Here is a 144,179-nt window from a genome sequence, read left to right as displayed (position 1 = left end):
TGTTCTTTGTTTAAATGAACTTTATATGCTTCAGTGGAATTTTTTCAGCTCTTTCGTTTTTGCACTCACAGTGTATTACTGAGCCTTCATTTCCCAAATTTACACAGATGCAATTCTAGACATGAGCCAAGTCATAAGATGGTAAAACATAAACCTTGAGAGCAGCAGGCTTAGGAAAATATACCATTTACAACCCCTGCCATGAAGTACTTTCAAAGGCCTAATTTTAGATGCACACACTGGAGTCAAATAGCAAAGGGATCAGTGGGATGAGGAATGGAGGATTTTTTATTCAAATTTCAATTATAATTAGCCTAGAGCACAATGATACTCTTCTGTCCTGGGGCAATCGTGGTGGCATGTAACACCATTCTTGGAAGCTGGCAGGACATCCTGAGAAAGACATTGCTTGCCTCAGGAAACAAAACCATCAAATGTTTCTGCTTGTTCATGAAGGCTTGCTTTGGTGTCTGTCCATCAAGGGCTGGCCTTTGGCACCAGCAGACCAAGCAGCTTCCCTTAGTCCTTCCCACCCACCTCCTCATTGCTGCAATGCCACCTCAGGGGCATGTTCCTGCGCACCACCCAAACCATAATCTTCCTTTTTCATATTGCATAATTGCAAATCCCCAGTGCTCAGGGAGGACCAATCGCTCTCAGTGTGTGAAGGGAGCAAAAGCTCTTAGTGTTTTGACTCCAGGAGGCTCAGAGAAAGCAGGAGGCAATGTCAGTCCTCTCTCATGGCAATGGCCTCGCCACCCACACCCCTGGTCCTCCCCCTTGGCTGTGGGACGCCAAGTACTAATGTTGTGGTCACACCTTGGACTGTTCCACTCCTCCTTGCTTTCTTTTTCTCCTCTCTTATCCTTCCTTAGGATAGGGGGTGGCAACCACCTGTGAGACAAGGTAGTTGCCCTTCTGCAGCAAAGGGAGTTGTCAGACAGGCACACTGTGTGAGGTTTTTTTGTCTATTTGTGCCGTAGGCTCTTCCCAGAGTTAAATGATTTTGCTGCGTTTTGCCAGTTTATACCACCTAGTGAGACAGCGTCAAACCTACAGCTATGCCACAGCAACACATAAATAAAGCCTAGGCCAAGAGCTTCAGAATCCAAAACCCACACTTTGGCTTATGGCATAACTATATGCATAAAAATGGGAGGATCCCAGTTCCTCACTCCACTCCATCAGTTTTGTGCCAGTTTAACGCTCAATTTCCATGTAATGAGGCTGCAATAAAAGAAGCACAACAGAGTAGAATGGTGCGCAACAGGCTGAGATCTCGTTTACAGGGAGCCCCAGAAAACTCCTTTTGCAACCCCTAGGGCTCGCCACTGCCTCACCATGTCCCAAGACCTGCTCCTGAGCAAAGGACAACTCTGTTTCCTCCAGAAACCTCTCAAACTGACTTCTCCAGGTCAGGAGACACGCCTTGCCATTGCCATGACTCATTGGCAAGGGACTAATTTTCTCATTCAGTCCTGCTTCTCCGGAATGAATTCAAGAGCCTGGGCCTGAACAGCAAAAAAACCCTGCTGACCCTTTTGGTAGCAAATCAAAAATCAGAGTTTAGAGATTATTCATATTTAACTCCCCACCCATTTCTTTACTTTCCATTAGCTGAAGTGGAAAAGATCTGGGTCTTCCTCCCCTCAAGCCATTGTTGGAGAAGGTTTGGTGAGACTAATAGTGCACGTCAGCTGGGTTTGTCTGACCAAATATGGGTATCTCTAATGTGGATATCAACAGCTGACACCAGGATCTGCCCTCTCTTTACACTTGATGAATCATGACATCACAGGATTGTTGAGGCTGGAAAAACCTCTAAGATTATCGAGTCCAGCCTTTAACCCAGAATCACCATGTTCACCACAAAACCATATCCCCAACCATATCCCCACATCCACATGCCTTTTTTTGAACACTTACAGGGATGATGATTCCACCACTTCCCTGGACAGCCTGTTCCAACGCTTGACAACCCTTTAGGTGAATAAATTTTTCTTAACACCCAATCTCAACCTCCCGTGGCACAACTTGAGGCCATTTTCACTTGCCCTATTGCTTCTTAGTTGGGAGAAGAGACTGACCCCCACCTGGCTACAACCTCCTTTCAGGTGATTGTAGAGAGTAATAAGGTCCCCACTCAGTCCCCTTTTCTCCTAAACAACCCCAGCTCCCTCAGCTGCTCCTCATCAGACTTGTGCTCCAGACCCTTCATCAGCTCCGTTGCCCTTCTCTGGACTCACTCACCATCTTGATGTCTTTCTTGTAATGAGGGGCCCAGAACTGGACACAGTACTCGAGGTGTGGCCTCACCACTGCTGAGTACAGAGGGACAATCAGTGCTCTAGTCCTGCTGCCACACTATTTCTGATACAAGCCAGGATGCCATTGGCCTTCTTGTCCACCTGGGCACACTGCTGGCTCATGTTCAACCAGCTGTCGACCAGCTGCCAAGCAGCTTTCCAGCCACTCTTCCCCCAGCCTGTAGTGATGCCTGGGGTTGTTGTGACCCAGGTGCGGGACCTGTCACTTGGCCATGTTGAACCTCATGCAATTGGCCTTAGCCTATGGATCCAGCCTGTCCAGATCCCTCTGCAGAGCCTTCCTACTCTCCAGCAGATTCACATTCCCACCCAACCTGGTATTGTCTGCAAACTAAGGGTGCCCTCAATCCCCTCATCCAGGTCATTAATAAAGACATTAAACAGAACTGACCCCAATACTGAGCCCTGGGTAATGCCACTAGTGACCAGCCGCCAACTGGATACAGCATCATTCACCACCACATCCAGCCACTTTTTAAAACAACAAAGACTGCACCTGTCCAAGCCATGGGAAATGGTGTGAAGATTTTAGTCTGTACTTGTCCCATACTAGAGCTGCATTCTCAAGAAGACCACCATGCTTTCTCAAGCATGATTTCCTCAAGCAGCTTTCTCGGATATGGATATCTGCACCAGAGGCATCTAAAGTAGGCAAGATGAACTCTAATGATTCCTTCCATACTTCACTAAGCTTCCAACAAGTATTAACTGTATTTGAAGCACAGTGCCCTGTCTCAGTTTCTTGGAAAATGTTTAAATCGCAGACAGAAGCTCCTTCTCATACAGACTGTATCTGTAGTACATAACATCTTCCTGCTCCCAGTCAGGAACTGTAATTACTGAATGCAACACCACGACTGCATTTTGATTGTCAAGACAAGAGATGAACAAATCCCTCCTTGGTGATAATGGGGTTTGGAAACTGGGTCACCTCCAGGCTTCATCTTTTAAGAGATACACTGACAATGGGAGTTTAAATTATATAAAAAAAATAGATGAACATAAGATGAAAATGTCACAGCAATATCCAGACTTCAGTTTTTATGCGATTTCAAGAATGTTGTTATGTTCTGTGTCAGACTTCTGACGACACTACTATGGTGGATGGTAGTAGTCAGTCAGCGCAGACCTGTGCATGCAGGTGCCTTCAGTTGGGTCATAAGAAAGATGGGTTAAACATCTTCCAATGTAAAGATAACTGAAGCCATTCCCCAAGGAAATGGCTAGCCATCATTTCAAAGCCAAAACAGAAGCTAAGATACCACCAAAACTTCAGAGATTCTCTGAAAACTGACTGCAAGCCCAGGATGCATCAGTTATATCACAAGCAAAAAGCTGCAGTAGACAAGAGAAAACCAGGAAATGGGGACCAATGTTGCCATGTCCTGAAAAGAAAGCATATGCAGAAAGTGTATTCCCTGCAAGAGTCATCTTGAAAATGGTGAGCAAGGAAACTGCCACATATTTGTTTTTACTGCATTCAAAGAAACAGGTTTTGTGTAAAATATTGCATTCTTTGTAAATAATTAGTACAATAGAGAGCTAATAACTGACTTCTGTAATCAGGTCTCCTTGCAGACCCTGCACACTGTCTAGCCTCTCCGTCCAAGGGGCACTAATATATTGTCCAGGAGTCTGAGTAATTAGGGACACACTGGACAAGGTAGATTTCTGTGGCTTGCGCTGAAAAAGGGAAAACTGTTGCTATCTTGATAATGCAGTGACCAGGACAATTTTTTATTGGGTGACTTAATGTTGAAAATTCTGTGTGCTACTTATCCCTCTGCTTAGTCTGGACACACTTTACTCTAGGGATGCTACAAAAATCCATATTGTATATAAGATTATAGACTCAACTAGAGCCAAGGAGATGTTGCAGGGAAATAAGAAAAAGTAATTTGAAAGTGCATGGCATAAAGAGTACCCTATTCATTTTCAAGCAATTAACTATCCATAAGGAAAACTAAAAACATCTCTGGCAGATGTCAAAGAAACTGTACTGAGACACCTTCCTTCTTAATAGATTTGAAAACATTCCCCATGCTAAAGAGCCTAATGGATTCAGAAAAGGGCAATTTAAATGGTTAAAGTGGTTTATGGAGCAGTCATAAAGCAGCACCGAAGGCAATAGGCAGGGAAGTACCCTGTAGTAGCCTTAGTAGCATCCTACAACTGGGGATGCTAGGGAGTACCAGAAAATGGACCGCTGAGGACTGTACACACTCCCTAAATACCATCTCCATTGCTACTGTCCATCCCATTTCCCCTCAGGAAAAGGGAAAAAAATCCAAGGAGAAATCAAATTATTATGGGGAACAAGAATGAAGATAAGGGAGAGGATTCTCTGAAGAATGAAAAACACAATTAAAAAAACCCAGATAAATATGGTACCAGAGAAATACTCTGAATAGAGTACCCAGCGGTGCCCTGGCCAGAGGTCAGGCAGCAATGGGCCCTGTAATGACAACATCAGAACCATTTTTCCTGCACTTTTATGATGTTTAAAAATAGCCCTTGGACTGAACAGAAACAACACAGGTCAAATTCTGGGAAACTGGGGCATGTCCTTTCCTGCTTGAAAGTAGTGTCTCCTCCTGACTATTCCTCAGAAGGATTGTCATGGAATGATAATCCCACAGGACACAGGATCATAATCCCACACCAATGAGGCATCTGGGAGACAAAGTTGTGAAAGTTTCCAGTGGGGAAAGTGGAGCCTTCAGTGAAAGGCAGGGGGCCACCACCTCCAGTATCCAGCACCATGACGAGGCGAGCATGACCTCTTTCTTCTCCACTGCTTCTCTTGCATCTTGATCTCCCATCCCATGGGGTCTCACCTTGATCCTTCGATGCCCTAAAATGTGCTTTCATGAAAGCCTGCAATGCCAGGTGCTGTGTATGCTTGGTGCTAATTCAGGTGCTTTGCAGATAGATATCTACTCTGGGGAACAAAGCAACCAAACCTTGCCAAACTAAACCAGCACGCAGAGTGGAGAGACAAGGGCTGCCTGGGTTATACCCTGTGATATGTGGGTCAGTGACTGAGATCCCATAGGAGCTTTTTGGGTTCAAAAAATACTCTTCAATCACAGCTGAGCTGTGAAAGGTCATGTCGTGGTTTGAATCTTGTTTTCCCCCAGAGGCTAAGAGAAGTGGTAGACCCCAAGGGGTGGAAACCCCTAGAAGTTTTGAAATTCTACACAATGGGCGCTCCTGCAGAAATGTCAACATCTCACAAACTGACCGGAAGAGAAGAGTTGTAGTTTTTGGTTGTTGTAGAAGAGGTGGCCATGTTGTGAGCCACGAGGTAGGGGCTCCAAGCCCCTTGGGGCCTCTGGGCCCTCCCAGCCCCTGGCTGGGGGGCTGCAGGGACCTGGAACAGCATAAGCTGGGCTAGGTGCCTGTAGTTATGCCGGGAGATGCTTTTCTCCATGGGCACAGACAGCAGCCGGGACTGACCAGAGAAACGGTGGCAGAGAGCCAGGACTGATAAGGACCTGAACTGAAGGAGCAACAGAAACATGCAGCACCGCAGAGAAGACTCCTGGAAGACAGAGACGGGAGAAAGAGAGCCAGCAGCTGAGAGACAGAGTTTGGGGTAAGACTGATACCAGATTCCCCAAAACTCCCTTGAGACCCTCTTGGAGAAGAGGGACATGGACTCCTATTTTAGAGGAGCCTTGGAGTACAGCAGCACCGGAGAGAGAGAGGAGCTGAGAAGCTCAGAGTGTCCCGGAGCTGGACCGGGACGGCCAGATGGAATGCGGGGGGAGTTGACCTTGGCTTCCCCCCCTTGCACTGCTGCCACGGTGGCAGCCTGAGAGACAGGGCACAAAGGCCCTGCAAGCAAGGAGCTGAGTCTCCTGAAGATACCAGACCGTCACGAAGACCCCCCTGTGTCTTCGTGATATGACGTGGTGATACGACCTTGTCTGGGGTTACGAAGCCCACGGAAGACCCCTCGGTTGAGGCGATGGGGCCGGGGGAGTTTGATACCTCCCTCGTTGAGTGCTGGCAGAAAGCCAGCTATCAGCTGCTGCATGTGGAGAAGACAGACGGACTGCTGCCTCAGAAGATGCTGCTGCTCAGAGACTGGAAGGGATCTGTCCTTCTTTCCCTCCTGGACTTTTATTTGGAGGGGAGAGGAGACCTGATCCACTGTAAATACTATATGTCATGGTAGAGATAGTTATGATCGTGTGTATAATTCGATATGGTATTTATTTGTACAGTCATTGTAATATATTCCCTTTCCCCCACTTTGAGTCTGGTGTGTTTTGTCTGGAAAAGCCCATCTCACATTAGGTTGAGATGTGGGAGGGGGGATGGAACTAGGGAATTGGATTTGGGGACTATCTCAAACCATGACAGGTCATAATATTTGACTGAGGAACCATGAGAAGTTTGCTATGAAGTGCCTCTTTGTTTAAAGCTTAAAAGGGGAAGTTTAGTAAAGTACGATAAATAAACTCTGGCAATACACTTTGAACAAGTTTCTTATCTACAGTTTCAGAAAATAGAGGGAAAGCAGCAAGTCTGGGGCTGAGGCAGTGGCAAACCTGTCCAGGGAGCTGCACCTTCTCTGGTAGTGCCTGGGCTCCTCTTCAGTTGATTTATCCTTCCATTTGAGTACAGAATAATAAAAAATTGTGCTCTTTAATATGGTGAAGACTTGCTCTTTTATCAAGAACAATACTCTGTCTTCTTATCTACATATGTGAGCATGGTGTTCACTTTGCCGTACAAGGTAGGAACGTATTGGTGTCTGTCCTGACTGCTGTAACAGAGGTCTTAATACCAAGAGACAATTAGGCAGGAAAGCATATGTAAATAATTTATTATAGCATATCAATTCTTTCAGGAGATGAAAATGGTTCAGTGGCTGGAAGCCAAAGCCATACAAACCCATAAGAGATATAAAATTTTAGATTTTGACCAATAAGGCCGGTGGACCATAGGCACGGTAAAGTTCTTATTTCTTGACGTCTTCATATCAGAAGTGTAAGGCTTTGAAGAAGACATGTTTTAATCAAGTGCTAACTGAAGAAACTCCCCAAAAATGATTGGCAGGCCAGAATGAAAGGGTTTGAGATGGACTGGGGGACAGAGTTCGGCAACTGCTTTCAAGTCACCCTATCTGCCAAGATGGCTGTCTATAATAAAACTCACCGATTTACGCTGTTGAAATCAATATAGAATCAAAAAACTCCTTAAAATATAATTTGTGTCTTTGTATTTCTACTGAATTTAAGTCCTAAACCAACTTTTCTTATACCTAAGGGTCTTTAAAGGCTACACAATCTTTAACTCAGTTCTTGGTTTGACCATCTATCTCCTGGTTATTTCAGAACCAGCAGAAAAAGTCAGAAGCTTTGCTGGCCAGCATATCAAACAGGGAAACCACATTCTCAGACAGGCTCTCCAGTGCTCAGCCCATCACAGGGCACATCAGTTCTCTCTGAACCTGTCTGGGGATGAATTATTGGCTGACAGGACACCTCTTGTGCTGTCCATGCCAGGACAACACAGAATGATTTGAAATAACCTAATTTTAATCATAAATAAAATATACTTCTTTAATTTGATTTTGACTTTCCACTCATTTGGACTTTAGATTTATTTTCCTACACATAGACTGATTCTCAGTGGTTGGTAGCTATTAAAACACATTTGTGTGTTACTAAAAGTAGGCTGTAACTACAACTGGTATTTCCTTTTTGGTAGCCAAGATGATATACTATATACATATTAAATACATAGCCTAAAAATAAAATTCTTGTGCTGAATGATCAAGAAAAGTTTTAATTGGAACATGCTAGGTATTTATAACACAATGATACCTTAGACAAAGAAAGCTTTATTCATAGAAATTCCATAGAAATTTTATCAAATTGATGGTTTCTGACTAGCATATTTTTCAGTATTTTAGGACTAATAGATGTCTCCTGCTCACACCTCATTTTTATCAATTGGAAGAGGAAACCTGTTTTTTTTCAAATCTCAACTGGTTTCCCAAGTTCTATTACATTATTGAAGTAGCTATTGAATTGAACACATCTGATAGGAAGAAAATATCCATTCAGCAGAAGAGACTACAAATGGCCAAAAAGAAATTTCATGCTTTAGCAAAATCTGTTTCCAGAGCTCAGATAATGATTTCATGAGTAAATTGACTTCTACATACATTTCAGTTAAGCAAATACATACTGGCTCAATAGCATTCCTTACATAATCTAAAGCTTTTAAACAGTGTAATATGAGGAGTTATTATAGTTCATGATGATTCTTTAAATGCATTTAAACTATTTTTAATAAGGAAAGTAACAATTTTAATTTTTTTTATTTATTTAGACTTTTGTCATCTCATTGCCTGTTAATATATTCAAAGACCCTAAGGATCTTGAGAAGTTTTTTCCTGTCTTTGTTGACAATGATCCTATGCAAACTTCTCAGCCTTATTACAACCTTGTGACTCACTTCTGCACTTAGATCACATAAGGACAACTAAACAAATGCAAATTGACCAAGACATGAATCTCTCATCAGCTTCAAAGCACCTAAGAGTTTAATCTCACAGATTCGGGGAGTTATACTTCCCTTTTTTCAGTCCTTTCCATACTAGTTCTGCTTTCATGCAGAATTTTGGAGCATTTTTCTTTCTTCCTAATGTATGCAACAACTAGGTTCACACACCACAAGCTTCAACACTTGTGTTTAAAGTATTGTCCTGAAAAATACCTTTTTTCTTTAAAACAAAACAGCATTCTTCCAGCACTCTAAATATATGCTAGGTCTGATTTACCTTTGCATTGTAAAGGCATATTGTCTGTGAAAAAGTGTTCAGCTCAAAGATACATAGATAAATGAACATATACATAGTCATATACTTGTTAAAACATATATACATATGTGTACATATAGACACACATTATTTGTGCAAGATTAGCCAAAAATGAGCTAAATACAGGAACAGATTAAATAAACTGCTGTAAGTAAATTGACATCTGGAGACTTGTCTTCAGACTCAGTATGAAGCGCCTGGAAAAAGTTTATTTCTTTTTCTATTCTCCTTTTCCAAGGTATAATTAGTGGTTTTCTGTGCGTGAGGGCCAGCACATGTGTATAATGTGTGTTCGTGTATTCTTTACATCCACAAATGTGTGTGTGGGTATATATATGTATATACACATAGAAATTTTAAATGTTTGTCATATAAATTATTCTACAAGTGAAAATAACAGTGAAATAGCAATTACATATATTTTTTACATTTCTGAACTGAGGAATTCTGATAAGAACATGAGAAATTATTCCCACTGGGAAAATTAACAGCATTGAGATGAACTCTTACTGATACCAGTGCATGACCTTTGACTCCAGCAAGGAGCTCGCCTTCTCCCAGGATCCCAGGGCCAAGCAGGACTCCATACTGGCACAGATTCACCTTCCCTGAACCAAATCTGCTGACAGGATCAAGGCCAGAAGGAGGAACTACTCTGATAAAGTCAATGAAGCTTTCAAGGCAATCTCTTAAAATAAAAGGAGTTCTACAAGGTAGCATGCTTCTCTGGGACTAAAAAAAAAAGAAAAGCAAGGGATTGCAGTGTCCAAATGAAAGCAGTATCATATAATTTACATTAGCTTGCGCCACCATGATGTACTTCTGTTGGTCCTTCCTAAAATTTGTAAGAGTTGCATGCTTTTCCAATGTTCAGCTCTGCTATTGCTGTTAACTGTGTTGCCTTATATAAGCAGTTCAGATTTTACTAAATTAGGTCCTATAGTGGTCATGGAGAACATTTGAATTGTTACTAAATTAGTGTTAGCAACCAAATAAATCAGAAAAGAACAAGGATAGTTTATCACAGAACACAATTTCTACCTTTATTTGAACAGACCAGTTTGTAAGTAGAGTCTCATTGGTATCAGCCCAATGTAATTCTTTGTTTTGCAAGTGAAAAGAAGTTTCAGAAACTTTGCTTTAAAAGGTTATAGATGTATAAGAGTGAAAGGAAGATGATAAATCAATGATCACATACAGTTTAGGATGATTAATCTTCCATTGGGGAAGAGATGAAATCTCTCTTTTCTGGAAAAAGAATATGAGAAAGAAGTCAGTAAAACCACCGAGCAATACTGAAGAACAAATAGAGCTGCAATCAAATACAGCATAGAATCGGAATAAGAGCAAGAATGTACAGTGCCTATAGACAAAACGTAATGGTCAAAAAAAAGAGTCACATGAACAGAAATACTGGAGTCTAAATGAAAATATTGTTAGAGGAGATCGTGTGTGAACCAGGAGGAAGGGAAGAAAATCAGTGTAACACAAAGGTGAAAATTATAACAGAAAGCATAGCTGTCTGTTGGTGGAGAAACAGTATCTGTGTTAAAGAAAGCTTTGGTAGTCAAATAATATGATTAAGTCATCCACGTCAACAAGTCCTAGGGTATCACTGTGGCTTGAAATTGTGGGTTATAGGCTAATACTGGGGCAAGAGTCCACATCACTGGAGCACAGTGGTGACCACAGCTTCCAGGGTCAGAAACAGATCATGGAAAATTTCAGCCATTGTTTATCCCCATGACAATGGGGGAATGTCATTGAGGGCATCATACAGAGACAAAAGTTGTAGACATCATAAATGACTGTGTTTTCTCAAGAAAAGTGAAAAGAAAAGTCCCCAAACTGGCCTAAATGTATAGGAATAAATAATATGTATAGGAAAAAAAGCATTGTACAAGATACAGAATCATAGAAAAGACACCCTGTAGAGTCTAAGCTACCAAAGTTTAATGCTTGAGACAGACAAAAATATTAAAAAGTCAATTATGTTATCACAGCAATTTAAGAAGGGTGGTTAATAAAATCAGAGAAGCTTGTTAAGGAAAAGAAAAAGAAAAAGAAAAAGAAAAAGAAAAAGAAAAAGAAAAAGAAAAAGAAAAAGAAAAAGAAAAAGAAAAAAGAAAAAAAAGGATTCTTTGTGTAAAGATTCAGCACAGAGAGTCTTAAGGAAGTTTGCACAACAGGTTTTTATTTACAGGGGTGAGGCTGAGGGGTTATGTCAAATTGAACTGTCAGTAGAGAGGTTTTAGAGCAAATCAATAAAGTGAGTAGCAACACATTGCCAGGAGCAGGTAACAATCACTTGAGGGATCTAAGGGAATTCAAATATAAAATTGCTGAACTTTTCACAGTAGTGTGTAACTTATCGCTTACATTGGCCCAGGTTCCAGAGTAATGGAAGGTGGCAAATGCGGCCTCAATTTTTAAAATAATCTCCAGAGGGGAGCCAGGAAACCAGAGAATGGTAAATTCGACTTCCTGCTGAGGCAGACTGATGGAAGTTATAATAATGAGCAGAATTAGTAGACATGAATATATACAGCTTACTGGAGATAGTGGACAGGGTTCATAAATAAAGAAATTATGCCTCACAAATCCTGTACAGTTCTTTGAAAGGATCATTGCCCTCGTAGACAAGGGCAACTTGAGAAAAAAAATTACCATTGGATTCCTAAACCTTTCTAAAATATCCCTTCCTAAACAATCTTACAGAAACCTAACGTCAGGGGGAGATTGCTGTGCATTAATAACTGCTCAAAGGAGATGGAGCGGCAGGCAGGAATAAATGGTTGCTATTCTTCCTGGAGCAGTTACTCAGGGAATCCCAGGGGGATCTGGCTGGGAATGGCCACAAATCACCCAGAAAAGTTGAAGAACAGTGAGAGGGGAAACTTTGCTGAAGTTTTGGAAGTCAGGACAATCGAAACCAAAGCAGACTGGAGGATTTCAGAAGTTTGCATCGTGCTGAACGGGTGATAAAATGGAAGATAAAATTAATCCTTGATAAATGTGAATTAATACACTGTGGGAATGCAGCCCTAAGCACACTTTGGTCAGATCCAAATTTAGCTGGTTTTGTTTTGGAGATAAGGGACAACTTTTGATTGTTCTCCAAAGACATCTGCTTGATTACCTTTCATTGCCAAAAAGGTAAACAACATTAGAGTAGACTAAGAGAAAACAGTATTATTTTAATAACGCTGTCACAGCTTAGAGACAGGGCTGGCTTGTGTCTCAGCCTCTGTCTCATAAAGGATGTAGACAAATTGGAAAACTCAAGAAGAAGTAGCAAAAATGAGCAGAAAGAAAGGTAGCAAAAATGAGCAGAGGCATCTATGCAAAATGGAGCTTAATATAGGAAGACTTCTAACACTGGAAAAAGGTCCAAACAGGACACACTTAAGATGCATAAAAATCCTGAATGATATGGAGAAGAGGAGGAGGGAACAATTCCACTTTTCCCAACACAAGAATTAGGATCATCCATCAGAAAGCTTTAACAGCACACCTAAACACAATAAAAATAAATAATTTTACACATATCACACATAAAATTATGGAAGTGCCATAGGATGCCATGGAGGTTTAGCATCTGAAAAGTTTCAAAATAAAATCAGGTGGCTGTATGGAGTGAGATTTGTGACTGTTAGACTGCAACTCTGCTCAGCAGGTCTCTAATCTCTGATTTCTAGAAACTGGGAAAATATGACAATGTAAGCCCGTTTGTCATGGACTCTCCCTCCAGATGCTGCAGCCAGATGAGATAGATGGACCCTTGTTCTGACCCAGCATATATTCTTTATATTCTCTGTGTGCTTTTGTTCACTTTAGCAATCCGTTATCCGGCAGCGCTGAGGCAAGAGGGAGATGGCCTGATGGTTGTTCTGATGCTCAGATGCACAGAAAAGCTTGGAGGAAAAGAGCAGGATTCTCTCATACTTCCAAACAGCTCAAAATAGATGATAATTCCCCAAAGCTGAAGTCTGTCATGTTAAAAGGTAGTAATCCCTCAACCCAGAATGTTGCACAGGTGGCAGGTTTGGGTAGAAAATAAGACTACGCTGTAACTGAAAGGAAGGAAATTATTAACATGAGCCCAAGCTGTTACTGATGAAGCTCTCATGGCATTAAAGGATAAATGCCAGGGACATTCACTGAGCACCTTTGGATTCCCTTGCACCATATCTAACATATGGGTTAGCACTTTCCCTTCCAAACATTGAAACTTCACAGACTTGGAAATCCCTAAAATAGGAATAGGGGAAAGGCATGATGAGCTGGGTCTAGTAGAGATAAAAAATATTAGTTTCTAAAAAGGTGACAGTCATTGTTAATAACACAAAAATCTCATTTTTTAAACTAAAAGAGCTTGTTAGAAGAACACAAGTTGCAGCTTTGTTTCCCTCAACAAATACTGAGTACAGTGAAAGCTGCTCTGCTGGCTGACAGCTCTCCAACTCCTGGGAACTGCTGCTCTCTGGTGCTCATCTTCCAAACAAAAGTCCAGGACAATTTCTCTTTCATCCTCCTCACTCTGCTTTTGATGTTGCTGCTGAACTGCCTCATCAAGAAAAGAGTCAAAATGTAGCAACTCATGTTCAGACATACATCCTTTCTAATTAAGAGTTAGCAAATAATATGCACTTGATTTGAAACTGGGCCTATGTAATATGTAAATGAGGTTGAGTCAATTTGCAAATTGGGCTTTGTACAGTATGGTTTCTTCTACACATGTGACATGAACAGCAAAGAATATTCTAATTTTGGTGATGGTGATAGCTTAATTTAAACATTTTTAACAGGGCATGTCTGGACTCCTCATTTCAAAACTATTTTCATTTTGAAATTGATGGAAGCATCTTGAAAATGAGGTTAAATAACCTGAAAATGAAACAAAGCACTCCTTTTTGCAGCTGGATGGTTGAATCACTGTTTCTCAAAGAGATTGTTTGCTTTAAAAGGAGTATAAATCCTGTGCTGAGTCCCTACAGTCACAAGAGCCTTTGATACATTTTGCGAGTGATGGCTTAATTTCTGTTTTGATTTTATAGTACAGAAAATACATGGCTGAAATAATGAATGATTTGGTAATATATCTTTCACTATTTATCGCTTATTTTCATCACAGTTCTGCCATTTTTATTCCCTATGCAAGCCAGTACATCTTCCTTGATGTGAGAGGCTGGTGAACCAAATAAATACAAAGCAGAAGCTGTCTGCAGTAAAATGTGTATTAGAAATTCTCTCTTTTCCATTTTAGATAATTATGTCCTATAAACTGCACAAAGGAAATAACAAAGTCAGCCACTAAATCAAGGCAGTAAGTAGAAAAAAGGGCTGTTGATGGTGTCTTTAACTGCTGGAAATGCATACATGCATGAAGTAGCAGTACTTTACCAAGTCACAGTTATTTCTGACTTTACTGAAATGCCTGCTGCTCATTTAAGAGATTTAAGAGGTTGATGCTATGAGGTGTAACAGTTATTTTAATGAAAGTTGCAGCACTCCCACCTTCTGGGCTACTGCAATTATACGTGACACGAACTGTAGAAGCATTTGGTTTGCCTTTAACTGACCAGCGAAACATCCGATGTTGTTATTCACAGTGATTTCAAAATCCATTGCTTGTGAAACTCTGTGGAGGCTTTGTTAATACTTCTATTTCCTACTTGTGCTGCTTATGTTAAAAATGTTTCTCTTTTAAATATTGCATGCACCAATTTTGGGTACAGAAAATTTAAGTGCTTAGGGTTGAACAAAGCACCTAACCCAATACTTATCCTTTTAGTACAAGAACAGTTCCATTGGTCTTAGAGCACTTTGCTTACACGCTTAATATAAGCCCATATTTAAAGCTTTGCTGGATTTGAAAGTGAAATAGTTTAAAAGCACTATTTAGAGACCCATGCAAAATAACTAGGAAGTGCAAGCTTACTTTCTGTGAATAGTATTTCTCCCCTTTTAGCTGTATTTTAATTTTAGGGGGAAAAAAACTATTATCTATAGTACAGAATACCTACATTACTGTCATTTTTCCTACTATTGAGCATGTGATCTGGGTTATCCAAAGCTACCACATCCCACTCTGAATTCAGTGTTTTTGCTGGGATAACTCTGATGGATATGCAAGGTAGAAGCATGCTGGAAGCTTAGGTAATGAGTCCCTCAGAAATATCTGTAAGAAGCTCAAATGACTTAGGAACCCTTGAATAACCAAAGTGCCCATTCAATTAAAATTATAGTCTTCACTTCTTTACTCATTCATCTAATATTTTTTAAATTATACATAAAATTATATATCCCATGTGGACTGTGTAAATCAAGCAAGCAAATAAGGGGAAGGATTTGTCTTTGTGAAAGAGACAGAGAATTCAATGGCATTTTTCAGAGGAAGGCTATTCATCTGGAGAAAACCTCTTCTTCAGAAGAACCTTGAAACAAAGTTTTAACAAGTGTGACTTCCAAAGGGGCACTTTACGTGTAATTTCGAATCAGTCCAAAGCTACTCTCAAGAAAATAATTACATTTGTAAAACTCTGATCTAAAATGATCATCTCTTGAAATGATTATGAAATGTCAGAGATTATTTTTCCTGTTCAAATTTAGCAGATGAACAGTGACCAAATCAAACCTACCTACCATTCAACAAGAGGGTAGTTAGGAGGAAGAGGGCAGCAAGAGGTGCTTGTGCTGGCAAAATCTATACATACTTCTAAAATTTAAAAAATACACTCGTCATGTGAGTATTTATTGATTGCAAAATGTCAGCACAGGAGTATCCTGTTTTATTTTGGCTTTCTTTCGAATATACAGCCACTTCATATAAATAATGCTTCTCTACACCATCTTTACACAGTGATTTTTATTGTCTCTTGTTCTGTGATAAATAACTCCATAAAGGTTATTATTATTATGTAATTTGTCACTTACAAATGCGAGCTACATTTTAGCTGCCAACAGCACAGGAATCCTCCATGGTTATAGGTTCCAGCTGAATACTTTCAAGGCATTTACATGCTGTGTCTTAACAGAATTGTTCTTCAGATCGCCCCACAAAATTAGGACACAATGAGGCAATTTCCAATAAAAAATTACCATATAATTCACCGACTGACTGGGGGGGAGGCATGGCATAGCTGTCGTTTCTTGCTTATTTTGTATCCCTTAAATGAGCACAAGGTAAATATTACTGGAATAGGTAAAGGAGCATGATCTGCAACTAGCCCTGAAATACAAGACAGAGATGTGGATACAGTGTCTATTAGGAAGGAGAATTAAGAGTTAGATAAATGGAAATTGAAGTTTGAAAGGATGCTGAGGACAATAGAAGTTCAAACTCATCATTAGGGTTCACTAGTGTTGTCAAGGTGTTGGTGCTGCCCTGATGATGAAGAAACTATTGTACTATATACATAACTTCCAATAGTTGTTTTGGGGTCATGGACTCATATAAATTCTTTCATGTGTATCTCCATGTTCAGATTAGCGGCTTGAGGGTTTATAAGGAGGAGAGGGCCATTCATACCTTGACATGCTCTCTCCTGCACCATATCTGGCTCCAAAATGTGGAAACATGCTGTGACATTATGAGTGAGGTTTGGATTCACTTTGTATTCTACTTTTCCTGATTGCAACCTTCTCTCATGTGGTGTGGGACTGTAGAAGCAATGGATATTCTGACCCGGCTAGATAATATAGGAATGGTAAGGAGCAAGAGGATGAAAGAGAAAGGGTGAGGTTAAGGAGTGAGAAATCCTAAGACATGCTCCAGAAGGTGAGGAGTGTTGACTAATGTTGCCTTTTGTGTTTCCTCCTGAGCATTCATTCAAGTGACCCCTTTGTATGTCATTTTGTTGCAGCTGTGGACATGCAATGAAAAAGACAGATTTATGCCAAGACTGAATGGTCTTGAAAATTCTTTTGCTTCTTATCAAATCCAAGCAAAACCAGTGGCATAAAAGATTCCCACTGAACATCCCTGAATCAAGGCCTTTTTAACTGCTGTCTATCATATTCTGCTATTCCAAAACTGAGAGCCCTGCCTGGAGAAAAACAGACTGCTGTTTACATCAAACCAGAAGGAATGTAAGCACCAATTATTGAAAAGTAAAATGCCTGGCTTTGAGAAGTAAGGCCTGAAGTCCTTATGGAGTTTAGGTGGTTCTGGATTTGGCTGAAACTCAGAAGCTTGCTTTCTGTCTGTACAAATAAGCTCCTGGATGTCCAGTCAAGACATTCCTAAAACAGAGCTCCTTACAGTTTAAAATTAATAGCTAAGTAGTAAGTCATTATGATTTTATGTAATAAACCAGCTATAGTTCTTAGTTCTTAGTATAGTTCTCATAGTTACAGCCAGATCTTAAACTTCCAGGAACTGTGCTGCGGGATAGAATGTTTCTACAGAGATCTTTTGTTGTGCCACACAATAGGTCTACAAATGTACAGTGGGGTGTTTCCTCCTCTACAGTCCTTATATCTTTCTGTCATATATTACAGTGGTGCTTCACGCAACAAGCGCACGTCTTGCCATAATTGTGGTCTCTAAGGATGTCTTCATGACTTCAAAAAGATGGAGAGCAGAGATAGAAAAATAAGTGGAAGTTTTCAGTTTTCATAGAAGTAAAATCTCAGCTCTACCATTGCTGCTTTTGTTTCCCTATACTAATTCTTGTATTCTATGCTTTTGTACCTTCATATACAGTTTCACTTCTGCTGTTAAAATTCTCCTTTGTGTTAGAAAAAAAATCTGAGAATTAGGAATGGGAAGTTATTAGAAAAAAATAATGTAATGCTGTTCACTCAGTTTTAAAATAAATAGCAAGCTACTATAACACACTGAAATGGAAATAGATTTGTAAATTTTTTTACATAAACTGTTTTTTTGGAAGCTCAGGGAACTGGGAGGACCTCATAAACAAAGTTAATTTCTTTAAAAAGTAAAGAAAAATGGAAGAAAAATTGGAAGAAAAATTACATACAGAGCAAGACTACTGATATACAATAATATATGATGAGCTATTTCTCAAAGCTGTTAAAACCAACATGAGAAGTTGTGAGAATATTCCTTCTAATGACGAAATTTCTTTACTCATTTATTTTAGTGGATTTCTGTAGATGTTATACATATTCTGTATTAAAGGAAAATAAACAGTAAAAATAATTTTATTGGAGATAATTGTTTAAAGAAGCACTCAATTTCCATTGAAACGGCAAAGCATTTTTCAAAATAATTTAAAATCTACAAACATGAACTTATGTATTGGAAATCTGACTCAAAAGATGAAATGGATTATGACTATGACACTTTTATTGTGACTTTTTTGACTAGACACAGTTAACCAAAACAACGAATTTTTTAATCAGCGACTTAAAACACTCATCATTTTCTACAGAGCAAGAATTTTTCTGCAAATTATAATAAAAAGAAAAACGAAATAGATTCCACAACATCCAGAACAATGCCTTAACAAATTAAAGATTTAGAATCCATCCAAAGAGTATTAGTTTCGGTTTTTGTTGTTTGGTTTGTTTTTTTTTTCCAACAGTACTGGGGAATATTGTTTCTGTAAAAAAAAAACCCAAAAACATTTCTGAACACAAAAATTGCTGAATAAAAGAAGCTAATCTTGCAATATGTTTGTTGAGAAACAATTAATGTGTTTCCCTGTTTAAGACCAGCTGGCACATCACAGAAGAGTTTTATGAACTTTCAGATTTTAATTAATCCCTCAGGGTTCTCCATTGACCTCAGGATAGTTACACAAGGATGAGATTTGTCTTCTTGTCAGAAACCATTCTGTTTATAAATATGTCTTTAATTTTGGTAGGAGCTGGGTGGATTCTTTACTTTTTCTCAGTAGAGCACTGAGTACAAAGCTACCAGTTCTTTGTTTGGCTGCTGCTTAATTAGACTTTACAGTTCTAACCAAGCTTGCTATAGAGCTCACCTGTTGCTGGGCTTGTGCCATAAACCCAGCTTTCATCACAGGCTTGCACGCTCCTGTTTGCATCTGCAGCATGCTTCTATGGTTTTCCAGGTAAAAGAGGCCAAACCTGTGGCTTTCAAGTCATGGGTAACCCAAGGAAGAAGAGTAGAGTCTTATGTGACCTCTCTTTTTTCAGCTGTGATTTCTGAGTTCACGAGCTGGGGTCTCCATGTGAAATTAACTGGGAACAAACCAACACAGATTAGGATCACAGTCAACCCTCCTTAAAACCCCCCATTCTTGCCTTGGCTGTAAATCTTCACATGTCACCTAATCTTTGATCATGTTCACAGCAAGTAACTGTGATGTTACAAAGAGTCTTCTCAGTCACTTGAGGAACAAGTAGTGAGAGCTGTTGAACTACTGTAGTTACGTACATTCCTATCTCTGTGTCAGGAAGCTTGTTAACCTATCAATAAAGAAAAATGGGGAAAGGAAGGCATGTAGGACAAGAGCTACACACATGTCAACATTACACATTCTCCTTCAGGGGAGAGTGAATCAAACATTTTTGCCTTCCACACATCTTTGCTTTGAAGTGGTTCATTTTGTCATGATTTGACTGCACAGGAGGCTTTGCAAACCAGCGCTTGTGCTGATACTGTCAGCCCTCCAGTAGGTGACGAGTCTGGTGTAGACAGCTGCCACAGCACTGCCCAAAATGTGCTCAAAAACATCAGTCATGGAGATCACACAACGTATTTCATTGCTATTTACATGCAAAAATCTCACCAGATGGGTTAATCTTGTAGAAGCAAGTACAATTAGATGATACTTTGTACGTATGATAAAGGCTGAGCCACAGGGCTCTGCGCCAGGCTCCACTCTCATAAACATCATTTTAAATCCAGAGCAACTCCCCTAACTTCAGTGGAGATTACATCAAAGCTGAGCCAGGATTCATATTCCAGGTTGCTTCTCACAGCCTACACACACCTTACTACGTTGCCTAAACTGACCTCTGGCTGCCTCATTTCTGGCACCTTAAAGGAACAGTTACCAAATATGTACATATAGATACCTCTTTTTTGTGTGTGTGCGTGCGTGTATGTACATTTATTTATTTATATACATAAATTAAATACATACATGTAGTGTGAATTGTTAGCAATGCTGGAAATAGAAACCTAACACCAAGAATTTACTAGTATGAATTTTACATATCAATAAGTGGGTGTGCACCTACATGACATTCACACAGACAGCAGATTTTATAGATGTGTGTGTGAACCCTGAAGAAAAGCAAGAGAGAGGAAACTTTAGCAAAACAACATATTGGGAGATAACATGGCAATTTCAAGGTTAATATTCCAAACTTAGAGCCCTGACAAGCAACAATCAGGATGACTACACTGAGGAAAATAATCAAGTGTTATATAGTATGTTTTGGACCTTTGACAGAACTTTTAAGTCAGTTTTCCTGTTTCCTAGAGTAGTCCTCTAATGAGGATATCCTGTGGCTTGTGTAGGCCAGTCGCACGGAAAGAACTTACAGAGAAACTATTTTTAATGGAATTTCCTACAGATATCTGGCTGTTGACATGATTACAGAGCCTGGAGATCCATTTGTCTTTCTCCTTGTCCTCTTCAACGACTTTTGGTCAGTCGTAGCCATATCAAAGAGAGATGTAGAATTCTTAAATTTATTAAATTCCTACAAGTTTTGTGATCTTTTGTGTCTGGGTGGACAGGAGAGACCTAAAATAGTACTTTTACTATAAGCTCTGAAAACTACTAAGAGACATTAAAGTAAGACACCCAGGAGGAGGGAAGTTTATTAAATATTCCAGCCATAGAAATGCTTCTGTCAGAACTTGCACCATATGAGGTGCAGAATGTCAATAGTCACTAAGGCACAAGTAACCAGAGCTCATCAGAATCTTCTGCTCAGGGAACTGCCCATTAAAACAATGAGTAATATGATGCTTCCACTGCAAAATCTGATAAGGTGCAGAAGGATATATTCTGAAAGTGGTTTTAAGATATATTAGAAAACTAGTTTTCTAATAAATCTCTAGTAATTTTCTAATTGCCAGTGGCCCTTTAATACCTACTTTGAAAATCTGTTCTAAAGTGGTGTCACGAATTTTTTTCTGTGTGGTGAGTTCCCTTTCCTTAGGGCCTTTAAAAGCAAATTTTTGTAGAAAATTGTAGCACCTTGCATAGAAGATTTGTTGCAGTTGGGTTTTAATCCAGGAGCCTTGAAGATAAAACCTTGACTTAACCATGATTGCTGTAGTCCACACTCACTTTAGCACACATAACTCACATGTCTGGATGGGGTGATTCCTGGGAACTTTACCATTCCATGTGGAAGCTCCCTGTGCCCATTACATCCTCCACCATGGTTTGGCATTGGATCATTAAGATGAAATGAACAGGCTAGATCTCAATATTTTAAAGAAACTCCTGAAAATAGATACCCCACATCTTGAGCTTGCAGCTGTCTGGGCAGTGACTGGGAAATACAAACTCCAACTTTGTGTGTCCTTGCAGCTGTTAACTGTAAAGTTTAAAGCTGACATATTAGGCACCAAAGACAAGCAAGCCATGTGCATTTAATTTATTATTCAGCTAAGTAAAATTGGAGTTCCTGTAGCTCATCTTCAAATGGAAAAGATCTCACCAAAAACGTCAGTTTTTAAAATGGCAACAAGTCTCTCAGAGAATGTGCGAGCTTCACAGATGGCATGTACCATGCTGCAAAGTATACAAAAGAATGAATTCATCCGTTGGAGCCTCCATGAGGAGGTACTGTGCTCCTGCTTGGAAAAGAAACGTTCAATTAATGTCCAGGAAGTCAAACTTTCTAAACTATACAACTATTGATACAAGCGTAATGTTTCCAGTCAATACTGATATGCTTTCCTGGCTGCTGAAAGAGACCCTTTCACTTCGTTAAGCTGCATTTCCAGAGACCTCCCCTTTCCCACGGGACATGGCATGCTCCCATCCCTAATCACTGCAATCACAGAGATGTATGTTTCTGAAAAGCCTTTCACAGCAAATCACGCTGCTCTAAAGACATGCTTTCTGCCTGTGCTGAAATCCCATGGAAAAAGGAGGGAAAAGTGGGTTCCCTTTGAAAACAAACACAAAAACAAGCAAGCAAATAAAATGTCTTTTGACACCTCACTGTGCCAGCACTGCGTGTGTTTACTCTCCCGGGTAGCCCACTGGCAGAACCACAGCAGAGTCAGCTAAATCAGCCATGCAGCGAGCTGAACTGACTGCTTTCCTACCATCTTTCCCAGCAGTGGCAAGGAGCCAAGGCCTGTCCCTCATCTGTTGAACCCTGCCCTTCACAACCACTGTGGACACTAAGACTATAATTTCCCAAAAGATATTGCATGGGATCTCCCCCGGGGCCATCCTCAGCAGCCAGTGTGTTCCAGGAGCTGCAGAACCCCCCAGAGTGTGGTGACCTTGACTGCACCCCACCTTTGCTTGCCAACTGTCTAGCCTCTTTGACCTGCCACAGTGCCAGAATGGGCAGAGTTCAGGCTCCCCAGCAATGTCAAGCACTGCCCTTGGAGCAGGAAACAGCAGCAGCCTCTGGAACCTAGAGGATGCCTTGGCCATGGACTACCTGTGTTACTCATTATTCCAGCCATGGCTGCAGTTGCAATGATTTCTACTAGCTTGAGAATAAAACCCTAAATGTGCAATTTCCTGCCCTTAAGGCGTTGAATTTCAAGGATATTTAAAATGCGGGCCTCTCATTTACATGAAAAAGAGTAAGTGCCTAAATCTTACTCAGGTACTGGTTTTAGATTCTTCTCATCACTTTCCAAACAAACCCTCTTGAGCCAGTAAATTTAGCAAAAGCAGGCTTATTCAGTTCCATGTACATAAACCAAATAAAATTGAAACTGAAGGGCAGCAGTAAGAGAAGAACTGGGGTCTGAAAGTCAAAAGCCTAATTAGCTGTGGTGCATTAGAAGATCTGATAACAAATACAAAGCAGGTTTTTTAGATGATCTGCATTGATATGTAAGACTCCTGTTGTTTCCTAACCGAGCAAAACGATAATAAACCTCTGACACTTTTAACTGATGTGGGGTTTTTTGATAAGACTAGCTGGCCTGACTTTCAAAATGTTCGATAGACCTGTGTGGAATTGAGTGAAAGTTGCTTCATAACTGTAAAGATATTGCAAAATAAGTGCAGACAAAGTTATGTGGAACCAGTCAGATGTGGTACTCTGAGTTAACTGTGGAGTTATATTTACAGATTGCGTCTGATGAATATGGAAATTGGCTGATTTGGAGATAAAAAGGTATTTAAAAATGATTCCTTGGAGCTCCTTCTCAGGCTTGTATTTTTACACTTCTTTTTCACCTTGTGCCTGCCATGCCAAATGCGAAGATTGTTTGAATTCTAAGTTCTTAGTACTGGTTTTAATTTTAGTAATGGAGTTCCTTTGGATTTTGTCTGGTTTCTGCTGTGCTAAAACACAGCTACGTGAAACCACCAGTTTTCTAGTGGAAGAACCTAACAAAAACAATCAACATTTACAACATTTACAACACTTAGCATTTACAACAAACAGAGCAGAAACTTCAGTAAACATTGGGATCCCGCTCATTATCATCTTGACAGTGAGTCTTCTGAATTAAAACAGGCCAAGAGCAAATCCTGAAGAAGCTGGTGTCCCTAATCTGTAAACTTTAATTGATAGTTAAAAATCTACTTGTCATCTAAGGTGCCTTGGAGTTTTTCCTTATTTTTTTCACTTTAGGAGTTCAGTTTCTCAATTTGTACAATTAAACATTCCTTAAGAAATAAAAAGCAGGGGGAGGAATTACTCTAAATCCTGGCATCTCACAGGATTCTACTGGGTGCAGTAACTTGTTCTGATGAATGAGGAAGAGGCTTCTATATAGACTGACATTTCCCACCTCTGCTTTCCACAGGATGGCTCCACCAGCCCTGGAGCCATCAACATCTGTGTCATCTCATGTCTTGCCAGAAGAAGTTATTGACAACCTTTATTCTTGTGCAAGCTCTACAGACAAAGTTTGCAGGAGATGTAATGTGAACCACACCCCTGTATGACCCATTTGACCCAGGGAAACAGGCAGGGTGTCCTCTAAGGACAGATAGCAAACTGCCCATTGAACACAGCATGCAGAGAGCTCGTAGCTTCCGAACTACCTGCCCTCAGGTGTCCTGAGCGCCTTCTAGTGAAATGGTTACTTGTAGAAAATAGCCTTTATACTGGAGCATATTCAAGCCAGGAGGGTTGACATATCCCATCTGAAAGGCAGCAAGAATGCCATTTCACAGGGTGGATCAGACAGACTCACACTAGGCAGAGAGTCCCCTGGAGCAAGCAGGTTGCCTGCAGCCTCATGTCCCCTTAGTGCTCCGCCATCCCCACGGGGAGAGGAGCCCTTACATTCCAGACCTCGATGCAGCAGAAGGGCACATTTGAAGTGTTTTTTTGGGGAACAAAAGGTTCCTTATACCTTGACAGCAGGACTGCCTTCAAAAGCCCTCGTTCAAACAGAGCTGTGTTTATCGAATTCCTCTGCACTGAGTATATACATGCCTGAGATTTTAATTCTTTCATAACTGAGAAACACTTGGTTGTATTTCTATCTGAGGTATCAGGATGAGAATTATTATACATTTGTGTGAATTTTGGTCTTTTTAGATCAAGATTGGGCAAAAATCAAGTATGTGGGACTTCAGAGGTTCCCCAGGCAGAGAGATTCGGGTGGAGGGAAATCTCTTCTCCCTAGTGGCCTGTTTTGTGACAAAGTATGTCATAAAATCTCAGACATGGAATAAAAAAGCCCACATATTGCTTTTGATAACTACTCACCCTCAGGCTTTCCTAACAGATGGGAGCACTAAACACCAAAATTCTTCAGCTTACAAACTGGCAAAAGGCCCAGCAGCACTGCTAACAGAAGGAGTTGTACGAGCTCTTCATTATTTACAAATTTAAATTCTTCTGGAAAGAATTACTGTAATATGTAGGACATGATCCCAGGGTTTTGGCAAAACGTATTAGTAACATGAGCTCTTGATCCTAGGAATTAAATTAGATCTTGGAAGGTTAAAGTGTGATGTTGTCTAATGTACCAGGAACTTTACATCTAATGGAAAGTTGTTTACACCTGTTGCGAGTGCTTTAGTTAATACATGAAAGTTGGTCTTTTCACAAGGGAATAGACTGGCCGTTCCTCTCAAATGGTGCCTGTGGAAATCAGGTGAGCAGCTCTGGGCTTGGAGTGTGATTATAATACCAATGGCACACAACCAAAACGCTAAACCTACTTTAGCTCCTATTTTTTGTCAAGTGCAAACTTTTGGTCTCAAATATCTCATTGTACAAACTTCCTGCAAATAATTCAAAATTTAGAAAGTTGTTGTTGTTGGTTTTTTTCTTCTAGGTACTACCAAAATGCTATACTTTTTAGAATTCAACTGTGTCATATTAAACTAGACCTGCATACATACTACTGTCTTTGTAGCATGTGATCAAACAGGGTTTGGAAGCACTGGAAATAAAATGGTGATAAAGGAGGGCTCGGCTACACAGAGTTGTTTCTGTAATTTCAGAAAACTAAGGAATTTTGGGTTCTGATGCCAGTGGGAGCTGGGAGCTGCCAACTGAGGCAGCGGTGAGGCAGCGAGATCTGCTGGGAAGGGAGTGGGAAGCATCGTACAGGCGTTTCCTGCTTCCCGAGGAGTTTCTGCCAATATGCTTTGTCTCTAATTTGGTAAGGGAGGATCCATCTGGCATATCAGCTTTGAAGGGAGTATGCCCGCACTTTATATTGCCAGCAGCAGCTCTGGTGGGTCAGGGCAGAGAGAGACAGCTAAGCAGAGATTCAACCAGTGGTAGTTTCCTGCTTGCCGGATAACATCCCTCTCCATGGGGTACCCATCAATTGTGAGTGGATGCGCCTCTCTCCAAAATACCTTCCTCATTAAACTTTCACTGGCACTCCTATTGTTTCCTTTAAATGTTTTCGTGTTGACATGTTGTTTTGTTGAAAAATTCCTGTCCGTCTCTGCTCAGTATCCCTTCCTTCAGTAAGCTGTCAGCGCTCTTTGATTTGCCAGGCTTATGGCACTCATATAGTGAGGAAACTTGCAATATGAATCAGTGATACATAAGTATCTCCCAAAGGATGCAAGTGATGGAAATCACAGTTATTGGTTATTATTGGACCAGTGGGAGCTTAGGTCTGGGAAAGAGATCATCTTACCAGTTTCACTGTAGTAAAAAGAGCCCCTTCTTTGTTCGCCCGAAGCCACTCATTCCAACGGCAGTTACGTTCAGGCCCCAATTTTGGGACCATCCACATGGAGTAAGGGAGACTGTTTGAAGCATAGGGATTATCCTGCAGACTCCAGCTTTTGTTGGTTTTGAGTCAGAATAAGATCTCCAGAAGGCAGTCAGGCTGTGATTACTGCAACGCATTTCAGGAATATCCAAACCAGCTTTAACCAAGAAGCAATAGAACTGATTTTTTTGCAGGAGTTATGCAAGCTTCAACTGAAGCCTGCAGTTGTTGTGCCATGTTTAGAAAGCTAATAGTGGGAAGGACGCTCGGGCATTGTATCTTTGGATCACAGCAAAGGCAGAATATTTGTTCAGCTGTACATGTGAAGGTGGGCAGGCTCTTCCCCTGCTGAGGAGTTTAGTAGAACTCTCACTGTTTTATTCTCCAGTCTCCACTACAGAAGACCATGCTGCCTTTTTTTTTTTTTCCCAGGGATCTTAGATTTCTGCTCCTGCCAATCTGCCTGCATGGGGTATCAATAAAAAGTGACTGACTGAGTCAGGCCTCCTCCCACCCATTTGCACTTTTGCTCTTGTCAGATCTTTTAAAAAACACACAGTTGTGTTTGACTGCTGCTCTAATCAGAAAAACTCTGAAGGACAACAATTATTGTCTTTGTGTAGCACAAGTATCTATGGTTTATCTACAGCTATCTGCTGGCAGGTCCTGTGGCAGTTGGGTTCTGTTACTCCCTTGTACCACATCCCCCTGCCATATTCTTCATTAGCTTAATTCTTTAAATGAATATCGTTCTTTCCGACCATTTTGAATGCAATTGTCAATCATCTGCCAAGTGCCTTAGCAACTTGAGCCCACATCCTATAAAACCTGTAAAAGCTAAAGGCACTGGCCCAGCCTGCTCTTAAACCTGCTGCAAGCAGGCACGTGAGAAATGATGCAAATAATGAGATCATTATTTAAAAAAAAAAGGGGTCATGGTTATCAGTTCGGGAAAACACAACACTAATTACATTTGCAAATGGGATCAGTAGTGGCCAGTGCCCTGCCAGTGCCTATCTAGCTGCCACTGAAATCAGTCCCCTGCACCAAAGTCCTCACAAGGGAGGAACAAGAGGATACAAAACCCTGGAGTAGTAACAATAGCTTCAAAAGTTAGTGCTTGCCCAATATATGAGATCTGGGAGGGCTATCTGTACTCTCAGGACACAAGTTCATAGACAGCAGTAATGACTTCACATAGGGTTAGTTAACTGTGAGTAGATAGCTCATGCAAATAAAATCTCATTGCAGCACATCTCTAGGGGAAAAAAAAAGTTTTAAGATGGTGATTGGACTTGCCAGAGCAATGTGAATGTATTTAGAAGAGGATTTTAGCATTTTGAAAGGTATTTTCATCCTGTTGGGGAGCAGATATCAATGTGCTTCCTGTTCTCTGAAAGAAGGTAAACACCATGGATCTCTCAGACCAAAAACCAAAGGCAATCCAGCATCTGAGCTGCCACAGAGTAGGGCAGGAGAATGTATATGCCTACATACATGCACATAGGCACATGCACATCAGGCAGGAGACTGCCAGAGCTTTCTCTGAACGATTTCAGCAGTGTTTTGATTTCTACAGTCTGACACATTCCAGCCATTTAATGAGAAACTGGGGATTTTTATTGAGCTCACATTTAGGGAATTGAGCAGACTATTTTCCTGTGGGAAAATCAGTTCTGTACCTTGCACAGAAATGGCATGAAGTCGCCCTTAATTCCTTTTATTTACTTTTTAAAATCCAGGATGTTGCAGAATACAGAGGAGTGAAACAAGGTGATATATAACTAACAGAAAAATGTGAAATTCTTTTCAAAGTCTTGACATTGAAATGCATGCCTGAAACTCACTCTTGCATGAGCTAATATCAGGCAAATGAAAGCAACTGGCCAGGAAGACAGGTAGATTTCTGTTTAAAATATGAATTTCCCTCTGCAATCAAGAACAGCTCTCTGAGGTTATTTGTCAGGCCCTCACCATGCTACACTATCACAAATTGATTTCATGAAGAGGATCAGTGAAACCATATCTGACTTGGCAAGGTGCCAGCAGCATTAAAGAGATTATGACTTCCAAGAAAAAAATTGATGATTTCCAGGATGAGGACACAGTCTCTATCACCTGCAGAACCAAGAATTGTAGGTTGGTGGCTCCCCATTGTTTCGTAAGAAAGGCTCACTACAGAAAATTGGTACTATTATATGCCTTTCCCTCCACTCCCAAAATCCTGCTGTTTTTCTTCCTGTCACTTGTCCCACATGCTGCTGCTATCACCACTCCCCTCTTCATCTCTGCCCACCCAACACAGGATTCCCACCATGTCCTCCTTTCCTTTTGTCATTGCCTCTCAGAGGAGACCCAGGTGAGTGCTCCTGTCAGTGGTTTTCAGCTGGCATCTGTCCAGCCGTTGTTGGAGAGATCACTCAACAGCATCACAGTTTCTCCCTCTATCTGAAGATGATGCAAAATGCTCATGGGCTTTTCAGTAAGTAGTTGCATCTGTTGAGATGTATGCTTTTCCCGTAATAGAAATATGCATTTTCATAACCACTAAGGATTGCAAATAAATGGTCTCAGGTCTGTATGTATCATTAGACTATTAGACAGTATTGCATTTACATTCAGGAGTCCTCAACAGAACAAAGATCACTTAAAATAGTGAGGATAATGTGCAGAACCAGTTCGAAAAAATCTACAGTTGATTAAAAAAATACCTGAAACAACACTTTTCTAATGATGGTGTTCGAAGTTTGAAATAGGATTAATTGATCATCTTGTTTCACTGATACTTTTTATGAGTTTGTGTAAGAGCAGGGATGCATGTTTTATTTTCAGCTGATTCCTCTCAAACCACATCGTAAGAATCAGGTTTTTTAACCCTCTATAACTATATGATACTTACAAAATACTGCTTAAAGCTTTCTTTTAGATTTTTTTTTGTTATTAATCCTGCCCACCTTTCACTTGTGCATTTTAAGAAAAAGCCATTCTGTGATTCTGTGATTCTTTTGTGAAGAAACATCTTGAGTGCAGCTGAACTGAAGTCCACTGGCAGCTGTGAGAAAAAGGTTATTGTATTAATTGCTGGATAACAGGAAGCCCCACAAAACCTAGTCTCACAGGCTAAGGTAGAACAAGGCATGCTGTTAAAACTACAACCTCGTATTTGATGGAGAAACTGTTTTTGACAACTGATTTGGTAGCGGCACCCAGTGGCTAAAATACAGACTGCAAATTTTACTAGCCTCAAAATTTCCCGACTCCAACATATTCGTGTCCATCTGGTAAAAAGCTTCCAGCTAAGCTCAGGGAGATCCTAGCAAGGGGAAACTGTTTCCAGCCTCTCTCATGAGTACTAAAAGAATTAGATGTTGAGGTATTTAATTACCCTTGGAATACGCCCTTTTGCACTGAAACAGCTAAATATACACATTTTCCTAACATTATTTTCCTATGCAACTGCTGCAGTTGCCATGGGAGGGTTATATAATGATTTGTGGGAAGGGATGCGATCCTCATAGGAACCAAAATATCTTCACTGAGCTCCTGGCTATATATAGGCTATGCCATAGCACACTATAATATTCCTTGCCTTTGACACTACATATATTTCTATTTACACATGTATGTGTGTCTTATATATAATTATATGTATTACATATAATTATGTGTGTGTGTGCGCACGCACTTGTATTTTGTAGGAAAACAAACAGGCAGACCCAGAACATCAATAGAGTCCACCATCTGCTGGTCCACATTGCTTACGATTTAAAACCTGACATATACAGTATCAACACTTCAAGAACCAAGGTTTGTGGAAGAAACACTGGGGCCGAAATATTGGCCCCCTGAATGCATCCATCCCACGTAGGCATGAAGGTAGCTGATACTCCTACTCCCCTGCAGGCTTCATGCCCCTGGTCAGGGTAACAGGAGCAGCAGAGCTGCAATGGCACTGGCTGTGACCTACATTAACTGGAGATGCCCTACACATCCCTTAAGTGTGTACAGGAAGGCTTCTGCTGCCATATCATCCCTGCTGCTGACAAAACTCTCACGAACTTCCCCAAGACATGGCTTTCTTACTGCATGGCTTTGAGCCTTTGGACTGAGCCCCGAGACCCTTTCAGAAGCCCTCAAGGCTGAACCTTGGGGTGGACCTCGGGGTGTCTGCCCATAGAGGGGCAACTACTCTGTTTCCAGTAGCAGCTGGAAATATCTTGCAATAATAAATGTATTTGTAAATACTCAAATACTCAAATAGTCAAAGATCTTAGTGCACCACATAAAAGTAAAATAACATTTTCAAGGCAATGTAAGATCAGTACTAATATGAAAACCATCTATACACCCTTCACAGGAGATAATAAACACAGCTGTTGTAAGGTGCAGGTGGTTACAAATCTGTGGCTGGCTGTGGTAGTTCAAAGAGACAACTTGGTGTGCAGAAAGCTGGGAAGCAGCAGCAGAAAGTGCCATAGAATGTTTAAAAACTGGAAAAGCTGGCTGATGCGAAAGGCAGTGAGAGTGAGCATTTTCTGAGGGCTCAGCACAGCCCAGATCTCACTTGCTGGCTTGTGGTCATAATGCCAGATCACTGCTGCCCTCTCAGAGCTGCCTGTGAAGCTTAAGGGGAAGATGTCAAGCACACTCAGCATGAAGAGCCTTAAAAACACACACCAGCAAGTGCCATGTTGTTCTGCCCCTTGTGCACCAGATAACTGCCTGGCAGGAGAGTTTCCAAAATAGTTGCTGTTCCAGTTGTTCCTCCTAGTTTTAAGTCTCCCTCCTACCACACCAGACTTTAGCACCAGAGAGAAACACACCTACTGCTCAAACTAGTTACAGATGCGATTCTCACTTTGGTGAGTTGTTCTTCCTCTGGGAATCACTGGCCAAGAGAACATCGTGCCATATGAACATCTTAAATAGAAGGTGTTGGAGTTAGGAAGAAGCAGACAGCTGAACACATCTCCATCTCTAACTCCCACCTCTTTTCCAGGGCTTCCTCTGCACACAGCAGAAGCAAATTCATCTCAGTCATGCATCTTCATGGATACTTTCACAGACTGCACCATGAGCTTGATTCTCTATTTTCAGTCTCCGGCTGCTGGGCAGACACCTCGAAGAGCAGGATGGAACAGGAAACTTGTAGTGATAGTTTCCTAAATAGCCAGAGAAGATCTGGTACACCTCCAGCATTCAGGCTCTGCCTGTATGGTTAATGAAGCACAAAAGCAGCTCATTTTGGGAGGCAGAAGATTCTTCATCACTGAGGATTATTTGTCACTGTTCCTCCACTATGAGAGAGAGGATGAACTAGAAGACCTCTCAAGGTACTCTGCAGCCCTATTTTCTATATTTCTATTTGTGACTAAAATTCTCTGACTAACATGAAGGGACTTTCTACACTGATTACAATCCTAACCGAAAAAAGAAAAAAGAAAGAAAAAGAACACCCCTGCTTCTCTCCCCACAGTGATACTTCTTAGTAGGAAAAGTCAACTTTTATTCTGTCTTAAGTGCATCAAATGCAGAAAAATATTTGCCAATTAGTTGAGGACAATTTAAAAAGTACTGATTAATACATAAAGTTTTGTTGCATTTAAAATTATATTTAAAAGAAGATCTATATCCCTTTTTCATGTTTCAGTAAATGTTGTCTTTCATATTTGAGATAATTCTTCTACCTTTAATAAAGATGTATTAGTGAAATATTTTCTCATCAGCTTTCCCAGGCAATACTTCGCAAATGTTCTACCTGCACAACCTTGACCTTCTTTTGCTTTGCTCAAGCTTAGTGGTGTCTGCAGCTGTCACAGAAAGAGGGAACCTTCCCTTTTCTCACAGTATTATAGAGAGCCCAGCATTCCTAGGTTGACTTTTAGGACCTTTTCCTAATCCCTGTAAAATGCAGGAGGTTCCAATGGGATGAAAGAGTGAGAACTCCTTTCCCCACCCCTCAAAAAACCCAAACAACAGTTTGAATGCGGAGAAGGAATTATAAACACAGGGAACTGATAGGGATGAACTCTGTTTGCCAGTTCTGACCAAAGTTTATACCCTAAAATACTGCTCAGTGATCAGCCCTTTGAGACTTTGCTTTCCTCACATTTCCTAATGTCAAAGCTGAACCTTACTCACTCTAGTTTTCCTGTCATGCAATCAACCGCAGTCAAGGGGAACAAACGGTTTCCTTTTCTGTTGCATAGTTGATCGTCACAAACCTTCTTAGATGATCCTTTTCTCTTTCCCTGTGGAGAAAAACAAATTCAAAGCAATTCTAATGAATCAAGTGTTGTCTTCAAAGGTCTGTTCTGGTTTTTGTTGCTTTCTGGTTCTTCTCCTCTTTGAAGGGCAATGTCCAAAAACTGAGACAACACGTCAGCCTTTCCACTGCTGAATAGAGCAGAAGGGTTGCTTCATGCTTTTGCGGGCAATATTTCTGCTTATACAGAATTTTTATCTCCAAGTGATTTTGCACAAAAGCATGATGCTGTTGACTTTTAACCCAGCTTATGATAGGCTACTCTATGGACCATTTTCTGCAAAATTGTGGGTTACTGTGTTTCTCCCAAACTTTTGCCTGTAATACTGGTTGTTTCAGTTACACGTAGAACCATTTACTACCAGGAACTTGTATCATCTTCCTAGCCATGGGTTTTACAGCCAAAAAATTATGTGGGTTTTTCTTTTCCTGTATTAAATTTCATTCTATTTTTTCCCCAAGATACTTCTCCAATTTGTAAAGATCATTTTGAATTACAATCCCACCCTTCAAAATGTTTGATGTCCCTCTTGGCCTGGTGGCTGCCAACACTCATTGTAGACAATGATCCTAGGAGATTTTTGTACATTGCTGTTAAAAGTTGACTTTTTGCTCTCACCTATAGACCAGTTTTGAAAAGTGTTTTCCTTAGCCTAGATTAACAGAGACTTTAGGTACCTTGAAAAGACAGAGACTTTATTTACTGCTACTCTTCTAAAGGAAGCAGCATATGGGCCGGCAAACTCTGTTAATACAGAGCAGTCCTGCAAATATTGTATTTCTTGCAGCTTTTCCCTGTGTAAAAAGCAATCTTCTTGTTTTGCTCTTTGAGACACTGTCTGGCCTTCATATTCTTCTGTCACAGATCTAATTCTTGAACTGTCTTTTTGAATCCTGGCCTAACTGCATTATATCTATTCATTTTTTTAAGACAATGATTCAAAGGATTTTTGTACATGTTGAATGATCACAGAAATACTTCACAGAAATGCTTATGCAGAAAACTAGTTCTCACTAGTATATGTTTTGGATCAAGATGAGCTCTTGGCTTCTGGTTCATTATCATGTAACTTATACTGTCACAAAGTAGCTTTTTATTAAATGTATACCTTTGAGAGCCATGTTATCTGGAGGATTATTTGGATGGGATGTCTCACAATAGATTATTTATTGAATTAAAGAATATAGAGATTATGAAATAAAATTAAAAGTATATAGAGAATATGGAGATAAGGAGATTCAGAGAACACCATAACCTTTCAGGCACTGATTTTGCAGACAAACAAATTATGAATTTATTTTTCCATCAATTCATACTAAATATCCTCTTCTGTTTCATATCCTCCTTTGGGATAAACTGCTATTGCTTCACTGACCACAACAGACTTGTGACTTTTATACCAGCTGAGGACCTGCTTCCAATATACTTCAGCTAGAATATTAAAAGCAACATACTCTTCACAAAATAATTTAAAAAAAAAAAAAGGTAATGACATCTGGTGTCCTTTAATGTAAACTAAATAATGAAAGGTTTTAAAGCATGTTATGCTTCACTAATTTAAGCTCTATTTCAGTTTCAGACTGTACAGTAAACATTTCATTTCATATAAGTAGCGTCATTAAAATACTTAGTGTATAGGATAGGATAGGAGGTCTTCTGGCAGATTATTTGGTGAATTACTGAAGTTAGAGGATATGGGGACCAGAAGAGATCCTGTATGTATTTGTAGATTAAGAGAAAAGCCACAGATATTTGTAACAAGAGAGAAGAGATATGAGACATTTTTGCAGATTATAAATAAGCTCAATGGCCATTTGTAATGGGAAACTGACTGATCTCATATACATCGAGGTTTCTTACTTGCACTAACCTTCATTCAGGTATAGAATCCACCTTCCTCTGGCTTTGCATTCACAATGTGAATTTCATTTGAGAAAGAAGGCAAGTAGGGCATGCAGCACAGGTTTGTTGCCCAGATCTGAACAGTGCTCTAGACAGAAAGGAGAGGAACAGACTGGGGAATCTGTGGGAACATGGTCATATAATGGGCTGTAAACATCTTCCACGAAAGTGGGAACTTGCAAGGAGCATGTAGCATTTTTAGAAACGTAAAGACAAACATGCCTGAAATTTGGGTAATTAAGAAGGGAAAAACAATAGGAGAAATAGAAATAGAAAAAGCAGGAGAGAAAGAAAAAGGAGAGAGTGAGGGAGAGAAAGAGAGAAAGAAAAGAAACAGAGAAAGAAAAGAGAGAAAGAGAGAGAGAAAGAAAAAAAAGAAAGAGAAAAAGAGAAAGAGAGAGAGAAAGAAGGAAAGAAAGAAAGAAAAAGAAAGGAAGGAAAGAAAGAAGGGAGAAGGAAAGAAAGAAAGTAAGAGAAACAAAGAAAGAAAGAAAGAAAGAAAGAAAGAAAGAGAAAAAAGAAAACGAAAAAGAAAAAGAAAGAAAAAGAAAAAGAAAAAGAAAAAGAAAAAGAAAAAGAAAAAGAAAAAGAAAAAGAAAAAGAAAAAGAAAAAGAAAAAGAAAAAGAAAAAGAAAAAGAAAAAGAAAAAGGAAAAGGAAAAGGAAAAGAAAAAGAAAAAGAAAAAGAAAAAGAAAAACAAAAAGAAAAAGAAAAAGAAAAAGAAAAAGAAAAAGAAAAAGAAAAAGGAAAAAGAAAAAGAAAAAGAAAAACAAAAAGAAAAAGAAAAAGAAAAAGAAAAAGAAAAAGGAAAAAGAAAAAGAAAAAGAAAAAGAAAAAGAAAAAGAAAAAGAAAAAGAAAAAGAAAAAGAAAAAGAAAAAGAAAAAGAAAAAGAAAAAGAAAAAGAAAAAGAAAAAGAAAAAGAAAAAGAAAAAAGAAAAAAGTAAAAAGTAAAAAGGAAGGAAGGAAAGAAGGAAGAGGCAGAGCAACCCGTCTGATAGACTTCTCATCTCAAAAGTGCCAACCATGGAAAGACTGGAGGCAGGCTTTCCAAATGGTATTCCAGATTGATGTACAATGATAGCTGGGGATACAACCATCAGCTAACAGGCTCTTCTGCATACATTTGTTGGTAAATCATCAGAGACAATGACAATTCCATTAGATCCTTCTCAGAATGAACACAGAGAAGAGAAATGTTAGGAGAAAAAGTAACATCAAGCAAATTCATATACTATTTAGGAGTTTGTCCTCGTTTCTGTCAGAAACACCACTGTTCAACAGTATTCAAAGGAAGACAAACTCTTGCATTATAGTGCATGTCACTAATTAAAAGCAATTATAGTAGTAATTAAAATACTTCATTCCACTGCTCTCAGGTGGCAAAGTTAATGTATATCTTGGGTCTTTCTATTAGCTCAGAGCAGGAACACTGAGGAGATTATTTGGCAAAAAATATCTTTGTAGCCTCTGGACACAAAATTGAAAGTTCTCTTGGTTAATTTCATTAGTTTAATTAATTTGGCCAACTTAATTAATTAGATTTTCATCAAAACTGATAAAAAAGAAACTAAATATTGCTTTTGTGTTGACAGTGTTTTTTTTAAATAATGCTCATTAAAAGGTGTTCCTCCCCAGACAACTTTGAAAAATATTCTCCATAGAAACAGGTGTTTTATGTGCCAAGCTTGTCTTTCACTCTGTTGCCTTTGTGACGACTCTTAGATGACTTTAGAAGAAAAAAGGTATCAGCTTGCAGATTGCAGCCTGCAGGCACTGAATAACCTGCAGCTTGGGTTAGCTTCTCTGCCTCTAATGTGCAGAGTCATTTGTTCCACGCAAAATTCTCTTCAGCACAAACAAACGGGGGGAAGTGAGATTGAGATATGCAAAAAAAAATTGCCAGAATGATGAGTAAGTTAAACTTGGGTCAGCTTTTATCTTCCCTTGAAGACTTGCTAGTGGAAACCAGCCATGGAGTCAGGGAGGGAAGGTCAAACACCAGCAGTGAGAGATCAAAACCAGCCTGAACACCAGAATAGCTTTCAGGTTACCCCCTGAGTGGAACTAACCTCTTTAACTGTCTTCCTAAACACAGCTAATTGCAAAGTTGGGGGTTTTTTGTCTGATAAGCCATTCATTTAACAACCTAATTGCATAGATCTTTAATTTTGGGAAACAATACAGTTATTTTTCTTTCTCTCACCAATTCCATTAACCTCTCTATGTTAACCTACCTAGCACCATCTTTACTTGCAAAAGAAAAAAATAAGACGCTTTTCTGCTGGCATGTTTGACCTTTCTCTAACATAGGCTTTAATTTCTTGATCCGGGTATGTGGAGGCTTGTATATTTGATAACAACTGAATGTCATGGTCAGCGTTTCAGACAGAATCTCTCTTGCAGTTAGTTTCCGGGCTCTAGGAAAAAAGGCACATGGAGGGAACTGGAATTTCTGGCACAAGAGATTGTGAAGGATCCTTCTTCCAAACTGCCCTGGCGAAGCAGTTTTGGTAAGCTGTCATCTTATAGTCCACATACTGAAAAGTAAAGGATGCAACGTCAGTGTTACGCTGTTGAAGGGTGGACTTGGAATGTTATCTGAGCGTAGACCCAGTTGAAGCTAGTGGTTCTAACAGCAAGCAAAAGTAACACTTCATATTGTAAGAGACTGTCAGGATTAGTGGAAACTATATATAATTAAAGCTTGTTCCTTTGTATATAACAGCCTTTAGTACCTTTCTCTTAAAGTTAACAAATATTCCCATCCATTTGCTGCAGCGGCATATATACTGTAATCTGATTCAATTCCCAGGTGATATCCTTGTTTCATGCTATGGAACTCTGGCTGTGACCAGACTAACAACCACAAACACAAGGCAGAGTTATAAATAACAGTAAGAGTGTTTACTCACAGCTGCAGTGGGTGTACACAAAATAGGTATCATTTGGGGAAATAGGAGAAAAGAATGGTGGAAATAAATAGTATTTGATCCATTCAGAATCTATTCTAATCCTGGAGCATATCAATATGTGATAATGCTACAGTGGATGGCTCTTGTACCAGTTCTGTAATTGGAGCTGAAATGATTATTCTTTAAAGCAGTCAGTCATTTTGCTTATCCCTGAGGAAGATTACAGTATCTTATTCCCCAACATTGAGCACTTGGTTTTTCCAATTCTAAGTGAGTATTCCAAGTTTAATTTGAAATAATCTCCAAGTTTTAATTTGAAAATTGAATAATTTCGTGAACATATTTTAGGATTCCAAAAATATCTCACAATCACCCATTGTGGTACTCCGCACCCTGGGGGAGGTACTGGGCATTCCCACTCAAACCTGAGTGCATATAATCTTGGGGGTCTTGGGACTTCTGGCCCCATTTGTCGGATCCAGAGGAGGATCAGAACCTCGACTGGACTGCAACCACCACCCTCGACCAGACTGCAACCAGAAGTCTCACCAACAGGTTTTCCCTCTCCTTTTACGTTAGACTCAGGGGGACCACATGGGGCTCAGCACGGGGGCCAACAAACACCATTCTGTTCATGCCCCAAGGTGGTGGGTTATACATCTGGGTTTTATGGGTTAAAACCAATTGTTTGTCCATATAATTGTATTTATTGTATCATTTTTATTAAATTGTAACTGACTTATAATCTCTTTTTGAGTTGGGTTCATTTCTCCTGCCGGTTTACCTTTAAACCAGCACACTCTCCTAAAGCTGACTCATTCAAATCCAATAGGTTGGTTTAGACAACTTAAACAGAAAACATGTTGACCCAACAGAATTTGTTTGAAATGGTTTAGTAAGCCTTCAGATGAGTAGGTGCAGGTGCAAAGATGAAAAGGGGAAAAATAAAGAGGAGTTTAGAACAGGTTGTAGATAATTTTCAACTGGCACAGTTAGATGCCACAGATTAAATTTGTCCTTGAATTACTCACTACATGTTTTTCTAATGCTGAGGAACTGATCTGAACTGATTTCTAGTTTGTATTTTGGTTCATACAGGAAGGGCCACATCAATTGCTCTTGTTTCACACCTTGCCCTAGGTCTTTGGGCCCTCCACTGGGTGATTATTATCTCTGACTGAAGACACACTCAGGTCAAGAGCTTGGGTCACTTTCAAAAGCGTTTGAGTAACATCATGCACCACCCTTCCTTGGCAGTTTGACATGCAAGCACTGGAAGGAGCCTCCTGGGTCACAAATTCCTGCAGATTTCCATGCCATATACCGCCTCCCCCATAAATTCATGAAGTTCTTCTCTAAAAGCATTGCCCTCTCCTCACTCCAATTTCTGCAAGGACCATGTTCTGATAATCAGAACCCATCCCTTAATTTCCAGCCCATTAGCTGTAGGCTGAGTCTTTTGGTTATAACATGCTTGTCCCATGAAGGGAAGCATTAACCAGTATCCAGAGCACTTTGCTAGGTCAGAGATGTCCAGGAGATATATATAACTCCAGCATTCCATCAAAAGGGAGCATCTCCCTGGGCAAGTTGCTCCAATGCGTTAGTGGGACTCCAGCAAAGCAACATTATCCCGGGAGCCCATGGAGCTCATATGCTGGAGTACATACTGCTGGCTACAGCTGACACTGCTCCACACAGATCCCCAAGGAGTTACAACAACATAGTCCTGTTCTTGAATTTGCCATTTCTTCATTGTGAACACCACCAAAAAAGTGCAAAACTCTCGGTAAGTTTTAGATTAAACAAAAGTTTAATCTAAAACAACAAAACAAAACTCAACAAAAAAGAAACAAAACTGAAAAGCAGAAGTAAATTCCAAATCTGCAAACTCAGTTTCAGTATTCAAATGCACTTACTCTGCCAGGAAGGGAATCCTTCTCAGCAAAGCTGTTTGAAAAACTGCCCAACATTTCCTTTCTATTTTGTCAACATTTAGCTACAGTACAAAATTGGCTTAACTATATAATGAGAAAACCAGTTATTTTGTATATTACACTAAAGATGAAATGCATGTTAATATTAATGCTACCTATTATTACTTTGTAAATGGAAGGTTATTTACCCTCTGAGAAAAAACATTTCAGAACCCAGCTAAGGTAACCACATAGATTTAATAAAAAAAAATCAAATAAAATCTTAATTGGGCTTGGAACTTCAAAAAAGGGGAAATATCAAAGTTAGGCTACATAAATTAAACATAAAAAATACATCTCATTTACTAGTAATACTTTGCAAGATTGTCTGTGGAGTCATAAATTCAGAAATTTAGCATGCTGATAAGAAATAAGGAAGAGGGAAGCAGGAAGATGAATTGTAGTGGGAAAGCATTCCTAAATTAATTCAGGATGTGTTCTGTCTAATACTGTTGAAGATCTAAATGAGAACTCTTTAAACTGTAGATATAGAACCAAGTCCTAGTGTGATTCACATTCTAACTTCAGATCTCATATGTCATGCTAAAATAGATAAATCTTGCTTAGGATAGCAAAGGAAGCTCAATTTGGTTCCCTGGCTTTTTTAGAAATTTTGGTAGGAGTGCCAGAGTTAGGCAGCAATGCTTTGTAAAATCTAATATTAACAGGCAGACCACCTTGTTTGTCCTTCATTCAGTACCTGAAAAATAAAACACAGTGCAAGAACAGGATAAAAACACCAGCTATGGAACTGACAGCCAAGGAAGTACAGCAAGATGATTTGCAGTTGTCTGCTTGGTTTTTATAGAAGTATCATAGAACAGTTTGGGTTGGAAGGGATCTTTGCAGATCATCTAGTTCCAACATGAACATCAGTTCAGGCTGGAATCAGTTCAATCATGAACTGATTATGCTTTTCCTGGTCTGCTGTGTCAGTAACAAATATTATACTCTCCAGTAGCACAAAATAAACCTTTAGCCTCCCTTTCTATTTCCATAACATCAGGAGAAGTTCAACTTTTCTGGTATCCTGATGGGTATCTCTGGTAGAATATGTTGAAGATAGATGCTCCTGTTTACTTCATGGGCTTTGAAAGGAATTGGGAATACTTTGCCGCTTCAAGAACTGGGTCACTCATGAGCAAAACTTCATGCACTAATTCTCAGTGCAAAGCTGATTCAGTGGCTCTCAGAAGTGTATGCAGAATAAATGTTGAAAGATGAGGCTCTAGCCCGAGCTACTTCTTCCCTAGGAAGAGGTAGAAACAAACAGAAATAGAGAAGTGATTTAGGCAGGGAAGAGTGCAGAACTGTGCTCTGATGACCGTCCCCGGGACAAGAAGGATACAAGCCCCTATCCTATCCTATCCTATGTCATGCCATGCCATACCATGTCATGCCATGCCATGCCATGCCATCCCACTGTGGTAGCACCTGCTACCCCACACAGCTGGACTGTTTTCATGTGGCAGCAGTTGTACACGGTCCAGTATTTCCAGATTGTAGAAGAAGCAAAAACTGAAGTAGAATACTGCTTTTCAGCAGTTTTGGTAGTCAGAGAAGTCTGTAACCTTATGAGTAATTGCTGTTCTCTAAGGCTAGAACAAGCTTGGCCTCACCCATTTAAACAAACTAGGCATTTGGTGAAGTGCATGTGGCTTATTCTAAACATAAAGCCTGAGAAACTGTTTGGTCAGCCCTGAAAAACAACAAATGCAGAACCTGGTGATTTTACAAAAGAAGGGATGTCTGTGGAAGACGACCTGTTGCTGGACACGCTCCATGGTCAGAATCAAAAATGTCTTCCAGCTAGGATGTTGATGTGCTTTCATGGTTAGCCTCACTGGTTGTGAACAAGATAAGGAACACTCACAGCTTTATATTTGCACTGAAAAGAAACCAGCATGACATGTTCAGCCTCCTTTGCAAAGCTGTATAAATGGCATTTCTGTACACAATCTATTTTGGTGATATGGGCACGAGGATTTACTTTGCCTATGTGTTGACTAGAAGTTCAGTCCTCCGTGAGGAGCTGCAGGCTGTGTTTGTTAGCACATAGAGCATCTCTTTGCATCTGGTAAGAAGACAAATTGTGAAATGATTGTGTTCCACATCCTCTGCTACATTTTGGATGCATTTTGGAGTCACTGTACAAGAGATAAGCAAACGGGTTGTGGAGGGCTCTGAATTTCATGGTAATTTTGCCCTAGACACTGATTACTGCAAGATGGTTGAATATTTTTGCTGACCAGAGCAACATCAATTCTTGCACAATAGCTGCTCCTGGGTACAGTAATGGAGAAAGATAATAAAAATTTACTAACTTTGTTGCACTTCCTACTTGAAAGTGTTGCACTTGACTGATTCATACAGAGGTTACTTCAGTTCCAGTTTTTACAGTTCCACTTATTCCCGCTATCAAGCTACTTTAAGATAAAAGCAGAGTAAATGGAGGGTCAGATGGCCTCTTAGATTGAACATTACGTCCTCTTCTCAGTAACACAATAGGCCCTACGCCCATCCTCACCCAGAGTTTCCAGAGGCACCCAAGAGAGAACATTAAAACGCATCTTTGCTACCTTTCGTAAACCAAATTTTCATTTAAAATTCAGTAAAATGATAATTTACCGTAAGTTGAGCATTCAACGCGTACTTCACATTATGTTGAGCCTAAACCAGGAGTGACACAGTGGGAAATGAAGTAAACCGGCTGTGCCATTCAACATGGCCCATCCTGTCCCCAGCGCGTGTTGGATGGGCGTCCAGCTCGCAGCATCACAGCTGGAGAGGGCCGGGCTTTTTGTCGGCCCTGCAAGACTCGGGAGCGCCGAGAGTCTTTGTTCTACCTCAGGCAAGACCATGAGGTTTCTAACCAGAGATCTGACACCTCAACCTTCCTGCTCCTAGTGGCAGCGACGACCGGGCGACGGGGGTGCTCTTTAGCAGGGCGGTTCTGCGGAGCATTTGAACGGGGACAAGACGGGTTTTCAAGCTCGTAGCGGGCGCTGCGGTGCCCAGCAGAGCCTGACCCTACGCCCACACCCCGCACCCCCCAGCGGACCGGCATCACCGGCTGCCCCCGCTTAGCACCTTCGCCCTGTTCGCTCCGCTTCCCTGTCCGCCCGCTGCCGGCACAGCCACTTCAGCCGAGTCGGGAGCGAAGCAAAGCGGGGTGCGCGGCGGCCGCCCTGCCCCGGAGGGGTCCCTGTGAGGGACCGGGTGTTGAGCGCCGCCGGGCGAGGTGGGTCTCGCCCCCCTCTGCCCCCGGTCCTCCCCAGCCCGGCGGCCGAGGTGGGCTCCCGCGGAGCCGCCACCGCCCACCGTCCGCGGCGAGGCGGGCCGGCGGGGCCAGGGGGCGGAGGGGGAACGGCGGCGCACGGCGGCGAGGTGGCTCGGCAACCCTCCCGGAGGAGCCCGGCCCACCTCTCCCGTGCAGGCACCCCCTCCTCCCCGCCCCGAAAGAGGAACTCCCCGCCCGCGCAGCCCGGCCGCGGCGCAGGAGAAGCGGCGGCGGCAGCGGCGGCACCGCGCCCGCCCCTCCGCGCACCATGGCGGAGCAGCGCCCGCCGCCCGCCGCCGCCTGAGGCGCCCCGCGGCGCCGAGCCGAGTCCGCGCCCATGGCGGCGGCGCCGCCGCCCGCCCTCAGCTGGGCGCTGCCCCTGCTGGCGGCGCTGGCGGGCGCCACCGGACCCCAGAGCTTCGAGCTGCCGGGGGCCCCCATCGACAACATCGAGGTGAGCGGCGGCGCCGTGCTGGTGGCGGGCGGCAGCTGCCTCTACGAACTGCGGCCCGAGCTGCGGCCCCGGCGCCGCGTGGTGCCGGCGGCGGGGCAGAGCTGCGGGGAGCCCCCCGGCATGCGCAGCAACCTGCTGCTGTACTACGAGGAGGCCGGCGGGGTGGGCGTCCTGCTGACCGGCTGGACCCAGGAGGACGGTGCCTGCCAGGTGTGGGAACAGCCGTCCTACCGCCAGCGCTTGAACGAAAGAGAGGTGGTCAGTTGCCTGCCCGATGGCTCCACCGCCGGCGTCGTCTTCCAGCAGGCCGGCGCCTGGTACCTGGCTGTGGCGGCCACCTACTCAACTAGCGCTGACACGAACCACCTGCGCTGCGAGCCCTCCAAGTCGGACAAGGAGACTGTCATCACGGTGCGCAGCATGGTCAACCTGAAGTCCAAGGAGGAGCTGGGCATCATCAAGCGCAGGGAGGAGCCTTTACACTTCGTTGACGCGCTCCAGTGGGGGGATCACCTCTTCTTTCCCTACTACACGTTGAAGGCCAGGTCGGGCAATGACACGGAACCACCCAGCATGGCTGTCCTGCGCCAGCTGCGCCCCTCAGAAGGTGGCCTTACTTTGCAAGGGCACGTCTATTTGGACTGCGGCTGCAGGAGCCTCATTGTTTCCTCCAGCCTCGTACGCCAGGGTGAGCGGGGCTGGTGGGTGGGTGTTTTCCGCCACAGCCACAATGCCAAGGCCTGGAACACCACCGCTGTCTGCATCTTTGAGATGGAGGAGATGAAGGAGCAAGCCTGTGCATCCACACACTTCAATATGAATGGGAAGAGCTGTGTAAGTCTGGACATCGTTTTGCTAAGCTTTCGTCCTCCACGCCCTTGTTGACACTGTTGTTGTTGTGGCTGGTGTCCCTGTGCATGACTCGTGGGGTGTCCCTGACGGCACATGAAGTTTGTGGGGAACTTCAGAGCTGCATTAGGCTTTGCACATCAGCCCTGGCTCTGTCAGCCCTAGTGATTTCTCCAGCTCTTCCCGTTACTAAAAAGCTGTTTCCTTACCAGATCCCGAAGTGTTCTTCCCACCTATCTGTTGGAAAAGATGTGTCTGAGGGAGCACCTGAGGGCATCCTGAGTCAGGCTGGGGTCTTAGGCTCGTTGCTCAGTGTGCACTTTCCTGCCTAGAATTAGTTGTACTTCATTTTATTTTCCGTACAGCCTTGTTCTGTGCATTCATATCTCATGTCCTTGCAGCTGCATCAAAAATGAAAAAAGGCCCATCAAATTGACTCCTGTGCACTGGGTTGTATGCATTGTTATCCCTATTGCTCACTAGTTGTCTGTGGTTGCTTGTTCAGTGGTAGGTGTTTCCCGCGCCTCTCAGGATTGGCCTTACCTGGGAGGGCTCACAGACAACCCCCCAAACCCGTATGTGTGGTAGACAGGGATAGGCGATACCTCCTTGTTGTTGCAGTGGTTACATTTTCACAGGCAGTGGTATCCTATGGAGATCCCCTGGTCAGCTACTTCAGTAACACTCTCTCTTCAACTCCTTCCTCCTTTTGAGGGTGAGCTAGGCACAGGGAGGGTGGGATGGGCAAGGGTACTGGCTTTGTGGTGGTCTCGGTACTAAAGAAGTTAACTAAAAATTAAATTCAAGAAGGTAAAAATGTAATTCAGGTGAAGAAGGTGCTTTTGCGAGGCCTGTCCATGCTCTTAAGTTACACTCAGAAGTCTTTTCAGACCTGTGGCAAAAGGAACACTGAAAAGTATCAAGAGGAATTGTAAGGGATCAAGCAAGCCTTCATAAAGCAAGCCCAAAGCCTTTTGCAGTTCCCCCACCATCCAGGGACTTTGCAGCTTAACCCCTGAATCGTTGCTGTGTTAGGATGGGAGTTTGTTGGAAAGTCCTTGAAAGAAGTGTAGTAGGTTTACTGTCACTTCTTGGCTTCCCAAATCTAACTCATAGCGGATTGTAGTGCTGAGATTTTTCCAAATTACCAGAGGGCACGTGTGATTCAGTCTGCTCATCTCCCTATTGAGTTGCGAGACTATTGCCAGTGTTAGAGGACATAGTTGTGAATGAGAACCCCATACGTGGGTGAGACAACTGTGCTGAAGTAAATAGTGAAACTGACTACGGAGCCAGAGCCAATCCTTTGCTTTCCAGTGCTAGCTTATAGCTTACTGCACGATGTCTGTGCTCTCACAAGGCAAATTTCCAGAATGAATTTTAAGTCTCATCCTGATCCCAAAATACCTATGTGCTTGTTGGAATTATAGTTTGTATTGTTTGTTCCTAATCACTCATGAAGTTTATTTGCGAGGTGCTTTCTGAGCCTGCAAAACAAAACAGAAAAAGAAACGTCCCTGGGCAGTAGATGCTTTATAAATGCTTTACAAAGCTCCATGCAAGAAATTTCAGAAGTGTCTTACGGAGTTCATAGAGTAACATAATGTGGGTAAGGTGAGACGTATTTCTGCGCACAGGGGAAGTCCCTGTCCCCCTTGCCTCTCAGGGTTTGAATATGAAAAATCAGTGATCCACTTGTTTCAGGATTGGTCTGATTCAGATCAGACCCCCGTGACTCCAGAGTTACTTTCGTGTCCTAAAAGGCTCACCCCCCTGGGAATTTAGATTATATGTGGTACAGTGCTGAAGTATCCCAGGTTTATGAGTCATTAAAAGGATGTCCCTAACTATGATGATGTTATTAATCATGATATTTTGGCAAAATAAATACAGTATACCACTGAAAGAAAAGTGGTATTTTAATATTTTGTGAGGTAGCAGGACATCTGGATCCTCTGAAGTAATATGACCTGTAACATTAAATGGCTAATTAGTTTCCTTTGTAAGCTAATTATATGTGCTTATGGTGTATAAACATAGAAATAAATGCATGTAGTTCAGCTTTAATATTTTTTTTATACTACAGAAGGTTAGGCTAGGCTATTGCAGAGTAAGTTTGGAGATGACAGGCCCATATGCTGCTTCTTCTGGGTTGTTTTAGACCAGATTCTTCCACTGTCTCTCACCAATTATAGGAGTCCCTGCAAACATGGAATATGCTCTTCTTGGACTCAGAAGCACACGGGCTTCAGAGCTGACAGGAAGATGGAGTGTGGCACATCTGTCAGTGTGCAGCTTGTTGAGGTGTGTGCAACAGCTAGCAGAAAGGAGTGCCTCGTAGCACAGGACTGTCATGAGTACATTGTACTACCGTGTGTAGGAATGGCAGCAAGCAACTGTACTTAACACGTGCTTTAGAGTCCGGTCCTTTAAAGACAGTGTTGGTCCTGGGTGAAAGAGTGTGTTGCAGCTTTATAAGTGCTTGGAGTGCAAGACCTGTGTGGTGCTTGTGGTGAGTGGACCATGCTGAATATTAGTCTGGCTTTTGCATTGCAGATGCCATGTGTTGTAGGGTGCTGCAGGTCTTAGTCTTCTTTGCTGGGAACACTTGAATGCTGGAGCTCAGGTATGATGTGATGGGATACACAGATCCCAGACACAGACTGTCAGTTTATGTAGGAATTGAAAATACAGGGATTTTTTTTTCACTGCAGGAATACCGTATATAGTTAACATATACATTAGGTAGTAGTGGCAGTTGTTTTCCTTCTGATCATGTCACCCTTCAGATTTCTGTAATTATTCTGATTACCTTTAGGCAAGACATCCTCTTACCCGTCTACACTCACACAGCTGCATGTATTTGCGCTGTGTTGACACTGTGTTTCTCAATAGGGCACTGCAAGAGGGACTTAGCCCTGGGGTATTTGTGGTCCTAAATTCCCTGCTATGCTACTGCTGCATGTTCTGCTCTGAAATCATTCCTGTAAGGTACTGAGCTTTCTGGCCCTAACCCAGTGAAGCACTTAAGGACATATTTAACATTGGGTGTATAAATAGTTCCATCATCTTCATGCCCATACATTTAAAGTTAAGTGTGAACTGGAGTACTTCACTGGGCTGGAACCAAATTGCTCTGCATCCTGTAGGAACTCATTGTAGGTGTGTAATCTCTTTAGCCTTGCATTGCCTCTTAGGCCAAAGTTCATTTTTGCATTAAGTTTTAATGCTGGATTAGAGTCTGTCACTTAAAATTAGTGATTTTTAAGATCCTTGCTTAGCAACTTTACCGAGAAGTATGTGATTGCTACAAATTCTGTGTCATTGCTGCTTATGAGAACTAGCTAATCCCATTTTTGTTTTGTGCAGTAGTGTGCACAAAGCGTTTTGTCCTAGTTGGATGTCTTCATTCTGGACATATGCAGTACTGGATTCCCAGAGACATCATCCCTAACTAGCAAGAGGCAAGTGGTGTTTTAGATGAAACTACTCTGAAAGTGTTTTGCAGTTTTATATTCAGCTTTTTTTCTTTGATCCACACGTCCCTTAGTTTTGAATATATCTACTTATGTACACTGTCAAGGTGTATGTGTTCACGGACTCTCTGGCATAACCTGCATGTACGTAAGTGCACTTCTTCACAATTTCCTTAGTTAATAAACCTAAATTTGCCAAATCTCGTTCTGCATTTCTTTTCCAAAACCTGACTGAGAACTAACAAACAGAGAAGGAATGCTAGAATTTGTCACAAATTTGCTGCAGTAGCAGCAAGTAGAACTTTAAGAAAGGCTTTTCTTCTCTTGTTCTGTAGCTGAACAGGAACTACTAGGATTTCAGATCTCTCACAGAGATCCTAGGATCTTGTAGATCACAGCCAAGTAGATGAGTAGGAGAGGCTCTCAAATTGGAGAACATCAACAGGAGAGATGTGGAGTGTTACCGCAATGGCAGTGACAAATCTGAAAATTGGTTTTGCTGTTAAAATGCATGGGAAGAAAAGGATTCTACAATTTTTGAGAGAAAAAATAAAAAAAGGTGTTAGGCATATGCCTGTAAGGCAGAGAGAAGTTGCCGTAGTTTATATTAAGGTGTTTATTTTATGATGTGCAAAGGCCAAGTAGTTGTGACAGTTATAAATGATAAGCTATTTTGCTTGGGTTTTCATCTGCTGTTTAATGCAAGTGAACATATGTAACAATATGTTTGAACTTTTTCATTTTTCAGTGGTTGATAAATATAAAGGTTGGTATATTCCCCTTAATTTAACAAGCATGGTTTGAAATCCTAGGACATATCTTAGCTGGTATAAGGTCTATTGAAATGAGATTCTGAAGTCAACAGTCATGTCAGTTTAATCACGGCCATTAATTTGCAAGAATGACAAGTGAATTTGTGTGGTAATTCATCCCAAAGTGATTCATGGTCTTTTATTTAAGGAAAGAATTACAAACTTCTAAATATAATTTTGTATCAAAATTGATCCTGTAATTAATTTTCCAGTAGTAAAGTCAGTCTCCTGTGTATTACAGACTGCTAGTATTGCATCTGATGCTTGATGGATTTCTAGAGTTAACATTTCTGAAGTGAGTATTTCTGTCTGGTTTCAATGAGTTTTCAGTTCATCCTTGTTAAGTGTGGGAAGTAAGCCGTGGGAGACTCATCAGCTCTCAGACTCCAGGGATAGAGACTGCACAACCTCTCTGGACAACCTGTTCTGCTTGATTGTCCTCATAGTGTTGTTTTTTAATCTCCTGTCCACTAGAAACCTCTGCTGTTTCAGTCTGTGTCATTGTCTCTTGTTATCTTACATACACCTCGATCGAAAGCCTGGCTGTGTTTCCTTGGTCCCTCTGAAATTGTCTCTTCTGTAGGCTGAACCAGCTTAGTTTTGGAAAAGACCTTTAAGGTCATCGAGTCCAACCATTAACTCAGCACTGCCAAGTCCACTACTAAACCATGTTCCTAAGCACCACATCTACAAGTCTTCTAAATGCTTCAGGTTGGTCAGGCATGATTTATCCTTGGTGAATTTATACTGGCTTTTCCCAGTCACTTTGTTCATCTTCTTGTGTCCTGAAGTGGTTTCAAATAGGATTTTGTCCATGATTTTCCCAGGGAAAAAGTGAGAGCGATCATGTGAAGTTCCCTAGGTAATTCTTGCCTTTTTTGAAGATGGGTACAGTATTTAAATGTATTCAGTTGGAGACTTCCCCTGATCTCCTCAACTTTTGAAATATGAGAGAATAGCCTTTCAGCCTCATCAGACAGTCTCTCAGCATCTTCCTACAGATCCCATCTGTCTTCCTTAAAACTTCTAAAAGCTGAGATTTCTTGAGAGATCCATGGCTTAATCTTCTTTCAGTACTTCTAGTTTCTTTCCTCCTTGAACTCTGTATGTACAAAGGAGTGCAAGATATTGCTGGTGAAGTCCAGCACCATGTCTGCTTCCACTGTCAGTAAATCTCCTCACCTATTCAGCAGCTGGTGTGCATTTTTGTTGTTTATTCCTTTATTGTTTGTGTGGTGGTGGAAGTTTTCCTTGTTGCCCATAACACGCCTTGCCAGTTTCAAAATCAGGCGAGCTTGGATTTTCTCAGCACCTGTGTGTTCAGACAGTTCCTCCTTAGTCACTTGTTCCTGCTTCCACCTCCTTTATCCTGTTGTTCTGCAGTGTAGTTCAATCATGATTTCCCTGCTTAGCTAGAGGCCATCTAATATGTCTGCCTGTTTTCCTGAGTTTTGTGCTTGGAGGAGATTGTCCTGAAAGACCTGCTAGCTTTCCTGAGCTCCATTTCCCTTCAAAGCTGCCTCTCAGAGGATCCCACAGACCATTTCCCTGAACAAGCTGAAGCCTGGTGTCCAGCTCTGTACTCTGTTGTTCTTTCCTCAAGTTCTTAGGATCATGAACCAAGCTGTTTCATAGTTACTACAGTGGAGGCTGCCATTGATTATCACATTTCCAGTCAGTTCTTCCTTGTTCGTGAGTAGCAAATCCAGAAGAGCATCACTCTTCACTGACCTCATAGGGTTAACAAAGCCTGGGGTCCCATCTCATTCACTTTGCCCACAGAGCTTTGTAGTCCTCATCTGCACTAGCCAGTATCTTTGGTGTCCACATGGATGTGCAAAAATGGGTAATGTTCCAAGGAATGGAAAATTACTGGCAGTCTCTCTGCAATGTGATGGGTAGGTTGCCCTAAAAAAAAAAAGAAACCTGTTGTAACTGACTGCTTAGCAAGTGTGTTCCTTCATCCCTCACAGGAGGGAATCTCCAACTACATTCACCCACCATGTTCTCTTGCTCTCTGCTAATGCTCTGCTCAAGCTTAGTTGGTTTCAAAGCCTTCCTTAACAGAGCTTGTTCTCCCTCATTGGTTATTATGACACTTTACCAATTCTGTGAACTTAGATCTGAGGGCAGAAAAGGAGCCTTTCTGCTGCTGTGAGAAGCCACAGATTTCTAGCTTTCCCGTCTCAAGAATCTCCATCAGCATCTTGCTCAAGCATAGCCTCTGACTGTCCCTCCTGCCTTGCATCATGAGCCTCAGGATCTTGCCTCTGCAAAGCCTCTCTGAAGACTGATTTCCTGGTTCCTTCTTGATTTTTTGCAGTCTGCTTGCTTGGGCAGGTTTGTCCACCTAACACTGCTATGCAGTGCACAAATTAAAAAACCTCCTGGAAATAAAATTTTGGAACAGTTATCTCCTCACTTCTTTACCTGGATAAACCTGCATGCTCATTGCATGCACCAATATTTAAGTTTTTTACCCTCTGATGTAGTAAAAATTGATGCAGGTGGTTAAAGGATGGTAAAGTTAAGAAAGAAGGATGATGCTCCAGAAGTTTTTCCCCCCCTAGGAAAAACATCTTTTGTATTGTTCCAGTGTTGACTATTGCTATACGCTACTTACAAGTCTCATGTCCTTTTGTATAGCTGCATCTGTTCTTTTACTCTGATACTCAAACCCTTTATTTTTACTTTTTGGACAGCTGCAGTATGATGCGTGCTGCATGAGCTAAAAATGCTGCCCTTTCCTCTGAGGCACACAATGTAAAATAATCAGGAGGAAATCAAGACAGCAAGTAGAAATGTGAATATGGTTGCTGCAGCTGAAATCATACGGAGATAAATCTGAAAATTAAATGCAAAATAGAAAATGAGTATAAATACCTTCCATGCCAATAACCAAACAGCATGGTGAGATGAACTTAAAAGCAATATGTAAGTTAATTCACGAGATCTCTGGGCTTACCTGTGCATGTGAATATTTTGGGGGGCTGTAGAATAGAACAATTAAAAAAAATGGGTCTTATAGGGCAGTATTGTCTTTTCTTTTGATTTTCTTGGTTTTGTAGGAACCAAAAATGTTACAGGATATAAAAACAGATGACCATGGAGATGAGTGACTCTTCAAGTATAAAGGAAGTTTAGACTGTAAATGCATTTTTAAGAATGGATTTAGCTGTGAAAGAAGCAGCTTGGGAAGACCCTACAGTGCTGTAACCCCATTAGTCACAGTGGAAGAGGTAAAAAGGCTTGTTAAAACAATAAATGCACGTGGAAAAGGGGTGACAGAATGGTGAAAGCAGCAGCTGCACCCTGGAGGGAACAGGCAAACTGGAGAAATAGGTTGCAAAAGAGAGAAGGCAATTTTTGTTGTGACTGCCCACCGTCTGAATTCCCCCTCTTCTTATCCATATTAGCTCAATGTCACGTTGACCCTTCCTCTAGCAGGCATAGAGAGGGGAGGAGACTTCCACACTTGTCAGTATTGGTTCTTCAGTCAGATGAGGAGAATGCACTGATATGACACTGGTTATTTTACTAGTATGTGGGTCAAAATAAAATCTGACAGCAAAGCTTTTCAGAAACTGGGTGAGTACTCCTCTTTTCTGTGATCTTGTTGTACACAGTGTGCAAGAAACCTAGGGTAGTTTGTCTTCCTTACACTACTACATGGTGCACTGCAGAAAAAAAAATTCCTAATTTTGGTGGAAATGAAAGCCTGGAAGCTCCACTTCCTCACTCCTTAGCCTGAGTGAAGACTCATTGTGTGCACCAGTCCTGGAGTTTTGTTACCTTCTGATCTATTAAAAGAGTGAATTAGCTTTTTCCACCTTAAAATGCTTGCAATCACACCCTGCCCCACCCCCCATATCTAACACAGACCTCCATGGTACTGGATTCTCATGCCCAAGTGGGTTTTACTGAAGTTCTGTGCCAGTGTATGGCAGTTTCTCTGCCTTCTTATTGCTGCATGAAAAAGAAATAGTATATTACTAGGGTTAGGGTTAAGGTTGAGACAGTGAAAGAGCCCAGAGCCCCCAGGGCTGGAAAATGCATTCCAAGAGGATCGTGGCAGGGCCCCAACATTGCTGTCTCCACACCTTTTGATTCCGGGTTAGAGTTAGGGTTAAGTTTAGGGTTTGTTAGGGTTAGGGTTAGGGTTAGGGTTATGAAAGTGTATCAAGTATGTGAAAGTTAATCAAGTCTTTTTTTTCTCCAAGTGGCTGTTCTTTCGAGCTAATTAAAATAATTCAGATGTCTCAAGAACATCTTAATTGACTTAGTATTGCAGTTTTGAAAAACTGATGGAAAGACTTTTTGGGATTAAGCCAACGTCCTAGCATGCAAGAGATTTGAATTCAGCTGTTAGTGTTGGGGTTCACTTCATAATTTTGAGAAATGCCTTCACCTTTCTTCTAAATGTCAGTTTTGATGGTCCATCCTCACACTTTATATGGTGCATTAAAGTGATTCTTGCACTCAGTGGGTTTTTGTAGGTTTAGGAATCTGTCCTTGAGGCTGAAACTGTGGGCTTTGTAAGGTGATGTACAGCTTGTTCCCAAGGACCCGGTCCTACCTGAGCTCTTGTCCCCTACTCCTTGTCCCATCTCCATGCATGCTACTCTTTGTGCCAGCACTGGTGTCCGTGCAGCCACATGTTCATGTGATGAGGAGAATGACTCAAATGAAGATTTAAATGGGTAGGTAGGTGGATTTACAGACCATTTTCTAGGCGCATAATTTCCTTAACAAAGCTCACTGGACAATGTTATAGAGGGGATGGGGAGGTAAAGCTTGGGTTGGGCCCATTTGGAGAGCAGGTGGGATCACACCCTTGGCAGTATCTGCCACAGAGATTGACTAAAAGGAATTAGAGGACTTTAAAAGTGAGTTACTACTTGCTAGGGAGATTCCTTGGCTTCTAGGGAGTTCAACCAGTAAATGGTCTTATTATCACACATGTAAATTTCCTTTCAGCACTCAATCATCTGCAGTTGGGGTTATTTGGTTTGGTTTTTCCTTCCATAAGATACAGGGATTTCCTGCATGATGTTTTCTTTCATGAGCTGCTTATGCGTTTGCCACTTGACTTCCTCCAGCTTGGATGGAGAATTGAGGGTAACATGTTGATTTTAAGGTTCACACAGCTACATTACGTTCTCCCTGATGTGAACTTTATACTGCTTTATATTATTTTTATATTTATGCAATACTCAAGTCTCAACTTACTTTAGTGTAAAGGAGGACGCAGCTTCATGTCTTTTGACACACACAGACATGCACAGACACACAGTCTATTTGAAGTGTCTCCTTTCTGCAGAATATGTGCATGCCCATAAAAGTGGTTGCGGAGTGTATCTGTAACCTTCATGGTAGGTGCAGCCAGGTGATGACAAAGGAAGGCTTCATGGAGAAGAACTGGCAATTCAGAATAAGCCCAGGACATTATGTCCCAAAAAAGAGAGATTCTATTGCAAAGTAACTTACTGCTGCTGGGCCAAGTCTGCATCCCAATGAAGTCAGTGATTTAGCTTCAGTAGATGTAATCTTTGTCACAGATGTGACTAGTTGCCATGTATAAAAAACGAGTTTCATGTGCCATTTCCAATGATATGTTGCTCTGAAATTGTGTCAGAATGAGAATGTTACCCAAAGTATTGTCTTAAGTTGGGCTCTCTGAAAATCTTTCTAGGGATTCTTCTTTTTCTTAAAGTTTTGGAGTGTAGGTGAATGATTTTGTGATACATTTTTCTTGTATCTGATTTTCAGGAGGCACGATCAATCAAGAAGTTACCTACCTTGATTCACTCTGGATTAGTGGCTGTTTATGGCACAGTTGTTTTGAATCGAATAGTTCTCTTTTTGGGAACAGATGATGGACAGTTACTGAAGGTAAGATGAGTGTGGCAGTTCTGCCCTTTTCCACCAGCTGCTGCTGTGTTCAGGTGGGTAAATGGTTCCTTGTTTAGGCACTGTATTATAAACAGATATGATCCCCTGAGTCTCTATTTCTTTTTTGTTTGTTTGTGGAATAACTGTTGTATTGTCACTTGGAGAGCAAGATAACTTTGAAAAGCAATTATGTATCCTGCCTAAAATTCAAGGAAACATTTCATGAGACTGCTAATGCCCACAGTATTAATTTATAGACTGCAGAGTTCTCAGTTATTTTGTCTTTTTTTTTCCTTCCTTGCTTTGATTTTTCAGTTGAAATATTAAATATTGTTGGATTTTGGAAGCATATTTGTTTGTTAGCCTATCTGTTTGATGTGAATAGCTGTCTGTTAGAGAGAAATATCAAGATTCATTTTGCCTTAGCTTCTCAGTAGTTGACCTACACTAACTTACATCAATCACCTGGAAATGAAAGTCATCTTATCTCATTATCAAACATTTCAACCATCCAGTCAAATGTCTTTTATGCTTTAATTTTTTTCTGGGTTTTGCAAGAATGTGGATTTCCTGTCTACACTGCGAAGGATGACTCTCATTCTTTGTCTTTATTAAGCAGACATTTGGAGAGGAATATAGTAGAGACCTTGAAAAGTTTTTGCCCATTTGATTTCATTGTGCTTTTGATAGTGAAAAATGAAATTGAAGTGTTCTCTGTCTCCTTAACACAAAGGAGACCATGAACACATCTCCTTTTTTTAGTCATGAAAAAGCAATGTGGGTATGCTTATTAACTTGCAAAATTAAGTTTCTGTGGTCTCTGGTTCCCTCGAATTCTGTGCGAAGAGTGATGCAAAATGGTAGAGCTGGGCGAGGTAAGAAAAAGAAATACTATCATGGATGTATGTTTACAGAAGCCACAAAGAAACTTGTATAAGTTCCTTTTTGCATTGCGAGTGTCTGGATGTTAATTTGTTTTCTGAAGGCCAATGCTTTCTTCTCCATTCATAAGAGTACATAACTTTGGGGTATAGGCATCTCTCCAACATTCAGTTTCTGCATCAATAAGGAACATGCTTGGTGGAGGGCATGTTTCATGCACTAAAGCAGTGCCAGATTCAGAGCAAAATGTGTCTGGCATGGATTTTTTGGAACTTCTGTTCTGTTTTTTTTTCATCTTTCTCCAGTGTGAGAACCAGTGCAGTAGGTGAATTGAATGAGGGCACAGTAATTCATCTTAGAATCTTTGATGTAGCTGAAATTAGGCTTGTGTTTAAAACGTTGACTGATCGGTAAAAGAACTTGTGAATAATTTAATTCTGTGTTTTAGGCTATTCTTAATGAGGATATGGAATCTAATTGCCCAGAGGTTTTATACGAAATTGAGGAAGAAACCTCCGTTTTCCATAAACTTCGACTTGATCCGGTGAATAATAACTACATCTATCTGTCCTCTGCCAATAAGGTAAGTACAATATTTAATAAAATAATAAGTTTGTGTAAACTACTACTTTAAGGATTTTTACCACTGTAAAGGGAAGAATGAGTTTGGGTCAGAGTTAGACCTTTAATATCCCACTTTACATCTAGTATCTGGTCATGTTGTCTAAATTTGAGCATCACTTCTGCAGAACTCAGAAGAGTTTCTGCTGTCACGGTGTTGCCCAGTGTTGCTATGATCCCGCAATACCTTTAATCCCATCCTTATTTTATGCCATTCTGTCAAGAGAGTATTTGGTTTTGTTTTTCCTGGAGGCATCATGCAGAATCAACTTGGAGATAGATCTTAATTTGAGAGATGGCTTTAAAGTCTTAGTTGTTATGAAATCAATGATAAAGCTGAAATCTGTGATAAAGTTCCCATTGTCTTCAGTTACACATAGACTTTATAAGAACAGAACAAAACAAAAGCACAATGAAAAGTGAGTAATGTGTATGCATAGAGAGGCCAGGAGATCAGCAGTCACTGAGAGCTGCTGCACGTGAGCAAATGTGTTGGAGCTGCATGTCAAGCAGTGAGTGGCTCCCAGGAGCCGGTGCAGTTGTTCCAGCACATCCTGCAGCAGGGCTACTAAGCAGCAACTCAGAAAATCCCTTTGTCTCACCAGCAGTGGAGAAGATGGCATTGAAAACACAAGGGCTGGCTGTCCATCTAAGCTGGACAGGATTTCACACAGCACTTAATTACCTTCATTTACAATAAGATGACTTTTCCAGCAGCGAGCATAGCATTTTGGCCTGCTGTCTCAGAGTGGGGGTAAATTGTAGGAGAACCCCTGACTGATACAAATCATCTATCACAAATGCAGAAAAAATCAAAATTTCAGTCAAAAGTATATGTATATTTTCAAATTAAGACTTGAATTTTCTTTAGGTTTGGTAAAAGAGCAGTTGTTACAGAGAAACAACAGCTTTTAGAAATAAATATGCCTCTCTGATCATCTCTTGGAACTGAACTAAGGCTTCTACACTGTCTTTTTTAACTTGCTAGTAATCTAGGATTTTGACTAGTTTCTGAACTGATTATCTCACGCAGCTTCAGATAAATTGCATTTTACAATATATGGATGGCAGAAAACCATATATCCTTGTTTCTGTTCGCAAAATATAGGAACTTTTAATTCCTGCAAATTTGAAAAAAAAAAGATTTGAATTAGTTTTTCTTACTAAGATCATTAATTCACATTGTTATTAATAGTGTTACTTGTATCTGTATTCAGTATTTGTAATCAGCTTTCTCTTTTTCTTTTTCCTTTCCTTTTCTGAAAATGGCTGGCTAGGATATTCAAGCTGAATGTACAAGTATAGATACATACAATATAGCCACAATTATCTACATTTACTTATTGAAATGGCATTTTCATGCATGCTAAGCAGTTGCATGCGTTTGTTCTAGTGTGCACATGCAGTAACCTGACATGGTGATGCAAACACAGATGCATTTTGTTATGCGCATGCATTTTTGGATGCACCTTCATCAATCATTTAAATATCTCAGTTCTGAGGAGAGGAAAATGGTGTTCTGCTAAGCAGAGCATTATTTGTAAAATGTACCTCCTTTCTATTATTATCTATAATTCACTATGCTAATCAGTCTTTCTTGCATTAATCTGCCCATGCTGGCCTTTGAGTAGTAGAACCAAATTGTTGTTGTCAGAGGTGTTTCATTATCTGATGGCAAAATACAGCGTGTGCAAAATAGGCTGCCTATTTCTATCCAAAGGTCTTCTGGCAGAGGGGAATCCATAAGGAGACTTCCCCAAAGGAATTGTGCTTGGTTGCTGTCAGACTTTTAATGGTAACCGTTAACTTCCCTGTTTATGGAGGGTATTTTAATTCAGTGTATTACTGCATTCTTCGGTTTCAGGTGAGAAGAATACCAGTAGCAAATTGCGGTAGATACGCTTCTGAGCAAGAATGCTTATCTGCAAAGGATCCCTACTGTGGGTGGTGTTCTTTGAATCAAAGGTATTTTTTAATATTTTAGACTGTCATATTTATTATATTAGAGCATTATTAGTCAATGTACATTTTGGCTGGCTTGGGGCTATTCAGCATCATGATTTTATCTACTGAATTTTTATGGAATCAGTCATAGCCATAAATGTGAGACACTTTCTTGTCATGTGAAAGGGAACTCTGCACCTTTTAAAGACTATGTAACCCTCAGATTTTTGAGATCTACCCACAAAATATATGTTGGGCTAAGAATATTAAATTGTTTTGCTTTTACAACAGATATTTTTGCTTTCCAGATTGATTGAGAGATGAAATTGTATACTGGTACTTGAAGCATCTTAATAGCTGGGACCATCTTGTATGTGAGAATGAGAAGAGTGCTCAGATGTGCTTCAGTATAGTTCCTTGCTTTGAAACCTCTGCCTTTGGTTTAGGCCAAAGGAGAATTTCTTTCTAACACTTCATTCATACATTTAAAGCAGGTTTGAAAGCTATCTCTGACCTGGACTGGAGAAATTCTTCGGTCATCAGGCCCAGTCTTGGCAATTGCAAGCAACCACACCATGTTAAACTAAAAAAACTTATCAAGGACCATCATAAATTTAGATAGACCTTTTGTCCTCCCTGTCCTGGTTGTGTGGCTACCTAACAGTCTGATTTTTCTTCTGGTTAAAATATGTCTGCTCATTTTCATCATGTGTGTGTTTATGGACAGGTTATACTTGTTATGGTGCTCACATCACCTTGGCCTAAATAGGTTTCCCCCCTCCCTTACGCTTACCTCTTCAATATTTTTTGTGGAAGCAATCTCTCTCTTTGCTTTTATTTTGGTGTGCTAAAACAGCAAACTTCACTGAGATTGTCTCACATAGGATACTCCTTTCTTACCTCAACTCCATTAACCCTTCTGTGAAATTTATGCATCCTTTAAAAATAAGGATGGCCAGGACTGTCACATTGTTCTGGAAGAAATTTCAGCTATGCCTTGCTTAATGTTGTTTAATCAGGGTGTCCAGGAAGCATCTTAGTGTGTTCTGGGAATCACAAACGTCTTTTTCATAACAGCATCACATTGATGGGCCACAATCATCCATGATCAAATAGTGCCCCCAGGTCCTTCTCTTTCTTTGTTTTCTTTCCAGCTGATGAGTTTCCAGTCTATAACGCATGGATTGTGAGATTTTTACTGCTCTAGGTACATGTTCTTGTACTTTATGCTTTGAAATGCCATCTCATGATGGTTATCTAAGTTTTCCTGTGTGATATTCTTATCTTCCTCTACATGATAATGTTCCCAACTTTGTATCATCAGCAAATGTCGACAGTGTAAGCCTTCTCTTATGCCAGTTTGTTCACTGATTAAAACCTTAAACCAAAGTGACTATAAGATGGATTTTTGACGAATTTCACTAGTAGCCTTCTTTTAGAAGGTTAAAACTACCCATTTTGGTTTGTTTCAGTGTAAACATGATTTTGCTGAAGACCTGCTACTGTATGTTTGCAAAGATAGTTATTGGAAGAGAGTAGGTGTTTATTCTGTAATATATTTTCTTCAGACTCTCTTTTGCTACCTTGTTAGAAACTGTGTGTGTAACGGTGCTAAGCTTTTCAGGCTTTTAGTTACCTTATAAGGAGTTTGTGACTAACAGTTATTAGTCAGGGAATCCCCTGCTTTTGAGGGGAATCACCAAAAGTTTCCACCTAGTTGAAACAGAAATAATTTACTCTTTTGGTGAAAAAATGAATTACTATAAGATGGCTCCTGTTCAACACCCACATAATTTTTTACTGTTAAACACTTTGCATCATGAAATATTTGGTTTGGGAAGAGAGAGCTCTGAGCAAACCTTTAGAGAAAAAGACATGTTTTTAGCCAGTATTTTAGTCAAAGTCCATATATGCCCACTAAAATGATATATTCTGTAGTAATTTTGAGATCAATGATATGTTTTGTGCTTACAGGGAAATAAACTTTCTATAAAATGCACACTCCATTTTTAAGTAAAACTTGCTAGCAATGCTAGTACCTCATCTTAAAGACAGCATGAACTGAAATCCAGTATTTTAAAAAATCTGCACATCCATCGCAAGAGAAAACAAAATTAAACAAAACATTTCTACTGTTCCTATTTCTGCTCTTTCTTCATTAGCAACAAATATATAAATTCTCCTTTTCACTTATGATCATTCAAAACAATTAGTCATAGCATTGTGTGATTTCTTTTAATGTTTACAGGTTTTCTATAGATGAATCAGATTTACCTGAATTATGCTGAAATACAATTCTAATACAAGGCACTGATGTTTTACATGTATTTTCCATATGGATATGACACAATATGTTATCTGACAGGACCAGACTTACTTTTGAATTGGTCAGTGTGTAGGATGTAGGCTTCATTCAGGTGTTGGTACCTTGGAGAAAGAAGGAAGCCAAAACTTTCTCTGAAAGCATGTTCTCATTCCATGAGGAAATCAGTATGCTTCAGCAGGGTAGAGAGGGCAAACATTGTAGGATCTGTGGCTTATACAAGATCAGTGAAGCAGAGACTTAAGTAAATATGAATGAACCAGTATGCATAGACATTGTTTTATCATAATGGAATTAGAAGAACTCCGTTCCAGTTGTGTAGAGGAATCTTTAGTAGTATAAAGAACTAGCTTGCTGTGAAATATTTTCAAAAAATCCTCACTCTGTTTCCTCTGTACACGTATCTATGCATGTCTGAAATCTGACCCAAGGGTTTCATGCCTTTTATCTTCATACTTGTATAGGGTCCACTTCACCTTTCCAAGAAAGCCAGACTTAGTAGTTTTCTGAGTCTGTATGTTAATTTTCCTAACCATGTGGTTCACAAATAATATTTATCTGTTATATTCATTCCAATGTGCTTGCAATCGATATCAATTTTCTAAAAATAGGGATATTACAAAATATTTTCCTCTTCAGGTGAATGGAATTCATGTTACTCTTGGTCTGTGCAGGGCAATTGTGAGAATTTATTCTGAGGGGCATCAGATGTCACTGCTTCCTATGAAAATGACTGTTCTCCATAGCACAGTGTTTGACTGTTAAAGGTCAGCTTTTAGAGCAACAAAAGATGCATTTTTTTGTGACATAAAAGCAAGCACGACCCTGGCTCCTGTGTGACATTACTGGTTTTGCTATTAAACTCTGAGATTCTTCATTGCAGATGAGGGAAACAAGTTCACTGCTTGTTCCTCAGGCAGTCTAAGAAAGCAAATAACTTCGTCCTAGGACAGTTGTAAATATTCTGCTTGACAGTTTTCTTTTTTAATATTTTAATATTAGTGTCACTGAAATGCATATGCTTAATTTAGTGCCAAGTATTGCAGAATGTGTTGCCTTGCAAATTTACCTTCCTAATCCTCAGCCTGTCAGAAACTGTGGAATGTCTTTCTTCCGTGCACCATTGCTGGTGCGAGTTACCTTCCTGTACATATCTGAGAATCTGGTTTATGAACGTCTGTTGATGACAGATCTCATCCTCTGTGGTTCTGAAACTCTGGTGCTAAACTGTGGTGCTAATGGACTTTTGTGATCTCGGTAAGGTGAAGAGAGATATAAACGAAACTGAAATTTGTCCTAGTTCAGACAGTTTGAAGTGTCAGGCATATAGTCCTAATTTATTACATTATCATTACGATCTGAATATATTCAGATGCAAAGCCCTACCAGGTTCTTGTGCAGCAGGAACTCAGTTTCCTGAGTTAGACCACAAAGGAAGTGACCTTGTGCTCAACTGCATTCTAGTTGCCAACAACTTGATCTACAGAGAAGACAACTTTATGATTTCTATGGTTTGTGAGGTTATTTTGGGCATTCTGGAAAATGGTGGATATTTTTGTTAAAAGTCATTCTTGTGTTATTCCTTCTGGGGAAAAAACACATTGCTTGTGAAGTACGTTTGTGCAGTGAGCTTCTCATTAAAAATGACCATGCTTTGCAACTATATACTCATTTCTAGTTCATAGCAAAGGAATGGCTCATTAAGGCACATGTCACTGATCATATGATTGAAGCTATACATCATCTATGTTTGGTAGAAAAGTAGGATTAAAACAATATTAAATGTTACATTTATTTATAAATATTCAATAAAGGTTGAATATTTATAAATATATTATCTTTATAGATACTCAATATGAAAACATGAAGATATATTCAGTTAGCACTTACTTTAATTGCTAACAATATGAAATTACTTGGAGTTAATCTGTGAATTGTTTGTTAACTGTTGAAAGCAGGCAATATTTTAAGGATTCACCTTTCAAGCTCAGTGATTGTGCATCTAATTTGTATGCCTATGTTCTTTTTTTCTTATAACATGTTGTAACATATAATCTTCGTAGTACTTGTTTATCTCAGTGTTTCCTCATTCTTCCTTAATTTTTGTAGCGTATTTTCTGTTTCCTACAATTTGGCGTCTATAACATTTTTGTTTCCTTTGTGCCATCCTACTTCTGAAATGGATTTTATGCTTGAAGACAGAGAAATCTGTTTTGAACTACCTTTTCAAATCTGGTGGTTTTAACCAAGTGCACTGACATCAGTGGATGACAAAGAAAATTAGGAAGGAGGATGCATCTCATCAACTATATACATTTGTAGCATAGCTCTACATCTGCTCTTTGCCCCCATCTCTTCTTATACTCTCTGGAGAGAATGAGCAGCTTCTATAGTGTAGTTCATTTCATCTTTGTATGAATGTCTAAAATAGGTTAGGTGAATTGCACCCTAAAAGAATGTATTTTTCCCCGCAGACTGCAGAGGGAACCGGCAGGGGGGTGGGGTGGGGCGTGTCAGCAGAGCGGGATCGGATCTAGAGCTGTACAATGAAGAAATCAAGTTGGGGATGATGATTTCCATCCCAGGCTACCAATTCCGATGTTACTGGCCAAGCATATAATACTTGCTTAAGTCCCATGGATTTAATCAAGACCCTCAAGCATATATCAATGCATTGTAATTTATTTTGATAAGCAGAAGATTTTACTGATTGTTTTCCTGAAGCTTTTTGCAGTTGTAACCATATTCCTGTAAAAAAATCAATAGTATTTCTGTAAAACATCAATAACTTTAAATAAGTTGAAGTACAGTGTCTGAAGTCAAAGCCATGATAAGGAGGCTAGTATAATTTTATGTATACTTTTAGGTGCACATTAAAAGAAAATTGTACACATTCAAACAGCATAAATGGTTGGTATAACATTTCACATGCACCCAGTAAAGATCTGGAAATCCTGCTAAGTTTCCCTGCCAAAAATCAGGTATGTACACCCAGTTTTGTGTATGTTTGTTTATTGTGACTTAAAATGTGTGATTTTGTTGCTTATTGCAGCTTCTCTTCTTTCGTTGCCATGATCCATATATTAGTGCTTCTTACCTCAACAATTGGCAAATGTCTTGGAAATCTCAGTAAGCTCAATGTGTCAATTAGATAAGTATTCTCTTCCTCTCCTATGATGTATCCTGAAGCTACGTTTCATGATGTTGAGTCAAAAATTCAAATATGCACTATGCCGATGAAGGCAATGTTTCTGTTGTATCACTGTATCAGCTATGTTAAATATTTCAGTAACTATATATCAAGTGCATTATGTAAGTTCTGAGCTTTGTAACAAGTTAGAAAACATTCACTGGGACACATATGCTAACACAAATGCATCTTTTAAGTGCTTGATATTAGTATTTACTCTGTATCTGTTCACAGCACCCACAGCCTTGAGTATTTGATTATCAACTCTTGTGACCAGCCACTTAATCTGCACGCTATTGTTTCTGATTTCCTGATTGAATACACTAATGTGATCATATTTGTAAAGTGCTCTCGGCCAAAAACAAAGGATAATTCATTACAATACAAATTCTGTTTCATAATTAAGTGCGCTTTGGTTATGTATGCAAACGATGTCTCTCTCTGAGGATCTGAGTGTATTTTTACTCAAATATTTTTAAAGGAATATAACAGCATATAACACTGTTATAGCAAAATTCTAGTTTTAAAATTCAAAATTATTTTGGATTGCTCCCCTAACATATTGTACAAATCCATTTAATTTCTGGGAGTAAGCAATGCTGTTCCTTTCAGAATTCTTTCTGTATTGCTTCTTCAGTTAGGAGAGTTGCACTCCTTTGAGAGCCTACCTAGTGAATTCTCTGCTTCCACCACAAAAATTTTCATTTTGTACGTTTCATAGTTTGTCATCTTCTGTAAAGACAAGGTGATGACTTAGCAAGTATTACCAAAAAACTGTTGTGTTCTTGTTTTTATTGTTTTGTAGGTTGTTGTGACTGCAAATGTAAACAAAATCCTTACTTTCTGTATGATAAAAATTGTAACATCTGTTGAAATATTTTATGAAAATGTAGTGCTGAAAAATTCGTCCTGCTTCTGCAATCTAACCACTCCGATGATAACTGATAATGGTATGTTTTACTATTACATACAATTACATGTATTTAGTGCTTATTCACTGTCCCTTATTACTGGGGAGTACTGCATACAGGCCTAATGAGTATTAGAGTACATAATGCTTTTTATTAAATGTCACTGAAGAAAAATAATTCACATTTTGTCAAGTGATCTGAGTATACTCACACTATTCTTGATGATTAAAGTTTTGTTAATATGGAATCCTTTCTAGGAGTAATAACACGTTACCCTATGTCTGGAAGCACCTTCTTCCATTCATCCTATAGCAATGCAGTGTTTTAGCATTACTAGTATATTTCTTTACATTGTGCCATTAATAACTATCTAAGGAAACTTAACTGACAATCAGACTGGCTGGAGCAATGGAAGCAGTGTTGGTCTAGTGATCTCCCTTGACAAATAAACCTGTTTTAACTCTTCTCTCATCTGTAAACAGAATATTTTTTTTTGCAAGAAACTCTACTAGCGTAAATAAAAAGAGAATTTAATTACGAATGTCTGTACAGTAAATAAGCTTAAGATTTAATTAACCCTTTCAACCTAACTTAGACACTGTGAAAAAGTGATTGTTCTATGTAAAGGATTAGTAGAAAAATATATGGTTCAGGGGCAATTTGGTGGGTACATCTTTTTGACTTGATTTCATTCACCTTTCTGAATAGTTGGTTGAATCATATTGCAATGATGCCAGTACTACTTTGTTCACCAGAACAAAACATTTGTTCTCAGAATTAGAGGCCTGAGTGATTTGTATTGGATGTGTGATGCTTGTGATCTGTTTTTTGTATCTTATGAACAGCTACAAGTTCTAGAATGAGATAGTAAATAGCTGAATGTCTAGACTTTTGAGCTGAATGTCTAGACTTTTGAGCTGTTCTTTGGTCTTAAAGATCAGATGATAATCCTTCACATTAGAGTCATATTTGACTGAAGGTAGGGAAACATTCCCCTTGCATTTCTTCAAGGATCTGTATAGAACCACAAAGCCTTTTTAATAAGGATTGACCTTATAACTTCTTAAAGTTGCTTACATTAGAATGCAAGAGAGAGGGACAGATAGCAAATTGAAGGGAGACCATGTGCTTTTAAGTGACTTGGAGAAGATACAGAAAATTCAGATAAATGCCTGCCTCTATCTCTTCCTCAATAATACAGCCCAAAAGACATGGAATACCCTTCATAAATCTGATTCTCTTATAAAACCTTTGTGTAAAAAAGACGAATGAAATGTTATCCCTGACTTATAAGGATCTGTTATTCTGAAGAGCTCAGTGCTACAAAAGAACTCTCTCTCTCTCAGGAAACCCTTGCCCCTGAAGGAGGTTCCTTGGAATATTTGGATCTCAGGAGCCTTTGGCCTTTGTATGGGAAAAGCTGTTCTGGCATCATAGAAATGTTGTGTCAAGTTCCTATCCAACACTGATTTGGGAATTGAGGAGGAAAGACTGTCTGTCACTAGGAGGTGACAGCTAGAGTGATATCCATAGGTATTCTAGTCTATTAAGTAAGCTGCCTTTTGTAAACACTGTTAGTGGATTTTTGAGAGGGAAAGATGCATTAGAAAAGAGGAAAATGTTCTTTATTGACCCAGTCGCAAAAGCTATGTTTTCTTGTAATTATGAGGTATATTGTTTTGGTTCTTTGTCTTTTTGGACTAAGGCTTTCTCTTAACTCCATTAGCAGGATCTCAGAGTACAGCGTTATGGAAGCCAGCGTGCCTTGCCTTTGCTTTGTGCCAAAAATGAGCCCTTTTCAAGTGTTAACCAGAAGGCTGTGAGGTTAGCTTGTGCCTGCCAGTATTACTATCACTCATGTACTCCTATGAGCTGGGATGTATTAGTGGATAATGCAAGTGTGAAGTTATGTTTACTATTTATGGTACCTCTTGTAAGGTGACCTCAGTCTCACAAGAGAATGCACTTGCAAAACTCCTTTAGGTGCAATTTCTCAGAAAAAAACATTTTGAAAATACCTGCTTCTCGGTGCAGTCTAGTGCATTTAAAAGGTCAGCCCAGACCATATGGAAAATAAGAGGTTGCATTAATTTCAACACAGACAGAATCAGGAAACCATATTTGATGGTGTTGTTTTTAAAATATTTTTACAAACTTAAAAGAAAAGCCAAGCTTTGCCAGAAGGAGATAAATTCCTTATTTTTACTTACTAATCCTAGCAAAATACTATTTTTCTGTAGCTCATGGCTTGAGACCTTTCTCATATATTGATGTAGGCAAGTGATTTAGGCAATTGTGTGCCAACATGTCAGATTTCTGCAGATAAGTAGATTTCTGGAGATGCAAATGTTTGATGAAGGATTTCAGAATGTCTGTGTCTACTCATCTACATCTTTAAGCATTAAAATACCATCAAAATCAGATCCATTTAGTAAGGTATTTAATAGTATGAATGGTCCCCAAGGGCTGTTTCTAACAAGCAGTTCAGGTGACCTTTGCAGTGAGCACCCAAGTGCAGCAAGTGCCATGCTGACATGTGGAGCTGGGAGATGCTTCTCATTTAACAACTGTAGATGTAGCCAAAGCTGGTTTTCATCTGAATAAGCCAGGCTGCGATAAAGGCAAGGTTTGTCTACCTTTGCAAGGTAGATATACTTAAAATGTGTGTAGCTTTTCTGGATTAAAAAGCTAGCTACTTCCTAGCATAGAGAAGCCAGAAAAGTCTGCACACATGGGTTTCGTTTGATCTCAGGCAGTCATTCATTTCACAGATGTACACATCTGCAGGCTCACAGATGAAAGAGACCATGGCATAAGTGGTATATGTCTAACTCTACTTTTCGATGTGGTATTCTGCTCCTAAGAGAAGATAGTCTTTCATACCACAGCTGCCAGTGAATTGTCGGTATAGTAATTGCTAGCTGAAGTAATGGCAAATTGACTCATGCAATCATAAAAGATTTAAATAGGATGAAAATTGCTACTGCATAGATTACAAAAGGAGACTCTTGAAACCAAGTCTCTGAGACAGATAGAGACAGAAGTATGATATGTTGGGGTCTTTCACAGTAAAACAGTTTGTTGAGTTAGAAGACTTGAATTAGGGATCTGGCTGTGCCACAGTACATATCACTGTGTGCTTTCTGGGAGATGATTTTATATCCCTGCTTCATGGTAGCATTTCCTAATCTGTATCCTAACAATATTATTGTTTGTCATGCAGTGGTGGCATCAAGCTTAATTAATGAGTGTAATTAAAGCTTTGGCACAACTCAGCTGAAGGGTGCTATAGAAGGACAAATACACTTTTTTATCAGTCAAAAGTGGGAGTGAATGCATGAGAAAAGGTGCATACCAAGTAAAAGGCTGAAAGCACATGAGCTTTCAACTCTATTATTTTTTAACAGTTATTTCTTGTGATATCCAGCATATATCTAACATGAACATTTTTCCAGATTGTCTAATTCTTGAAGCATCGCTGTCCTCAAGCTCTTGGAATATCACACAAACATTTCAGTCAAAAAAGTAAGAGTCTGGTTCTTCCTAAAGTTCATTGAGGGATTGATGTGTGTGGGGTGTGGGGGACTGAAGTCATTCATCATTCTATTTTTGGTATTTCTTAAGGAACTACGTACATTTCACTGAAGATAGTAAAATCCCTTTTCTTGGCCCACTTCCTCCTCCTTCTCTTTTCCTTTTTTGGTTTGTTTTTTTTTTGTATCTGTTCTTAGAGAGCTGCTACTTCTGATGACTCTCTCATTTAATGGGACCCTGACAGCTAACTGTAGGAGAGTCATTATAGTGACTGAATCTACGATGCGTGCCTGAAGAGATAATAAAGGATGTCACAATGACATTAAAATCCTTTTTGTCCTTGGGAAAAAGGTGAATTCCTGGTACTCAGGATAAGACCTAGAATAGAGGAGTCAGGAGATTCTTTAAAAGTGACTTTGTGAAATTTTTTTTTATTAGACCCAGATGCAATTTAAGTATGGTCCATGGCTAATGAATACAATTAAACCAGAGAGTAATGTCTAATCTGCTAATATGAGTAATGAATACCTATTCTTCTGCACACATTATTTTTCAGAGCCACACTCTTTTTGAGAGCTGGCAGAGGAAGCACTCGTGCCCAGTACATGGCCTAATCCTTTATGATAGGAGGTTGTTAATATTTAGAAAGATCTGACTAATATACACTATAGATAATTACGGTATTCTTGTTCAGAACATTCCTCCTCTGTACAAAAAGACTAATCCATAGGCACCTGGGATGAAATTAACTCTTGCTTTTTGGGAAGCGGCACATCACTTCCCCGTCCCTGGGGCAACACAGGGAAGGAGTTGTCTTTCTCTAAATCAGAGCATTTCTCAGCATGTGTGGAGAGGAACTGTGCTGCCCTTGGCTCTCTTCCATGCTTATAGAGGCATTGCAAAGCAAGATAGGGACAAAGTAGTCTCCAACAGGCATCTTTTTTGGTAGGACAAGCCAATAACAAACTGGCAATACTTGCTAGCACTACTCACACAGAACAGAAATTCAAGGACAAGCTGTTAAAGAGTCAGTGATGGTTTTCTGCCCTTTTCTGGTTAAAAAGTTCTACCTGGCCACTCATGAACTGGAGTAAATCACAGCAAAATGAAACCAAAAGTGTTCTGTCTGCTTCCTGCTTTTTTTGAAATTTATGACTTTAAGCATCTCAGCACAGATTGTATTTCATAGTAGATTTCTCTTCAGAATAAACAGAACAGAACAATAGGCTTGGAGGGTAAACACAGGTTATGTGTTTTATCCATTTCATTACATGTTTGCCAGGTTGTTCTCATAGGTTTATGCTTCTTTTCTGTCACTTGAAATTTCACATTCATGACTCAATCTAGATTGAGTTCCTGTGTCTTACAAAAACTCTCTTTCTGTGTTACCAGCTGCTCACAGTGTGTACACAAGGGTGAATGTGCCAGCTGTAAATGGAATCGTGTCTCTCCTGCCACCACCTGCCAGGTGAAGTTTGTTGGGGAGAACTGGAATCCCCTGGGATGCCTTTTCCTTGTGTTTTTTTATGGCTGATCAGCAATCTGTCTCTTTTTTTGTCCTGACATGGAGAAATGCTGATTTTTTTTTCAGGATAATTGTAATGCAACTGCTTCCAAGGGGATCACCACTGCACAGAAAACAGAGGTTAGTTATCATTTTAAGATTGGCATTATTGAGGTTCTGAGGGTTGTGGGAGAAATTTATTTAAAGTGGGAGGACTTTGCAGAAGGAATAGAAATATGGTTGAAAAGGCAGTCAGTTGGTAGGCAGAACCTAGGTGCTTTGTAGTGTTAAAAGGTACCAACAGAAACTTGTGTTTCAGATCCAGGTGTTGAGACAGTGAACACTGCAATTGTCATGTGCCTACCTCTAGATGCAGTATTTGCAATATTGCTTTAAATGCCAGAGTCCCTGTATGCTGTATTTAGGCACTCCACAGGAGCCAGCACACTGAGGGCTGGGATATGTAAGCTGACCACAAAAACAAACAAACACAAAGGAGAATGTTTCAGACTTAATCTTTTACCTAGACTTAAAAACATGTTTGAGTTCTGCTGTCACAGACAACTCTGTGAAACTAGACTTCAGAGTCTCAGACCTCTTCCTCATTTTATGCAGCCAGATCACAGCTTCTCCTGAAGCATAGCTGCCAGGGGAGCAGAAGGAAGGGGAGCATGTGCCACCCAGTGTCTGCATAACAGAGAAGTGGCTAGAGAATGAGTCCAGGAACTGAAATCCCCGGGTGTTAGTAAATCTCTAGTTCACACTTCCAGAAAAATTTTCTTGTTTCCAGGCTGTAGACAAAACTGGAGGTGGAGCTACTCTCCATCTATCCCACACAAGCTGGATCACTGGAAAGGAAGAAGTGTCACTGGTGCCAAAGTACCTGCTGAATCTGGTTGCTGAGTTCTCTATAGAAATCATATCGATTGTATGTGTGCATACAATCTAAATTATTTGTCTCATAGGCCAGCCCTTTAACCTTCTGCTTCATAGGCCAGCCCTTTAACCACAAGGTTATCCCTTCATTCTTTATGGAACCCAAATGTTTTTATTTTCTCATAAAACTGAGTGATCTTTTGATCAGCGGTTGCTTATGACATGCAGGTGTTAGGAAAGAAATGAGTAGTGAGAAGAAATTTGACTGATGAGTAAGTACATAGAGATTTGCTTCCTACACTTTTTGGTTTCTGCTTTTTTGTGAGTGATGCACGGTTGTTATAAATAGCAGCTGTGTTCTTATCTCTAAATGTTTCATTAGAACTACCCAAACTTTTACCTCTGAAGGTAAAATTACCTCTTAAATTCAGCTATTCAGCTGATGTTTCTTAAACAAAATTGTGAAATACATTTTGTTTTTCACAGAGACGAGTAGGATTGTTATACTTGTGCTTCTGAGCATTAATATTCTGGATTTGATCTGCATTTAAAGCATTATGTCTGGTGAAAGAACAGAGGAAATTCTGCTTTGCTCTGCTTCCAAGTGCATTAATTTGACATTGGTAAATAGTTGGAATTGCCTGGGAGATGGCTTTCTTCCACATGCCTTATCTTGGAAAGACAGTGATGGACAAGGCAGTGAAAGCACCAGAGGCAGTGCAAAGGCAGATGTTTATTTAGAAGTGATTGATCCATTCAGAGGGCTTGAAATTGCATTTGAAATCCTGCTCTCCTTTGACTGCTGGTGCTTTAAGGAGAACATACTGGAGAGTGGAGAAAGAGGATTTGTGTTTTCCCATAACCCCAGCTGAGCATTTAGATTAATATACTTTTTTTTCAGTGGGAGCCCCCGCCCTCCTCCTGACTCCAGCTGCTGGTTTCCATGCATTCACCTTCCCCCTCCCTGTGCCAGAGCAGCAGTTGAAGTGGTTGGATTGAGTATGCTTGTCTAGGGAACTGATTTGGCTGGAAATAACCGTTGTCTTTCAGCAGGTTATTTTTCATCTGGGCCAGTTCCCTGATGCAGTTCTTCAGGGCCCTGTGCTAGCAGTGCAGAAGGGGCTGTGCCAGAGAGGGACTCCCTAGGGTGGCAGAGGCTGCTTAACCTGGGCTGCTGCCAGATATCTCTCCAAGACCTGCAGCCATGCTAACCACACCTCTGAGGATGTGGCTGCCACTGTTTACGCAGCCCCAGGGAAGTGTTAGGCTGTCCAGGGCAAGGGGGAAGCGGCTGCAGCTCAGAAATATGGAGCTCTATTGAAGTTGACAGGGCTGTGCTGATTTACATTACCTGAGGACCTGGTGCACGCTCTCTGTATGTCTCTTTACATGTTTACACTTTGATCGCATGCCTCACAACTAGTGATTTTTATAAATATCCTTCTGCCTCTGCTGTCTCCCCTCTTGTTACTGGGCATCTCTCCGCCTGCCACATAGCAACTGGAAGGTCAGCGGCTCTCTGGTGCTGGGGAAATGAGCACTGCAGACCCCAGTGAGGACACAAGGTCCCTCCTGCATTCAGTGAGGAAATTCATGGTTTCTTTTGCTGCTGAAGAAAATGTCGCAGTCAAGCTGGGTGGGAATCAGGCTCTTGAGTAGCTGAGGCCAGCTTACCTCAGTGCCATGACTGCGCTGACTCCATGAGTCTAAGGCAAGATGCTGCGAGGGAGTCTGTGCCGTGTAGCCGCAGGGAAGGCACGATTTCAGAGGGGACTGAAACTGTTTCAGAGTGAACAGGTCTTCCCGTGATTTCTTCTTGGTGTAAGAAAAGAAGCAAGGCAGGCTGGCAGAGAGACCAGCAGGAGCCCTGAAGCATCACAGCATCCCCCTGCACCCCTGGGCAAAGGATGCCTCGCCTTTCCTTCACTGGGGTCCACGGCCCTTATGCAGCTCTGGGGCATCTCCGTGTGTTTGTGTGATATTGCAGTATTCTGGTGCTTCAGGGCTCCCTGCTGGTTACCAGTGAGAGCCCAAAGCAGTGTTTTACTCCTTTCTGTAGTAGTTGGCTTCTGGATTTGTGTGAGGATATTGACTGTCCTTTTGCACTGGAGGTTGGACACAAGCAGGGGGACAAGGTGTAGGTGAAGAAAAGCACTGGTGGTTTGCTAGCTTTAATCTCTTAGATTTCTGCTTCAGTTATCCTGTCCCAAGGGTTAAACTGATTCCCGGGTAATCGTGGGAGTAAATTTTCCCCCTCAGGCTGTTTGTGAGGGATTTCCTTTGCCTTCCTCTATTATCCATACCAGAGGTCATCTTAGAGGCCCTTCTGCAGGCCCTCTGGCCTCAGCCTTTGCACTCTCTTGCCATTTCCTAAGGCACAAATGAAAGCTTTCAATCAGTGGTGACAGGTGACATTAGCTTTGGAGTGCTCTGGCATTCAGTGAGCCATAGTAGCATGTGGGGACAATGTGCCGGGGACCTTTCTGAAATGGGCAAAAGCTATTCACAGAGGATGGTGGTGTGACACTGATGGTCCCCTCAGACCACCAGCCCAAAGTCTTAGTGCTGTTCTGGGTACATGAAAGGATTAGTGGATAGAGGAAAAGGTGTGGGATGGACTTTCTTAGAGGTTTTGCACCAGCACCCTTCACAGACTTGGGAAGAATGAACCCTGGGATGTGTCCATGAGTGCACAGCAAAAATCAGGATAATCACAATACTCTAAAAACTCAGTTTAAACTAGTATTATAGGCAGTCTAAAATCAGTCTAGAAATTATTTGCCTGAGAAGGTCCCAAACAGTTTGTGGTTTCACATGCGTATTTTCCTGTTTTTTCAAATATTTCAGTTTGTTGTCTAAAAGATAGATAAAGAGGAAACCGTCGGTGTGATTGTGAAACTGGGGAAGCAGCAACACTGATTAAACATGAGATGCTGTCAAATGTATCAAGTACATGCACTAGGGAAAAAAATCTCTCTTCTCATTCAGTAGTGTTAGTAAGTTAGAACAAGTAAATATAGACAATGAAAAGCACAGTTTAAAAATTGCCCACATTTCTGTAAGACTGTGGCAGCATCAGAGTAAACTAGGATTGTTCTTAAATGCTGGAGAACTTCTTACCATCAAAATGAAATACCAAAAAAATTCTCCCGCAGTTGTGTTGTACATTTAGTTCTGTGCATGACTTTGAAAAGACTTTCTAGTAAAGCTAATTTTGGGGCTCTTTCTCAATTTTCCATTTGAGGATTTGACCCTGCTTCCCCTTCTCAGGTCAAGAAAGATGCCTTCATTTGTTCTCCGATCTCTCGTAGTGACAGCACCACGGGTTTTGTCTTGCATTGTTTCTTAGTTCTTCAAGGGTCACACAAAACGCATAATTTCAAGCTGGGTTTTTATGATACCTACCTTCCAGTATGTCAGACTGGGATTCTTTTGGACAACTTTATTATGGGATAAATTGAAATATAAAATACGATGGTAAAAATAGTTGGCTTGTAAAGAAGTTGTGATTAACAGTGCCTCCCAGGATTAAATTTAACAAGATTTGAAATTATTAATAAAAATGTATTCCAGTGCCATAAAATCTGCATTCTTGAGTGGTAGTTGTGTTTACAGCTGTTGCTTATCTGCCTAGCCTGTTTATAACCAGATTTTGTTTTGCTTTATTTCCTGATAGCATATCAGTATTCAATCCATTGAACCTTTGTGGATTTCTACATTAGGCAAAAGCGAAATAACAGTCAAAGGAGAAAACTTTACACGTGCATCAGGCATAAAACTGATATTGACTGGGATCACTGGCTGTAAACCAGACATGTGAGTTAAACTGAAAAATAATACTATTTACTTTTCATGGTGAAAATTATGCCCATTTTACTCTAACAATATGATTGGGTGAACAGTTGTAATGTACCTCTCCTCAGCAGAGCAGATGATGCTCTACATCTCTCTAGTTATACTTCCACTTTAAATTCCCAAAGGATGGAAATGAATTTGGTGTTTGGGTACAATACAAAGGATGGAAGGGTAGGTGGTCAGTTCTCTCAGTAATAGTATGACAGTGCTGTACCTGTGGTCCTCTGTGCCTTCCAGCAGGCTAGAAGAAGTTAGGTCATAGGAAAACCTCAGCTTTTGTTTGACAGTTCTCTGCTTCAAAAGATTTGCCATATATTCTAGGGTTCTGCTTGTAAAAGTGCAGACACCATGCCACGGAAGGAAATATCTCATGCAACAGCTCCTGCTTTTCCAGTGTAACCCCCTAAATAATTAGGCTATCATATTCTGAATCAGTTATTTTCAAGTGCAGCTGCAATGACTGCCTGTTATTACCGAGGCCATTTTACACAGCTAGCACTTGAAAACATAATGTTCCATTTTTACTTCAACCATGAATTTCCAGGGGACCACAGAAAACAAAAGGAGAGAAGGAGGGAAAGACAGGAAGTAGAGAGAAAGAGGAGGGAGAAAGGAGAAAAAGAAAAAGATGATGAAGATTCTTATTCTTGACTATCTCATGGACCGTGTTGGTAGCACGGAGAAGTACACAGTAAACAGCAAAATCACACATTGCATTACATAGCCTCATCCCAAGTTAAATATCTATACTGACTTCTGTGATTATTGTGTCACATAGAAACTTCATTCAAAAGATGCCCTACTTTGTCTTTTCAACTCCCTGCTCTCTCTGTCTGCCTCCACTTGCAGCTCAGAGAGAGATTCAGTTCTCTTTTCTCCTTGTCATTTGCTGTAGGTTATAGGCTTTGTGTAGTACCACCAATGAATGACATCTGTGTTTCAATGTTTGTCTGTTTTCTTTCTCCTCCAGCATTAAAGTTAGAAATGTGCTAAATGATACACAAATGACATTTGCTCTCCCACCAACACGTAAAGAGGCCAAAAGTATATGTATACAGGCTAATGGGAAAAAATGTTCACCACCAATGACCCTGCATTATGTTTCACTGCCATCATGTTCTAGAATCACACCAAATACCTCCTGGATCAGGTAATTTTTGTCTTTCTCTACTTTTTATGTATTTATTCAAATGTAGTTGCACTGAACCAATATGAGCCTTCTTTCTTGGCCAGATGCAGCTGATGCATACTTGGAAGACTGCTATAGCCTGTTGTGGAGGATGAATTTACACCCATGACCTGATTTAACAGATATTTTAACTTGATAACTGCAAGATGGGTTCTGTGTTTGCAGGATTTTATAAACTTCTTCCTGCCCACCCTAGCTCTCCTTTATAGAAGCCAAAAATAGTCTATTCGGACTAAAGCTAAATCCAAAATATGGGTAGCATGTGTAAATTCTAACTCCGATTAACTTTGATTTCTTGATACTAATATACCCTTCACCTGCAAAGTTTCAGTGAAATAAAGTGAAAATAATCACCCCTGCAGTGATATGTGCAGACTTTACAACGATGTTCCCTAAAGCCAAAAGAGCCCTATTCAAGCCTCTGCTTGTTCTGTGGGAGAATCACAGATCTGGTGAAAGACTTACAGGGTGGTTTTAAAGATATTTTCAGCATAGCTTTCCACCTGTTCCTCTGCCTGCACAGTTTTTACCGGCTTGCAGGTTCTTAATCTGATATCTTTGTCATCAAGTGTGGATTTGAGGTAATGAGTTGGGCTGGCAGCTGCAGCAGCTGCGCAGCTAGGATGCATGCCCTCATCTCCAGGTGAGAGGCAGCTCTGGCAGCTGGAAATTAATAATACCTTAAACCACTCCAACTGTGTTCAGCAGAGATTGTGAGCCAGAGCCCTCAGACACAAGCACCATTGTGTGTGCTGAGACAGATGGTCTGAACACTGCCAAGAATGTTTCCTGTGAGGTGCCTGGCACGATCGATTTGTCCTGAAGAAGGCAAGAATTAAGCATAGACTGGGCTGCGCTGGGGCAGTGAAATACCATGATGCTCTTTCATCAAGATTAAATCATGGTCTGGCTCTTTGGCTGCATGAATAGAAAACAAGGTGAACAGTCCCTGAAAAGGGGTATACACGTATATGCAATCAAGTAGTTTGGTTTTGAAGTGGCAAAAATGTTTACCATTACATTATGAGGAAAGAGTGGAAGTACACTGTATAGGTCAAATTATCTTGTCCTGCAGTTTGACTTTATCATCTGCTACCAAAGCAAAATGCTCATGAGTAGTTCATGCATAGCTGAAGCCTTAATGCAGGACTTGTCTGCCTGTGGAAACACAGGTATTAACTTCCCTTCCTCCACATATTTTTTTTTTTTTTTTTGCAGTGGTGGTCGCAAAATTACTACAACTGGTAGAAATTTTAATGTGGTGGACAGTGTCATTATTTCAGATGACCAGAGATCAAACCTCACAGTAAGTCTAAATCTCCTTTATAATACCAAATAGAAGTATCTTGATGGATTAGGTTTTGTTCCTAGGATTTTAGGAGATATCAGCAATTTCCAAACACTTGCAGGCACATGTCAGTCACCCTACTGAAATAAATGTGACCACCTATAGGATTACAGTTGCACACATTCTTAGTACAAAATCACGAATACACATAAGCTACTCTCTGCATAATTCCCTGAGCCTTTTTTTTATGGTCTAGAAAGTTATTCCAAATCTGTCCTTTTTGAGTCACCCCAGTCTCCACATATGGGTCTGTTGGAAGAGGGGGTTCTGTACTTCTCTCTGGCTCTGTGCTGAGAACCCAGATGGTGCCACTGCCTCAGGAAGGGGCAGCAGACTGTAGCTGATGTTGGGATGAAACCTTTTCTCCCAGTAATTAAGGAGGTAGGCATCTTGTTGACCCTTTGCAGCGCAGAGACCAAACACAGCAGCATCACCCAATGGAGTAAGCAGTGACCTAATGCTACAATGACTGCAGCAACCTCACTCTCTCAGGAGTTAAGATGGAGAGCTTGTCTTACTCTTGTCACCTGCATTGAGGGGAAGGAAGGAGAAATGGCTGTCACAATTCCTGTCTCACTCACTGCAGGAAATAGTTACCTAAGCAGTGTGCAATCAGCCTTAAAGCAGTGTATGATAAATGTGCTTGAAGGTAGACACAGGCTAAACTGAGAAATTTTGCTGGGTGTTCTTCATGCAGCCCTACCCTGATTGCAGAGAAGAGGTTATCAGGTATCTGTGTGAAGTCAGAAAGACATTAAAATGAGTTTTGAGTGCCTCTGTTTGTAACTGTACCCGCTGTTGAGTTACAACTTTGTTACAACTTTGCTATTGCATTTCTAGGTCTCTAGGTGTCCTGGCAATGCATCTGAATATCATTACTTAACACCAAGCCTGAGCCATGCAACTGAGGGTAAAGTTGTTGATATGATGTTAAAAGTGGATACTACCTTTATACCATGTGTCAAATTACACTATCACCCTGACCCAGTGTTCATTAACTACCAGCTGCACACTGAACTGGATCCTGATCTGGAATTAAAAATATATGTAAGTTTGGAACTAATGAAGTACAATGCTTATTTTAAATAGTGTTTAGGGATACTTATTTTTTCTTTCTGTATTTAGTGACTTTATTTTCTTCATTTTTTTTTCTCTCTAGAAAGAAAATGATAACTTGAATATTTCTAAAACTGAGGTAGAGGTTTATCTGTCTTACATTACTGGTGCACAGACCAAAAAGATATGGTTCAGTGTCCAAAATATTACCAAAAAGCCAGACCGTAGCACCATACTGTGCAAATTCAAAAGGGAAGGAACAGACAAGATTGACTTTTCCACAGTGAAAGTTTTTGTAAGTACAGTTCCCTTTTGTTACAATTCAACAGTGTTTGAATGTTTATACAAGTGAAGTAAAATGTATCATTAATGCTCTCATCATGAATATTCTCATCATGAATGTTCTTTATCGAGGGCAGAAGTGAATGCATTTTCTTTTCTCTTGATACTTGGTAGTACAGTTTTCTTCCTCATATCTAAGCATGCCTGCCTGGCTTAGGTACCACTGGCAGTACTGCATTCATTTTCTGTCTGGTTACTGTGGTAGTGTCAGAGGTAGGTTTTGCAGTCCAAGCTGAGCTCCAGGAGAAGAGTAGCTTGTCACACCTATGCCTGCAGCACAGACATCATCGTAACAGCATCACTGTCTCCAGAACCCCTCATCTTAGATCTGTAAGCAATCTGCTTCTGCAATATGTTCTTGAGGAAAAGGATTGTGTCCTCCCAGGCACTTTTTTCCTACTAAAGTAGACAAGAATCTGTCTTCAGGATCACCACTGAGACAGAAGAGAAGGCATTTCTGGATGAAAAAGGGGGTGAAATTCAATGTGCATTGGGAAAGCTAAAATGCTTTGAGCATGTGGCACAAAGCCAAGCCCAAATATACAAACATTAGCATGGATGTCAGAGCTAAATTGCAGCTTAAGATATTTGCTCCTTGAGTAAGATGAAAATACAAATTTTTTAGAATGTGATCATCACCATTTAAGAGGGAGAAAAATTATGCCAGACTCTTATTGCAGTGTGTGGTGGTATAAAACTGAAATAACTCTATTGACTTCAAGGCATATGGCTCATAGTAAAGATTAACAAAGCTATTCTTGACTTTGTATCACTGTTAACTGATCCCCCATCTGTGGATCCTGCCGTCTGAGCCAGTTATGGCATGGAAAAGCCTTTCTGAGTTTGGTGTTGCATTTAAATATTAATGTTGCCTTGCAGTATCACATGCTTATCCTGCAGATTTCAAAGGAGTGACTGTCATAGAAAGGTCACTACTTCACTAAGGCAAATCAAATGCAGTAGTTATCACGTAACATTTCACTTCTAGTACCTTAAAAATTTTTTTTTCCAACATCAAAAAAAATGTTTACAGTAGTAAATGTTTTTTAAAGTAGTAAGTGCTTTTTAAAATTTTATAAATAAATCATAGAAGAAGTAGGACCACTGAAGAAAGGATAACGTAGGTATAAAAGATAATTTTGGCTCAAGAATAAATGTATCTTGCCTTAGTTTTCTGGAAGAAAGAGGATATTGAGTGTGGGTTCAAAGACAGAGTGATCAGTCTGAAGAGAGTTGTCAGAGAAGAAAATGCCATTCTTGTGACAGAAGCAAGATTCAGATAGATCAAGGCGCTCAATACAGCCAGAACAGGATCATTCCTATCACAGCACTGAGGAAGAACTGACACATGATATTGTGGGCTAAGTAGAAAAGATTTTAGATAAAACTTCAGTCAGGAGACACACTGTATGACTGGAGAACAGCAAATAAACAAACAAAAAAACCCAAACAAAAACAACAAAAACCAAAACAAACAAACAAACAAAAAACCTAGGCAAATGCGGGCTTGCTGATTTAATCCCACCTCTATGTAAAACTTTATAATGTATTTTGAATGAGAGGCTCATGAAAGTCCTGGAGGTAAGTGGAAAATGGGATAATTGTCAACTTCTTTTTAATGAAAGCAGATCATGCTAGATATCTTTATTTTGTAACATGAGTGATTTCCTCAGCAACAAAAATGCGGTAGATCACACGTTCCTGAAAGTCACTCTGGTGACTTAACATGGTGATTATGAAGATGGTAGGGGTTAGAAAAACCGAATACTGTGTATGGGGAGCTGACTGGGCAGTGTTGATGATATTATTTAATATCACTAGTGCCTTGAACACAAAAATAAGGCATGCACTAATAACATTTGCTGATGACATAGAGCTCAGAGGCATTACCAGTCCAGAGAAGGTTTTATAATGTCATGCGGAAAAATGAATTTAGAAATAGCAATTGGATTAATTCAGGTGTATCTTATTTAGTTTATGATTCATAAGCGAGATAAAAGATGAGGAAAGAAATGGGACCACTGGATAGGAAGGTTATGGTGAAGATTAAAGATAATCCAAATATGAGCAAAAAATTAAATGAGTGCTTTGTCTCACATTTCAATAAACAAAGATGAGTAACAGAAATTTCTGCTTTAGGTATCGCACAGTTGGACACGAGTAGATAAAAGCAGGTGTATTAGTCACAAGATGGTTAATGTATTTAGCCACCAACGCATTTCAGCCTTGGAAAAGGCAAATGGGATCCTAGGAAGGCTCAGACCAAAATAACTTTTTATAGGAACTGTGAAAACATAGAAACATCAGAGGAAAAATAACATCTGCTGAAGGAAATAGATCTGCTTTGTATTCTGTTCTTTGTGGCCCCAGAAATATAAAGGCTGTGTCCTTCCAGCCCTGTGGGGTGTTTTTGCTTGCTTGTGTCTGTGTAGCTGCGATGTGACTATCCAGTTGGCAGGCTGCAGCTGCCCTGGCTGCTCACCTCCTGTGACAAGCCAGTGATTGCAATCACCAGATCTCTGCCTTCCCTGCTGTAACCCAAAATAATTTCAACCCAACCCTCCTTTTCAATTATCTCAAGCTCATTTCTATCCCTGGCACTTGGTGGTATCTTTTTATGTGTCAAAGCATATTTTTACATCTAGTCTGTTTATAGTCTTAGCTACCCTTTATTTATGTGCTTTCACAGTCCTCTTTGAGATCCTCCTTTGTGAAATTTCTTCTGCCGTAATTATCAGTGGTGAATGCCTCAGTTTGGCATCTGGCAGACTTCAGCACTTTCATGTACTCCTAAGAATTAATGCCTGTCCTGCCTTTGACAAGCCCACTGGCTATTGGGGGATGTTGTCCATGTATTGTGTGTTGCTTTTTTTTTTTTTTTAAGACCTTCAGGAATGCTATACCTCCTACACAAAGAGGTTGAAAGTTCTGCAAAGAAATAGGGAAGAGGGCTGTGGGCCAGTTGTCTTATGAAAAATTTTACTTCCCTCATTCTTAGCATGAGTCTTACACTACTTTTCTGCTCAGCAGAGTAACACTGTGAGTGCATATGAATGTTTTTAATTATTAATGTGTGCCGCCTTTGCTTCAAAATGCCAGAATGTTTAGCAGTGATTCTGAAGGGCATGAGCCACTTGGCCAGCTGGAGGCCAGTTCTTGCCATTCATTTGAGGGCTCTAGTTTGCAGCAAGAGCATGACAAAATGTGGTGCTGCATAAGGACCTCCAGATTTTTATCATCACTGCTCTGTTGTCCTGCTTAAACATCAAATCCAGTAAAAGTTAATTTTATGTTGATTCACATATGTTTTCCTGAATTGCTGCTGTCTTCCCAATAATCTACCATGATCCTTATGTGCCTTACATACTTTTTTATAAAACACATTAAATGTCATTTTAAGCACTGATATAATAACTGTCCTCTATTAACAGTCATTACTTTTCTTCAGGTCAAATTGGGAAATTTTGAGCATGAAGTGAAACCAACATCATCATACATATATTTATATGTTCTTATTTTGCTACCTATTGTAGTGGGTGTCATTATAGGTAAGTACAAAATGCATTTTCATTTTTTGATTTGCTGAAGGGTATAATCATGACACAAACACATACATATACACGTGTCTGGAACTGTCACTAACAGTCTGGTGGTTTTACCATATTCCCAATAAGAGTGGGCAAAGTTAACTCTGTTCTGGTGGTGGAGTCCATCTTGTGAGACTGCAGCACATTACAAGACAGTAGTTCTGTCTGTTCTGCTGGGATTATTCACTATCATTTCATCAAGCAGGCCATAGGACTGACATGCCTGTGTCACAACTTGGTCCATTCTGGCTGCCAGAGCTGGGCTACCCTCCTGTCCCTAGGGCAGATGTTCCCTAACAAACTGCTTATCCTCAGGCAGTGTTTGTGGTGTTTCTGCTCAGTTTCATTTGGATCATTCGTGAACTTACGGGTCACTACTAAACTGAGGGAGGTAAATAGTTATCTCTTCCTGTTTTTAGTGCTCCCTTTTTTTTTGCACATTTTTATTTGATTATATATTTGATAAATTTCCATTTATTTTAATAAGATTAGGTGTTCGTTTTTTTGGTTGGTTAATTTTTTTTTAAAGTTCATTTTAAAAAGGAACCATATCATGCTTTTATGCTCTCAAAATAAGCTTTAGAGAAGTTAACAATTTAGAAGTGGGTTTCCTCTTCAAAACAACTGGTTTTCCTGTTTGATCAGTGCTACCTTAAGTAGGTTCCTATTAGTAGAAGTGTTTGTTAGATTCTGTGTCTCACTGTGCAGGCTCTATATAGCAGAGTGTGTTGTACTTTCAAATAAAGTTGGATTGACAATTCTAAGACCTTGTTAAAAGGAATGATTTTTATTAAACATTGGGGTATAAATCCAGATAACTAGGGCTCATGGGTACTAGCACACTGACAACAGTAAAACTCTAATCCTCCTGGAGAGTGCAAGTGTACATTAATCTTTCTGTTTCTTAAAATAATAATAAAATATGTCTCTTATATGAGGGTTTTCTGTTCTGCGCTTTTTATACTCATAATCTTTTTTTCCTCCTTTTTAGCGGCATTCATAGTTACTAGATACAAATCCAAAGAGTTAACTCGTAAACAGAGTCAGCAACTTGAACTGCTGGAATATGAGATTCGTAAGGAAATACGCGAGGGTAGGTCTAAAGAGCTTTACAGAGCTTAAGGATAGCATAATTTCTGAACTGAACCTGTCACATTATATAAACATTTTTATTTTGTAGCTGTTGGAGTATTTTTGTGTTGGATCAGAATTCCTCTTTAATATTGTGTGCACTGCAGTAGCAGATAGCACTGAGCTAATAGGATTGCATATAGTATTTCGTTCAGCAGAAGTCGGGGGAAAAAATGGATTGCTACTTTCCTGCTCTTAAGAACTTCAGCTATAAAAAGAACCCCTCTTCCCTGAATACTGTTTTTTAAGGAACATCTACTGGGGATAAATTATATTTGTGAAGATGATTTTGTGTCAACTAAACTAACTCTCTGGGTGGGGATGGGGTTTTTCAGGATTTGCTGAACTGCAGATGGATGAATTAGATGTGGTGGATAGTTTTGGAACCGTTCCCTTCCTTGACTACAAACACTTTGCTCTTAGAACTTTCTTTCCAGAGGTAATGTTTACAAGTCTTTCGGTTTTCAGGCCTGATTAATATTAAAAAAGCTAGGAAGCTCAGGATCAAATAACTAAAGAAAATACTACACAGTCATTGCTCATTGTTTTCACAAGAAACTTTTCTTAAATCAGAAATTACCAAAGAACACTTAAGGCTGTACTTCTCTATATTTAAGCAAGCCTTTATGCTGTAGCTAAAGCAACGTTCTTCAATTTTCAAGGGTTGTGTGTGTATCCATTTCTTTTTGTCCAGCCTCACTCAGCTGCTTGCCTTTCAGGCCATTCTAACTAAGCTATAATTTATCCATTGCTCTTTTCGTTCCCATGCTTTCACTTCCAATGCTATAGCTAATTAGAGTAACAGTCAGGCTAGCTAACATGATGACACTTCCTAATTAGACTGATGAAGAAATTCTGCTGACTTTCTACACCAGGGTGCTGACAGAAATGGTAAGATGTTGATTCAAAGGGGTGCAGGTCAAATGCTTAGAAACTCCATAAGTACTTGTGTTGTCCACTTTAGAGGTAGATATTTTCAGTGTTCATTGGAGCAGTTTGTGCCACTGTGTCAGAGGACCAGATGCCTTCTCGTGAATGTTTTATGTTCTTACTGGGTTTTTTTCTTTGCCTATGTGGCACATTGCAAGCTGATAAGTACCTTTGCCACAACTTTCAAAATTATATCGTGGTGTTTACCAGTGCTTACGAGCATTTACCCAATTGGCAGAAGCTGTGATCTCAACTGGTGATAGTTTTTTGTATAACTGACACCAAAGAGTAGAAACCCTTGGTTAGGCATAACTGGAATGTGTGTGAATTATCTACTAGTCTTCATGTGCTACTCATCACTGCTGCGGCCAAGTCCTGTAGTCTTGTCTGCACATTGCTTCACTTTACTGCTGTTTGTGATCCCAGTGAAAACTCATTGTGATAAAGTTAAATACATGTGATAGTGTGGAATCAGGGCCTTTGTTTTTTGTACAAAACCAAATACCAGATACTAAGGTGGAATAATATTTAGCAATTACATATGCAAAATCCTGGTGTACTTTGAGTTCGGTTCTCACACCAAAGGACACTGCAAATATCTCTTCTGGTACTACTGTGATGCCCCCATTATTCTAATTTGTAAGGGGTCACCAGGTGGTTTGAAGAAAGAAGACTAAGGCAACCTTACTGTCTGCATCTCTTTCCTTTCTGTTTGTTTTGTTGCCAGGCATATTAACATTAAAATAGCATTTTTATTTTTAAGAATATATCTTTTCCTAGTGATAGTCCTCCCCTGTCAAAACAGTAATAATCTGTAGAAGCTGTCTGGGTGGAAATGCTGTGCTTTATGCAAATAAAAAGTAAAAAAAAAGAGGCACAAAGTCTGTCACTCTGTGGCATTATATAAAGTCAGAATAGGAAGGGCTCCTGTTTTGCCTTGGCAAGTCTTGTGCCACTGCACATTCTGGAAATTATTCCAGTTGGATTTTGTCTGAGTTTGAAATACCAATACCACAAAGGGTCACTTGCTACTATTAGCTCTCTACAAACATGTGGTGTCAGGCAAGTTATTTAACGTGTTGTGTACCAATTTTTTCTGCTAAGTACTTATTGTTTACATTGCAGGAGTGTCCAAACATGCCTTGTGCTGTATGAGTGTGGTAGGAAAGCTGTGCTCCACTAAACAAACATTATAGATGAACAGAAAAACGAATGAGGTAGAGATTGCAACTGAGTGTTGCAAGGGTTGACAGAAGGGTCAAAGTGCAAAACCACCACTTCCTTCACTAACCTCATGTGTTTGAATGATGTCCATATTGTATGCTTTCTGCCTTCCAGTGTGTTTAATGGGCTTTGTCACATCTAATCTGAGCTATTTATACATGGAGATCAAAGCTGTTCACTGAGCATCTTCTGTAGTCAGTACAGAGATGGGCAGCTCAAGAAAGTGATTCATCCCATTTGCCTGAGACATCTCTCTCAGGATGGGACAAGTTTAAGCTTAAAGAGGGAGTCAGATACATAAAATTAAGGGTGATGGATCCCATCTTCATTTTGAGAGTCTTGCTTTCCACTGCTTCAATTTTCTATATTTAATCTGGCTTAATAGCTTTTATTTTCTTGCTTAATGCTTGCGGATGTTAAATGGATATTATATCTATTCTTCTAATGTTCTTGCTGTTTAGCCTGTCTTTTCCTTTACTTGTTAAATTTGTAGTATTATTTCTGTTTTCCCTAAATTTCACACATTTTTGGGTTTAATGCTACGTGCTTGTTCCATGCTCACAAGCATTTTTAACCATTAATGTGGTTCTGTTTTTTTCAGTGTGTGTGTTTTATTGGTAATGGGTGTATGGGTTGTTGAAGAAGTTCTGGAAAAATTGGAATAGCCAGTGGAGAAAGAGGAAGAAGAGTATGGTAGGCGAGAAGAAAACATAAGGAATGAAGAAAGGGAGGGATGAAAAATCACATATAGGGATGAAAAATTAGATGTGAGATGGCAATGTGCGCTCATAGCCCAGAAAGTCAATTGTACCCTGAGCTGCATCAGAAAGAAGTGTGACCAATGGTCAAGGGAGGTGATTCTTCCTCTCTGCCCCTGTGAGACCCCACCTGGAGTACTGTCGCCAGTTCTGGGGTCCCCAGCACAAGAAAGGCTTGTACCTCTTAGAGTGGGTCCAGAGGAGGGCCATGAAAATGGTCAGAAGGTTGGGACACCTCTCCTATGAAGAAAGTGAGTTGGGGTTGTTCAGGAAGGCTCTGGGGAGACCTCATTGCAGCCTTTCAATAAAAAGGAGGCTTATAAGAAAGATAGAAACAGACTTTTAGCAGGGCTTCTAGTGACAGCACAAGGGGCAATGGTTTCAAACTGAAAGAGGATAAATTTAAATTGGACATAAGGAAGAAATATTTTATGATAGGTGTGATGAGAGGTCGGAACTGGTTGCCCGGAGCTGTTGTAGATGTCCCATCCCTGGAAGCGTTTAAGGCCAGGTTGGATGGGGATTTAAGCAGCCTGGTCCAGTGGAAATTGTCCCTGCCCGTGGTAGTAGGGTTGGAACTAGATGAACATTAAGGTCCCTTCTAACCCAAACTATTCTGTGATTCTGTAAGGAAACTAGGGGCAGCCAGCATCACAGATAAAGCAGGTGACAGTAATTGTTACTAGTGTAAATTTAGTGCTCAAGAGGCATTGACAAGGTATTTGAGAACTGGGGGCTTCCTTTTGTGTGAAGGCTTCTGCTAGGACTGGATGTGTGGTGGCACCTGTGCCTCTCTGGAGACTGACAGCATGGACCTCCTGGAGAGTTCATTAGTGAGCATTCATAAAGTGCCTTGAAATTAATAGAGGCAGATGAGCTCAAGTGTCACTCTGTTATGGAAACTGTGTATACCAAAGGCTATCATTGCCATCCAAGAAGGATGCAGCCTGCAGCACCCCTTGCACACAAGCACATTTGAGGATGAGGATAAACAGCTCTTCCGGTGGAGCATTAGTTGACTGCTGTGCTAGTGCAGCTCAGCAACATCAAGTAACACATTCAAGAACGCTGAAGTCAATACCAGGTCATCTTTGAGAGTTTACTTTTCAGTGAACTTTGGCCACACTTTTACAGAAGTTACTGTGTAGAGTTTTTATATTGTCTCTGCTTTAGAATCTGGCATTTCCATTGTTTTATTTCAAGTAGTATCAGGAACATGCTTGGTGTGTTTAACATACATGTGTTAGAAACTTCTGGTATACTTAAGAATGATAAATATCCCCTTATATTTTAGTCAGGAGGCTTTGCATCCATCTTCAGTGAAGAAATGCCACAGGTAAGTTGTGTAGTGTGATATGCCTTAATTAGTAATTTTTTTTTTCCAAGAGCAATTGTATCCCTTCTCTCAGTGTTGTCCTAGAACACATGAGCTTACGTTTTCAGTATGTTCCCTACCCTCCTTGAGGAGGCTTACATGGATTTCTATATAAAAAGAATTTGAAATTTAAGATGCTGTTACCCAATGTATATTATGACTTATTTAAATAAAATAAACAGAATCTAGTAATGAGAAATGGCAGGCAAACTTAACTATTGGCACTATTGGTTCTACTTTGTATATTTGGCGGTAAATGTATGCTCTATATGTGTGTACTGTGTGTTGTACACAAATGCAAATGCATCTTTGGTAAACTCCTGAGACCTGTGAAATAAAACAAAATTCCCACTGATTTGAATGAGGCCAGGATCTTATCCCATATGTTTCTTACCATTTTTCTGAGCATTAAGAATCCATCATAGCAAATCTACAGTTTGCTTATTTTTGTTTAACTATTCCAGAGCAGAGACCAAACGAGCAAGGATGAAAGCTTCAACATGTTGCATGCTTTAATTTGTAACAAGAACTTTCTTGTTACTCTCATTCACACCCTTGAAAAGCAGAAAAATTTCTCTGTGAAAGACAGGTATAGTATGATTATGCTTATCATCTTCAAGACAAAGAATTAGCCAGAAAAAACAACATGGATTATAGCACACAAATGTAATTTCTACTACTTGCAAAACAAATTTGCAGTACTCCAGAGCATTTTTCATTTTTCTCCATCTGCACACACTGAGGAAGAAAAAACATTACCATTAAAACAAGCCATTAAAGAGAAAGTGGAATATTTGTACATGTAAATAGAGGCAGAGGAGCAGGAAATATCACTTCAAAACTGTAAACACTTCCTGCAGTTAGATCAACAGTTCTACAGTTTAGAAATGTTCTGTCACTGAAGCAGGTGTTGTTCTGCAGAATTAAATTTAGAGGCACAAAGTCTGTGTTTAAAAAATAATCACAAGAGCAGATGGACTTGCATTTTTTTTATTTTTGTAGAGAACAGTGGACAATTTCTGTGCCTGAGGAGGGAAAACATAGGATATGAACTGCACTAAAGTGTGTTTCATTTATTAAATCTGACTGGGAAGAGATACTCTAAAATTACAGCTGTTTATTTATTTTATTTTTTTTTAACAGGTGCTTGTTTGCATCCTTCTTGACTATTGCATTACAAACTAAGCTAGTTTATCTGACCCATATTTTGGAAGTGTTGACAAGGGACTTGATGGAGCAATCAAGCAATGTACAGCCTAAGCTCCTGCTCAGACGAACTGAATCTGTGGTAGAAAAATTGCTGACAAACTGGATGTCTGTTTGCCTTTCTGGATTTCTCCGGGTAGTGTACATCTTTTCACTACATAAGAGATATGAAGAATTTCTTTAATTGATTTTTTTCCATAGGAACTGTTTGAGGGATCAGTTTAAAGCATTTACTCTAACATATAACATTACTGGTGTGCACTCTTCTAGTTTTAGGTGACTTAGCTGGTTGTCATCAGTAGGATGCAGGAAAAGAGTATGACATGGTCATCTCCAAGCAATCATCATGTCATTTATTTGGCCAAGATTTGGGTAATTTTGTAATCTAGCATATCCTTTTTTCATGTCAGACATTATTTCAGCTCAGTGATCAAACTAAAAGACTGACTGACACACTTGTTAAAATGCAGTGGTACCTTTCTATGCAAGTTGTTGGAAAGCTACTATGTAATGGACATTGAAGGAATACTGTCCTTTAGAAAACTAAAATTCCTTCCAAACTTTTCAACCTCCAAACAGCATTCCAAATTTCAACAACTAAGTGACTTCAAATAGAAACAAAATAAGCATTTTGTTTCATTTTACTGTTTGTTTATTCAAGTCCACTTGGTAGCACTTTGTTCTTGGTTTCAGAGCCTAGTTTCATTCCCTCTTTTGCTGATACACCAGTGTATGTCCCACCATCTTGGTCCCAGGGCGTTTATTCAGGGACAGCAAGGGGAAACACCAATTCAAAAGGAATTTTAGTTGTCAGCTTGTTTTCTCACAGGACTGAAAATGGAAGAAATAGCTAAAGTATGTGTGTGAACACGTGCATGTCTCACCTCCCACCCACTCTTTGGTGGAACTAGAAAGCATCTACCAGGTGGAGTAGGAGCAGCTTGTCTGTAGTGTGCTTGTGCACAGCAAGGACCTGTGAGCTGTCTTGCCACGCACTCCAGCTGTCCCTTGCTATTTGCATGAGACTTTTACACTGAAAAGCAAAGGATGGAGGTTAAACAAATAACTAGACAAATCTGCTCAGAGGTATTTTCTTTTCTAATTGCAAGTTAACAAGTTAGTTAAAAGGAAATAACATCATTTGTTACACTTGATTTTTTTCTAGTTATTCGTGGTCATTTAAGGATTACAAAAATAAACATGTTTCTTGCCTTCTTTTCACATCCTAGGAGACAATTGGTGAACCTTTCTATTTGCTAGTGACAACCCTCAATCAGAGGATAAACAAAGGACCTGTTGATGCGATAACTTGCAAAGCCCTGTACACACTTAACGAAGACTGGCTGCTGTGGCAAGTGTCTGAATTCAAAACAGTGGTATGTTTGCCAGCTTGTGTTCCCTCCAAACACAGACAACTACAATGTTTTCTCTCTTTCTAGGAAGCTAAATTAAGGTTCTTAGACACTAAAGTGATGGTTAAGTACCCAGATAGTAAAATTATTATTGTTGACAAAGTTACAGAACACAATGGAGTTTAACTAGCTGGTATTTCACCAATATATATTTCACAAATAGCACTCACTCCTCACTTCACAGCATGCATTAATCGCCAGAGATTAGGTTTAGTGAAGTCTCAGGGTATTAAAAAATCCTTCTTATTTTAAAGTGTACTACAAAAATATAAACATGCTTAGAATTTAAACTAAATTAGACTTCACCAATGAATGAAAGAATGGAATGCAGAGGTTTTATTTTTCTGTTGTGTTTACTTGTGGCTAATCTTCAGGCAGCAATAATTTGCTGTGAGTTTCCATGTTATTAGAAACAAATTAGCTTCAAATTAGCAAGGTTACAGCATGGTGGATTTTATTTACCTGCTTGGTTAAAAACTAGGTATCTAGGAAGTCTAGCTTAGTTTCTGAACTTTACTGTAGATTTTTTTCCCTTTCTCAAAGCAACTAAGAAATACTCTCTATTTTACAGTTACACCCAGACTTCTTTAAAAGCTGGAATTCTCTTGCTGATTGTCATTCTGACACTGAGATGAGAAGAGATAGCAGGATTATTGCACTTTGGAGCATGTAAAATTGTGACTTTGGGAGTAGGAGGTCTGAAAAAGGTTTTCAGAATAACCAGAGCACTTTTTTGCTCCAGATTTTCCGAGTGATTTTGGGTCTGAGAACTTTAAAATGTGCATTTCCAGTCATTTGCATAGCTTCCTTGATTCGTAACTCCTGGCTTCCTGATGGAGTTACCATACTTAATTAGGAGTATGGGAAGTGCAACTGAAAAGTGGGCTTCAGACATTGGCAACAGAAACTGCCAGGCAGCAACGGCAATGGCACGGACACTGCAAGTGCAGGTGGCTTTGGAGGAGAATTCATTAATTTTCAGAACCTATATCTGGAGTCTCAAGTAGGGCTGAAGCTTCTAGGTCTGCCCATCTGTTTTGCAGCAAGAACCTGGAGGTCTTAAGATGCTATATACTGGAGCAGACTACCTGACTCTAGAAAGTTTGGCTTGTCAGCAATCCATTGGTTTTAGCTCACTGGGCACGTAGGAAACTCACTGAAATGGCAGCATTTCTGTGAATCATTTCTGAATTGTGATTTTCTGCTGAAAATTCTCAAACTGATAAAGTTATGGTTAAATCTTCTTACAAGGCTGTTGTTAGAAGCTTCATTTGAAGGTACTTGAAGCTAAGTTACCACATTTGGAAAGAAAGTTTGGGACCTAAAAAAGAAATGCATAATACAAGATATTTGGGTTCCTTGTTTGTGTGCTGCATTCTGCATTATCCAGAGTAAGTTTAAATATATTCCTATATGTAGCCATAGGATACAAAACCCAGTAGTGATACAGAGCAACAATTTTCAAGCAAGCCCAATATGCCTGTTACTAGTAGACTGCACAGAAACATCTGGTCCTGTGGAATTGATTGACTTTTCTTATTTATAGCACGAATTCAAATGGAGAGCCCCTTGGGGTATAGCTGACTCTGAAACTGCTGAACAACCTTAAATACTTTTCCCCATGCTACTTCTATGCATGCAGTCACTAAGAGGGTCTTGTGGTCAGTCTGCAGAGAAGAAGAAAGAGGGGAAGTGGTCTGAAGGACTTGATATCACTGGGGAAGGCTGTCTGTAGATGGGTGAGGAAGTGAGAGAGCACATAGCCTTTCTCAGATGTTGTATGCTGCCTTTGTACTTTATATTCCTGCTTTTAAATAGGAGATAATGATACTATTATACAGTTAGTAAGTCAGCTTTCCCAGTTAAGGTGCAGCAGTTTCTTAGCTGAGAAGTGGCTTAACGTTCCCTTTAAAACCATCAGAAAAGGAGAGGGGATCCTGCAGTGAAATTGCAGACATGAAGTCCAAGGACTGTAGTTCTTGCTGGACGTGGAAACAGTTTTGTTTGGCGTATTTATCTGAGATTTGTGCTGGAAACTAAAACTGTGCTGTGAAAGACACTTAGGTGGAATGGTGAAGCTTTCTGGGCTGGGGAAGCAAATCAGCTGTGCATGGTTTCTCTTGGAAGAATAACATCTAACAGGAGGCTAAAGAGGAAGTAGTCAGCTTTTTTTCTCTTACTAACACCACTTCACATGCACTGTAATGACATGCAGGACCTGTGAGCATACAGACAGGGAACCTTACAGTGGAAGAACATTTCTGTCTAAGGTATTGCAGGTTTTATTTTCTGCATGGAATAAATTCTGATCTGAGTTTTCAAATGCATTTGCACATTTGCTAACTGCAGTTACATTCTGAGTCTCACAGTATTTTGTTGGTATTTTGTTTTGCCCCTTTCCCCAGCCCTGCAATAGCAGTAAATGAAAACATATCTGTCCAGAACAAAGCATAAAAGTACAGCCAAGAAGAGGGTGATAGAAAGATACTGAAGCACAGCTGCAGACACTTACTGTCCAAATTTTCTAAGCTGTTCAGGCACTTGAAGACACAGGGATACATCTGCTAGGGAGTTCAATTCTCAAATCAGTGACAGGGCACAAACAGGAGTATAGGCGCTCTGCATGAGAATTTCTCCTTTCAGCATTGGGAGTTCAATTCCAATCCAATAAAAGCAGGATACAAACAGGCTCCTGAAAATCGAGGGGAGCTCCACAGGTCTTCTCCTAAACACACCACTATACAGATAAACTCTTGGCAGACAAAGGAGAAAGAACCTAGGTATAGAGAAAGAAGGAAGGACAGGCCATTTGTAACCAGAAAAAAAGAGAACTAAGAAATGTGTTGGGTTTGAATTGTATTACAACTGTTCTTTGGCAGGGCCCCATGTCTTTTTTAAAAAGGCCACAGACCTTGGGACCACCCAGCCCCCTACTCTTAGCCCTCTCTGCTAGAAAGGGTGAGATATTGAACAGAGATGGGCTGCTGAACTACATACTCAAGTGGAGGAATTGAAGGAAAGATGCTTCTAAAAGCATGGGTCAAGTATGAGCTGAGGAGCTGTGCTGTTTCATGCTGTGCTTATATTTGAGTAGTGAGAGATAAAACTGCCTTGAAAGAGACTTGGATGTGTCATGGAGCCTTTTCTCAGGCTGAGGAAGCAAGCCTGCTTTCTCACAGGCAGACAAGCAGCTGCACCCCTTGGCAGATAATTTGCTCAATGACTGCTGAAGGAGTACACTGCACAGCTGAGTGTTAGCATTTCACTGAAGTGTTTCATTTTGAATAGAAAAGCTACACAATGCCAGTCTGGCATGGGAGGACTTCTCGGTGGTATATCTCCTGTAGAAAACCAGGGGAGATTTATTCATATGGTAGACTTGGTGCTCCAGTATTCTTTTGAGTAGTCACTGTTTATTTTAAAAAAGGCATTTGGGCTGTTGAATTCTTTGCTGAAATGTGTTTGTGTTTTTAGATGGGAATAAATGATCTAATTCACCTGTTCAGTCAACAGCCTTTTATTAAAAGGAAAGTTAAGCCATGTGCTGGAAGGTTCTTTAAAGTGTTCAACGGCTTTATGAGTTAAAAGAAGTGGGAGGCCTGTAAAAGAGTAAAGCTGAGACAGAGAAACCAATTTCCTAATAAGACATCATGGTTGTGGTATTATTAGTCACACTTTGTGAGAGATAAGGAAGATACTAAAGCATGTGATATATGGGGATTTTTGTCAGCAGAAAAGGACACAAAAGCCCTCACTAGAAAGTGAGCAATGCAGATGCTGGCTACAGGAGAGTCTTCTGGATTAGAGACAAATTGAGTGCCATATACTACAGCATCTACAGCACAACCCTTCCTTTGTGTAGTGCCCATCTAGCCTAAATTTAAGTCCTGTAACATTTTCTGTGTCAGTTGGTTAACTGTTCTATAACTTCTTCATGGGTAACTGCTGCAGAAGGATCATGCAATCAATCTGATTTTTCCTGTTTATTGTATTTCATAGTCTGGGAGAGAGGGGAGTGGTTTAAGGCAGTTTTATTGTGCTGTACATCATGGTGCTGACTCTTTACATAAATTGTCTAACTTTTACCAATCAAAAGATTTTTTTTGTTTTTTCAGCCTCTCTGATAAATGGAAATATGATCTGTTCAGATGCATAGCTGAGTAGAGAACAGGATAATGAATAAGAGTCCTTGAATATCCCAGATTATTGTTCTTTATTTCTTAGAAAGTATTATATTATCGCATTTCTTTAATTATATTATATATTTAATATTATCACATTAAACCACATCTGATTTATTATCTGCTATATTTATTAATAGCTGTAGTAAATAATTCATTGTTTGAAATTAGTTTTCAAGAAAAGTACAAATCTGAAAAGCCATCTGTAAACACTGTCTTCAAATCTTATTTCTGTCACTGCATGAGTGCAAATATGATTTTTACAGTTATTCCTGTCTTGTAACTAGTGTCCAAGCTAGTTCCTATACAAGTAGTTGCAGGTGCTTTAGAGACTTTTATGCATTTAAATATTCCTTCCCATCTGACCACTTCTTTGAGTTGTAAAGTGTTCTTATTATCCTAACATTTTGGACACTTCCACTTAAGCAGTCCACAAATTACTTGTATTCTACCTACATAAAGGATGAGTACTCTCTTTTAACAGTCCTGCCGTCCTACAATGAGTTGAGTGGGAATGGGAGGATTCTCACTTGCACGTTCCTGTGCAACCTGTGTGAGAGCATGAGCTGAAAAGGCAGCAGACAAATAGACAGTTTCTCCTGATAGTCTGAAAGGAATAGAAGATTAAGGAGAAGCAGGAACACGAATATTGCAGTGTAGGAATAATGTTAGGAGGAAAGGATCAGCTAAAGGAAGGAATGCTTCCAAGGATGTAGAGCAAAATCAACATCAATTAAAGTTCGAGGAGCTACTCCAGGAAGGTCATTTCAGAGACTAGAAGAGGCAAAGACTGATTAAAATGAGTTTCCCAAGGACAAAATACAGTTAGTCCCTGTCCACAAGACCATGACCTCAGGGCAATCCAAGTCAAGGACAGGACTGCTGTCTGTTCAGTTGGTCTGTGGACCTAACCAAGCATGACTCCCTCATTGCTGTGCCAATATATTTTTTACTAATTTTCCGCATGAAATCCCAACCTGAGGCATAGTGTCCAGTCTGCTTCTCCTTCTGCAGGCACTGTTCCCACATATCCTGTTCTTCCATTCCGTCTGTCCTTTCCATGGACTCATTTTCCTCACAATTAAACATCTCGGTGTCCTGATTAAGTTATTTTCTATTACTTAAGTTACATCCTAGTCTTTCGTAAATCCTGATCTTCATCGTTTTGCAACCCTGTTTTAATACTCCTTTTGCTTCTGTAGAAACAGTAAACTTAACTTATGTCGCCTTGGACTACTTTTTTTCATTCCCAGTGTGTTATAACTTCCATTCTTGCTGGGTAATGAGCAGAAACTACCATTCTACAACTATTAATAACTACCCATTTTTCTAAAAAGAGAGAAAAGTTGTCCCTGCAACAACCTGGACAGAAGTTCTTTCCTTCACGTGACAGCAGATAAAAAAATGTTTTACATGCTTCCTGTTTCAATGATCACTCTTTCACGGAGTCACACCTGCAGTACTCTCGTTTCAGTCAAACATAAATATTATACCAGAAACATCCAACAGCCAGAAGGGTTCAAGTATGTTTATTTTCCTATGCCACTTGTAGTCAAGTGCCAGCACCTAAAACACTTCTTTTAATTCTGTCCCAGAACATCTCCAGCAGAACATCTGTGTCCATGTAGCTGAACAGTGATTTTGCTGCACGGAGCAGGCTGGGGCACTGGAAATTTTTGCTATTATTGCTCGGCACTAGCAGTTCTGTGCCTCATCCCTTTTTCCCTGCCTTCTAGCAATCAATCTGCCTGACCTGATCAGAAATACAACCTGACAAAAAACAGTCCCAAGAGATGGTCACCCAGTCTCATTGGGACTTACTTGTAGCCTGTACTCAGCTAGTGTGCAGCCTAGCAGATGAGTTGTGTCCCAGCTAAGAGAAGCTGTGAGCTAAAGGGCAGGGTGATATAACTGGACAGGTTGTATGGGTGTTTGACCTGGAGTAATAACCAATAGAATACAGCACACTTTGCAGATGTGGACCATTTTGAATTCTGCCTGCTGCAACATGCTTTCTCTTCACGCTGCTTCTGCTCCCACTGCTTCTGTGCTGCCTCTAGAGACACAGCTGCACACAGACAGACACTGACACCTCCGAGGGAGGTGGATATATTTTATGATGTAAGGCACTCAGCATAATCTGCTGGTGTAAATATGCGTTTTAACACTACTTCCTATCCACTCAAAATCAATCATCCTCACCATGACTTACTCAGCAGCCTTATCACATCTCCTGTCCCTTGCAGTTTTCCTGTTAAGGCATTCATTTTACATAAAAGATCTGCTTTTTTTAGAACATGAATTGTAATTTTTCCTTGTCTCCTCTCTTTTTTTGGTGATTCACTGAAATACATTTGCACAAAAGCAGAAGACAGAATACACTTTTGGAAATATATAGCTATATATATATCTTTGATTTTTTGAACATGAAGAATTCTAAATGCTTCATTGTGTAATTCCTTCAAATAATCTTTATTTGAAATAACTTTAATAATAAATATGCTGAAAATCTCCTATATGCTGAAAATCTGTCAGGAATTTTTAGGTTTCCCATGCTAGGTGTTCCCTGTAAGTCAGAATAACATGTGTTTCTTTCCCCAGACAGTGAATATTATCTTTGAAAAAGTCCCAGAAAATGAGAGTGGAGATGCTTGTCAGACTATTCAGGTTAATGTTCTGGACTGCGACACCATAGGCCAAGCCAAGGAGAAGAGCCTTCAGGCTTTCTTTAATAAGAATGGCTTTCTCTATGGTCTTCAGCTGGATGAAATCGGTCTTGGTAAGAGAATGTCACTGTGTTATATTTTCACGGAGTTCACTGGTCTGTCTGTGGAGTTTTTATGTTAGGGATTCATACCTTTGATTTCTTTTAGAGTTCAAACAGAATGTAGCCTTCATGAGGAATTTTGAGGCAAATACTAGATCATTTATGCTACCAGTTAGAACACTGAACCTATATCTGCTTCAATTCTGCAAGGACTTCATCACTGCAGTTAACAAACACATGTTATTTATTAAACATATATAATTTCTATATTCCTTTTCTGAGTTAAGTAAGGTGGCTGGCCCATCCACCTAAATATAGCTGGTTGTTAAATTTCATCAGCAGATGACACATCATGATTATCAAGTACTTTAGTTCCTACCTATTCCTCCTACCTCCTTCCTTCCTTCCTTCCTACAGGCCTACGTTGCCCTTGATCAAAAGAGCCTTCAAATATAGCTTATTTGTAGTCAGATTGGGTTTATATAATAGTTCTCATGTGACTCGCAAAGTTACCTACAATATCTACGGATGTAAATAAGGCCGTTCCAGCAGGCCTTTCCTTGTTGGGTTTTTAAGAGCCCATGGTCAGATAAAAATCTGTAGTTGCCACTATATCACTTCCCATGTGCCCCAGTAGGAAATCTAACAAACTCTACATTGTTGGCATTTGTCACCTCCTGGACTTGCTCCTTAAAATGTTGATATTTCCTCACCTTCTCAGGTTCTGTGTTGGCAAGTGTTCATAATTTGCTTTCATATCTGATGTCTATATCCATCACCAGTGCTTGACTACCCTTAACAGGCGCTATGTCAATGTGTGTCAATCTACAGCTCATTTTAGTGATCTCTTAAAAGTGGCTTGTGGAACCTTTCTTCTAGTCTCAGTGTATCCATAACACCAGGGCACGCTTGTACAGTGGAATAGCTAGATTAGGTGAAAGAACCTCCAAAAACTCTGCCTTGGCCAACACAAAGTGAAGCATCAAAAGCCCGCAGTAATGGAAGCCACCGAGGCTGTCACTCAGAAAAGGAATCAGTATTGTGGGAGTGCAAAACCACCTCCATGTGACCTGGCACAAGGACAGAGAGAAACAGCTCAGTTGGGAGTCACTGGTCAAAAAATAATTAGGTGGTGTTTTTCTTTACAAACATCTGTACAGTGAGAATGCCATTGGAATGTAATTTTTTTCTGTTGCTGTCATACTGCAGAACTTGTGTCTGAGGAGCAGCAAAGAGAATTGTTAGATATTGATGGTTCCTCAGAGGTGATGGAGGATGGGATAAGGAAGTTAAATACCATCGGTCATTACGAGGTAAGCACAGAAGCCATACCAATGAGTTGAGAAGCAGTTTCTCCACAACTTAAATGTGGTCTGCACAGAAGAATCTCAATTGATCAAAATCTTGAAGAGATAGCTGAGCATCGTCAACAGAAAGAAAGAATTGTGTGACACACAACGTTTTTGCCAGTGAGTCATGTCTTCTGTTACTTTTCAGAGGTTTACAGGGCTGCTTGGTTCAAGCATACTAGGTAAACTGTTAATTCTGTTGAGCACTTCACTTAAAACAGCATCTGATTTCTGGCTATGAGCATTGCCTTGAGTCTCTTTGATCTCTGCTGTTGAGTTTGTCTTGCTCCATGAGCAAGACACCCACCTCATTTTTGATTATCTGAACAGGCAGTAGTGATACTTGTGAAATCTCATCAAGAGTCAGAATAAAAAGCACTGATGAATTTGCTCTCTCTTCTCTTGAGACCTCCTGTGTCATTCAATTTCCCTTTTTCTCTCTGTTTCTGCTTCCATCTGCTGTTGCCACTTGTAGCATAAGTTTTCTCTCTGCTTCCAATTTCACCTGTAAACCAGTCATTTGCAGTGCTGCAGTAATCTGTCCATCACTGCAACAACACACAAGGCTGCAACTGGTGGCAGGGCACTTCTGAGTGTAGCACACTGTTAAAGCGTATCAAGCAGAGTTACCTCTCTAAGGAGTTTCCAGTGACACCAGTCAAAATGGAGGGTGGGAGAAGTTTTGCTGCTGTAGGTCTGTGCCATGCAATGCAGTATGGTGCTGAGGAACCTGAGCCAGCATGGAGCATGTTGCTGTCTGCATGAGCAAATAGAGTACCATCCATAACGAAACAAGGACTCCTAGCAGGACTTTGTAGCCTAGGCAGAGCACAAGGCTGCTTAGATATGAAGCCAGCTCATTCAGAGTCACTTTACAGATTCCTGTAGGTGTCTGTAGCTCTCCTTACCTCGTAGGAGTCAGCGGTGAACCCAGATGTCCCGAGTCACAATCCAGTGGCTTAAATACAGCTTTTCCTATGCCTGTCTTGAACTTTGTCTATAGATTAATCTCCTCCACTCCACTTGCAGAGATTTTGTACAAATTAGGACACTGTAGAGTTGCAGTTTGAGTCTATGCAGCAAAGGTCAACATAGATTTGAATCTGATTAGATGTTCAAACTTCTGTCTGATGTGACAGTACCTGCCCTCTTTACCACAGGCAACTATCATAAGTGCTCCCTGATTTTACCCAGCAGCCCTTTGCACTTCCTGAGCTCATGGCATGCTGTGGGTCATGGGTGTCTATTGGTCACTGTCATCCCTGGGTATCTTTGTCCCAGCCCTTGTTGTCATCGAGGTTTCTGCAGGCAGGTGCAAGCTAGGAGACTCAGTTGTTTTTACTGAGCTGTAACCACACTAATTATAGCTTAGCAGCTGCCTTATAAATATTGTGCTGGATATCTCTGTTAGCTATTTTAGTTCTCTTTTTCTGACGAAGTAGTCTACATTTTAGGCAGAAGCTCAGTGGCATTTCAGGCAGTGTGTTAGTGGCAAGTATTAGCCATTAACATATCTAGTGTATTTTCTTGTATGCATATTAATGCAAAAGGGAATGTAAAGGTGTCTAGCTAGCAAGAAAAAGGAACACTGTATATACTGTGTGAGGGCAGTAAAATTGCCTGAGAAAATTCCAACTTACATTTCAACAGTACCTAGAGTTCTGTGGCAAGCCTGAATTTTTCTTCTTGTTTGCCAGCCTTAAATGCTAGAAAGTAACCAGATGTTTGAGACTGGGAGGTACCATCAAATCTTTTTAAGGTACTGGAGCATGAGGGTTGTGTTGTGAAGGTCCCAGAGTCAGCAGTCATTCTTGAAAAAGCAGACTTAGTTTCTACACTGATTTTTAAAACATGCAAGAAGGGGTTATTTGCATTTTTGTGTGGTGTCTGTGAAGAGAAGAAAAATCCTCTGTACTATTAGACTTTCGTGTGTCTCTGACCTGTATGCTCTTTTGCACTAATTTTTTGCTCCTAGTAGTGTTATTGATGTGATTATTTATGAGGTCTGCACTATTGTTTCCATGAGAGTAACCACAAGCCATGACAAGAAAGTTGCTGATTATCTTGACATCCTATTCCCCACGCAAGAAGAGAGCTAAACAACCACTTTCAGATCTGCTGTCCAGTCACAGATCTTCAATTCCTCAACCTGGGACAGCATCACATGTTCCAGGAGCAGGCAGAGCCCCAGAAAGCAAATCTGAATGTGTGATCTAGGGAGCTGACTGGCACGAACTGGATGATAGTAAGGACAGGAGGCCTGGAGAACAAGGAAGAGGTATAGGGCCACACTACTTCTGTTTTGCAAAGTAGCTGTATTCCATGTTGTCTGGAACTGAAGAGATCTTCCCTCTACCAGTTTGCTCCGGTTGGTGATGCACCTGGAAGAGCAAAGATATTTTAAGGTGTCAATGGGAGCAGCCCACTACAAAAAGTGATTTAGACAGCAGGACACAAAAAGAAGGGCTTTTTTAAATTTTTTTTTTTAATTGGATCACACAGAAAGAAACAGCAAGTATGGCTGCTGCAGTAATGATAAAGAAGGGAAAGCATAGTCCACTTAATACTAAAAGCATAATTTGTCCCAGAAATAACACCTAAAGTGGGGGCTTTGGTTATGGCTGCACTGCAGCAGTGCTTCTGGTTCCTGGAGGAAAGCATGGTTCTCCCTGTGAGCTCTGCCCATCTCCCTCAGGACAGGAGCCAACAGCATTGAGCTGCTCTCCTACTTCTTGGAGAGGATATGAAGGCAGCTTATTGCCCACACAGCTCTGAGGGGGTAAGCTGCTGTGTAGCCCTGTTCCTGTTTACCTATCTTCAGGGCCAAGTAGGAGGACTCTCTGGGTGTTCGTTTCACGTCACAAGCTAGCCTTAGAGATTTTCCCACTTGTTGTATGGTTTTCAAGTGCACTGTGTTATCTGAAAGAGGTTTGAAACTCAGTATGATAAATGGAATCCCCACAAATCATAAAATGGATTGCATTTACTTTCCAGAGCAAATGTAAGTGCAGATTTTTTTGGCATAAGACACAGCTTTTGATAGAGTATCTTAATGTTTAAACTGGTTTCTCACACCAGGCTGGCTGCCAAGGTTTAAAAAACACTTAAATTGTTTTGGCAGAGATCCCTTCCTAGAACTGGACAGTTGTTTTTGTAATTATAGAGGCAAGTGCACTAGTTCTTGGCAAGACTCAACATTTGACAGCAGAGCAGTGGTGTAGCTCTCAGTGGGAGCCGTTTTTTAGTTACTCTTTGACAATAAAAGCATGGTTTGCCAGTTTGTTTTAAAGATAATACTTAACATTCTGGCAGCACTATAAATTCAGGGAAGGAGGAGGTAGATTTTTCCTAGAAATCCCATGGTGGTAAGATACAGATCTTGATCTTATGGTGTGTAAATATTTTGCTCAGTTTGAAAATAGTTCTTGGGAGCACCAGGCTAGACCCTCAACATGGCCCCTTCGTAGGATGCGGGGAGAACAGACTGAGCTGAAGAAAAGGGGACCAGAAGAGAATTCATCTTTGTGTGCACCTCCCTGCCTCACTTTCCCGTAAGATCCTATTTCATTGGAGCCAGAGAAATTAACCCCAGCAATCTATAGAAAGATGGGTGCAAGAAACAGCACAAAGCAGTACATGAAAATGAAAATGTCCAAATACGGGCTGAACCAGAAAAATCAAAAAAGGGAAAGGTCTTCAAGGCTGGTTCATTGGAAGAGATGCCTTCCCTCTTCTTAGATAAGTTACTTGTTAGGTAAGGCTAATAAACTGCAGCTACTGCCCATGCCTGAAGGTCGAGCCCTGGCTGCTGCTGAAACCCGTGCACACCACGGTGAGAACGAAGTGAGCTGGCATGTTCCTGTGCTGCCATGGACTGAAGGAAATGAAGGAGGAAATGAAACTGCTGGTTTCGTGAATTCTAGACTTTTGTTTCAAAATTATATATTTGTTCTTGCTTACAGATTTCAAATGGAGCAACCATAAAAGTCTTTAAAAAGAAAGCAAATATCCGATCAGGTAACAGAGGAACTGCAATCTATTTAAACTTTTGTGGAGCATGATTGGGAATGCAGAGAGCTGAGCTGTGACAGGTTCTCTCTTGGTCAGTAGGAGGACAGAAAAATGTACTTGGATTTAGTTGAGCCAAATGAAGAGCCATGTTACCCTGGCTCTGGGCCTCTGGCAGGCACAGTGGGCCTAGGACATGTGAAGGAGGATAGAAAGACTTACAGTTGTCAGCAAATGATTACTTAGAGATACAGGCTCATAGGCAGGAAGCCCGGGTGACTCAAAGTGCTGACTGTTGAAACCAACACGGGGAACGTGCCTTTCTCTGGTGCCCGGAGTTGTATATCACAGACAGAGTGGTGCACTGTCCAGAGACAGGCATAACAAAAAAATGTAATTTTCCTTATTTTCTTGACTGCGTTTCTGAAAACTTTGGCTTGGCTGACAGCAGGTCAGGAGTTAAAGGGTGCTTACGGGGGGTCAGTTCATCTCACCTACCACTGGGATGCAGGTTGCTCCCACCCAGCTGGTGGCTCAGGGAAGAACTTTCTGTAGCCCCTGGGAAAAACATGCTCCTGATGTGTGGTTCACTTCACCATCAAAGTTAGGAGAGATGTGTGCATCTCACTGGGATGTCATTGCCCTCTCTCAGCAAGGGTTGCTGTTCTCAGCCACTGTGTTTAAGCCTGACCTCAGCCCACCTGCGCTGAGCACTCTTAGAGACTAAACCAATGCAATCATCTCATCTGTTGTCTCTTGTCCTCCTTTCAGAGGAGCTGTGATTGCTGCCAGCTTACCCCCGCAGCAGATATGGTGCCCTGGCTTAGTGGTCAGAGCTACAGGTTGGCACTGGGGAGGTGCCCAGAGCCTGTGCATTTCTCAGAGGCTTCCCCCACACTGCAGGCAGGAAAGGATGATGCTGAGTCTGCTTGCTTGGCATCCTGGCATGCACCATGCTGCACAGCCCAGAGCCCAGCAGAACTCACGAGCCTGTAGCTGTGTGTTTTATTAATACCTGTTTGCTCTCTGCTTTCTGTTGTTTAGATGTGGACTACTCGGATGAGCACTGTCATTTGGTGAGTTGAGTCATTACACTGCTAAGTGGTAGATTTAATACTGAGCTGTATTTTTATCTATGTAATCTCTCTAATCTCTTCATGACAGATTTTACCAGACTCGGAAGCAAACAAAGATGTGAAGGGAGCAGGTCACAAAGGAAAGCAAAAATTCAAAGTGAAAGAAATGTATCTCACAAAGCTTCTGTCAACCAAGGTAAACTGTAAAGGCTTTATTTTGGGGGAGGGCTGATGTTGGGCTTGGCTAGTTTGGCACAACAGAAATACAAATTAAAGCAGAAATTGTGCAGACTTCCTGCATGTATATCAAATGTTAAATGAAAAGGTAGCATATAAAATTCACTGCTAACTATGGATTATCACCATTTGCAAAGACACATTGCATGTTTTCTAATGCTAGAGTTCTAAAATTGTCTATTACTCAGACTCTCTGTTTCCTCAGTAAGCACAACCTTTATTTGTCAGGTTAAAGAAAAAAGGCAATTATTGAGCTAATGGAAAGTGAGTTTTACCACTGAGTCCTATAGAGCAAGAACGATCCTCTCCGGAGAGACAACTTTCAGTCAACAATCTCCCTGGTCTCCTCTAGAGTTTGCTCAGCTTAGAGACAACTTCAAAAGCCTGAGTTTCACAAAATACTGCCTATGAAATGAAATAGTCTGTTAGGGTTTCAAATTAAGCATCTAAAATAACTAGATTAATTTTAAAAACAAGGTCCTTAGGATTTATAATGCAATTACCTAATTTATGCAATCTGCATTCCTTAGGAATAAGCCCTGATTACTCCCTCTGGTAACGTCATCTTGTTTCTGACTTACTCAAAATGGTTATAAAACTCTTTGCAACAGTATATTATTTAAAATATTAATCAGAGCACAACACTGAGAGCTGTCCAGTATGAGAGGCCTGAAGGCATGATGATTATAGCCTTCTTGCATTTAAAAATCTATCAATCGTTATTTAATTAGGTTGTTGATAGCATCTGAAGTAATTTGGGACACTACCCAAAGTGAAAGTAAAGACTGGTCATTTCTCATTAGCTGTGAAAACTAACATGAGCCCTCAGGAATTTCTGGAGTAAACCAGTAATCTCTTATGGTGGAAGACTGAAGTGCAGAAGAAAAGATCAGGCTCTTAAGAAACAGTCCTTTTAAAGGGCTTTAAATTAGTCGTCTCCATCTCGAAAATGAAACACTGCTTTGAACAACAGTGCTCTGATACCCTTCTCTGTGAAGTTCCACCCATGATACGCTGCACACCAAAGGAAATTGCATTGCACCATGTCCCTCTCCCTCTCTCTCTCACCCATACATGCACACAGACACAACTGCAGAGCTTACCACTTGAAATTAACTGGCCGGTAGTGCATCAAGACCCTGCGATATGCTTAAATCCTTCTCATTGAGAGAAGATTGGGCTGAACTGAGCTTCAGCACAGATGTGAAGAAAAAAGGTGCAAAACAGTGTTTTGCTTTGTTTGCCTCTACTTATGAATACTTTATGATTATGTCAGCGAGTCCATCAGCAACCAAGCCCTTGCTTTTGTGAGCCAGATAGCTTCACTTCTGTATCAGAAAAACGCAGTTTTCAGTTCTTCTCTCTAGCATTAGTGTCTTTGTATACCACCAATAGCTGTTATGCTAGAATTAGACCAAGTGCCAGAGCCACTTGGCTGTGAAGTGTTGATGAGCACGTGTGTTGAGTATGTGTCGCAGATGGCACCATGAAGACCAGTGCCCTAGGAAACTGGTTAAACTGCTCTTCCTCACCTCCATCTTACTTTCAGCCACAAGTTCCAAATGCCTTTGGCAACAGTGCCAATAGTATCCCAAGAGTTGATGTAGCCTTTGTTGGACCAAGTGATACCTTCCACCTACGATGTATCATGAAGTTCACCACAACTCCCCTGTTGGCAGAGCAATAGGATGTGTGGCATTTGAAAGCAGCTAATTGCGGTGTATTGTACTTTCATTTTTGTTACTGACTATCTTATTTTCCAATAACCTGTGGCCTTGATGTTTGCCACAAGTATATTGTAGTTTCTGTGTGTGGTTGTCTTGGGACATGCTCAGCTCTCTGAGGTAAAAGATCCTGTTCTTTTCTTGTGTAATAACAAAATGTTCATTGTGTTATTTTTTCAGGTTGCAATTCATTCAGTTGTTGAAAAGCTCTTCAGGAGCATTTGGAGTTTACCCAACAATAAAGCACCTGTTGCCATCAAGTACTTTTTTGACTTTCTGGATGCCCAGGCTGAGAGCAAAAAAATTACTGACCCTGATGTGGTCCACATATGGAAAACCAACAGGTATGCCTGTTGGCACATGTGCTTTCGGAAAATGACGTTGCAAAGACGGAATGGGTCATCTGTGATCAGAAGAATAAGATTTTGGCATGTCTGGGAATAAGATGTGGTTTGGGTCTGTGGATCACAGTAATTTTAGTGTGTTGATTTGACACCAATAAAAACCACCATGGCTTCCAAGACTTATAAGTCCGCATACTGACTTCACACTCAGGGAGCAGTAGCGGCAGGTTGAGAGCATTATTTGAAAATGGGTGCCTGACTGATGTTTTTGCTCCATAACCTTTGTTCCCTGACCCCTTTTTTTAACATGAATAAGCAGCCCTGAAATGTGCTGCTTTCCATGAGTGCAGTGTAATTAAGTACCATTTTAAAGCAGTTGTTAATTAACCTGAGTGGTTAACTTTAAAGATGCTTGTTCCTTCTCTGTCTAGTCTTCCTCTTCGCTTCTGGGTGAACATACTGAAGAATCCCCAATTTGTCTTTGATATTAAGAAGACTTCACATATAGATGGCTGTTTGTCTGTAATTGCACAAGCTTTCATGGATGCCTTTTCTCTAGCAGAACAGACCCTCGGGAAGGTAATGCTGCCCTTCCAGTCTTCTGCTAATTTCTCAGCTACTGTCTTTTTCAACTGTATAATGATTCAGGCGATGAAGTTCTGGATCTGCTGACATTCAGGGCAAAACTGTCAGTGGCCTAATTAAGCTGGGTTTTTGTTCCTTGCTGGTCTGTCTCCCAAGACTTTGAAGAATCACAAGGAGACAGACAGAGCTATGAGAATGCCGTATTTATAGTTAACTGCTGCTTGTCTTCTCTGCAGTTCATTTCTGCACAGTGAGTTTACACAATTTGTGGAAGAAGGTGGAAATTGTAAGATCTTAATGAAGTTTCAAACTAGTTTTAAACGAAGGTTGTGAGAGTACTAATATTATTTGATAAGTAGTCCAGATTTCGTCTGCCACACACTAATCTGCAGAAAACACACACAGTAAGCTGCTGGAAGCTGTAAGAATACTTGAAAAAGCTCTGAAGTTTGAAATAGTTCCTTCCACATTTATTAGCTGCTCCCTTTTTATATGGAAAATTATTTGCTGGAGTACCAAGTCCAGACATCTTACATTCAGAAACTCTTTAGTACAGTGTCCGGAACTCTGAGCACCAGAAATAATTCATTTTTTCACAGGATATTTTCCTTTTCTTTGGACCAAAGCAGGAAGCATTTGTTCAGGCTCATGCTACTTTTTACCCTAAAAAAATGTATGTAAAAATGGACTAGTTTCATATGTGATCTAGTCCAACTGCTCATCTGTTAGAGGTAAATAGCAAATAATGTGCTTATTTGTCATATTTTAGGAGTGAAGTATCATAAATTAAAGCTAACAAATACATCACTTCCTTCATGGAAAAACTGCAAATGAGCATGATTGTTAGATTTCTGTGCTTAACATATATTGTGAAGTATTGCTGATAACTGCAGGAAATGTCTTGTGGTCTTTTAGTACTAAAACGTGTTTACTTTTCATCGGTTTTAGTATTTTATCTTTAAATATGTTTTAGCCATTTAGAAAACAAGCATTTAAATCGTTTCATCACACAGTGGAAACAGTAGTGACAAGATATCACATGGTTGTGTCATTTTTTCCCCAGAATTTAAACCAGAGCAGTGACAGGAGACTACCAGCCCCCACTTTTACATTCTGAAAATACGGTTTCCAAATGGGGCTTTGACTCCTACCACAAACATCAGCACTTATTTCCTCGAATGAGCCTAAAGCTCCCAGATAGGTCAGTGTTGATCCAGATTGTTGAAGTCCTGGGGTGAAAAAAATCCCTTTGGCTGTGCATGTCTGGCAGTCAGCTCTCCATGCGCTTGAACCACGGAGGGAGAGGAGTAGTAGGGACCAAAGAGTTTTAGGAGGACCTCTGCCAGGACAGGATCTAGGGGAACTTTCAGCAGTACTGCTGAATGCTGCATGTAAACAGGGTATTGGCCTTGGGCCCTTTGGTTCAGCTTTCACGCTCTTTCAGGTCTAGGGAGCCTTAAGGAGGAAGTGAGAAATAAAAACATATCTGTGGAACAAATGGTCACCCCTTCTGATGCCAATAGAAATCATTATATGGTAACTGTCACGAGATACAATACACTACTACTGTTTTTCATCTTTGTTTCATAACCTTGGTTCCATGCACATAACCACTGCAAAGAAAAAATGAGTCACACAGATACAATTAGATGCAATTAACTGTGTGGAGGTGGAACCTTAGGAAATCTGTGCTGTGAAAAGTGACAACGCTTCAAATTTTTTCTTTTAAGGAAGCACCAACAAATAAACTTCTCTATGCCAAGGACATTCCACTCTACAAGAAGGAGGTGAAAGCGTACTACAAAGCCATCAGGGATCTGCCTCCATTGACCACTGCAGAGGTTGAAGAATTTCTAGCTCAGGAATCTAAGGTATGGTTGAGAAGCAGGAACTTCATTTGCTTTCATGTTAAGATTTTTTAAAAAGGAGAACTATCTGACAGGAACTATTTTCTGTTTTAGAAACATGAAAATGAATTTAATGAGAAAGTGGCCTTGTTTGAAATCTACAGATACATAGTGAAATATTATGATGAGGTAAGCACAGCTGCTATGCCTGCTTAACCCTTTAATGTTAACTTAGGCTTGAAAGTGGTGCTTGACAAAGTAACCAAAGGCTGGCCTGATGTGCAACCTCCTGAGTGCCCCTCCAAAGGCAGCCCCTCCATAGTGCAGCCAAGACTGCTCCTTCCACTGAGCCGTGTGGGGCCAGAGCAGTGCAGCCCCCACCCCTCTGAGGGGTCACAGGCCAAAGGGCTGTAAGTGCACCTCCCCTGTCACTGCTGTATTTCACAGAGACACTAGCAATAAAATTCTCCCTGCAGCTTTGAGGAAGTTCCTATATAGTCTAGGTTTCTTGTTCTACTGTGTTTGCAGAGTCTCTGCAAATGCCTGTCACAACTCCTGTGCACACGCTCCATTTCCCTAAAGATTCAGAAATCAGATTAGACTGTAGCACCAGGGCTCTCAATTTAACAGTCAGTACAAACACCTCTGCAGAGCAGCTCAGCCTTACAGCAAGAGGAGTCTGCTCCTTTCCCATCATAGCCCTCTTAACGCTCTGCTCTAATAGCCTTTCTCTTAAAGAGAAGCAGCTGTAGCTTCCAGTGGCTGATATTACTAACAAAATAAATCTTTTCTCAGCTGAAAGCACTTAGTCACAGGCTACCTCTAAGCTGCTTTCTAAGAAAATCCCTGCCCTCCACTTTCCATGATAGGATTCTCTGCTCCATTTTGCTCTGCATCCTTAACAGAGGCTGCAAGGAGGATGCTTGTGCCTGTACAAGGACTCAGATAAGAGCCAGCTGGGGTGTGTTGCCTGAAGGCCTCCTTACCACTTCCAGCAGGTTGTCTGGGTCTCCCAGCAACCAGGCCTTTCTCTCTTTCATCCCCAACAGCACAGCATCAGCACTTGCTGTAATCATCCAGCTCTCAGTCACCTGTTAGCTGGCTTGCCACTTCTGATCTCTAACATCTCAAATTATCTGGGTTCAGCATCAAATCCTTGCCTCCTAAAAGAAGCTTGGGATGATACTCAGATAATCACACATTATTAAGCTCATCAAAATTGTTGATACAGGAAAATTCAGTGTACTTTCAAGTCTTAGTGCCCATTTTTGGTTTTTTGAAGCTCGCACTGGCTAAACTTAGCCCATCCTTAGATGGAAATCCTCCTTTAACTCCTCTCCCTCTGGCTTTTGACTGGGAGCAACTAAACCTCCTTCACTGTTTGCTGAGACCTGTCCCATTGTAGAGTTGCCAGCAAAGAGTTTTCAGACAGCAGCAGTGCTCCTTCCTATCACCTGGGCCTGGGGCCAAGTAGGCAAGTTAGAGGAAGAGAGGCAGTTTATTACCCTCGGTTTATATGACAGAGGAAGAGAAATAAAATATCATTTGCAAATCTTCTCTAGGGTAAAACTGGAGCACTGGCCTTGCCTCACACTTTGGGAGATGAGTATCTGCTAGATTTGTTTTGTTTTTTCTGCTTGGCTCAGTCATTCTTTTGTGGAAGTGTTGCAAATCCTGTGATCAGAACGACTTAAAAGGAAAACTACCGAAATAAAGTGTTAAAGTCAGAAAAGAATGTTTACAGATAGTCAGGCATTCAGATGGATTTTTCTGTCAGCAGTTGTTAGAATATAGAAAAGCAGGCTTTAAAAAATAGCAAGTAAAATAAGCACTAAAAAATTATTTTCTCTTTTGCTAATTGTTAACAGATTGTCAGCAAACTCGAGCGAGAACGGGGGTTTGAAGAAGTCCAGAAGCAGCTCCAGCAAGTAAAAGCCTTATTTGATGAAAAGAAAAAATGCAAATGGCTTTGAGCAGAGCACTGACTCACAGCATCACTATGGGAAATTTTAAATTAGTGCTACTGCTCCTGAAACTGTTTTGACTGATTATATGTACAGGGTTTGAAACATTTGGACACTCTTCTCCACTCTGACCATTCAAGTAATATCTACGTTTGGGAATGAAATACGGGCAGGGTTACATATTCAGACGTGGGCATGTAAAAGTGAATCTGGTGTTGGCAGGGCCAGCATTTTTAGGTACTTGAACACACATAACCCTTTGGTTCAAAAATACTGTCTAAGTAAGCTTTCTGCTTACACAAGGTCATAGGAGTCGTGCAAAATACACTGTAAGTTCAGAGTCGCCCATGTGAACTTGCAAGTTGCTTAGCTCGTTTTTTAAGAGGGAAAGCTGATGTTTTGCTACATCCTTTCAGCAGCTTGGCAAACTGTGAGGGTGAGCTCCGGCTTCAGAATACGGGTCAGCTCCAGTTTCCTTCCTTCCAGTCAAATGTTCACTGGTTCCTGTTCAGGGAAAAAAAATAAACAAACCCCCACATAAATAAAACCCAACAAAAACCTGGCACCAAAGTGACACTTCAGATAAGTGTGTTTAGCAGAAAAAAAGTGGGTCTGAGGTTTGAAGGCCAAATGCTACATGGCAGGACTTATCTTCCTTAGTTTAGAAATTCCATGTGCAAAGTGAAGCCAGCTGCTGAGGGAAAGAGGCAGGGGGGAGGCTTTCGGAGAAGGGTGCTGGGCCAACATCTCTCTGTGTTTACATTTCTACCTTTCCATCCTTAAATAAGCTGTGAAACACTTGTGAGCAGCTTCACAGGTGAAACTGCACTGCATCAGAACACTGTTGTGATTTGATGAAGCAGCTGATGGCTGCACTTCGGTGCATAAATCTATACTCAGGTGCATGATCGGCCCATGCATCAATGCTGACAGTCCTGGCCAGGCTTCTGTCTGTGTACAAGGGCCTCACAAACCTGAAGCCAACATGTGGGGGGGGGGTTCAGGTCAAAGAAGGTTAGTTTAATGATATGTAAGAACAGGAGGACTGGTGTAATCTCTGTGTATGAGAAACTGATACAAATGTGCTCGCTGGGGTTGGGGTGGGGAGGGGTAACTGTCTGCCTTAGTCTGGCTGGGGTTTTTGAGGCTTGGCCATTTTGAAAGGAAGGAGTCCATTACATTTGCATTGGTGGCTAAAGTCAGCCCAACTGGAAAGCAGGCGCATGGCTGTGCTGCTGAGATGAGGCTGGTGCAGTGGCTACTGAAAAAAGCCATGGAGGAGCAGCCGTGGCTCCAGCTCTGCTACTGCACCAGCACAATCCTGCCCTCTGCTACAGAGCTGAAATGATTTGTCACCATGGACTCTGCTTCCGTCACAGGAGACTCTCACGCGCCCTTAGGTTTGAGGTAAGGCATTGATGACACGGAGATAACGTTTCCATACATTTCTGGAGGGATCCACTGCTGGAAGTGAGTGGCCCACAGGAGAGGGAAACACTGTCACCTGCCTTGGCAGGATGTGCCAAGTTTGGTACAGGAAGGCAGTGCTGGGACTGTGAGCAGCCAGAGATGGCTGTGCAGGGCTCCCAGGCGGCAGAGCTCCAAGATTTACTGCCACGTGCTGCTGCACTGGGGGAGCCCTGCAGCTGCAGGCCAGCAGTGCTGAAGCTGGCTGGTTTGGGCACAAAGGCTCCCAGCACCTGGTACAAGGTACAGTCCCATGGCACACGGCTGGCCAGCGCCCGCACACGTTAACCAAGCCTTGGCTGAAGCAAGGCCGGCTGGTAACGTGGAAAAAAAGCAAACACCAAAACATGTTGCCTGCTGGTCTGCCCCCTCCCTGCTGTGTGATTGCACAAGTTGTACCTCTTGCATAGCAGAGAGGACAGCCACCAAACAACCCATACTGTGATGGCTTTGTTGTGTTTTTTTTTTTTAATTCAAGTCTTACTCTTGCTATTAAGTTTACACTTTATACTTGATGGAATGTATGGCTTTGTTCAGGAAACTGCACTACAATGTTGCAGTACTTTCAGCAGTTCTCTGCCTGGCACAATGTATTTTGATAGTTCAATTTTAATTGGAAAAAAACCCCAACCCAACCCTAACCTATCTTGCCCTCTGTCCTAAAGGAGTGGATCATGGCTTGACTAGCACTTAAGCTTGGAATACCTGTATGTAAGGGCTTGATTTTTATTATTCTTAATCTAACACTTTAAAGCAGCATCAAATAAATAAAAAAGCACAGTAACTAATATTGAAGGAGTGGCATGAGCGGATTACTCTTTCCAGTGTGAGAGTTCTGTTCCACTTCAGGTGTTTGCTGGCAGTGCATTCAAATGAACTGTGATAGTTTTGTTCAACAGTAACCTTCTGTACAGGCAGAAAAAACAAATCCAACATTTCTGCTTGAAAAGCTGTAAAATATAATCTGTTTGCGTGGGTCTGATCCTGTGAGCTTCACTATATGTGTTTATATTGATGAGGAAATGAAAATCAGTCCTATTCTGTATTTGTACTACTGCTTGTTTGCTACAATAGCTTTAATGATTTCTAGAGATTAAGTATGTGTTGAAGCAGGCCCTGTAGCTTTACCTACAGCCTGGAATAGGATTATTGCCTTTTATTCAAGCCTCCTAAACAGTGTCACTCTGTTAGTAAACCATTTTTAAGTCATGCTGGGACTTTGTAACCCATCAAGTGGATCTCACAAAGTGGTGTGAAGTATAATTAAGTGATTGTGGCTCTTTTGGTAGGTTTGGGTCAGCACACAAAACATTGGCACACCATTTGCCGTTACTGTTACACGGACAAAAAGAAACCTCTGTATTATGGCAACCCAACAGTTCTAATCACATTCTCAGAAATGAAAGCAAACTTCTCTTCAACTTACTGTCACATGTTTACAGGCAAACTGCTATGGCAAACAGTGTATTTTCTAACACTAGCTTACAGAGCATTATTTTGCAGTCATCTAGTTTGAAGGCAAATCTTACTAATGTGTAAAGTAATTCCTGTTGTACAGAAGTTAACCTGTTGTTTAAAATTAATGGTTAAAAAAAAGTGCAAATGACAAATACATGTCGGTGTTTGTATGGGTTTATCTAGAATAAAAGCATTTGGAGGTTAGTTTGATTGTGTACTTTAAAAAGGTTAAAAGAAAGCAAGAACAGCTGGTAACAATCCAATCCAAGGTCATGCAAAGAACACAGTGGCATCAGATGAGGAATACCTGCTGCAGCTCCAGCCCTGCGAGGCTGCAGGGCAGAACCATGCAGGTCAGCACAGCACAGTTCCATCATGCTGAAGTTGGGAAGTACAAGAAAAGGATGCTGGGGAGGGGATTGTCTAAAACCCAGTGGCTGCTGAGCAGTGACCTGCAGGGCCTGGGTGGAGGGGGATTCCCAGTTGCCTTCCCACCTGTAGGAAGCAGCAGCAGGCCAGGGACAGGCTGGATATGCAGTGCCTGCCACACCTCCACACAGCATTCAGGAGCTGCACTACAACTACACCACTTAAAGGCTCTGAGGCTGATGATAATTTTAAAAAGCTAAAAATGTTAAAAAGGAGGATAACCCAATAACCCTTCTTTCAGGAGAAGGTGCTGCAGGGGCAGGAAATTGTCTGTCATTCAAAAAGCCTTAAACCAGCTGGCAAAGGGAGCCCACAAACCTGGTGGTGACGATCATTCTTCCTCCTTCTCTTACACTTCTGCCACCCGCCACATCTTCCCTAGTTTGTATAAACCACCCTCCTTGCCCCCCAACATTAGAGTGCACCTTGTTGAAGCCCACACAGCCAGAGGCAGGGACAGAGACACAAGGCTGCCGAGAGCTTGCTCTTTGCAACTGTTCCATGCTGGTAGATGCTGGTGACCATCCCATTTGGCAAAGGTGGCTCAGGCACAGAGAGGTACTTCATACAAATTAATCCTGCAGGAGACAGCAGTAGCTTCTGTTTTCCACAGAGAAGTTTAACAAACTTCCCAAGAAAGGAAAGGACATGGCATTCCCCAATTTAGTGTTCCCACTGAAACACTCCAAACCTTGTGCTGCTCACTCACACGCCCACCCTACCTCCTCCTCCACCGCAGGAGGACGGAGAGGAGAATTAGAGGCACAAAAGGTAAAGATCATGAGTCAAGATAAGAACAATTTACTGGAAACAGCAAGGAGATAAGAAAATGAACAGCAACAACTTTAATAACAGTGTACAAAGGAGGCAAATGATTCCCACGCGATTGCTTGCCACATGGAGCCTGGCAAATACCCGACCGTGCGACCCAGAAGGGACCCCTTCCCCTGTCCCCAGAAAAGGACATGAGGTAGTATAGAATAACCTCCATGTCCTAACCATGGCCCTCCTGGCTACTGCAAAAATTAACCCTGTCCTGACCAGAACTGGGACAAATCATACTTCTGCACTGTATGGAAAATCAAAAATGCAGCCTCTGAGAGGGAAACTGAATCAATGCCAATGTCACCATATGCAACGTAGTTATTCTGCTGACTGTTCCTATAGTCTAACAGCAATACCCTATTATAAGAAATTGCAGCGTATTCTCACTGTCCCAGACTTTTGCTGCAGTACTTTGGGGAAAAAAAAAAAAGAATAAAACACCCGAATACAAATAAACAAACAAGACCCAGATAAAATAATTACTACAATTCCAGGAAAGTCATCACTATCCAGTAAAAACAAAATAAAAAATTAATTCAGTTTTGCAAGTTTCTATTACTGAACTGATAATGAATGGGAAAAAATTTAAATACTTTCAACCTTGAATAAATAATTTTATTGTAGGTAAGTAAACAAATTAGAGTGGCAACAAATGCAAACATATTCTCATAATGTGAAGGCAATTTGTTACACTTATCTCTGCATATTATATTAAAAAAATTATATCCTATTCCCAATTTAACAATTCATGAGGCACATTCTCAAGGGTTGCAAATAAAAAGTTTTCAGAACTTTTAAAATCTCATTTCATCCTCTTTATGTCCATGGGAACATCAAAATAACAACCCAGATGTGGACTACAGCATTGTTAATGATGGTAACGGCAACCCAGAGTAATGGACAGTAACTTCTACATTGAAGAAAAGGATATTAGCAAGTAAGTTTTAAAGGATTTATAAAAAAAATTTAAATTTTTATTTTAAATGGCAGGTATTTTTTCAGCAACCCATACCTTGCTAAATTATTTTTTTCATGGGCTGAGATTATTTCACGTTTTGACTTTGTGGAAAATTACAGAAAAACTTATCAAGAAGGAGTGCCTGCCTTGGCAGTAGTTCACAGACTCATGGAATGGTTAGGGTTAGAAGGGACCAAAGATCATCTAGTTTCACCCCCTGCCAACGGCAGGGACACCTTCCAATAGACCAGATTGCTCAAAAACCCATCCAGCCTGGCCTGGAAGACTTCCAGATGGGGCATCCACAGCTTCTCTGGACAACCTGTTCCAATGCCTCACCACTCTCATAGTAAAGAATTTCTTCCTAATATCTAAGCTAAACCTCTCTTTCAGTTTAAAACCACTGCCCCCTTGTCCTGACACTATGTACCCATATAAAAATTCCCTCTCCTTTTTAAAAGCCCCCTTTAGGTACTGGAAGAATAATGTGGTTTCCCTGAAGCCACCTCTTCTCCCTGGTGAACAACCCCAGCTCTCTCAGCCTGTCTTCATAAGAAAACTGCTCCATCCCTCTAATTGTCTTGGTGGCCTCCTCTGGACTCACTCCAACAGGTCCATGTCCCTCCTGTGCTGGGGACCCCAGAGCTGGATGCAGCACTCCAAGTGAGGTCGCACCAGAGCAGTGTAGAGGGGGAGGATCACCTGCCTCGACCTGCTGGCCACTCTCTTTTGATGCAGGACACAATTGGCCTTCTGGTCTGTGAGCACACACTGTTGTGTCCAGATTTTCATCCACAAGAACCCCCAAGTCCTTCTCCACAGGGCTGCTCTCAATGACTTCTTCTCCCAGTCTGTACTCATGTCTGGGATTCTCCAAACCCAGATGTAGCACCTTGCCCTTGGACTTGTTGAACTTCATGAGGTGCTCATGGGCCCACTGCTCAAGTTTGTCCAGTTCCCCCTGGATGACATCCCTTCCTTCTGTTGTGTCAACTGCACTGTGCAGCTTCCTGTGGTCTGCTAACTTGCTGAGGGTGCACTTGATCTCACTGCCTGTGTCACTGATGAAGATACCGAGGAGCATCAGCCCCCAGACAGAGCCAACCCTGAGGGACACCACTCATGACCATCCTCTACCCAGACACAGAGCCACTGACCACAGCTCTCTGGCTGCACCCATCCAGCCAATTCTTACCCACTCAATAGCCCATCCATGTCTTTCCAGTCTGGAGATAAGGATGTCATGTGGGACAGTATCAAAGGCCTTACTGAAGTCTAGATAGATGACATCTGTCAGTCTTCCCTTGTTGGCCATTGCCATCACTCCACCACAGAAGGGCACCAGATCGGTCAGGCACCGTTTGCCCTTGGTAAAGCCGTGCTGGATGCCTTGGATCACCTCCTTGTCTTTTATGTGCCTTAGCACGTCTTCTAGGAGGATCTGCTCCGTGATCTTCCCAGGCACAGAGGTGAGGCTCACCAGTCTGTAGTCACATGGATCATCCTTTCTCCCTTTTAAATAACAGGAGCAATGTTTCTTTTTTTCCAGTCACTGAGGCCTTTGCCTGACTGCCATGACTTCTAAAATATGATGGAGAGTGGCTTGGCAACAACATCAGCCCGTTCCCTCAGGACCCTGGGATGCCCATCATCAGGTCCAACAGACTTGTGGCTAATCAGCTTCAACAAGCCATCCTTAACCTGCTCTTTGCTTACAGTGGGAGGGAATTCACTGCCTCTACACTCACCCAGAAGATCAGGAATTTGAGAGAAGTGGGAAGTCTACTTGATCAGGAACAAACTGTCTGCAATTGAATCCCAATACTGAGCCCAAAAACCTTGTGATGCCAAATATCGCAGCACTGGTAACTCAAATTCAGGGAGTGTCCCCTTCATGGATGGCAACCCTAGATATAAACCGTATCTTTTTATGATTCCCAGTGGTAAAAGGTATTTTTGACCTTAGTCTGAAGAGTTAAACAAGTTGAGCCACAAAGGGGTAACTATGCAGAGTATATTTGCTTCTATTCAGGCACATACAGGCATGTTTTTGGCAAAATATTAAATGCACATACAAAGGATAAGTTATTCCAAGTTAAGAGCATGGAGAGTTGCAGATTTATTTAGAGTCCTCGCTTTGTGCTTCACTTTCTCCAGTGATCTTGTTTCCTGCCAAGTCCCTGTATGCATCCCCCATTACCCGCTCTCTAGGTGGTCCAAGATCTTCCAGCTGTTTTCTCTGTCTGGTTTCTAGTTCTTCCAACCTCTTGCGAAGCAGGGAAAGCTCTCTTTGATGCTGCTCCTCCTTGGGGGGAAAAAAAAAAAAAAAGGAAAGTGGCACTGTTACATTTTGCACACCTACAGAGGAACAAAATGAGCAATAATTTATTTCTTTAATGAAAATAAAAAGAATGAAGTCCAAAATATCCTTATTTGTTTAATTTTACTCATCAGTGTTTTGTGGGTATTATTCTGACATTCATGATAAACAGCATGAGCAAGAAATACAGCTGCAACTGTTCCTCCTCTCAGATGAAAGAGCACACAAACCTGAGGTCTCAGTAACCAAGAATCTGTGAAGTCAACCTGGTCAACCTCAGCCAGAGAGATTTTCACCCTCAGAAACTCAGCGTAAGACTTTTAACCCCATAAGAAATCAAGAGCAGCAATACTGTTTTGTAATAATGAAACCATGGTGTGAGAATAACACTATGGTATTTCTTTCTCAGAAGGAGCCACTTAAACCCTCTCAGGAGAAGGACAAAGTATGGAGAACTGGGTTAAAACTGCCTGTTTTTTACATTCTGTAGCATATCCTTTGTCTTTCAAGCACTCCCCCCTATTGCAAGGAAGGGAACATCTCTCAGTATCTCAAAGTTTCCTTCTGTTCTAAGATAAAATACTCTTTCCTTAAGACTAAGGTCTGTAAAGAAGGACTGTTCCAGTACCCTCTTTTGTTGTACTGTTTTCACAACTTGCAATATATCAGCACCTGAAGAAGAGGGAAGGACACTTCAGACCCAGGAGGCAGGGCAGACGATGGCATTATCCCAAGTGGATTGAGTGATGGTATGTTAGGGTTCAGAATTATACTCCGGAACTCATTGTGCCGACGTTGCAAGTCCTTTAGTCTCTTCTGGAGGCGTGCATATTCTTCAGAGGAAACATTCTGCCTAGGAAATGAGAGATTTCTTATTGCTCAAAATCTTTGTTATCCCAACACAGCAGCATACCTCTCCATGAGCGCTCTGCTGTTTACTACCTATCCCAATGTACCAGAAGAACTGGAAGGTACTGCATGTCTGTCTAAAAATCCCTCTACATATTAAGCTATCTGCTGTATTTTAGATTAGAATTTACATAGAATAAATTAAGGGTTTAATACCATTCACAGAATTGAACCACAGGAGCCACAATAAACTAACTATTCAAATCAAGTCCTCCATAGGTGCTCAATGAAGAGAAAAAAACAGGACTTTATCTTTCAAAGAGGAGAATTGCAAGAGTCTGTCCCTCTTGCAATTCTGAAGTCTTTTTCACTTCCTTCTTTTGAAGGGATTCCTGCAAGTGTGTCAACCAGGTATTTTTCCTCTCTTTCTTCCCAAAGACACAGCCCTGCAGTTGTCTTACAAGCTCTCAGCTGCCCATCCTAAACAGAATCTATTCAAACAATTCTAGTGATGAATAGGCCATTAAACTTGACTCTGGTTACTAAAGTAGGTGACAAATCTTCAAAACCACTTCAATTCGTAAGTCAGATTTTGGACATATATAAATTTTCAAGCTAAGAAAAAGCAAAGTTAATTACCTAATTAACATCTGATTTTGTTTTTCTAGTTCTTCCATCTTGGCTTCCAAAAGTTCTATTTTTTCACGCATCCTCCTTTGTTTATTGTCATTGAGAGTCTTTCTCTGTCAAACAGACATTTGAAACAGCTAAGTAATACCTTGATAGATTAAATCCTGTAAAAATTAAATCTACAGTGTACATAGTTTCAAGCTGTGACACTTTATAGATTTTTCTTCCTTAAGAAGAGGAGCTGTGTTGTTTGAAGGTACTTGGATTCCCATGATGGGAAACAAATGCAACCTGCAACTGAAGGATGCACAACTGCTGGTGACTCGTTGGTTAGTGACCAACCGTGCTAACAAACACCAACTGTATTGGATAATTACAAAGCTCATTCTTTAAATGACCATATATAAATAAGTATAAACATGACCAGGAAAGTATGCTTCCTTCTTTTAACTTTTTTTTGCTTGTGTTGACCTTAACTTTTTACAGCCATAAAAGCTACTGGTAGGTTTTATAACCTGTATATGTTCAAAGTATAACACTGTTAATTAATCCTGAGCTTTTATAAACAATTAATCTGCCTTTCCTTTCAAATTATTTCAGAAAAAGCAAGTTTAGAAGAGATAAAATTTTAATATTTCATCAAGAAACATCTGAAACATCATCCTCCCTAATCAATGGATAACCATAAATACACACGTGTATGTGCAAAGAAAGCCTCACAAAATCTTTGATGGCATTATAAGGAGGTTGTTGGCTATAGTATACTTTTACATGCCACTTCAACCTCTCTCTATGCTGGTTTAAAGAACCCAATATATTTAGTTATTAAGTAGACTGCAAATAAACTTTAACATTGAAACAATTCTAGCTGGCCAACTTAAAGCTGACATTTTCATAAGCTAGATCATTCATAAAGGAAGAGCCAACATGCCTTTTTCTGAGCCACAGCAGCTCGACACAGCTTGTTCCTCAGTTGGTTATATTTCTCTTCATGGTCTGTGATGCGCTGAGTAAGCGTACGCTTCTCCTGCAGCCATTCCATACGCTGGCATTCTAAAATCCTTCGAAAAATCAGGTTAAAAGATTAGGAGGTTATACAAACAAAGCAGTACGTTCAGTTAATGCCTTAAGATGCTTAAAATAGATGCATCTTTTCACAACTCTTACCTTTATATACTTGAAGGATTTGATTTAAATTTGATTATGCTAACAATCTAATTGTGACTAACAACATTTGAACCTGCACATTAACATTATCTTAGGTTTTGTTCAACCATGAGGCAAATTCTGAAAAGTGATTCTAATAAACTAGCTAATTGTTGGCATGCTACCAAACCACCCATAGAAAATTCCTAAATTCAGGTCAAACAATCACACTGGAACGCAAGAGTAGACACCTATGCCAAACATCAGTTGCTAGAAGAGCTGACAACTATCTCCTCAGTTTGGGAGAACAGCGTGCTGCCCTATGGAGTCTCCTGTGTCTTAGTAAAAGACTTGAGTAGAGCGTGCTCCTGACCAGAACAAACACCAGCTCAACAGGAAGCTCCCACCAGTATGGTTTCTAGACAACATTCCAGCTGAATACACACCACCAATGGCATATGTTACCTGTTTAGATCTTTGCATGGTTAAAACATACTAAAATTAGGTTGTGTTCTCTAGCAGTGGATAGGAAAGGAGCCAGTTTCTCTCTTCTGCCTTGTTTGTTTGGGCTATCTGCATTGTGAGTCGAAGCAGACAAGAACTAACTGCAAATTGAATTACATTACTCTTAAAGAATAAAATCAAATGTTGAGATTCTATGCAGCAGCTTTTAAGAAGGCAAAAGCTTGGTATCAGTGCATCCATACCACTCTAGTCCTGGGCTGACACAGTTTCCCTACAGGGATTCTGAATGAATCTCCATAAATTTCTCATCAAATGACCTTTCCCTTCCCCACAGTAGAAATATCAGGCATCACCCACTCATGTTGAAACCAGGGTCCTGGCCCCCATGGTAACTGTCACAGCTCTTTAATAGATCCATTGTGGCTTGTACCTCACTGATGACTGTAAAGCACTAGTTCCCAGGAACCAAAGCACTTTTGACAAGCACTGCTTGGCAGTAAAAGGATTTCAGTTGAGGCGGCAGTTAAAAATACCATGAGTTGGGTATGGAGTTTTTTGGGAGTGTTTTTTAGGGTGTTTTTTTTGTTTGGTTTGTTTTTCAAATGCCACTAACATTGTTTCTGAAATGCTTAACAAGTGCCTGTTCTGAGTTCATCTCTGATCTGTATCAGTCTCATAGTTTGCCTTCAGCTTTTTTTCTCATTTCACAAGCCTAAGACTGACACAGCCAGGCACACAGTTGCTTTGCCTACTTATGCTCAGTGCTCAGCTGGCATTATTTTATTTATCTGAACTTTTTATCTTATGCTTTCTTATCTTTTGGTCCCTATTTCACTTCCTCTTTCTTTGGTGCAACTCAACTCTTGGAGTTCAAACTCATAAGAATTACTGAACTGAGGAAGGATGTCCTATCACCCACAGGTTCATAAAAAGGATGGAAACATGTCCCAAGGCTCCCAGGGTAGCAATGGGACAGACCTGCAGGGCTTACACATAGGCTGTGTAGGCTGCAAAGCTGCTTCATTTCTGCAGTATCAGGCTTGGTGCATCTCCCATTTACCTACAAACTTGTACGATGATCTCTGAGAACTGACAAGTTCCTTCCTTCCACTGCCTTCCCAGGAAAACCTAGTCTTGACTAGCCTGTGGTTCAGCCTATGTAAATGACAACAGCAGTTTCACTCAAATAACAGCAACAATCTCACACAGCATGTGAATACACCTCCCTAAACACATCCAAAGTATTTAACATGCCACTGACAACTGAACATACTCTCCAGTCCAAATGCAACAGTATCTCCAAATGTTAAACCGAAAAGCAGTAGTTAAACTAACGACAACAAAGCAACTGCAGTACCAAATCATAACAAAAGAGATGTTAAAACAAAAAAATGCCACATTATACACTTTGGAAGTTTTGTATTTAATCTGGGACACTGACTTTTTAAAAAACCCACCACGCAATAATCCAGTACAAGTTAGACATGTATTTGGTTATTAGGCTAGGAAATTCTGAAGAGCCATTTGTACTGGATTTCTGTGGCCAGGTTTTGGTAGCAGAGAGGCTACAGGAGTGAATTCTGTGAGAAGCTGCTGGAAGCTTCTCCCATGTCCGGTAGAGGCAATACCAGCCAGCTCCAGGACAGACCTGCCACTGGCCAAGGCCAGGCCAATCAGGAATTATAGTAATGCCTCTATAACATTTTAAATATAATATTTAAGACAGAAAAAAAGTTATTGTGCAGATGAAAATTGCAGCCAGAGGAGAGCAGAGTGAGAACACGTGAACAACAACACAGACACCAAGGACAGGGCAGAAGGGGGGGAGGAGGTGCTCCAGGCACAAGAGCTGAGGTTCCCCTAGTGGTCCTGCATGTGGTGCAGACCATAGTGGAGCAGCTGTGCTCCTGTGGCCCATGGAGGACCATGGACCGTGGAAGAGGAGTCCATGCTGGAGCAGATTCTCCTGATACGACTTGTGGCCCCGTGGGGGACCCACGCTGGAGCAGCCTGTGCCTGAAGGACTGCACTCCATGGAAAAGTGACCTGCACTGGAACAGTTTGTGAAGAACTGTTGCCCATGGGATGGACTCAGGCTGGAGAGGTTTGTGAAGGACTGTCGCCTGTGGGAGGGACCCCATGGGAGCAGGGGAAGGACTCCTCTCCCTGAGTGGTGGCAGAAACAACAACTGGCTGTAACCCCCATTCCTCATCCCCCTGCACCGCTGGGGGGGAAGAGGTAGAATTTGAAAGGAGGGAGAGATGGGGGCATGGTGTTTTTAAGATTTATTTTACTTCTCATTCTCCTGCTCTGATTCTGTCAGTAATAAATTTAATTAATATCCCCACTTTGAGTCTGTTTTGCCTGTGATGGTGATCAGTAAGTGATCCCTCCCAGTCCTTATCTCAACTCATGAACTCTTTGTTATACTTTCCCTCCTCTGTCCAGTTGCAGAGGGGAGTGAGAGCAACTTTAGTGGGTACCTGACACCCAGCCAGGGTCAATCCATTACACCATTTCAGGCTAACTGCAAATTAATCTTTTAATTCCAGGAAAGTGTTCATTGCTATATGGAATCTGAACAAGATTCAGCTCCCATCAGCATTTATTATATTTTGATGTTATGTGGCCAAGCTTGTGCAAAAAAAGAAAGTGATTATTTTTAATGTTGATGAGAGGAACTAGAAGATATCCAATAAGCTTTTACTTACCTCATATCAGTGGGAGGTGAAAAGAAGTATATACTTGTATATACTGACTGGGTCCCTGAAACATTATCAAAGCATAGTACAATGCTTGAATGCTTTTTTTCACCCTCGCTGCTTAAACACTCTTAAAAGAATTGTGTCAGAAACTCTAGATCCAATTATAGAAGTCTGACATTCCCTTCAGTATAAGTAGAATTTCATTTTATACAAGCAGTCTCCACTAATCAATAATTTATTTTAACGACATGAATGGAAACGAACTCCTGTTTTTGAAGTTACCATGAGCAAAGTTTTCATTCATACTGTACAACAGAACATATAGCCATTTTTTACAACTGTCCAATATTTCCTGTTCATTTTCACTTTCTGACTTTACTTAACTATGCATTGTAAATTCTGGATAATCTACATGAGAGGAACACAAGCCACATAAAAAGTAAAGCCAAAAGAAAAAAATTACTTCTCTCTTTCCAGTTGAGCTTTCTCTGCCTGTTGACATTCTTGTTTCAGTCTTTCTATTCTTTCCTTCAACTTCTCATTAGACTCCAGCAAATCCTTTTCTGATTTAGAAAGTGAGGCAAGCTGGAGTTCCATGTTGTAGATTTGCTATCAAAAAAAGAGAATTTTTTCCATTTGAGAAGATACGCAAATAACTGGCAATTCATTTTGAGATACTGAGACAATGCAAAATGGAAACAGCAACTAGCTTTAGCTTTTCATTAGCCTATTTTACTTGTCCCTTTTCTCCTTGTTCAGCAGTCTCTCCAGAAACTTTACAGTAAATCACTTCTAGACAAAGAAGGTTTTCTATTATACTTAAAATGAGAAAGTGAGGCAGGACTCTTCAGTCATTGACATGACCCCCAGAACTTCAGAATTTCAACATTAAGCCCCAGGGCAGAAGCAGAACAGAAATAGAGGACCACACAACATTTAGTAGCAGCACTGTGGAGCTACCCAGGCTCTCATAAAACAATGTGTTACAACCAGCAGTGACTTGTACCAACCAGTTCACAAAAATAAGGAAGCACAGAGCTTGAAAAATCCAACCTCTGCAGCCCCCATATAGAAATGATTTCCCTTTCCTTTTCCTCCCCCACATGGAAACTTAGATACCCCAATTTCTGATTTCTGGAGGAGAAAAACAATTGCCTTGAACTTCAAGTGGACACAGCTTGCAGAGTACTTTGATGCACAGCTATTGTTACCTACTAAATAATATCACGGGCAAGCAGGAGTTAAAAAAATTAGGTTTTATTTTCAACACTGTCATCAATTGACTCTGCAATAGAAATATACCTCTTTACACTAGTTTGTTCATTTATGAAACATCTGTTAAGCACTTGAAGAACCTCAGATGAGAGATGCAGTGTAAATGCAAAGCATTACCTAGAAACACTTTAAGTCTCCATGGAAACTGAATCTCCAGTTAAAATAGTGCATAACCATATTCAATATACCAGTCTATAAACATTCAGCTTTGAAATCCCTGGTACCCACAAAACACATGAAGCAAAAAGCTGTAATTCATTTATAAAGGTCCAGGAAAACATAATTTATTTCTGAACACATCTCCTTTTAAATATCCACAGTATGCATTTTGTTCCTCAGGAAAAGAAAAAGCCTTAAAAATTCAATCTAGTCTTCAAACACAAGGACATGGTGACTACAGGAAAGAATGTACTTCTCTATAAGAATTACAATGCAATAAAACCTTACCTGTTTCTGATCAGTGCTTTCACGTTTCCATTCTTCCAGCTCTTTTCTCTGCATAGCTTGCTGTTGAATTTTTAATCTAAAATTGTGTAAGATAACCTTATATTTATCTAATCAAAATACAGATGTCATAAATCAGTCTGACAAATAAATAGCATTATTTGAGAGGCTGATAAATATTTAACTAAACAGTGATTAAAAATACTTTTTTACCAATTATTAGAATTTGCATAGGAGTAAAATACATTGATTTGTATGCTTTTGGAGTATGACTTTTGCTCATTTTATCATAACAACCTTCATACAAAACTGCAGTAACCTAAGTTACCTCACGACCATAATAACCAACTCAAGGAGACATCATATTAGGGTCCCAGCTTGCCAGTTGCTGATATGGCGCCTTTGTGGAAAGAGAAATGGTTTATGCTAACATTGAATCTATGCCAGCAGCCAGCATGGAACCAGCTTTAACAAATATGTATTGCAAAGTTATGACTTAAAAATTTTCATTGAATTTATATAATTTTTAAAGGTTTGGATGAAAAATTTTATTTTTTTAAACAGTTCATTTTTAATTCGGCTCCCTTTTTTACATAATGCAAAAGGTAATTTTGTTTAATCTACTATAATGAACATTTCATAATGAAGATTTCTGTATCTATGAATAGTAGACTTTTATACTGCCTACTGTAAAGAAATTAAGGGGGAAATGAGAAATTCGTGCTAAGATTAGAAAAGGCACACTACCTCAAACGCTGAAGTTCCTTTTTGCTGGATTCTTCTGCCATCTGTGCAGCACGTAGTTTCTCTTCATACTGATCCTTTTCAGACTGTCTCCAAGTATCTTCTTCCAGTTTCATCTTCTCTAGATGAGCTAATCTGTTCTCAAGTTCTAACCTACAATGTTATTCAACATGCACACAAGAATCATTACAAAATGCCAGAAGTGTTTACTTGTTGAGAGTGACATTTTTAAAAGTAACTCAAAACACTCTTCTTTTAGAAGTTGAGAAGTAAATCAACAAACATACTTTTCATTCTGTAAGGCTGCAATATTGTCAAAACCTTCCTCTTTGGCAGCTTGCACTTTACGAATTAGCTCCCGATCCTTTTCTACTAAAAGCACTTTATGACGTTTAACAGCTGCCTTAAGAATTTCCTTGTCGGACAGCAATCCTGTGTTATACATTAAAAAAAGTTGAAATGTCATTACTGATACAATCCAGGATTCAAATAACTTTGTAAATTCATAAAAGGGAGCTAGAAATCACAATTCATAAGATAGAACGAACAGGGAAAGGGAAAAAAACAAGAAAACCAGAAGAGATGTGGCTTTTCTCACTGTAAGAGCAACATTTCAAAACTTTTGAAAAGTACTCTTTATACTGGAATCTCTGTCTATGGGAGTGTATTATTTGCATATACAAAAGTAATTAATCACTTAATATTATTACAGATTTAAACTCTAGAGCAATTTATACTAAGCAGTTGTTTCTGGATTTAAAAAAAGAAGTGTTCCACAATATGAAAAGGTCAAGCAAGAAGATTTTCTTTTTCTGGAAAAGTTTACAGTAAACAGTAACTGGGTACCAGTGAAACCATAGTAACCAGGCTACAACAAATTTCACATTTTAATCCACTTATACTACCAAATCAGGCAATTCTGAAACTATGACTCTATAGGCAGGAACAAATGATCCAAATTAAAATCTTGTGACTGAGACACCTGTGTTTACTGGCAAATAGGCAAATTTGCTCTAACAATGACACCTGGTTATTTAACTAATTCAGTGATGCAAATTGAATTCCACAGCAAGTTCAGGTTAGCTTAAAACTTCTCTGTATTTAGTTTCATATTTCATAGGGCTCAACATTTTTAGTTTGCAATATACTGTAAGTACATTGTCAATACAGAGAACACCACTTTCTTACAGTTGCTCTTAGCAAACTTACTATTAAAGCAAGTAAATACAAACAACTATTTCAGGAAGACAAAGGTCTGTTTTGGAGTTATAGCAAATCAGTGAGGACAGTTCTCTTTAAAGCTGTGTAGTGATTTAAATCATCAACTAGTTCTAGAAAGTTTTGGCCTTTTCACTCCAGAAAGCTATTTGAAGTTGCCAACATACTCAGCTGCATCAGGTAGCTTAGAACATTCCCTATTTCCTTCAAAGAACGAGCTAGAAATTGCATTTGGTTTCACATGGCAGTCTTACCGAATTGGTATCAATTCCATGGACACAGAATCAAAACCCAAACCAACCACTGGGACTTACATAAGACCTATGGGACTTATAGTTTCAAGCCGAGTGTGAAAGACTCTAGAATTTAGCAATGATAGAAAAAATGGCCACATGAAGCACATGATTTAAAACAGATTATACTCAAATTGTGACACAAATTCACTAATTTACATGAACACAAAATTGTTCTGTAACTGTTCTCAACTTCACAGAGCAAGTGAAACCACACAGTTACTTCAGATACAAAATGATTTGTCAGATCTATGACCTAGACCAGAAGCAGAAGGTGAAGACTGCTGGGGAGTTTCAGAGGAAAAATAATTTTATTATTGTAACTAGAAGTTACAAAAGAAATAGTTAGAAAATAATTTCACACTTTACCATCCATTTCACTTTGAATCTTGTTTTTCTCCCTTTCTACCTCACTCTTTGTTCTTGTTGCCTCCAGTTTGACATTTGTTAATTCCAATTTATGTGAATGTTTAAGTTCTTCTACCTATGAATTAGAAAAAAACACCACCAAATCAACTATATTAAATTTATATATATTTACTTCCCTTCTGATGAAAGATCCCTCAGAGTCAAGCTAAAATAAAGTTAATCTCCATAAGTAAAACAAAAGAGTAATATCCTGACCCCGATTATCAATTGCTCCCCTAAGTAATTTCAATTTGGTGACTATTTATAGTCCCCCTGACCTCCCAGAGTGCTACACTACATTCTCAAAATCCAGGTCTTCATAGTTTTAAAGTGCATTTTAAATCACATACTTCTCTATAGACACATCAAACGCCTCATAAAAGCAGGAGCTTTAAGAACATCAAATCAAAGAAAATTAGTGCTTGCATGGAAACTTTCTATAGTTTAGGCATTGGTACACAGTAATTACATGGTCAATGAGAATTAAATATCTAGAGGAAAGGACTTATAATGAAAATCCATTCACAATGACAAATGTAATTACAACCTGCTAGCATATACCAGTGGCAAAAGGTTAAGAATGACACAGTACCTTATTAAGTAACTACATGGTGGATTTGGTTGCTCAAATACTAAGCTGAGAACATTTCAGGGCAACTTGCAAAGATTTAAGGTGGCATTTTTAAGGCACAAAACCCGGGAGACAAATGCGTGCACCTGTGCTCAGGAATAAGTTTGAGGGGGTGCAGAAGTGGGTGGAGGTTACTCTAGAAATTAGTTTTGCTCCCTTCAAGAAACACCACTGAACATTTTATTTTGCCCTAATTCTGGAGGTGAGCAGAGAAGACCAGCTGATACAAAAAGAAAAGACTGTAACAATCTTCTACATATTCTGATAGACGATTGAAAAATGTTTAACTAAAGTTTTCCCCTCCTATTTAGTATTCATGTGGGACAAGTATGACACATTATATAGAGAGGCTTTAAATAGTGGTACAGGTATAGCCTATTCTCATGGCAAATTAGAACTTTTTTTTTAATTAAAGACCAAAATTGAATACTTAGCACTCATAAATGTGCACTGTAAAGCCTGTTTTGAATTAAATCTGAGATTGTTAAAGAACAACTATGGTTGAAGTTAAAATTTTCTTCCTGTATTCTATCTTTCTTAATTATATTATGATAAAATTAACTGCCATACCATACAAAGTGCATGTTAGTGTTTGGAAAGTATATTCAGAAAATCAGGATAGCCTTAAGTCAACAGAGAATGTAAAATGATCCTGTATTCAGCCAGATATACAAGCTCAAAGTTAGTGGCTTTACAGTTACTTCAGAACTACCTAAAGCCTCTCCAGAAAGGTAAGAAGATACAGGGGATTCAACTTGTTACCAGAAACTGACAGATGTGATAAAAAATTATTACCAAATATTCTCTCCAGAAAGGAAGGAACAAGAGACAGAAGAGAGCTTGTATTTACCCAGGTAACTACTTCAGTAGGTCTAGTATCCTGACTCAAATTTACATAGAGCAATGTAAGTATTGTACGACACTTGAAGGTCAAAAGGTTTATCAGTGTTTTTACTTTCCTTGTTTGAATTATTCAAACAATCACATGTAAAATTGCATAAAGGATCTGTCTGTGTAACTGAGGAGTCACTGCAACCAGATAAAACCCTCAATGTGGCATCCACACTAACCAAATTATGCTGAAATATTAAACAGTGATGTCAGGTTTCTTAAGCAGTTTCAGGTTTTCCCTAAACTTGAAGCCTTCTGATCTTTTTTTTCCAAAGTATTTTTCTAGAAATTTCTCTCAGATCTCAAAAAAAAAAAAAAAAAAAGGGAAAAGGAAAAGCATACAATCATAGAACTAAACCTCTAAGATCTGGTGTCAACCCAACAACTAAGTTACTCAAATATGTTGTAAGACAATGGTCTACTTAAAATGGTATGATGCAATCCTGTATTAAAATGTTTCTCTACAAGCTGTGCTGGCACAAGCCCAGCAAAAAGGCTATGCTAATGTGATTACCCTGCTTCTAATATAACCTAAATCTCCACAAGTAATTCCAATGCTTGTTTCCTGTACCTAACATAGCCCATTCAGAGAATACTTTTTAAGATCTCCAGAAGATCCATGAAAAAAAAAAAGGGGGGGGGGGGGAATTCAATTTAAAGCTCTAATGGCTGGCTGTTTTCATAAGCTCTAAAAACATGAAAATAAAGACCTCTCTTCAAGTCCTGTTCTGTTTAGGAAAAGTAGGGAAAGGACCTAGAAAATGAAATAAAAAGAACATAATCTTAATCTTTAGAGATAGTTTTATGTATGATGTTTCTCCTGTAAAGTCACACATTCTATATCTTCCAACTGAAACTGAGGGGAAAATTCCAAACCTATTTTAAGTCACAACAGAAGACATTTTTACTTTATTCTTAGTGTAAAATATAAACAGAAAAACTTAAACATAACAGGATAGGAAAAATTATTTCAGATACCATAAAAGTACTTACTTTAGCAGCTAAGGAACTGACTTCTCGTTCACATTTGTTAAGTTTGCTAGTTAAGACAATGTTCTGCTCATTACTTGTCTGCAGTTCTTTCTCGATTCGATCAACCTGCAGTTCAGCAGACTTCTTTTCTGCCTTGAATGAAGGAGGTATTTGTAAGATTTTTGGAGCAGGGTTACAGCACTGATAGTAGTAAAAAGTAAACCATCTATCTGTATCCTGCAACTGTGCAAGAAACCTAGAGGAAAAGACTCTCGACCAAGAGAGACAGCAAGAACTGACGGGAGGACTGAGGACCATAGATGAGGAATACAGTGGAATCCTGGGAAGTGTACAACAGGCCAGCAATAACAAAGCTTCTTTAAGGGAAAGCAACAGCCAAGAACTAAACAATTGCAGTAATGTCTTGGAGAAAGAAGAGGCACAGGCAAACAAGATGACAGATGAGGAAAGGATTAAAGAAATAGAGGAGCATCATGTAACACTTTTGAAAAGAATAAAACATTTACTCTAGAAGATTATTAACATATTGCCATTGGTTTCTAACTTCAGCCAACTGGCAAGTGCTGACATGATCATCTTACTGACTGCAAATGTGGATATCACTTGCATGTTTAGAAAGGAGATAATTCAACAGAATCTCTCAGTTGAGAGATTTCCAAAGTTGAACTGGTAGTACATGACTCCCAATATTCCCAATGTATTTATAAATCAATTTTAAATCTGAAATGTATGAATTCAAGTTATGGAGTCAATGGCAAAATGATCCATGACTTCAGTGACAGTTCTATCAGGCCAAATGTTATTCTCACTACATTCTACAAGGGGGCAAAATAATAATAAAAAAGAAATCTTACCTCTAGACATCGCATTGCAGCCTGCATGTCAGCTATCTGTCGTGCTTGTACTCTTTGAACACTTTCTGCTTGCACACCACAATTGTGTCTTTCTGCTCTTAGTTCTTCTACTTCTGCTTCTAAGGCTTTTAATTTCTGACACAGTTGTGCCTTTTCTCTAGAGAGTGCCTCCACACGTTTACTGTCCTTTGTGGGATCAACACTTAGCAGCTGATTATGGAGTTCTTCTTTATCTTTATCCAGTCTTGCAATCTGAGAGTTGTTAATCAGAAAAATAAAGCTTTTACATTGGTTAAGTGTCAGGCAGCAACAAGTACAGCAGTTGACAATTCAGAAAAGAGCAGCAGTGGACATTTAAAATATTAAGAAATTACATTAGTGTTTGTTTTCTTGCTTAGAGTAGGAAAATAAAGCAAGACCATCTGACTCTGTAACTAGTGGGTTCTTTTTGAGATTACTAGAGAGTCCAATGTTGATTGATGTCCTCCTTATGGAACTGTATGATGGGATGGAGTCAGTGTCAGCAAGCTTGTGTGTGGCACCAAACGGGGGGAAATGGTCCACACACTGGAAGGCAGAACTGCTATTCAGAGGAATCTGGACAGGCTGAAGGAGTGGAATGGACCAGACCCTCTTCAACAAGATGAGAAAGTCATGCATCTGAGATGGAGTAACCCAGTGCAACTACACAGATTGAGTGCAACTGTCTAGGAAGCAGTTCCATTGAAAAGGATCTGGGGGTCCTAGTGGACAACAAGCTGAACATTAGTCATCAGAGTACCCTTGCAGCAAAGATGACCAATTGAATCCTGGCAGATTGGCAGAGGGATAGCTAGCAGATCCAGGGAAGTGATTCTTTGTCCCTCTCCCAGCCCTGGTAAGACTGCATCTGGAGTTAGCATCAAGTACATGAAGGAAGTGATAAACTGAATCAAGTCCAATGGCCTCTAAGATGGTCAGGGTGTTAGGGAACATGGCATTTAAGGACAGGCTGAGAGAACTATGCCTCTTCAGCTTGGAGAAGAGGAGATGCATGGTGATAGAAAGAGAGGCAACAGGTACAGGCTGGAACATGTGAAATGCCAATTAGGTATTAACAAAAAAGTTTACCATGAAGATGGTTAAATACCGAAATAGTTTGGCCAGAAAAATTGTGAAATCTCCATCCTTGCAGATGTTCAAGACTTGACTGGACATGGCCCCGAGCAACTTTTCTCATTACATGCCAATATTTTAAGCAGGATTTTGGACTAGAAAGAAGTCTATTTCAACTTATATTATGATTCCACCATTTTATAACTACAACAGAACTCAAATCTGCTAATAACTCAAGATAGGCAACATGATTGGGCCCTGTCAGACAATAAAGCACAAAAAAAAAAAAAATCTTTCTGTTACAAGGTAGTACAAACGATACAAACTAATCTGGAGAAAGTAACTAACAAACATAAAATATAAAGATTGTTGTATTTCAAAATTAGTTACATGAACTGAATGCAATACTGGGGGCAAAAGAGTATGAAGTAAGGTATGTAAGAGGAGGTATTTGGAGACTAGTCCAAACTCTGATCTGCAACAGTCCCTTTAGAAGTCGCACCAGCATCCTCTAAGCAGCAAAGCCGATTTCCGCAGCAAAAGCCCTCCAAATGCCTTCTGTGAGGAGATTCAAAGACTTATTGCATGATATGCCCAAGCCATCATTTAAGAATGAGGATGTTTTTATAGCCTCCTTGTGCTAAATGACATGGAAGGTTAAAAAGGCTTTGAGAGAAATCAGACCACACTGTGCCCTGGGCTCAAGGTAGTTTTGTTCTGTGTGAGTGTGCTAATTAGCTGCAGCTAGCACAACCTCAAGAAGCACAACCTCAAGAAGCCCATGAGAGAGGTAGGCTGCAAAGCAGCATGTGGGTTTAGCTCCAGGAAGGACAACTGTTTTGTTTTTAATGCATTGCATTTGCAAACTGGGATTGAATTTGAAAGCGATGATTGCTTTGATTTGTGTCTGATGTTTGGAGTAATACATTCAAATCTGGCATCTTAGAATATATGCTCCCAGACAAATACTTAGATGAATATGCAAATGACATATGCAACACTCATTTACACTGCTGGATATATTTAAAACATAAATATGCTGGCAATTTAGCTACATACACTTTTGAGAGTCCAATTCTGAAACAAATGAATGAATGGTTTATTCAAGAATTAATGCAATTGAAATAAAGCTACCAAAGTTTTCAGTATCCTTCTGATTATCACTGTCATGATCTAAACCTAGGATCATAACAGGTACATCGCAAAAAGTACCCTTATCTATTATCAATAATATCTTCCTGGATTAGTTGTCACATAAGTAATTTAAAATCCAACCTTACATTGGTTCCCCAGATAACTTATTAATTTCAAATTCCAACACAAAGGAGATTAAAAAAAGCATTAAGCAAACCTACTGGCTGTCATTTACCAGAAGGCAAGTTATTCTTACTTTTAATAGCACAAATGAAACTGCAACACGTAACTGAACAAACCTACAGAGGCAGCTTTAGACCAAGTCATAGAAGTGTTTTGCAAATTAAGAGAATGGAAACAAACACTGTGAAATGGTGTCAAACTGACAACTCTTCAAGTACCATCAGTTCCATAATGTTCAAGAAGCTTTGTCATCATTTCTTTCCATACTACTGTAATGTTCTATGTACCTCAGCCTCATATTTTATTTTCTTCTGTTCTAAAGTACGTGCATGTTCTTCCTGTTGATGTTCAAATTCTGATTTCAGAAAAGTATGTTCGTAACGAAGTTTGTTATATAGTGTTCTGTATTTTTCCACTTCCTAAGTAAGACAAAAAAAATTAAAAAAAAATCAAATTTTCAGATTTAGTTCCTTGAAATGTCCATGCAATGTTTCTATCACTTCACAAGTTATATTTGATTAACAGAATGCCTCCTTCTCCCTCTTCCACAATTTCAGCCTTCCCTGCCTGGGACAACAGTACCAGACAAAGAATGGCATACTTGCATCCCTTCCAGTTTAATTTTCTAAGGTTTTAGGAACAACTATAAAGTGGTGATCACTACTCTAAATGAAATAGAACTCCAATACTTACTACTTGAATTTTCTACTACTTACATCTTCTAGCTTCTGATAACGTTCTCTCATAGGAGATTCCAATTCCTCCTGTATTTTTGCTTTTAACAGTTCTAATTTTTGAGGAGTTAGCACCTTAAAACAGAGAAGTATCATAAATAACCAGTCATGTTCATTTATTTACGCTGTGATAGGACAAGCAGCAAGGAGTAAAGTATTTCAAACATGATTTTAGGAATTCTGGTTAATTTTCTATGTTTTTCTACGGAAATTTCAATAGTACATACAGAAGCAAAAAAATATACTAGTGAACTAAAAATATTCTGGGAAGGTAACAGAAGCATTTAAAATGTCAGTGTTTATTGGTAGAAGCAATACAAATGTCAAGCTGAATTGTCAAGAGATTTATCTCCTTTGAGGGGGAAGCAGGGGAAGGAAAAGTGGTCTCACATAAAAGATAAAGAATTAGCATCTGGAAAAACTTAAACAGTACGTGAACTAACCCCAAAAAATCAAAATCAGCAATACCAAACCAACTATTTGTAAAGCTTATTAGATATGTGTTCTCCAACAGATACATGGGTACCAGTATGAATTAAAATTACTTGGGTGTGGTTCATACAGCAAACTATCTACCAAGAAGCAGTGCTTAATAAAAGACATTTCATCCATAATCTGTGACATATTCTAATTTATTCTACTTTTCTTTCACTTATCTGTACCCTTAAGTCCCTGAAAACTAGTTCTACTCATGGTACTGAGGTACATCTCCTCCATTCAGAGTCTGGGATCCTACAATGTCCTACATTATCTTAAGGAAACAAGCAGTTACCTATAAAGTGTCATCCAAGTTGTCTTAAATATTGAGGGGGTTTTGTTTGGTTTGGGTTTTTTTAAGAAATAGAAAGAAAGAAGAAAGCTGTCATAATGAAGAGAAACAAATATGTATTTTTCCAGGTTTAGGCACCTAAGTTACCCTCCAAGGCAGATGATTTTCTCCTTAAGAGGAGAGCAAGCACGGAGATTGAGAGTCTTACACAGCACCTAACAACAGGATTTGAAAGATTCAGTTAAACAAGAAAACAATAATTTCAACACACTAAAGAAGAACCACTCGTGTTGGGTGAGTTTCAAGGCACCTGAAATACATCCAAACTGGGTATATACATGTTACACAAACAAAAAAATATGCATGGCCCTATTACAGGATAAAAATACATATTAAGTCCTTCCAGTAAATTATCTCACCTGCATCTTCAGTTTTTCCAGCTCTTGCGATTTACCCAGCAACTGCTCTTGATATTCAGTGACAAGCTGCTGAACTTTGTCATTTGCAGCCTGTTTTTCATCTAATAACTGCTTTATTTCATCTTGTGATTTGGTATAATCGCCCTGTAATCTGAAATAAAATACACATTTACTTTATATTTACCTTCTAAAATTAGACCTTAAAACTCAAAAACTCACATGCGGAAGCAAACACACAAACACCAAATAAGAACTAAGCTACAAATATCCTCTTCCTGTAATATACTGAATAGTTATCCCATATTTACATGCATAAAAAGTATTCCCAAAACATAATCTGCAATGTCTAAAGTTACTTAAGGTATTTTGAATTGTCAGTTTTCTAATATGAACAACAGTCAAATCTGTCATTAGATACAGAAATAGCTAACATACAACACATACAAATAAATCCCTTCCAACATTTAGCTTCACATTTTAATAGTTTAGATGAAGAAACTTGTTTAAACTGATGTACCTTTGATGTTCTGCCTTTAAAATTTGATAATTTGCTTTATGGCGTTCACTTCTCATTTTTTCATCTATCAGAAGTTTTAGTAATTCTCCTGGATTATCTGGATCATCATTTCCAATCACAGGAGGAAGGAGGCTGCCCAAACCATCCATTTTATGACTGTTCACGATGAGTATGGAGAAGACAAGATCAAAATTAATGTATAACTAATCTACAACACAATTCACTCTCTCTCCTGACATCTCAGAAGATCAAGACCCCTGAACAAATACAAAGACACGTACTTAGCATTCAAGTACATTCACAGTTCAAAGGTTTCACACACTGCTTTTGCTTTAAGTACAGAAGAATCCTGGTTCTGCCATAACTCGGGTTAGAAACCTTTACTGAAAGTGCAACTCTTGCCTGCTTATTCTGCCTTCCCTGAGAAGTAACAGTCCTTCCAGGGCACAGAATAAACTTAAACACGGGGATCATTTGAGTCAATACAAAACAAGCACAAGCGCTTCTATCTGACAGATTACATGAAATGGTATTTCTACTTACACTATACACTGAGACTCCAACTATGATGCTAGTAATGCCCTAATTATGCCTTGTTAGTCAGAGTTCAAGCAGAGGCCACAGATATCAGGCACATACAGCTTTTCCTACTACTTATCGAAGTCAAAGTTGTCACATCCTAATAGATTGTACTCCTCAATACACCATCCTTTCTGCAGGAAGAAGAGCAGATAATTCTCTCTGCTGAATTCCTATGAAGCCCTCTCTGGAGAAGAGTTAAGGTTTCAGGGACAGCCTGGAAGACACCTGCCTGCAGTTCAGCCCTGAAATATATCATTGCTATATGTCACTTTCTCATTTTCAGCTTATCTTGTGGTTTCTTGTGACCTTTCCAGAAAGTAATTTCTGAAACATGACAATATCAGATTGGTGTGAGGAATGCTGCAAATCGACAGTTGCTGAGGAATGAGGAAGTATCCTAATATACCTCATTAGTGCCTTTTGATGTTAGAAGCAATGCGTATTAATGTGAACATTACTGACCTTCCACAGGATCTGGGGGAGGGAGGACTGTAACTGAATTTTAGGGAAGTTACAAAGCCTTGAAACCAACTACTCTGCCATTTTAGCTTTTCCCATAGCCAACTGAGGCCTAAAAAATCCAGGGCAGCAGTGTACAGAGTGTAACTTTGAACAAAATAAAACTCAAACAGAAACTGTGTTAAAACTCTGGCATCGCTGCAATACCTCACCTTCTTGATAGGCACAGTTGAATCTTCTACGATTCCACTCTTCAAATCTTTCATGGATCTATACCTTAAACACTTAAAATTTGATTTTAAAAACCCCTGAACTCTAAGCAAGATGAAAATTTATCTTCCATATGGAAAAATAAACACCACATGTCAGTGCCCATTCCACTAAAAGACATGATAATGTCAAGAAAGTCTTATATTTAAAATTTCTTTGCCATTTTTCCTTCCTCCATCACTAAGATTGGAAAAGCTCAGAGGAAAATCTACCACTTGGAACACTAGTATAGGCAAAGCAAGACAAGAAACTTTGTATTCTGCTTTACCCAAATTTGCTGAGATAATGAAAAGGAAGAAATCAGAATAGAGGAAGAAATCAGAATAAAGAATAGTATCCTCCATGACTGTCCTATATGCACAACCAACTTCAAACATTAATGACAAGTTCTGAAGAACCTCCTAATCAATCCAGTCTCTATTTTTCCTTCCTGAATTTTGTTGGTTGTTTAGAACTAAGGACAACAGCAATTTCCAAACTCAAGATAAAGACGTTTTCAATTGTTAAACCAACAGCTGTATGAGGAGAACTGGACAGTGATGCAAAGGACAACAAATCACATGAGAGGACAGAAAGTTCTCGTACACAGAGGAAACCCAAGGCAGCATGTCCCTAAGAATTTCTAAGCACATCAACATGGTTAACATTATCACTGTTAAAACAAATCAAAAAATAACAACAAAAAAACTAAACAACATCCAGGCAATAATACTTTTCTCTCTCTCAAATCATAAGCTAGAGATAATAAATGTAACTATCAAACTGTAAGCCAAAGCTCAGAATTAGGAACACAGAACTTAAAGTCAGGTCTGAATCCTGACACTTATTTGAGTAAGAAGTATTTCTGAAGTGGTATAACAGATCTAAAGTCAAAGACACTAAAAAAATCCTACATTTTCTGAGGGCATGTCAGCAAAAAGATAAACAGAAATGCAACCTTTTGTACGCAATTCCAAGCAGGTGAGAGGTACCTTTTCTCCTCACAGCTTTTGCCTCTATCAAAAAGTGCACAAATTACAACACAAGACACACACCTGGCCACGTGTTCATATGCACGAACATTTCATGAAAAAAGGAGACGAGAGAGGGAGATAATTGTAGCCTGCAAATAATGGTTTCAGACTGCAAAAACCTAAGCTGTATGTATTTAAGGAAACAAAACTATTCTGGTTTTCAGGGACATCTAGTGGCAAATTTCATGACCTGCATTCCTGGTGACAACTGTGAAAAAGCAGAGATTTCATCACTTCATGAGAGTTCTTTCCTCGAAATCACTGATAGCAACTTGTAACATTTAACCTATTCACAATCTTAAAAATAAAAAAGTTTTTTCATTTGTTTGGTTTGGGATTTTTTTTCCCAAATAATAAAATAATTTCTGGCAGTGAACTGTCAATAGACCCACCATTTGGGTCTACAAATACTGTAATCAGATCACCAATAAGAATTTCTGCTGCTAATGGCTTACAGTACTTGTTCACAGTCAGTGAACAGACCTTAAATAATCTTCAAAATTACACAAAAATGCACCTGTAATTTTTGAGAAATCCTTTAAAGGAACACTATGTTAACATTTCTTCCTCTCCTGGAGATCTGTTCAAATAGAGAACCATAAAACATCTTTAAAGAAACTAAAATCACATCATATATAAAGTTAATTCTATACCTATATATTTGCCAAATATTATCACACTACTGAACTTTTAACAGTTGCCCTGAACTCATACTATGAAACTTTACCATCATTTTCCACAGGTATACATATAAAGGCATTGGTGGAGAATCCTGAAACCTAGGAAATGCACACTCTGTAGGTAAAATAGCATACTTATTGTAGAACAGCTAAGTGCAGTAACTCAATTACACTTCCAAGAATCACCTTTGTTTTGCCTTTCTTCTCCAATTATTTATTTTCATACAGAGAGAAACATTGCTGAATAACCTACTTCACATCTCTCCTCTTTATATCTACACATCATGAAAGGGCTTTTCTTCTTTTACAAGATTTTTCAGCTTTTTTGTTGTAACTTTTTGTTTGCTACAAGCTCTTAAAATAGTGAGAATACTTGCATTTAGAGAAAAATATTATGATATCAATATAATTTATTTATATTAATTTTTTTTATGGTATTTTGTTTACAACAACAAGGTTTCCTTCTCACATATTGCATAACTAAATGACATGACTGCAGCATGCATTGCTATTTCACCTGAGTGCCATATATATCTCACTCATGGCTCTCCTTTCCACACCACAGCTACACTTATATTTATCATGTTGAACACTATTCTGCAGTTAGATGATATGATGAATATAATTTTGCAACTATTGATGAAAAACTAACAGTATTAGCCTTGTGCCATGTTTTGTTCAAGCACTAAAATTCTTAGTAAAATCTGTGAAAATCAAAGAGCTGTTTCACACAATGTATGGTCTAATCTCTCTGCCTGCTTCTGTCAGAACCTCAGATCTCTTTATATGCTCTTCCTTTTTCTGTAATAAAATCAGCCAAGGTCTTGTGAAGCAATAAACTATTTACCTGAAAGAGTGAGACAAAGAAAGCACAGCCTCAGAAAGCTACTTCAAACACCACCCCCTTCTCATTCCTGCTCAAGAGTCTACAGTAAGATTAGATAATGAACTCATGAAAAAATGTAATCCAACACCAGAGCTCAATGTCACCGGGAATGGGAGGTTCCACTCCTCATTTCTTTATCCCCATTCCTACACTTGTCCTTCATCAGACCCTTCCATGAAGTGTTTTAACTCAAGAAGCCAACACACTCAAAGAAGGAGACAACAGTCAATAGTTTTTCTGTGAGGTCAGCAAGTCACACAAGCTCATGGAAAAATCCAGCAAGCTACATCATCAGTGAAAGTAGGCAGCTGGTACTGGCTAGGGGAAAGGAACAAAGAGCCCAGTAAACAGACAGGAGGAGGAGCAAGCCTTTCTCCCCACGAGCTCAGATGTTCACTAAGTCACAGCCTTAGACTAGATATCCAGATTTTAGACATTTAAAGTTAAGTAAAACAAATCCTATCTTAAACAACTATGCAACCCACTCATGAGAGATCAGATTTCCCGTGAATATCAAGCGTATAAAAAAAATCCCCCCCCAATTGTATATAATTTGAGAAATATTATATCTTACCTTGTATTACTTTAACAATCCATATTCTACTAATTCATCATCAGCAACTTGGAACAGCCAAAGTAATCACCTTAAGAAAGATAAATATATAGAGAGATATATAGATATATATATATATGGAGGTAAAAACATCAATGAGAAACACGAAAACCTTCATTATAGAAAATTTCATAACCTAGACATTGCTCAGATATGACTGTAGAGAATCCAGTGAAAATAAACACTTAACACCTTGGCACACCAAAGTGAAGAACTTTTGGAGAACATCTGTATGACTTCTACATTACAGAACACATCAATCCCATGCAAACTACTATCACTCCCTCCACAACACTGTTCAAGGTATAAATTTCAACAACAATTTATCATACATTATTTCAGTGTCCATCCCCATACGTGGTACCACCCTCTCAGTTTCTGTCTTATTCTACAGAAAGATTACTTGTTAGGTGAAAAACAATGAAAAAGGTTGTCTCTTAACTCAGGGTTAAAATTTGTGCTTTAGCCACATACACTACCAAGTCAGACTTGGTAGTTTGACAGCAGCTTCACTGATCAAAGTGAAATGTTGTGAGTTACAGCTCGTAAATCTTGCTGTACTCAAGAGCAGCCAGTCTACACATGCTGTGTATGTTTTCTACTGTTTTCTCATGAAAAGAAACCTTCAAATACAAATGAGAAAACTTTTGGTCACTATAATCTCATTCAAAGTTCTAGTCGGGCACAGAGACGGCTGCTTTTTGCAAATAGTTCAATAGTCCACAACCAAAACTCTTCTGAAAAATCAGTTCCCTTTCATATTGGCTTAAAAATCGAGATGTGCAGGCAGGGCACAGGTTCCATGTTAGTGTATGTATACCACTCCTCCTGTAGGCAGAAACACGATTATATACACCTTACAGAATGTGGATGAAGATCGTGTGAGAGGCCAAGTGAGTCACCATGATGTTTTTACTGGTAATTTTCCTGACTCATGGACATAGGAGCTCGGTCAGAGGTACAACGGTAACAGGGGTGCCACACACCAAGAAAAATAATCATTACTCTCCAACCGCCCGTGGCTGAGGATCGCTGGTGGAAACGAAAGCAGGCAAACGCAAAGACTGGAAAGCCTGGCAGCGACCGAACTATGCTCCGGGCTTGCGCCGGGCGACTCCGAACGCACCGGCCCACGGCCAGCCCGCAGAGGCCGCAGCAGGCTGCTCCCAGCAGCCGGAATAGCAGGCACAGGGAGGGCGCTCTGGGACGGGCTGGGATCGGCTCCGGCTGCGCCGTGACCAACGGCCGGGGAGGAGCGCGGGGCCGGGGCAGAGGCCGAAGGGCCTCCCTCCGCCGCGAGGGAAAGCTCCGGGCACGTAGAAGGGCCTCGGTCAGCCCGGCGCACCCTCACAGCCCGGCCTCACTCCCACAGCCCGGTCGCCTTCTCACAGCCGAGCCCCACTCCCACAGCCCGATCGCCTTCTCACAACCGAGCTCCACTCCCACAGCCCGGTTCCCCGTTCACAGCCCGGCCGCCCTCTCACACCCCGGTCCCCCGTTCACTTCCCGGGCCGTCCCCCCGCCCAAGTCACACGCCGACTTCTCCGGCGATCCCCCCGACCCCCCCCACACCCCGCCGGGTGGGGCCGCTGCCGGCCCGAGCGATTTAAAAATGGCGCCCCTCACCTCCCGCCCGCGCCGTCGCCCTCCGGGGGCCCGCGGGGCGCGGGGCACCCTGGGAGCGTTGCCGGGGAGACGGGTCATGGCGGGCTAGGCCCTCACAGCGCGGGGAGCGCTGAAGCGCTCCGCGGGGGCTGGTTTCTGTCAGAAAGCGGCTGCTACGAGCAGCTGAAATACTCTAAACACGATCTGCTCGTAGACATCCTCAATTTCGCTCTAAAGTCTGTGCGAAGCAGGAGGTTGAACGTCCAGATCGGTGTTGACATTCCCCTGATAAAGTTAACAATGCTTTAATAAGAATTAAAATTGTTTTCAATTAGTATATTAGAAGGTGGGTATTGCTGATGACACACACACATCCCCAAGGAAGAAGTGGGGGAAAAAAAACCAAAACAACCAAACCCCAAATGTCACGTTTGCCAGCAATTGGAGATTACAGCTGCAGTCAGCTCCCCCAGGGGTGGTTGTAAGCTCCGTTAATAAAGTGCCTAAAACACATTACAGTCACTTCCACAGCTACAATGGCAAGAGTTCAGTGCTTGCTTCACTGTCAGCCTGACTGTGCAGACCGATGTCGCTGTGCCATTTCATGTGTATATTGTGTTTGTTGCCATGTTGGAGATGAAATAACAGCAGTGTTCTATCTATACCAATGTACACCTACAATGAAATAAATAGCACTACAGAAAACTACAATTAAGTAAAATTTAATTTTTATTAAAAACATATTTTGTTGTAAACGATGAAAAGTCATACTTCTAAATTCTAAGCTTTACAATGCAAAAAAATCTTTCCAAAAAGTATTATGAAATCGCATTCTCATTTTCTGTATCCAATTTGCTCATTGTATTTTTCTTTCACTATCAGCTCTACAAATATTAATGCTAACTAAGGTAAAATAGTAAAATAGAAGTCTTTCTCCCATGTACAGCTGCATCAGTGGGAGTGGTAAATTGCATAGATTCTTTCTTTGGTTCTATTAGTGTTTGTTCACATCAGAATTATATAGCTGTGATCTATTGGAGAACAATTAATTTACATGAGAAACATACTAAGTCACTCACTGTGAACTCTGCGGACATAGGCAAAAAAATTACAAAATCTAAAATCAACAGACAGGGTTGGGTGTCTCTTGCCAGCTAATTTATGGAACAATTATTGTGTAAATATTTCCAATCTGGAATCTTTTGCTAAGAGGATGGCTCAAGATGGTGGAAATATGGTTACTTTATTTTTGCCTCCATGTTTTTTTACACTGATCAGAAAAGGGTACTTGTTTCCTTCCAAGACCCACTGAGTCAGGTAATTCTAGTTACTCACCCAATAGCCATCAATCTTGAAGTACAGGTGGTAATGATGCTCTTCTTTGTCACAGTGGCCATCTCTCTCCATGTCTCATAGCAGTGTGAGCAGCAGTGCTGAAAACCTGCTCCTACCTCTGCTTGCTTTACAAGTAGAGCTGCTGTAGTGAGTCAGATGGGCTTGACCTGGGAATCTTGCAGAGTATAAGGAAAGAGAGAAAAAAAGGAAGAGTCAAGTTCAAGGGCACAAGGAGGAAAAAGCTGAAGGAAGGAGGAATAGAAAGCAGGGTTTATAGGAATGGGAGTGGGGCTTATGGACATAGCAGAGAGAGAAGAGGCCAAAAGATAATCAAGAGGGGAACCTCAAACATCTCTCACAATACAGAGGAGTTTTTTGTAAAAATAGAAATTAATGCAGCTACAGATCTCAGTAATTTATTTTTTAAAAAGAGTAAGGTCTCTTTAAGGAATACTTTAAATTAATTTTGGCTCAAGTAAAAGTAAAGAGATTTCATTTAGAGACCTCACAATTTTTGATCAACAGTATTAAAGATTGTGTCTCTTTAAATGTCACATTCTGTTACCTCTGGGTAGATCAACATTTCATAGAGCAGCAAGGTTCATCCTCACACAAAGAAAAGCAATATATAAAGAGATGTAAAGTATGTATAGAAGCCCAGGAAAATATTTCAATGCATTTTGCAGATACACTCTTTGGAGGAAGATACTGTGTAAGCATGGTCAGAAAAAGTCTTGAGTTTGAAAGCTCATTCAGACTTCCTTGCTGCCTCAGTTGAGCAAGCTGAAAATAGTTGCTAGATTAGATAAATCCTCAAGCTCCTGTAGCCCAGTGGCATATCTTCAGAGAAGGTTTTGTTATGTATACATGCTGCTGGTTGTACCTGCAGTTTAATCCATGCTTAGTGTATGTCACCTTGACCTGAATCCAACCTGAAGGATAGAGGCTAAGTGGGGAATTAATGTTGGGACTACAAGCTCAGTTCAGCACATGAGTCAGCACAGCCTGAAAGCATCCAAATAGTTTTATTGTCCCATACAATTGTGGCAGAGATGTCTGTGGCTAAGTAGTGTGCTATTTGTGATAGACAGTTAAAACCATAGGTTGTTTTGTGTAAATTGCCTGAGAAAATTAATATTTTTTGCATTCCAAAGTCAAAAGATGGAACTGCTTTTACGTGCCATAGTGCTGTGGTGAGAGTCTTCCCCAGTTAGAGGGCTTTTTACTGTTAAGCTCAGTAGGGTCAGAATGCAATTTTTAGTGCAAAGAACCTCAGTAGATAAAAAAGCGTAAGGCAGTTTACAAAGCCATTATTCA

General features: G+C 40.2%; 2 protein-coding genes across 3 annotated transcripts; one reads left to right on the top strand and one right to left on the bottom strand.

The window, feature by feature from the left end:
* The first annotated feature begins 42,888 nt into the window (after positions 1 to 42,888).
* PLXNC1 (plexin C1) lies at positions 42,889 to 114,655 on the top strand. 2 transcript variants are annotated; one of them, XM_064655422.1, is made up of 31 exons: positions 42,899 to 44,089; positions 54,162 to 54,284; positions 55,615 to 55,749; positions 57,652 to 57,752; positions 62,921 to 63,035; positions 64,050 to 64,194; positions 67,611 to 67,680; positions 69,082 to 69,157; positions 69,281 to 69,334; positions 73,746 to 73,885; positions 74,895 to 75,074; positions 76,332 to 76,419; positions 77,302 to 77,508; positions 77,621 to 77,812; positions 81,308 to 81,407; positions 82,438 to 82,539; positions 82,913 to 83,016; positions 86,784 to 86,825; positions 87,329 to 87,453; positions 88,008 to 88,206; positions 89,300 to 89,446; positions 96,265 to 96,442; positions 97,640 to 97,743; positions 101,742 to 101,796; positions 102,832 to 102,863; positions 102,952 to 103,059; positions 105,005 to 105,168; positions 105,600 to 105,747; positions 107,484 to 107,624; positions 107,715 to 107,789; positions 109,469 to 112,693. In XM_064655422.1, the coding sequence occupies exons 1-31, from the start codon at positions 43,139 to 43,141 to the stop codon at positions 109,571 to 109,573; spliced, it is 4,506 nt and encodes a 1,501-aa protein (XP_064511492.1). In that variant the 5' UTR covers positions 42,899 to 43,138; the 3' UTR covers positions 109,574 to 112,693. The 2 variants fall into 2 exon arrangements, with proteins under 2 accessions (XP_064511493.1, XP_064511492.1); XM_064655423.1 differs by lacking the exons at positions 102,832 to 102,863; positions 102,952 to 103,059; positions 105,005 to 105,168; ... (2 more) ...; positions 107,715 to 107,789; positions 109,469 to 112,693 and adding an exon at positions 114,594 to 114,655 and having other exon boundaries at positions 42,889 to 44,089.
* Positions 114,656 to 116,701: 2,046 nt separating this feature from the next.
* Positions 116,702 to 138,708, bottom strand: CEP83 (centrosomal protein 83). The gene is made up of 15 exons (XM_064655446.1): positions 135,420 to 138,708; positions 134,903 to 135,053; positions 133,697 to 133,789; positions 133,268 to 133,399; positions 130,569 to 130,820; positions 129,715 to 129,846; positions 127,161 to 127,275; positions 125,568 to 125,712; positions 125,284 to 125,433; positions 124,540 to 124,615; positions 123,281 to 123,426; positions 119,432 to 119,561; positions 118,510 to 118,613; positions 117,694 to 117,874; positions 116,702 to 117,006 (listed from the first exon to the last, which is right to left on the bottom strand). Exons 1-15 carry the CDS (start codon positions 135,566 to 135,568, stop codon positions 116,821 to 116,823), a joined length of 2,142 nt encoding a protein of 713 aa, XP_064511516.1. The 5' UTR covers positions 135,569 to 138,708; the 3' UTR covers positions 116,702 to 116,820.
* Between the last annotated feature and the right edge of the window lie 5,471 nt (positions 138,709 to 144,179).

The sequence above is a fragment of the Pseudopipra pipra genome, chromosome 5 (genome assembly GCF_036250125.1).
Source record: "Pseudopipra pipra isolate bDixPip1 chromosome 5, bDixPip1.hap1, whole genome shotgun sequence".
NCBI lineage: Eukaryota > Metazoa > Chordata > Aves > Passeriformes > Pipridae > Pseudopipra > Pseudopipra pipra.
This window is presented reverse-complemented; position numbering and strand designations above follow the sequence as displayed.

Bases quoted from the DNA above. Each gene is read 5' to 3' on its own strand.
- PLXNC1 (XM_064655422.1), top strand. From the start codon at position 43,139: ATGGCGGCGGCGCCGCCGCCCGCCCTCAGCTGGGCGCTGCCCCTGCTG. The intron at 87,454-88,007 runs GTATAGTATGAT...TTTTTTTAACAG, and splicing joins AATTTCTCTGTGAAAGACAG to GTGCTTGTTTGCATCCTTCT. The intron at 107,790-109,468 runs GTAAGCACAGCT...AATTGTTAACAG, and splicing joins TAGTGAAATATTATGATGAG to ATTGTCAGCAAACTCGAGCG.
- CEP83 (XM_064655446.1), bottom strand. From the start codon at position 135,568: ATGGATGGTTTGGGCAGCCTCCTTCCTCCTGTGATTGGAAATGATGAT. The intron at 130,821-133,267 runs GTACATAGAACA...AACAACTCTCAG, and splicing joins AAATAAAATATGAGGCTGAG to ATTGCAAGACTGGATAAAGA. The intron at 127,276-129,714 runs GTAAGTACTTTT...TCTAATTCATAG, and splicing joins TCAGTTCCTTAGCTGCTAAA to GTAGAAGAACTTAAACATTC.